The following is a 123,314-nucleotide window of genomic DNA, read 5'->3' as shown; positions in this document are numbered from 1 at the left end:
ATAGGATGGACCAGAAAATTGTTTCCACAAAATGACAGCTGGATGAATCAAAACCAGGACAGCACTGGGAGGCCTGACAGTCACACCCCATAAGTCCCAGTGGAGCAAATTTAACGAGTGTGCACCACATCTGCCAACAGACAGAGCAGCTGCGGCTCCCTGGAGACAGGCCTGGGCCAGGGCCAGTGATCTTCCTGCTCAATCTCCCCACACTTGGCACCTCACCCCTAAAGTGGACAAAGGGGGAGGGGAAGTGGGGCATGGTCCTGTTTATGGAATGCCTGCCATATCCTTGCTCTCCTCCCCAGGGAGCAGAAATGGCTCACTTGGGCACAGTGGCTCTCTGCTGTGTCTCCCATAGTCAGGCTCAGCAGAGAAGGGGGGTGGGGAGGTAGGCACCAAACTCGGTGCAAAAGTTTTACCTCTGTGCTGCCTAAAACTCAGCACATTCAGGAGAGAAAAGTACTTCAGTAAGAGCAGTTTAAGACCAAAAGTTTACAAAGAACAAAATACATAATTTTAAAGGATTCAGAACTGTGGCAAAAGAAAATAAAATTGCTAAGTGATCATATATGTACATATATATGTATACATATATATATATGTGTGTGTGTATATATATATATATATTTTTTTTTTTTATACCCCCAGTACAGGCAGGCGCTCTTGGGTCACAGCTTTTTAAACTTTTTCTTGTCTCTTTTTTTGCTTTTCAAGGCAGCATCTCACTTTAGGATGGCCAAAGGCTGCTGTCTTCCTACTTGTGTTTCCCTTTGTCACTGGGGCTGACAAGCATGTATCACGGTGCTTAGACATTGGCTGAAATTTTTTTTTGGGGGGGGGTCGGTCATGGGGCTTGAACTCTGGGCCTGGGAGCTGTCCATCAGTTCTTCAGCTCAAGGCTAGCGCTCTACCACAGGAGCCACAGAGCCACTTCCAATTTTTTGGTGTTAATTGGAGATAAGAGTCTCACAGACTTTCCTGCTGGGGCTGGCTTTGAACTATAATCCTCAGATCTCACCCCGAGTAGCTAGGATTACAGGCTTAAGCAACTGAGCCTAGTCCTAAATTTTTGATATTCAAATAGGGTTATTGGTGTCTTAATTTATAGAAAATATTGTATTAAAGCATGCCTTGATTATCAAGATTATCTAGGGCCCCTTATGTTTTGTGCTGAGATGAACGCTTCTTCCTAATCCAGCCTAGTTTGAAGTCAGAGTGGCAGGAGGTGGTTTGGAGGGAGAGGGGAGCTTGCCCTGTAGCCTGGCCTTTGCCCATTGGGCTCCATGCTGTGGTTGGCAGCAGTTAAGGTAGCTCTAGGGTCACCTGGGTTCAGAACCTGGTTCCACCCCTTTTTGCTGACCATCAGAGCAAGCTGCCATCTCCCAGCCTTGATGTCTTAACGTGGTGGGAAACAGCTCACTTCAGCCTTGGGGTGAGCATGACAAGAGGAAACAAGGGGAGGGCAGGGACCTTAGAGCCCAGAATGTGGGGGTGCAGACTCATGGGAGCTCTCAGGCCTACTGAGATTAAACTGATAGGGGCCTGCCATTGTCACAGGCACAGGGGAACACTGGTTGCTGTAGGAGATTGAAAACCAAGCTTAAAAAGCAGAGGAGGGAGGGAGGGAGGGGATGGTAGGGGGAAAACAATGGAGGGGGTAACAATGTTCAAGAGGAAGTGTACTCATAACCTCACTCATGTAACTGTAACCCTCTGTATAGTAGCTTTACAATAAAAAAAAAAAAAAAAAAAAAGCAGAGGAGCCCAGCACTGGTGGCTCATGCCTGGAATCCTAGCCACTTGGGGGTGAGATTTGAGGATCACGGTTCGAAGCCAAACCAGGCAGCAAAGTGTGTGTGACTCTTATCTCTAATTAACCACCAAAAAGCTGGAAGCAGAGCTGTGGCTCAAGTAGTAGAGCGCTAGCCTTGAATGAGAAAGCTAAGGTACAACACCCAGGCCCCAAGTTCAAGCCTCAGTACCAGCAAATGCGCGCACACCGCACACACACAGAGTAAATAACAACTAAAAATATATATATATATCAGCCAAAAAGTAGGCATAGGCAAGCCTGGACTTATCACACTGTCCGATTTTCACCTGGATCCTTCCTTCCCTCTGTTCCTTAGAACCAACATTCCAAACAGATTGACCATGGCTAGGTGAGAGACAAAAGTGGCAAATAGTAAGGACCTGGCAAGTTTCCTGTTCTAGGGTTCACCAACTAGATCCTGGGCCTTGCTTCAACTCTCACTACACTACTTTTTTTTTTCTCCCCATTTCAAAGCAAGGTAAACTGCAAACATTGGGGGAAAGGAGTACCTGTGTGTGTGTGTATATGCATGCGTGTTTGTGCCTGTCTTGGGGAATAAGCTCAAGGCCTAAGCGTAGTCCCTCAGCTTTTTTGTTAGTGCTCTATCCCAGTTCCACTTGGGGTGCGGAGAGCGTATCTTTTGTATGTCCTGTTCCCTGCCACCCTGGGACTGCCAAGTTCTCCACAGCCAACCTTGACTGGTGGCCCCAAGACCCCCTGAGAGCAAATGTGATTCAGTTCTTGATCCTAGCAACTTGTGACATGCACGCCAAGAATGTCATGAGAAGAGCTGTAATAAGCTATCCAAAGTGATTGTCCCTTGAACGAATCTCAGCATCCAAATTAGTGTGGATAAAAGGCACGAGGTACAGGCACCACTTCTTGTTGGGAGGGGGGGAGGAGGAAAAATGATTACCCCATAGGTTTTAGGCTTTAATTGATTTGTATTTTTCCATGCTGCTAAAGAAGATTAAATCCTGGTATGAAAAGTGCCTAGGGCTTAAAATAAATGAGGAGAAAGGCAAGTCATTTCAGAAATGCCCAGGAAGCAAACCGCCCCTTCTCCAGTGCAAATTGTAGGCTTGGTTGTTGTGTTCTTTGTCCTGGAAAAGGCAGTTGCCTTTTCTTCCCAGCTGTCTTTGCAGTTGGGTTTGACAAGCCTAGCAAGGTGCGTGGGCTTTTGAGAATGCACTTTGGGGACCAGAGGCAGCCCTGTTGGCTTTTTATTGGAGGTGTCTTGAGGCTGTAGTCAGGATGTCTAGTTCCAGTCCTGGCTCTGCCTCTGATTTATCAGGTGGCCCTGGGCAAGATTTTCCTCTTTATGGGCCTCACTTTTTAAATCTGTAAAATGAGGAAGTTTGAATTTGAGGTTCTTCAAGGTACCTGTTGGGTTTTTTGTTGATGCTGGTTTTGTGCCGGTACTGGGGCTTGAACACAAGGCCTGAGTGCTGTCCATTAGCTTTTTTCACTCAAGGCCAGTGCTCTACCACTAGAGCTACAGCTCTATTTCCGGCTTTGAACCTCAATCCTCAGATCTCAGCCCTGAGTAGCTAGGGTTACAGGCATGAGCGCCAGGCTCAAGGTGCCTGTTGATTGTCAAGCTCTCGAGGAGGGAGGTTGTCCAGAAAGCGGACAAGACTGGCCCAGCAGTCACCCTGCCCGCTGTTCTCCACTCCCTTAGCTGTATGGTGGGAACACAAGGTTCTACTTCACACGGCTTTCAAGACTAGATGTGCTGTGTGCTTTCCCCATGCAGGCTACTAATGCCCAGCACAGCGGTCCATGGAACGCTGTGGTATCTCCGCTGCACACGGATGGAAAGAGAACACGTAAGGTTTGCTAAGTTCACACATGGACTCGGAGAAGCCAGTACTTTCCCTCCCGGCCATCGGTGTGGCCTTCCCCACAAGTCCACAGACGACTTTTGTGGCCAGCACGAAACACCGGGAGCTACGGCGGCTGCGCTTCAGTGCTGCCCAGGCCCACTGCGAATTCCCCCGGGCAGAGCGCCCGCGGCGCCGCGGCCCGCCCGCCCCAGCGGCGCCCCCAGCCCAGCCTCCGGCCCGGGGCTCCGGGACGCACCTCCGGCCCTCTTTACCCTGGCCTGCCGCGGAGTGGCCTTGGCCTCACTGAGCGCCCAGGGGCTGCGGTGGCTCCGTGGAGTGTGGCCCCGGAGGGCGGAGGGCCCTGCTCAGGGCTCCAAAGGCGGGCGTGGGTGGGTGGGGGCCGCGGACGCGGCCTCTCGGGCCTGATTGTGACTACGGGTGCCATAGCAATCAGGCCACGTGGCCACGCTGCCGGGACGGGGTTGCAGGGGGGCCGGGGGTGCGGCCCGGGCTGCAGGGGGGCCGAGGGAGCGGCGGGGGGGGGGGGAGGGCCGAGGGTGCGGCCCGGGTGCGTCCGGGTTCCCCGGCTGCAGGGGGGCCGAGGGAGCCCGGGGGTGCGGGTAGAGGGCCGAGGGTGCGGCCCAGGGGCCGCCCGGGGGCCCAGGGTGCGTCCGGGTTCCCGGGCTCCCCGCTCCCCGCCGCCGACGCCGCAAACGCCCGGCCCCGCCGCGGCTCCGGATAGGGAAACTGAGGCTCAGGAGGCAGATCCAGGGCTGGCCCCGGTCCGGCTCCCGGACCAGGCACGGCGGCGGCAGCAGAAGCGGGTGGGGCCGGGGGGAGCTCACAGAGGGGCCCCTTCGAGGACCCCTGTGACCCTGGAACCCCAGGGAAAGCGAGGGGCCCCGCTAGGAGGCACAGGGGGGAGCGCGATGCCGGCTGGAGAGGACCGGGCCAGAGAGGCGAGGCCAGGACGGAGAGAACCCGGCCCCGAGGCCCGGGACCTCCCGCGCCGCACGTGCGGCGGGGCGGGGCGGGGCGGGGCGAGGGGCGGGGCCGCGCGCTCGAAGGGGCGGAGCTGGCGGGGGCGCGCGCTGATGACGCAAGGAGCGCGCCCTAGCGACGCGGTTACTAGGAAGCAAGCGGCTCTGCGGCCGGCATGGACGCGACCACGGCGCCGCACCGCATCCCCCCGGAAATGCCCAAGTACGGGGAGGAGAACCACATCTTCGAGCTGATGCAGGTGACCGGAGGCTCTGTGGTGGCGTCGGGGTGCGCGGCGAGGCCCCTCCTCTGGGCGTTGGAGTCCCGCCTGGCCGTCGCTCCGCGGGCCCTCGAGCTGACCTGCGGGGCTCAGCCCTGGGGGACCCCGGACGAGGGAAGGAAGGGACCGGCCAGCCCGGCAGGACGCTTTCTACCCCCCATGAGATGGCGCTCTCAGGAGGTCTCCTGGGGGACCTTCGGGGCGCCGAAGTCAATACAGGCTTCTGTGCTGGGGGTCGTTCAAGTTCAAGGTTACGTTCCCTGAGATAGCAAACAACGTTAGTCCAGCGTTTCCCGCCCTGCTCCCAGCCCACTGGGTGACCTTAGGCACACCCTCAACCTCACTTGTGGCCCTGTGTTCCCTTTTGCATCTGGAAGTAAAAGCTTTTAGAAGCTGGACTGGAGGAACTTATGGCCTATCATGTTGTGAGGGCCAAAGGGCAGCTGGAACTCAGTTTCCCAACGTTCATCTGCTGCTTGGGATATACCCCCTTCCCAGAGGTAGATCCTCTGACTCGTGCACTACAGAGCCAAGCTCACGTTATGAAACCCAGTTATCCCCCAAAACACACTTTAGAAAGTGTACATTGTCCAGGGAAAGAGATGTCTGATCAGAAAATAAAAGCTAGGTGAGGGTGTTTCACACCTGTATTTCTAGCTACTCAGGAGGTCGAGATCTGAGCATCATAGTTGGAAGCCAGCCTGGAGAAAGAAAGCCTGAGACTCTTATCTGCAATTAATTAGCAAAAAGCCAGAAGTGAAGGTGAGCCTCAAGAGATAGAGTGCTAGCTTTGAGCTGAAAAGTTAAGGGACAGAGCTGGGAATGTAGCTTAGTGGTAGAGCACTTGCCTACCATGCATGAGGCCCTGGATTCGATTCCTCAATACCACATCATAGAAAAAGCCAGAAGTAGCACTGTGACTCAAATGGTAGAGCGCTGGCCTTGAGCAAAAGAAGCTCAGGGACAGCGCCCAGACACTGAGTTCATGCCTAAGGAATGGCAAAAAAAAAAACAAACAAAAAAAACAACCAAAGTTAAGGCACAGCGCCTAGGTCTTGAGGTTTAGTTCTGGTATTGGCGTGTGTGTCCACACACACTTGCACACACACATACACACAAGAAAATAGCTGTTAAAAGAGTAGGGATTGGTCAGTTGGAGAGTTCCTGGGGGATGTGGTCATCAGAATGTGTTCAGATGTGATTGGTTGAGCAGCTGCTCAAGAAACATTTCCAGTCCTTCATCATTTGGATGTTCTTTCCATAGTTTAGACCCTTTTTTGGGGGAGGTAACATTTATTTTCACATAATTTTAACTCAGAAAGTTACAGAAATAGTGTGGAGTTCTGATCTACCCTTGCCCTGGGTTCCCTGGGTTATATCTTCCATGTTAAAACCAGGAAAGCAACAGGGCACAATACCATACCTGCCAAGACTCAGGCTTCCACTCATTTGGATTTCATCTGCACTCAGTTTTTTTTGTGGTTGTGTGTGTATGGTTCTATGAAACAATCAGATTCGATAGGTTCATAACTGCTACTACACTTTTCATTTTAACATAATCTTTCCTTGGAAGCAACTCATTTTCTTTTTTTTTTTTAAGTAGCTTCTTTCCCCCTTATCCTAATCAATATCATTTAAGTTATGGGTTTGATGTATTTTCCTAATACACAGTAAATGTGCAACCACTGAATCCCAAGCAAGCTGTCTAAAATCTTAAAGCACATCACTCATGTTTTGTTTTGTTTTTGTTTATGTGGTACCAAGGAATCAAACCCAGAGCTTCATGCCTGCTAGGCAAGCACTCTACCACTAAGCCAACCTCCCAGCCCCACATCACTCATATACATGGATTGACTCCAACCTGGCTATTGAACAGACGGGGAAGCTGAGGCCCAGTAAAAGGAAGGGGCTGGATGGGGACAGAATGAGAGCCAGGACTTCTCACAATTTAGTGCTCTTTTTTACTGTGCCATGCTTTCAATTGCCCCAGCAACCCAGTTCATTTTTTGTGCCATTTGTACTAAATCCCTGGGAGCTGTTTTCCCTTTGTTTGCTTCAATAGGAATATGTGGCCAGAGAATCCCAGGACTCTTGATAAATATTTAGTCCCTGTTTGGTTGTTTGTTGTTGTTGTTGTTTTTTAAATTGGTTGTGGGGCTGTCTCTGAGCTCTTTTGCCCAGGACTAGAGCTCTGCCACTTTAAGCTACAGTTCCACTTGTGGTTTTCTGGTAGTTCATTAGAGAAGAGTCTCATGGACTTTCCTACCTGAGCTGGCTTTGAACCATGATTCTCAGCTCTAGGCCTCCTAAGTAGCTAGGATTGCAGGTGTGAGCCACCAGTGCCCCTTTGCCTCGGGTAGTAGTGATGGCCGTGTTCTATAACAAACATTTTTACTGGGTACCCCTCATGACTTGCCTGAAGACCCAGTTGGATGGTAAAGTCCACAGAACCCGTGGCCTGTTTCGGAGAAGGAATTTTGCTTGAATGAGCAGGAACAAGGTGAGCAGAGGAGCAGGAGCCTCACAGTGGGGCTGTGCAGGAACATAGGACAAATGGGCACATACTAAGCACACATGGTCAGGAGGTCTTATTTCCATGAGACCTGAGGACCCAGAAGTTAGCCAGGACAAGAATGAGGAAGAGGGGTTGGGAAGGTGGCTCAGTGGTAGAGTGCTTGATTCACATGCATGAGGCCCTGGGTTTGATTCCTCAGCACCACATAAATGGAAAAGGCTGGAAGTGGTGCTGTGGCTCAAGTGGTAGAGTGCTAGCCATGAGCTAAAGAGCTCAGAAACACCACCCAGGCCTGCAGTTCAAGGCCCATAACCAAAAAAAAAAAAAAAAAAAGAATGAGGAAGAGATGGTGGATGCCTGTGGCTCATGTCTAATCCTAGCTACTCAGGAGGCTGAGATCTGAAGATCCTGGTTCAAAGCCAGCCCCAGCAGAAAATTCCAAGAGATTCTAACCACTAGTTAACCAGCAAAATTCTGGAAGTGGAGGTGTGGTGTAAGTGGTAGAACACTAGTCTTGAATGAAAAAGCCAAAGGAGAGCTCAAGGCCCTGCATTCAAGCCTCGGTACTGGCACTAATAATAATAATAAATAATAATTATAATTAATAATAATAAAAAAGTTCAGGCTGAGGAGACAGCAGCGTAGGAGAACAAAGGAAAGGCCAGGTGAGGGCCTTGGTCTCCCTGCTCTGCACCAAGGCCATGGTTCCTCCAGTGCTGCCCCTACATCTGCCTCCCTCCACATCCCTTCCCAGCAGCACCCACTCAGTCCCCCTCATGCCTCAGCTTACAGGCACCCCAGCAGGTATAAGTAGGAGCAGGGGCTGGGTCCCCTGATACAAAGATGAAGGCATGTGGGGGGGGGGCAGTTCAATGGAGAGAGCAAGTCCTTAGTATCCATAGCAACCAGGGGCCCTGCAGGTGTTAACCACCTGAGTGTCTGCCCTGTGCCCACAGGCCATGCTGGAGCAGCTGCTGATCCACCAGCCCGAGGACCCCATCCCCTTCATGATGGACCACTTGCATCGGAACAACGACCATGGTGAGCACTTGGGTGTGCCTCAGCTGCCCTTCTCTTCCAGGAGGCCTACCCTACCCTGAGCACCACCTGTGTCGGAAGGAGGGTGAAAACAGGGCAGGGCTTTTGACAACGTGGTAGTTAATTGGAAAATGCTTTCCGTTTCTTTTGGAGCCTAACCACTAAAAATTCTCTTGCCGAGTTATTGAAATGCAAACCTCAGAATAGCCCACAGAATCAATTATTAATGCTTCCGCCTGCCCTCGCTGATGTCGCCTGTTGGGTTTAAGCTCTCTGATCACTGACGATGGGTTTCTGGTATACCTAGACAGGTGAGCACTTGGGTTTTCTGATGCTCTCATTATCAGTGCCTGCTAATGAGTTCCAGAGCTCCCAAACCTCGGCAGGAGAGCAGAGCAGCCAAACACAAGGCCAGAGCATAGAACTGGGAAGCGGGCAGGAGCAAAGACAGAGGTGCTCAAGCAAGTAGACTCTCTTATTGCACCCCATTTCTGTAGTTTGCCAAGTGGATGGTCATTCTGCCCTAGATGAGCTGTCAGTGAGGGGAACCAGTATCTTGGCAGTGCAGTGTTTTTTCCACTGGACCCCTAAGCTGCTTTAAGCTATCAGCAAACCAGGGAAGGGTATGCTGCAGCTTCATGGGCTAGAAGCCTGAGATGCCCCCATGTGGGGTCACATGGCCTAAGGAGAAAAATGATGCTAAGTCATCATTTTAAAAAATGCCATCAGGCTCCAGTGGCTCATGCCTGTAATCCTCACTACTCAGTAGGATGAGATATGAGGATCCTGGTTTGAAGCAACCCAGGCAGAAAAGTCTGTGAGACTTATCTCTAGAAACTACTGAGAAAAAATTGGAAGTGGTGCTGTGGCTCAAGTGTAGAGCACTGCCTTGAGCATAAAGAGGCTCAGGGACAATGCTCAAGCCCTGAGTTCAAGCTCCAGGACTTGCAAGATAAATAAAAAAGTCAGTTGCAGTGGCTTATGTATGTAATCCTAACCACTCAGGAAGTTAAGCTTGGGAGCATCATGGTTCAAGCCCAGCCTGGAGGAAAAGTTAGTAAGACACTCCTCCCCACCCCCACTCCCATCCCTGCCTGCCATCAGTTCATCTAATAGCTGGATATGGTGGTCTTACCTGTAATCTCAGTTATGGGCAAGATGTAAACAGGGGTATTAAGGTCTAAGAATGGCTTCCTGGCAAAACTGCCTGAAAAATAAGTCAAAAAGGGCTAGGGGCAGGGCTCTAGTAGTCGGGTAAGTGCAAGCCTACCAAGTACAAGGCCCTGTGTTCAAACCCTTGTACCACCAAAAATAAATAAAGAGAAGTGAATGCAAGATGAAAAAGAAGTGAAGCCAAAGGGCAATAAGAGCAGCGTGGAAGCTAAGGAGGCCGCGCAGAGGCTGCTGGTAATACAGAGTGGGGCTGCAGGCCCGCCCCCACCAGAGGCTGCTGGTAATACAGAGTGGGGCTGCAGGCCCGCCCCCCACCAGAGGCTGCTGGTAATACAGAGTGGAGCTGCAGGCCCGCCCCCCACCAGAGGCTGCTGGTAATACAGAGTGGAGCTGCAGGCCCGCCCCCACCAGAGGCTGCTGGTAATACAGAGTGGGGCTGCAGGCCCGCCCCCACCAGAGGCTGCTGGTAATACAGAGTGGGGCTGCAGGCCCGCCCCCACCAGAGGCTGCTGGTAATACAGAGTGGGGCTGCAGGCCCTGCCCCCACCAGAGGCTGCTGGTAATACAGAGTGGGGCTGCAGGCCCTGCCCCCACCAGAGGCTGCTGGTAATACAGAGTGGGGCTGCAGGCCCTGCCCCCACCAGAGGCTGCTGGTAATACAGAGTGGGGCTGCAGGCCCTGCCCCCACCAGAGGCTGCTGGTAATACAGAGTGGGGCTGCAGGCCCTGCCCCCACCAGAGGCTGCTGGTAATACAGAGTGGGGCTGCAGGCCCTGCCCCCACCAGAGGCTGCTGGTAATACAGAGTGGGGCTGCAGGCCCTGCCCCCACCAGAGGCTGCTGGTAATACAGAGTGGGGCTGCAGGCCCTGCCCCCACCAGAGGCTGCTGGTAATACAGAGTGGGGCTGCAGGCCCTGCCCCCACCAGAGGCTGCTGGTAATACAGAGTGGAGCTGCAGGCCCGCCCCCACCAGAGGCTGCTGGTAATACAGAGTGGAGCTGCAGGCCCGCCCCCCACCAGAGGCTGCTGGTAATACAGAGTGGGGCTGCAGGCCCTGCCCCCCACCAGAGGCTGCTGGTAATACAGAGTGGGGCTGCAGGCCCTGCCCCCCACCAGAGGCTGCTGGTAATACAGAGTGGAGCTGCAGGCCTGCCCCCCACCAGAGGCTGCTGGTAATACAGAGTGGGGCTGCAGGCCCGCCCCCACCAGAGGCTGCTGGTAATACAGAGTGGAGCTGCAGGCCCTGCCCCCCACCAGAGGCTGCTGGTAATACAGAGTGGAGCTGCAGGCCCTGCCCCCCACCAGAGGCTGCTGGTAATACAGAGTGGAGCTGCAGGCCCGCCCCCCACCAGAGGCTGCTGGTAATACAGAGTGGGGCTGCAGGCCCTGCCCCCACCAGGGCCTGCAGGCTTCTGGGTGGCCAGAAGTGACAGCCAGCCTCTGGATATCTCTTGGCCTGTTTCCATATCTGCAAAGTAAGCACCATTAGCCCAACACTCAGGAGAGGTCTGGTAGCCAGTCAGAGATGACTGGCAGAATGAGAGCCGGGATCTCCCTGGATGCCAGAGTGTGGGCTGGCTTGTGGGAAGCTAAATGGGATTTTCCTGAATTAAAAGTTGTGAGCTAGGGCTGGGAAGGTGGCTCAGTGGTAGAGCACTTGCCTTGCATGCCTGAGGCCCTGGGTTCAATTCCTCAGCACCACATAAGCAAAAAGTAAAAAAGCCGGAAGTGGCACTGTGGCTCAAGTGGTAGAGTGCTAGCCTTGAGCTGAAGAGCTGAGGGACAGCGCCCAGGCGCGGAGTTCAGGTCCCACGACCAGATTAATAAAAAAAAAAAAAAAAGTTGTGAGCTAGGCCCTGGCTCACGCCTATCATCCTGCTCAGGAAGCTGAGATCTGAGAATCAAGTTTGGAAGCCAGCCTGGACAGGAAAACCTGAGACTCCTCCTTGTAATTAATCCACAAAAGCCAGAAGTGAAGGTATAACTCATGTGATAGAGTAACCAGCTGTGAGCAAAAAACTCAAGTGAGGGCATGAGACCCTGAGTTTAAGCCCTAGGACTGACACATGTGCACATGTGTACAGGCGCGCACACACACACACACACACATTATGAGTGATGATGACTAGGTCGCACTGACAATTTCTCCTGTTAATTGGCACAACCTGCCTGCCTGGCTGCCTGCCTGCCTGGGGGTGTGTGTGCCCTGAGCTTCAGGCCAGCCCCCTCCCCCCCCACTTGGCTTCTCTAGGCCTCCAACCTGGACATGGAACCTAGACAGATTCTATCTCCTACTACTCTGGCCACAGATTGACATCACAATGTCAAACACATTGTTGTACCAGGTTGTCAAGTTTGAGTGTTGTCATCTGGGTTTAATGCAGTGTAGCCATGACCACTGGATAGCCTCTTTCCTTTGTGGGGGTCCCTGTGTTACCTCCTTGCATGCATTCCAGGGGCTCCTGGCTTTCCAAAGGCTGCCTTCCGCAGATCCTTTACCTTGTCCTCCATGTTGTTCTGCATCATGGCTCCTGGCTGTGCTCAGCCTCTTGTCTGTCTCTTGAATGGAGTGATGCTTTCCAGGTACAATCACAAGATTCCAGGAACCCTTGTTGAGGGGAGGTTAGCTTGTCCCTGCAGCCCAGGCCCTGGGCCTGCAGCATTTCTGGCTATTGGGTCATCTTCAGTTCCCTTCCCAGCCAGTTAATGAAAGAGGACAGTGACTTGGTGGACCCCTCTCCCCTTGTGTGAGCCTCCCCAGAGCCTGGTGGAGGATAGGGTGCAGGAGGCCAGCCGCCTTTGTGACCTTTCCAAAAGTGGGATGAAGCACGGAATCCATTGGAGCCCAGCCTCTTAGGTTGCAGTGCAGAAGCCATGGAAGAGTACTATAAGCATTTTCCAGTACCTTGGGCTACTTGTCAGATTGTCATGCTTCCTTCTGACCACACAGTGGCCGTGTCACCTGGAGCCAGGACCTCAGCTCTGCTGCTGCTGGACCGTGGGAGCACTGGCAGGTGACTGGTGTGGCAGGAGGGAAGGCTCAGAGCTCATCCCACCTGTTAGCACCTGGGGAGCAGAGCCAGCCGGGCCCGGTGCTGGCATCCCTTCCCACCAGAAAAGCAGATTTAGTACAAAGTGAGCATTTACAGTGGCCCTGGGCAATATTAAAACAGGCGGTGGTGGATATAATGGTGTATTTCGTTTCTTATCAAACGTTTGTCCAGGAAAGCTGTGTATTAGAGCCCCAATACCTAAGGGTTTTCTTGTGAATTTTAAATCATGCTCCTAGTTAAACCTCAAAAGGCTTCGTGGATGGAAGGGCTCTTTGATTTCCTTTGAAGCAGCTGGGGGAAGTTGATTACTCTTGGCAGTCGAGCAGCCTTTTATGACACTGTTTATAAATAATTACTCAGGAGCTGGGCTGGAGTTTCAAGGTGTTAGATTTTAAGAAACCGAAATTAATCACATAAATGAGTACGAGAAATGAGGTGGGGTGAAAGCCCTCGGATGTTCCGCTTTTAAAGTATTTTCAGAGACGAGTACAATTTGGGAGGGGAAGGGCTTCTCTGCAGCTCTGGCCCAGCAACTTTCCCAGGAAGAAAGTGCTACTGGGGATTCGATGCCCTGGTCGCCATGAATCTCCTTTCTTCTCTGGCGCCCGAACCCAGCTGCATCTGATGAAGACCTGTGATTAGAAACCCCTTAGCACAATGGGGCGATGAACAACAGGCCGATGCCCCCTCGTTCCGCCAGTCCCTTGTTCTGACTTTGGCCACACAAGTGTCCTCCCTGTGACCCAAGGGAGCCTCCCTGCCAGGGCTAGAAGAGGCCCCTCTCCTTTTGATGGCCCTTCCTGTGGTCCCCTAAACCTTGTATGACATTCCAGTGCCAACCTCCTTGTCCTCTCCCTGGAGGATGTGAGTTTTCCCAAAGTCACCTCATCATCAGACTTGGCCGAGAAAGCAGTTTTTCTACATGGCTTTTCTCACTCAGAGGGAGAGTGCTGGAAGGCCCTGCCCAGCCAACCAGCCAAGGCAGAGAATGGGGCCCCTTAGGTCCTGCATGGAAGAAACAGCCAGACCCTGGGTGTCTCCTGACCTGTTTCCTTATCTGCAAAATGAGCTCCATTGGCCCAACACTCAGGCCCAGATGGTGACAGGTCAGACCTATTAGTTCATGTGTCCCCTACCTGCTTTTCATGGGGATGGGGAGGGACCTCAGCTCAGCAAGCTGTTACCACTGATCTGGGACTGAACTTGGCATCCTGTTTCCTTCCTCTGACCTGTGCCTTGGCCTCTATCACCTGTCCCCGTGGTGGTCTGCCCCTTTCCAGTGGCTGGCACCTACTCTGTGTTCTGGTAGCTGCTTTAGGAATCTGCAAATGAGATGTCAGGTTTGGGGTTTTTTTTTTTTTCATTTGCATAGAAATACCCATTTCTGAAAACAAATACTTTCCTGCCTTGGGTTTTATAAATCTGGTTCATGCACTCTAGGCCTCTTTCCATTATTTTCCTCTGTAAAATGATGGGGGATACGATTTGCTAAATAAAAAGGCATATATATATATATATATATATATATATATATATATACACACACACATATATATATATATAAATAAAAAATATATATACCCATAACTTCGAAGGTCAATTTACATAAAATACAACTTTATTTGAGAGAATGTCCCTGAGACAAAGTCCCTGTTTAAAATGCTTTATGGTGTTTGAAGTCCCAATTGTTCTTGATATTTATTAGTTTGGCAAATAAGCTGCCGTGTCCATGTCCCCATGGAGAGAGAAAAATAAACCATCTCAGTGATCGCTTACCTCTAAACACAGACAAGTTTCCTGGTAGGAGCGGCTCCCGGCTGCTGGGTTACAAATGGCCATGTCAACAGCAGAAATGAAATCTGGGGAGGAAAGAAATAAATACACCCGAGTGCCACCACCAGGGAGGCTGCTCTGTCATGCTGAGTGGTGACATTCAAATCTTTTTATTCTACAGTGCCGAAGATTGTGGTATTAGGTCCACCCGCCTCGGGGAAAACAACCATAGTAAGTGCACATATTAAGTGTTGTGTTATTGTCATCCCTCATTTACGCTCCAGCTGCAAGGTGCTGGGCCTGCATGCATTGTCTGTATAACCCAGCCCGGCAGCTTCTCTTCCTTCATACCTTCTCGTTACAAAAGGCTATGAACAGTTCATAGTAGGAAACCTAGAAAATACACAAAAACACAGTGCCCCAACCACCCCAGCACAGCCCTTCCAGAATGTTCTTATGAACACCCCTTCCCGAAGTAATTGTACTCTTAGCTATAGCCTTGGGGTGCGTTTTCTGATCAGGAGGGCTGGGTTCAACAGCATACACATTACAGAGGCTTCTAGCATGGAATCTTGATCCCTTCTCACAGTTTTTGATTATGAAATAGTCTAAACACTCGGGAAAGCACAGAGACCAGCACAAGTACTCATGTGTACAAACAGGAAAGCACAGAAACCAGCACAAGTGTTCATGTGCCTAGGTCCCGGAATTTACGGACGTTTATCACCTTGCCACCTTGGCCTTGTTCTCTCTCCATTTGAAAGAAAATTTAGTATTAAAGATCCAGCAAATAGAGTACCAATGGCTCACATCTGTAATCCTAGCTACTCAGGAGGCTAAGGTCTGAGGATCATGGTTTGAAGCCAGCCCAGGCAGGAAAGTCCATGAGACTTTCAAGGACAGTGCCCAGGCCCTGGGACATGCCCTCTCCTACCTGTCCCACCCTCCAAAGGTCCAGCAGTTACCTCAATCCCACAGGGCCCTTGTCTCCTCTCTTGAGGCAGACATGTCCAGAGCTGGAACTGGTTTCCCCTCACACCCGCCCTCCAGGGCTTTGGATGGAAACAGGGCCTTCCATGTGCTAGGCAAGGAGTCTGTCACTGAGCTCAGCGGACCTAGACCTCAGCTCCATTTTTTTTTTTTTTTTGCTTATGTGGTGCTGAGGAATCGAACCCAGGGCCTCATGCATGGAAGGCGTGCGCTCTACCACTGAGCCACCTTCCCAGCCCTCAGCTCCATTTTTTTTTTTTTTTTTGGTCTGGTTGTGGGGCCTGAACTCTGGGCCTGAGCACTGTCCCTCAGCTCTTCAGCTCAAGGCTAGCGCTCTACCACTTGAGCTACAGTGCCACTTCGGCTTTTTTTTTTCTTTTTGCTTAGGTGGTGCTGAGGAATCAAACCCAGGGCCTCAGGCATGCAAGGCAAGCGCTCTACCACTGAGCCAACTTCCCAGCCCCTCAGCTCCATTTTTTTTAAGTATCAAAATTGTATTCAAATTTTTTGTTGTTGTTGTTGGTCAGGGGGCTTGAACTGTAGTCAGGGGGCCTGAGTGTTGTCCCTCAGCTCTTCAGCTCAAGGCTAGTGCTCTACCACTTGAGCCACAGCGCCACTTCTGGTTTTCTGGTGGTTTATTGGAGATAAGAGTTTTATGGCTTTTCCTGCCCAGGCTGGCTTTGAACCGCAATCCTCAGCTCTCAGCCTCCTGAGTAGCTAGGGTTATAGACATGAGCCACTGGCTCCCAGCTTCAAATTTTAATCATCTGAGATGGGACTCTTTCTGCCTTTTAAAAACCTGTTAGTGAGCACCATGGAGCTCTGCCCTAAAAACAAAGTCCTTGCTCATGAGGCAGGTAGTTCCTCAATTAACTGGCAGTCCTGGGTCTTGAACTCAGGGCTTGAACCCTGTCCCTGAGCTTTTGCACTCAAGGCTAGCACTCTACTACTTGAGCCACAGCTCCTCATCTGGCATTTTGGTGGTTAATTGGAGGTAAGAATTCCATGCCTATGCTGGCTTTGAACTGTGATCCTCAGATCTCTACCTCTTGAGTAGCTAGGATTACAGGTGTTACCCACCAGCACCTGGCTTAACTGGCACACACACACACACACAAAAAACTAAGATAGCTGATTCTTGCACAAGACACTCTGCCATACCTTTAGAATGAGCTGGTCTGTCAGCAATCTGTTCTTCCATCCTTCTGGCTGTCTGACTCCTCTGTATAGACTGTCACCTTCTACTCCTCTCTCTAGTGAGCCCCTCCCCACTTGGACCCGACCACTGTAACCTGAATCACCATGTTATGTGTCATTGTTAGAAACCCAGAGCTTGCAGGTCTGTCCACTGTTAGCATTGCCTAGATGCTTGAAAATGCTGGTCCCTGGACTGCCTTATGATGGCGTTATCAGAATCTGCTGGAGCAAGACCCAACCAATTGGAAAGGCCCCCAGTGATCCTGATACTGGGAACTCCCAGGAGTGACACCTATTAGCCATGTTCTCAGTGAGTCCAGTTGCTCAGCATGAGGCTCCTTTGATAAGGGCTTTTATCCCTGGCACCACCTGAAGGACTAAGTCCTGCCTTATTCCACAGGGTCAAGCAAAACACCAGATGTGTGCTCACATGCTTGTCTACAGGCAGGTCATTCGGACCTTGGTCCCCAGGATACAATAGCCCCCACACCCAGCTTCCACTGTGGGCCTGGCCAAGGACATCATCCTTGATCCCAAGGAGACCAAAGCCCATTTGGGATAATTTGGTAGGACTACAGGGCCTTTCCCAATGCTTGTAGGCACCCCTAAAGCTTTGGGAAGGAAGACGGATAGATCCCAATAATTAGGAGAGGGTATCCCCAAAGTCCTAATTAAAGGGCGTCAGGGGGTCAAGCAAGGGTGAGACTCCTGGAGTCTTTGGGGATGCCACAGACAGGAAGGGAGGGAGGGCAAGTTCGTGTTGGGGCACCTCCACTATGAACAAGGGCTGGTTACATTGTCTTGAAGGCTCCTGGCTAGTGGGTAGAGTTTTTGTCAGAAGGCAGGGAGCCTCTGCCTGGAGATGCAGAGTCCTGGGACAAGGAGAGAGAGTGGGGGAGAGATAAGGCTTTCTCTGAGTTTACGCAGAGGACCAATAATACCTCAAGCCACACAGCCATGCACTGCTTATATAGGCAAAGGCCACAAGGTCTTTCAGGTGGCTGTTTAAATCAACGTAAGCTCAGAGGGCTCTCTGCTCCCAATGGAGGAAGGCCTTGGAAAAAGAGGCAAGATACTGGAAAGGCTCAGTGAGAAGTGGCCAGGAGGCTGGTTGCCCCTTAGTGGAGGGGACCCAGTTACTCCTGGCACTTTTTCTCTCCTGGGTTTTCAGCACCAAATATAGAGAAAATGGAAAAGGGATAGGCTGGACTGGATCATCAGCAGGGGAGGACTGTTTATTGAGGAGCCCCTTCCTGTCCTCACCTGTTGACGATGGAGTCTGGCCTATTCCTTTTCCATTTTCCTTACACCACCTTTTCCTCATTCCCAGCTCTGGTACTTCTCTGATCACAACGAAGGATTCACTGACAAGAGCAGGCTCCAAGCACAGGGACTTTTTCCTTAGGAACTCGGGTTTTATTTGCCTCTTGTTTCCATGACCCCAACTTTAATTTGATTTTCAGTTTACAATGAAAACACACAATTTGCAGTAAGCACACACATACACACGTGTGCACACATGCACCTGCGCCACACCCTTTGCTGCAGATGGTTCACATTCATTTTGTCAAATATTCCCCACTTTGAAAGTTTGGTTAATGAACTATTTTAGCTATACAAGAGGACCAGAGAATAGTGAACATCTACAGGCCTCAACTTACCCTTTTTGTGTGATTTTGTTTCTCCTCTCTCTCTTCTGCACTTAGAGCAGGGATTTCACTGAGGAACTTCAGTGGTAGGGATTTTATACCTTAGTGTAAAAGATCCCCTGGAATCATCTCACCCTCCTCAAACAGGAGACATAGCTTCAGAATAGATTCAGAGTATGAATCTAAGATGTAGTGAACCTGCAGACTGGGAGACGAGGGTTCGTGCAGATTCACCTAGGCAGTGGGTGTGTCAAATCCCAAGGTGCAGAGAGCATAGGGTTTGGCCTGGCAGATGGCAGCTGGTATTGAAGGTCAGGCCTATTGGTGAATTTGCTGTTCTCAGGCCTTAGTTGAGGATATCACTTCTGCAAAGTTATTCTCTTGTAGAGTATACACAATAGTCACCAAGGAGCTGAACATTCAGTTGACCAGAGCATGTCATGACCCAAAAAAATGAGGCTAGGCACTGGTGGCTGGTGGCTGTAATCCTACCTACTCAGGAGGCTGAGATCTGAGGATCATGGTTCCAAGCCAGCCCAGGCAGGGAAGTCCTGAGATTCTTATCTCCAATGAACCACCAGAAAACTGAAAGTGGCATTGTGGCTCAAAGTAGCAGAGCACTGGCCTTGAGTGAAAGAGTTCAGGGACAGTACCCAGGCCCTGATTTCAACCCCACGACCAACAGAAAGAAAAAGTGAAAGTGAATGCTAAGTTAAGAGTTGTGATCGTATTTCCTTTCCCAGAGTTAAAAACTTTCTATGCTAAGTGCCAGTGGTTCACACCTATAACCCCAGGTACTCAAGGAGGCTGAGATCTGAGGATCTCAGTTGGAAGACAGTCCTCACAGCAAATTGGGCAGACTTTTATCTCCAGTTAACTAGAAAAATGTTGGAAGTAAAGGCATTTAAATAAACTAATAAAATTTTTGGGGGGGTCCGGTCATGGGGCCTGAACTCTGGGCCTGAGCGCTGTACCTCAGCTCTTCAGCTCCAGGCTAGTGCTCTACCACTTGAGCCACAGCTCCACTTCCGGCTTTTTTTCTTTTTGCCTATGTGGTGCTGAGGAATCGAACCCAGAGCCTCAGGCATGCAAGGCAAGCGCTCTGCCCCTGAGCCAACTTCCCAGCCCCTAAACTAATAAAATTTTAATCAATAAAGTAGAATTAAAATGGTTAAATTCTGCTTATTAAAGACATTTCAGAAAATAAGATCTGGCCATAGACTTGGAGAAAAGGATTTGCCATTTGTCTGGCCATCGTGCATGCAGTCACACAGCTCAAGTGGGTAGACCGCCAGCAGTGAGCACAAAGCTGAGCAAGAACATAAGCCAAGAGTTCAAGCCCCAGTACTGGCAAAATTTGTGATCCACAAAACCTTGAAAGGCAGGGCCAGGGCTGGTACAGGCAAGTGGGAATCTTAGGCTGGGAGATTCCGTGTGGATTTGGCTCTTTGGGGGACCCCTACAGTCACGGATGGCTCTCTTCCCCATGAATGGAATTGCTCCTTTTTGTTTTCAGTTTTATTTTGTAGCCCACTAGGCCTCAAACTCACGATCCTCCTGCCTCAGCCTCCTGAGTAGTGGGTTACAGATGTATGCCACCACACTAGGCCTGGAATGGACTTAGTGTATTTATTGCTATCACTGAAGTTGTCTTTTCTGCTTTCCTTTCTTCAGGCAATGTGGCTTTCCAAACATCTGAACAGCAATCTCCTCACCAAGGAGAACCTAATGGCAAGAAAGTTTTCTCCCAATGCTGTGGAAGCCAGGAAATATTACCAGAAATTCAAGGTAGGTCTGAGCCAGGTGCAGAGAGGGGGCCTCGTGTAGAATGGGGGCCGGGTACTTCCCAACACACTCTCCTTCCAGCCCCTTCTTGCTTGGCCAGTTCCATTTTCTTCTGGGTTAAGCAGAGAGAAAAGGCAGGATGTAATGGCAGGAAGGAGAGAATTCCACACTAGAGCCTGCATCCCATGGGAAGAGGACCGCTGGTGAACTGAAGTGGGAGGGGGAAGCTTTATTTGTCCAGGTGGAGTCCTGATGGTCCAGGCTTGCTCCTTTTCTTCTTCGGGTCAGCCAACTGTCGGGGCAGATGCAGAGTGCCCATGTCCATCCCACAGATGGTAGACCTGGAGGCCATCACCAGGATGTGTTGGGCTGGGCTGGACTGTGAATTTAAAGGGATGTTGGCCTGGAGGGACATTTCTCTGCCACTGCTCAGGTGCCCTGTGGACAGCACCTGCCCTAAGGAGCAGACAGATCCCTTCTGCTCTGCTTGGCTCACACCCATCTGGTGGGATGCTCCAAAAAGATCCACGTGCTCTTTGTAACACCCCACTCACTCCCTGCCCGCAAAAAGGAACCACGAGGCTTGGATGCATGGTTGGTTTTTGGTTACTCCAGATAGAAACACAAAGTATTTCTTCAAAAATCTCTTTGGCTTATGATGTGCCAAAGCAGGGACGTGCCTTTTCAGCTCCATGCCTGGTTCTCAGGAGTGTTCCCCTGCTGGTGCAGGGTGTGGCTGAGGAAGCCAGGCTGCCCTGTCTGTGAGCCCTCAGGACAGACAAAAGTTGAGCGAGCTGGTGAGCGTGAAGGGCGAAGGGTGGGGACTCGAGTGTCCCTGCCCAGTGCACCAGGTCACCACTTGTTTTGCATAGTGGTTAATCCAAGCCTGTGGCTACCTCAGGGCTCAGGGCGTACCCTGGGTGAGACCGCTTGGTCCCGCTCCAGCCTTGGAGAGCTCTCCTTCCAGTGCTTGTTCAACCACAAGGTCTTCACCATACGTGTGAATAGCCAATGTTCTTTCAAGAACTTGGACTGAGCCGGGTACAGGTGGCTTACGCCTGTCATTCCTAACTACTCAGGAGGCTGAGATCTGAGGATCACAGTTCAAAGCCAGCCTGGGCAGGAAAGTCCGTGAGACTCTTATCTCCAATGAACCACAAGAAAACCACAAGTGGCGCTGTGGGGTAAGTGGTAGAGCGCTTGCCTTAAGAGACAGCGCCCAGGCCCAGAGTTCAAGCCCCACAACCAAAAACAAAACAAAAACAAAAAAACCCACAAGAACTTGGACTGAATCTCTAGATTTTGTGGGCTACCAGCGAACGGTGCCGGCAGGAAGATGTTGCTGGCTAGCCTCTAGCTTCAAGTAGCAGGAGTGCCTCTGGGCTGCCCAGTGAGAAAGGGGCCTGCAGGGGCACCAGGGCTCCTGGGACCCGCGGGGCCACTTGTGCAGCACCTTGGCTGCTCCCAGCACCTTTGGGCACTTGAGCTCTTACCACCACTCTCTCTGCAGCTCCCTAGCTTCCCTGCTGTCTGTCTGTCTGTCTGTCTGTCATGAGTCTGCTCTTGGGCACTCCTGATGGTGACTCCATCCTAGCTCCTGTGTCCTCATTCGGACCAGCCACAGAAACAGCTGAAGGCCAAAGTCTGAGGCAGGGGCTCTGGAGCCAGCTGGTCAGGCATCCTGGGCAGTCAGCTCTGGCGCTGGGTGAGGCCTTGGCTCAGGACTGGGAAGAGGTGGAGGGAAGGCCACAGGAGACACTCAGCCCTGGGTTTGTGACAACTTGCTGGAGAGGGAAGACCCCATTCAACAAGGTCCTTCACACAGTGGAGTCATTTCCCCCCAGTGCTCCCCAGGGCCCCGGGCAAAGCAGAGCTGTAGTTGCAGCTGCAGGGACACAGGCTTGGCAGGAAAGCTCCTGCTTTCCCTGCTTGTTTCTGGGCTAAAGATGCTTCATTAGGTTCCCAGGATTGAGCCCCGAGGAGGGAGGCAAGGCAACTCCTCCCGGGCTTCGTTACACTAATTACCAGCGAAGTTCAGACCACATCGAATGCTTTCAAGGGCGTCTTGTTGGGGTTCCTGGTTCAGAAATACGGTGGAGAGAAGATGAAAGGCAAGGATGCTGATGGAGCTTCATCACGGAGCAGTCTGTCCCGAGTGCCCAGGTGGGTGTGTTGGGCGGGGCAGGGCCTGGCCTCATCTGCAGCCAGGCCTCATTAGTTACCATCTTCAGATTGTCTGCTGATTGAGTCTTTACACTGCAGTTTGCCAGTAGCAATAGTCCCTTCAAATACCTAATTTTCTCAGCCAAATTCTAACATTTCTGATGTTCACCAAACCATCTCCATGTAGACATTTCCTAATTGCCTGCTGTTTACTAGGTGCTGTTCTGTGGCGCTCTGGGAGAACCACAGACAAACACCTTACCCCTGGAAGCTGCCAGCCAGGGGAGATAGACAGTACTGCCAAACTGAGCACCAGCCAGGGTAGAGGAGGACAAACTGCTTCAGCCCTATCTTTGGTGGCAAGGTTGACTGGCTCATTTACCAGTTCACTTAGATTAGATCCTCCCCACCTGCCAAGATCTAGGTGCTGGCTTGGGCTGGGAGCAGTTACGAGCTGGGGGCCGGGGGTGTGGCTTCATGGCTTAGCATGTATGAGGCCTAGATCCTCCCCGAGCCCTGCAGGAGAAAAAGCAAAGAGAGTATTCAGATTGTCTGGTGTCAGACAGAGTCCCAAACCCAAAGCCTGGAGTCAGGCAATGTCCAAAGCCAAGGCAGAGCTGCCACTGGGATCTGGAGGATCCAGGGCATGCAGAGATGGAGCTAGCTTTTCTGTGTTTCTCGCTTTACTGTGTCTGGCTTCCTGTTCTGTCCTCCCTGGCTGCCCTGACCTGGGTGTTCTGAAGCAAACCCATATAGCATTTAATTTTACCTGGCGATGTTCAGTCTGGCCAGTAGCCAGACACAGAAATCACTGACCCATAGTCTACAGTGACCAGCTCAGGAGGCCAGCCTGCTGCCTACAGGGAGTGAACAGCACAGTAAGTCAGCCTGCTGTCTCCACCAACAGTCCAAGAGGCCAGCCAATAACTGTCAGACCCAACCTGGCAGCACATGGTTAACAACCAACAATTTTCTGTTTAGTTTTTGTCCCTGTTGTTGTCTTAGGATACCGGTTAGCCTCTAGCCTCCCCACACCAGTGACCTCCAGCCATTCCCCCTCCTGCCCCCACACTCCTGCCTGCCCGGATGGCTGTCCATCCCTATCACAGCAAGCTCTGAGATGCCGTCACTCCTCTCACCTGGTGGCCTTTTGTTTCCACACTCAGAAAGATACAGACTTTTGGGGGAAGTACTAGGGAATGAACTCAGGATCTCAAGTGTAGCACTTGAGCCATGCCCCAGTCCCTTGTGCCTTTTCAGCTTGTTTTCAAGATATGAGATTGCTAACTATTGCCTGGGCTGACCTTGAATCTCAATCCTTCTGTCTCTGCCTCCCAGTAGCTGGGACCACAGATGTATACCACCATTCCTGGGTTATTGAGGGAGTTAAGTTCTTACTAACATTCTGTTTGGGCTCACCTCTTTTCTGTTGTTGTTGGTTGGTTGGTTGTAGGGCTTGAACTGAGGGCCTGGAGCTGTCAGCTTTTTCATTCATCACCTTGAATCTTGCTCCTCCTGATTTCTGCTCCCATGGAACTGGGATTACAGGCATGCAACGGACCACCTCGGCCGGAGCATTGGGACCGACGGGACAGGGATCTCGGGATAGGTGGGCAAGGAGTCGGCGAAGTGACAAACTGACACAGACTCAAAAGAGTTGCATCTGAGTGTATCTTTATTGAGGAGAATTAACATTTTTATACAGTGTGTGATTGTGACATAAATTCTTTGTTTATTTAAGCGCATAATCAAGAATTAAGAAAAGCAAAGCATTGATGGATTACATAAAAATTGATGACTATCCCACTAACTGTTTAAGCTAAGTGGTGCGAAACAAGTCTAGCATATTATTTAATAGAATACGTCATCTATTCAGCCTTTTTATGTTTAATAATTAACAAACCTAAGACAGGGCTGTACTTATATTGTACTCTTTTTATTTTTTCCATATATTTTCAAGTCCCTTTGAAACCATCCTAAAAACCACTTCTAGGGGGGCAAAAAAGGGAAAAAAAAAAAACACTTCTAGGTTGAGTCAGGCATTTTCCGTTTTCTATAATTTTAATCCCAATATTTGTTCACATAAATTTCTTTTTTTTTTTTTTTTTTTTTGGGTCCTGTCGTGGGGCCTGAACTCTGGGCCTGGGCGCTGTCCCTCAGCTCTTCAGCTCAAGGCTAGCGCTCTACCACTTGAGCCACAATGCCACTTCCGGCTTTTGTTTTCCTCTTTGCTTATGTGGTGCTGAGGAATCGAACCCAGGGCCTCAGGCATGCAAGGCAAGTGCTCTACCACTGAGCCATCTTCCCAGCCCTTCACATAAATTTCTAATTGTTATTTTAAACTATCTTATTGTTGTTTTAATAATTAAACACCATAATGGTCTAGATCTACCTAATCTTTGCATAAAATCTAATGAGTTCCAAAATACCCTTTTTCCTTTTACATTAATCTATCTATTTTCATCTTTATAAGCTCCTGTATAAGGCAGTAGTTCATCAGTTGGTTTAGGAAATGTGATGTCACTAACTTTATATTTTGTGGGAAACCACCATCTATTCCCTATAACGTAAGCTGGACTAAACTTAATCATAACTGTTGGGGGAATCTTTCTTTTCCTTTTATTATCAGGGGTCCCTTTTTCTATAACTCTCTGTGCTTCTGGGATAACTCCTTCTAACTTAGTTTAATTCATTAATTCTGCCTATTGTAACATATCTGGAAATTTTAAGTTTTTATATTTACTGTAAGTGAGCCGCAAAACTGTTTGTGAAGTTGTAGGAGTTTCTGGAGGCAGTGTCACATCAGATGATAGATTGATTGGGGCATTGCCCACATTTAATCTTTGGTCCTAGTCTTTATTATTTAGAGAAGCCATCTCTATTGGACTGGAAAGAAACAACATGCTCTGTTCGCGGATCAATAGAAAAATAGCCAAAACGAGAATAAAGGCAATGAATGTACAGCCAAGAAGAATATAGTAAGAATAAAGGAAGAGGCTATAAAGGTGCAGCCAAGTGTATGGGAAGCCTTGAACCAACACCCCCTTCCTGCAGGCATGCTTCCTTGAAGCTCTTTGTCTAACGCGATCTCTCACGCAGACTCCGCAGGAGGTGGCGAGGCACAGGCATGTGCCATTGCAGCCAATATCTTCAAAGGATTCTTGATTAGTTTCCAGGAGAACTCAAGTCCAAGTGTTCGTCATTCCTTCCGTCCCCTTCCCGGAGGAGGACAGGCAGGGGGGTAGATCCATCTCAGCTTTCCCTCCCCTCTAACTCTGGGAATTTCTGGAATTCCATACTATGGATCAGAAGGCCTCTAGCTTCTCAGTAGGTGCCACCCACCAAGGTGCCACAGCTCACTACAGTGGAAAAGGCCTGGTTGTGAAGCCAAGGGGCTCCAGGGGGCAGGGCCCAGTGCAGCCCTCACCAGCCGCCTCAGGGCGGGCAGCATCTCCTCCATCCCTGGCTGTTCTGGTGCTGCCCCCGCCCTTCAGTTGCCCTCTTCAGTCTGTACCAAATCAGTAACCACTGAGCCAGCCCTGGGTGCTGGTGAGGGGACGAGGAAAGATCCAAACTGGGGCAGACAAAGCCACCTGCTCTGAGGACAAGGAAGCTGCCCTGTGCTGTGCTGTCCCCGTGCCGCCAGACGAGGGCCAGGCTGGGCCACATGGGGCCCCTTCCCTGATTCTCATGTCCCTGATTTTCCCCCTAAAGCCATACTTGGGGGGCTGGGATGGAAGAGCATCACAGACCTCTGGAAGGAGGGAGCCCGATTCCTGCAAAGACAGTTTGGCAGGGCTTCAAGAAGCAGTCCCAGCAAGCCTGGTGCTGAAGTGACACATCAAAGCTGGCTTCAAGACAGCGCGGTGGCAGGCAGCGGTGCGGGGTGCTCAGGCCGGGCCTTGCTCAAAGCTGCCTGCCTGCCCCCTGCTGAGTGGTTGTGGGGTGCTGTGCCCCACCCAGATCTGCTACCTTTCAACCCATGTTCTTAGACTGCTTGTGTCACCGTGAACTAGAGGGGACCCCATGTCCCGTGCCTTTTTGACTGCTGCCTCCCAAGTGGGTGCTGTGGGGATGGGGAGGGGGAGCGTTGGGAGGCCTGGAGCCAGGGCTGGGAGGGCCAGGAAGGGTAGGAAGGGATGAGGGGAGGACAAGGATGCTTTCTGCTTCCTGCCTGTCCCACCTACTTCCTGCCAGCTTTGGGAAGTTCCTTTGGACAGCTAGGAGGAAGAGGCCACCAGCCTCTCCAGCAGTCCCTGGGCCTGGGGTGGGAGGTGGCGGGGGCCTCTGCTTAGCCCAGTGGTTTTCCAGCTGCGACCTGGTCCAGCAGCGTCTGCGGGGCACGGCAGGGAAACGTGTTAGCAGTGCAGGTTCTCAGCTCTCCCGACCCACTGTGCTCTCCCAGACCCTCCCAGGAGTGTGCCAGAACCACCTGCTTAAGCAAGAAGTGCAGAGTCAGGGCTGTGTCTGCTGTGAGGACACAGAGGAAGAGAACTCTCAGGAGGTGTTGGGTCCAGACACTGGATGCTGCCCAGCCTTCTGGCCTCTCAGATCTCTTCCTTTCCCTATGTATCATTCATTCATTCTCTCTTTCTTCTGCTGTTTACTTCATAGAAGCCATGGTGGCCCTGTAACTTTCAAGCAAACACATTATAGTCCTAACAGAGGTGCCCCATCCTGCATTCCCTCCCTGTCCACTCATCTCCCGTTCTTATACCCTTGGAAAAGCCACTCTGGGATTGAGCTTGGCTTCATTCCCTTATATATACCTCATACCTACAAGTGGCTGCTGCAGCTCCGGGTCTTCTCTCACCTTCCAGTATGGTAGAAAGCAAGGATTCCTGCTCCTACTGATTACACTGATATCCTGAACCTGAAAAATGACCCATTGGGATTGGATCAGAGGCAGTGTTTGGATAAGTCACAGTGTCAGACATAGGATATGTTAATCAACAGTTCCTCTTCGGAATCTGAACGTGAGGTTGTCGTCTAATCATAAAGCCTAAAGGGTAACAGCGTGGCTTCTCAGGGGAAGTCTGGGGCACTATGTAATAGGAAGCAGGCACGTGGAAAAAAATAGAAGCCTAGGTCTTGCTACCAATTTCTATTGATGTGGTATATGAGGTTTACGAAGGTCAAGACTTGCCCATAGTCACCCTGCCCCTGGGTGTCTGAGCCCCAAGGCCTCCCCGAGCTGCTGCTCTATCCAGCCCTGCCTCTTAGCTGTGGGTCTTCTACCCCAGGACCACCCTTTACCCCTCCTCATGTGTTATGTCTGGCCTACTCCTGTCGGATGCATTCCAGCTCCAGCAAGGCCCCAACACGGGAACTGTGGGTGGTCCACCTCTCTGTGCCTGTCTGCTGCGCATGCTGGGGTCCTCACTCCCTCTCTCTGGGATCTTTTACCTGGGTAGTGTGTGAGCTACACATGCCGCGGGGTACTGCACCCGTGTCACAGGGCAGGGAGTGTGTGTGTGGGGGGGGGGGGGGGGCCACTGACAAGCCTCTACCTACCAGTGCCCCAGGCAGTGGGAGTCTCACGCTGTGTCGCTGTGCTGTCTTTCTTCTAGAAGCTTCCCAACAATATGCTCATCTCACTCATCAAGGAGCGTATGGGGGATGAGGACTGCATTCAGAAGGTAAGGCCCAGGGCCTCCTGGGTGGGGTGGCCAGACTCTGGGAGGCTGGGAGGCTGGGAGGCAGATCTGCAGCAGCTTGGTGGATGTCTGTGGCTGTGTATAGGAGAAGTAACTGGGAGCCTGGAAAAGAGCCCACTAGGAGAGGCCATGGGAGAGCATCCAATCAATAGACAATGGCAAAAAAAAAAAAAAAAGTGGGGATGGTGGTAGTGGTTAAAGCCACCAGCATGCCATGTGAAGACACCCAGGGCCTAGTGGAGCTATTGCACATTTAGCCTTGATTTCATCAAATAATTTTCTGTACTGTTGGAGAAAACCTGTGTGGGGGACTACAAGCCACCCTGAAACCAGAGCAAGAGGAAGACAGAGTCAGATCACATACACTGAGACTTCCTGGGGACTTGGGGACAAAGTATTGGGCAACAGCAAGACAGGTGCCTCTGAGCTGGACAGAGGTGGGCCATGGCTAACTGGGATGCCCCTGGCCTTTCCCAATATTGGTTAAGAGGCAGGCGGAGTGTCATGGCTGGTTCCATGCTTGTCCCATTGGGCCACCTCATGGCGTCAAGCTGAGCCCCCCTGCTCACCCATGCTCTTCCTCCTCTCCTTGTGGCACTCTGCTGGCACCAGCTTGTCCCACAGGCCCTGAGGCCCTATTCTTAATTTTTCATTTTCTGATTATCAGAGTTGATCATCTGGATTGAACCACAGCTAGGCCCTTGACTCTACTCTCTTTTATTTTATTATTTATCAGTTCTAACAATTCCACTTAGGTCTTCTTTCTACCTTCTATTTCTTTCCCAAGACTGCCTGTCTTTGTATCCTTCAACTAGCCAGGTTTTTTTAAGGCAGCTGTGATATTAGCTGCTTTAGTCTTGGTCCAGTATCACGGCCATCTGAGTTATGCCAGCGCTGATGGCGTTTGTCCTTTCCCCGTGAGCTGAGATTTGCCTGATTCTCCTTGGACTAGTGTTTGGTCTCCTGGACATTTTTCATGTGCTATTATGAGATTCTGGGTGCTGGCTGAAATCCTATGGCAAATGTTGATATTTTTGTCTTGGTACCCGACTGGTTCAGTCTGGGTCCAACTGTGAGCTCCAGCCAGCCTTCTCTGGGTCCTACACGTAGCATGGGTCTTGTTTCCAGAAGCTTTGTGATGACTGTGCCATGACTGTGTGTGCTGCTCTTGGCTGCGTAGGCCCTGGGCAGGGGTCTATGCTGGCATTCATCTCTCACTGTCTTTGGGATGCTGTTCTGGGTCAGACCCTTCCATGCACAACTTGGGGGTGAGGCCGTGGGCTCATAAACAACTTCCTCTGCTTGCGGTTGTGTTTGTCCCTTTAGGTTCATGTAGCTGATGAGTAGGGAGGCAGTGCTGAGCCCCCCAGGAGGCCTTAGGTAATCCACCCTCTGTCCTCAGAAGGGATAAAGGCATTTCTCATGGAATCCAGATTACTTCTCAGGAGAGGATTGCTAGAGCTCCTCTAACTCCTCCTCCGCCCTTCCTCCTCCTTTTCCTCCTCTTTCTCTTTCTCTACTTCCTCTTCCTCTTCCTCCTCTTCCTCTTCCTCCTCTTCCTCCTCTTTTTCTTCTTCCTCCTCCCCGTCCTCCTCCTCCTCTTTCTCCTCCTCCCCTCTACATTGTAGACCAAGTGTGAGACCAGGTGTCCTGAGTTTGCCAACAGCCACTACCCTCAAAATGACAATGCTGCCAGTTGCTGGTGGCTCACACCTGTAATCCTAGCTATTCAGAAGGCTAAGGATCACAGTTCAAAGCCAGCCCAGGTAAGAAAGTCCTTGAGACTCTTAACAATTAACCACCAGAAGACCAGAAGTAGAGCTGTGGCTCAAAGGGGCAGAAAAGCTCAAGGACAGCACCCGGGCCCCAAGTTCAAGCCCTAGAACCACCACCACTACCAACATGCTAATATCATTAATCTCATTGTGTATTCTAACCAGCGTTGTCAGTTACACGTACCACATGATTATACTGTGTTGTAGTTAATACTACTGATCATGTGGATGTTTATAATCTTGATTATTTTGAGGTGATGGCAGCTGTCTGCTCCATCATCACAGGTGTGCCTCACGCTGTGAAGAGAGGCTGATTCCTAAACCATTGGTAGCCACCACTAATCTAGAGGCAGCAAGGTGACCAGGGCTGAGTACTTGTCCCTGTGCTCCCCATGGAGGCTGTACACCACCCCCTCCTTCATAGATCCAGAATTCAGGACCTGGGCAGGCTCTGTATCCTGTGGAGGGTCCCACCGCAAGTCCCAGACCCGCAGTGCAAAAATGGCATGGTGTTGATTCGAAGCCTATGTTGCTTGCGGAGGCCGGGTCTGTGCAGAGGCCCGGTCTGTGCTGCTGTGTGGGAGCTTGCTCCCTTTGGCCTTTTCCTGCATCTGCCACACAACAGGGCCATCCTCAAGCAAGTCCCTCCTCGCCACCCAGTTGTGTGATTTAGATCATGTCCACACCATTGTTATCTGCAGAGGAAAGAAAGATCTCCTTCAATTTGTTTTAAAACTTCCTCTAACCTTCAAGGAGCATCCAGAGCCTTTTTCATCTCATCCCAGTGGAGGCAGATCTCCAGAGGGAGAGGTGAGGTGTCTAATTATGTGCTTTGGTTGTTCAAAAGCAAAACAAACACTCCGCCAAAACAAACAGGCTTTCTTGCTTTTAGGGAGAAAAATGACACATATGCATATTCATTTATATGGTAATTATTATTATTTAGCTACACAGGGACTAGAATTGGTAATTTAGAGCACAAAAAGAATGCAGGGGATAGTGTTTAGGGAAAAATAATCTAATCATAACCCATCAGGAATCTATAGTTAATACTGGGCTTTTCTTTCTTTTTCTTCCTTCCTTCTCTTTTTTCTTTCTTCCTTCCTTTCCCTAATGTAATCTTTTTGAAGAATTTGTTTGAAGTGACCATCAGATGCACCAGAGAAGGAGAAATTAGCAGTTTGTATTGGAACTATCAACAGGAAAATTGGGCTCTACCTGTTGGTGTACCATTAGCTTCTCCTTAGGACATCAACCTCTGAAGTCAGAATGGGCTCAGGCCTTTAGACCTCTTCTCTAACACCAAGAAGAGCCAAGAAATAAGGTAGCGTACTCTCTGGGTAGCTCATGCCTGCATACCTAGCTACTCAGGAGGCTGAGATTGGAGGATCAAGGTTTGAAGCTAGGTGAAGCAGACAAATCCTCCAGACTTGAATTTCTAATTAACCAGCAAAAACTAGAGAATACCAGCTCTGAGCAAGAGTAAGATTCTGAGGCCTTGAGCTCAAGCTCTAGTCCCCTCCACTCCACCCCTCCCCACCAAGAAATAAGGAAAGTTCTGGAAACTTGCAGGGAAAGGATCAACACCAGAGAGGTTCTCAATTATTATTTTTTTAATCGTGTTGTTTGAACTGGGGGCCTGGGTCCTGTCCCTGAGCTTTTTCACTCAAGGCTAGCATTCTACCACTTTGAGCTACAGTGCCACTTCTAGTTTTCTGGTTGTTAATTAGAGATAAGAGTCTCATGGACTTTTCTACCTGGGCTGGCTTTGAACTGTGATCCTCAGCTTCATATCTCAGCCTCCTCAGTAGCTAGGATTATAGATGTGAGCCACAAGCATATGGCTGAAATTCTCAATTTTATGCTGACCAAAATCATTGTCTATGTTCTATTTATTTCAGTTTCTGAGAGTCTATCTTTAACTAACCACTGAAAAGCTGCAAGTGGAGCTATGGCTCAAGTGGTAGAGCACTAGAGGAGCAAAAAAGCTCAGGGACAGCACTAAGGCCCTGAGTTCAAGCCCCAGGAGTGGCACAAAAACAAAGAAACAACAAAAGCCTCAGATGGTCCTCTGCTGCTTCCCTCCCCCTTTTATTTGTAGTATTGGAGTTTGAACTCAGAGCCCTGCACTTGCTAAGCAGATTCCTTACCACTTGAGCCATGCCCCCAGATCTTTTTTTGTGCACGTACTGAATCTTGAACTCAGTACCTTGGACACTGTCCCTTAGCTTTTTCACTCAAGGTTAGCACTCTACCACTTGAGTTACAGCTCCACTTCTGGCATTTTGGTTGTTAATTGGAGATAAATATCGTGGACGTTTCTGCCCAAGCTGGCTTTGAACTGCAATCCTCAAATCTCAGCTTCCAGAGTAGATAGAATTACAGGCGTAAGCCACTGGCACCCAGCCCCTAGGTTTTTGTTTTTGTTTTAATCACTATTTTAAATTGGACTTTGTGTTTTTGCCAGGCTGAACTTTACCAGCTCCTGCTGTTTATGCGTTCTGCATAGCTGGAACCATAGGCCCATCCCTCCAGACACAGCTTATTAACTGACCTGGGGTTCTGCTAACTTCTTTCTCACGGAGCTGGTCTCAAACTGCTATATACCTGATCTCCTCCTGAGTAGCTAGAATTACAGATGGTGCCCTACCATGCCTGGCTTCCTATTCCCCTGGTGTTTATCCTTAGGGCTTCACAGGGCCTGGGCTGGCTGCGCCCTTCTCCATCCCTCCACCCTCTCAACTGCCCCCCACCCCAGCCCTTCTCTCCTCCTCCAGATTGATGCCTCCCACACTTCAGGGCCCAGGTCTACAGTAGCAGATGCTGTCCACTGGTGTCCTGCCTTGTGAAACCCCTTTCCCTGGAGTGCAGCAGGGAAGCAGAGTTGGGCAAAGGCCAGGAGATGTCTCCCACCTCCCCCGGCCCCATCCTGATAGACAGAAGAGAGAGAGAGTCCTTGCTGGTAAGGAAGCTGCCACAGGAAGAGGCTCCTAAGGTGACCTCTAGGAATCAGGCAGTCTCCAGCCAGCAAGCAGCCAGAGCCCTCCATCCCAGAGCAGCAAGCCGGTGGGTCCTGCCACAGCCTGAATGAGTGCAGTAGACCCTCCAGATGAGAACTCTGCATCCAGCACTTGGTCCCATCCTTGTGAGGCCTGAGCAGATCTGCCAGGTTCTGACCCACAGAAACTAAGATACACTGAGTGGGACGTTTGAAGCCACTGAGCTTGTTATGAAACAATATGACCAAAATTCACAGTTCCCTCTTCACTGCCGAGCACCACTCCCTTCCCCAAAGCTAGATGACCCCTTCTCTTCCCCAGGCTCTACTTAAAGTTGCTTCTTTAGGAAGACCTCAAGCTCCCCCCCCCCCCCCCCCAAATCTAGTGTCCCTGTCTCTCATGCCCATAGCACCCTCTCTCCTCCTGGGCATTTTCACACTTAGAATTAAGAATTTGAGTTGTGAGAGGTCAGGGGCAGAATCCTCCAGCCACTCATATGGCACCTGGCATAGACCCCATGCTCGGTAAATATTTATGGAATGAATGAATGCCATTTGGCTCATTCTCCAGTTCTGTGTCACCATGGCAATGAAATCCTGTCCAATTTGCTGTTGGCCTCAGGACTGGAAGGTGTTTAAAATCCGGCAGAAGTAGGCAGTCAAATTTGAAGGTTTAAGGAAGTTTCAGCAGTAGGCACACATTTAGGGAGGTTGTCTTGGCAGTGGCCCTGTTTTTTGTTTTGTTTTGTTTTTTGTCGGTCGTGAGGCTTGAACTCAGGGCCTGGGCGCTGTTCCTGAGCTTTTCAACTCAAGGCTACTGTTCTACCACTTGAGCCACAGCCCACTTCTGGTTTCTGGAGGTTAATTGGAGATAAGAGTCTCACGGACTTTCCTGCCCGGGCTGGCTTTGAACTGTGATCCTCAGATCTCAGCCTCCTGAGTAGCTAGGATTACAGGTGTGAGCCACCAGCGCCCGGCTCCTATGTGGTTTTGTGTGACTTGTGGAGCGCTGTTAGTGACTTCCCTCCTTGCTTCTTAAAAGAATTTCCATTAGGAATGCTTTCAAGTCTTCCACTTAGCCTTGGTCCCTACACCTACTGCCCCATGAGGGGCCTGGTTCAAGCTTTAGAGAACTTGTCTGATTTGATGTTGATGCATATGCAGTGAACTTTTCCCGTGTTGGTCTTTGTTTGTTTTGTGTGTGTGTGTGCCAGTCCTGGGGCCTGAACTTGGGGCTTGGGCACTGTCCCTGAGTTTCTTTTGGTCAAGGTTAATGCCCTACCACTTGAGCCAGAGCTTCACTTCTGTCTTTTTTGGGGGGCGGGGGAGAGGTAATTTATTGGAGATAAGATTCTCACAGACATTTCTGCCCAGGTTGCCTTTGAACTGGAATCCTCAGATCTCAGCCTTCTGAGTAGCTAGGATTTCAGATGTGTCACAAGTGCCTGGCTCGGTATTCTTTTTCTTTATCTCATTGATTGACTGGTAATAAGAATTATTCACCAGGACATTCACTTTAAAAACATTAAATAAGAGCTTAATGTAGAATGATCCTGTCTTTTGTATGTATTTCAATTTTCCTTGTCAGTATCTCTTTAAAAGCTGTTTAGAAACCATCCTACCTAAAGCCTTTCATGAAAGGGGAGACTGAGGCTTGGGTGGAAGCAGGGATGTGGCTGGGGTGAGCTGGCCAGTACCCTGGGACTGCAGGGCACCACATCAAAGCTTTTGGTTAGTGGCTGCCAGGCTGGGCCTCTGTCCTGCTCTGTAATCCATGCCAGGCCCTTTTGTGTCACCAGAACCAGCTTGCTGGAAAGTCACAGATTAGAATGTAGGTGGCAAGGAGAAGAGGAAGAAATGTTTGTATGCCTGGATTCTATCCCCATGAAGTTTCTAGGGAGGAAGACTGGGCACCATTTTGCGTTTGGCAGACCTGAAGGGTGGAAGGGTGAGCAGGTGGTAAGCGCTGCAGCGGTGCCCAACTGTAGGAGGGGATTACCATGTAGGAAATGCAAACACTCACCCACAGAAACATGATGCAAGAGGTTCCAAATGTCCGGTCCACATACTCTCATTAGATGCAAACTGACCATTTTGCAGAATCCCAGTCCATTGCAACCCAGGAAGCAGGGTTGCAGCCCCCATTCTGCAGGAGCGCCTGAGGCGTCTGTCCTCGGCATGGGAGATATCAGTTCTATTTGATGTTTGCCCGTTCGTTTCTTTTTTTCTTTCTTCTTATCTCTCTCTCTCTCTCTCTCTCTCTCTTTTGGTTGGTTGTGGGCCCTAAACTCTGGGCCTGGATGCTGTTCCTCAGCTCTTCAGCTCAAAGCAAGCGCTCTACTACTTGAGCCACAGCGCCACTTCCAGTTTTTTCTGCTTATGTGGTGCTGAGGAATGGAACCCAGGGCCTCATGCACACCACTGAGCCACCTTCCTAGCCCCACGTTAGTTTCTTTTAGCTCTCATTACTGTTGGAGCCTGGGAGATTTCACAAAGCAAAGGGGAGTTGATGGAACAACCTTCAGCTGTTGAACAAAGTTTTAACTTTACTTGGAGGGTTTCTAGACTCTTTTTTTTGTTTTGGCCGTGGATCTACCATTCCCTGTCTAGGACACAAGTCAGTGGGTTTTTAATTATTATCATTTAAGGAGCTGCCATTTAATAAAGTGGTTTGTGAATACAATATATCTTGATCAATGTCACCCCTTTCAGCATTCTCACCCATCCCTCCCTCCCTACTCCTTCCCTCACTCCACCTAGCTTTGTAGAATAGGCATTGGGTTCTTGTCTGCATCCCCTCCAACCCACTGCCTCCTTCTAGAATGACCTCTACCACTGAGCCATGCCTCCAGCTTTGCTATCTGCATTTTAGAAATGTTAGTAAAGTAGAGGGCTGGGTGCTGGCTCAGAGGACCCACGGCTGCATGTTTTACATCTCCTTGTGGTGCCAGCAGGCTGGTATCAGTCACACAGCCCTCATCCACTGGGAGAGTCGCTAGCATCCTCCGAGGAGCATGACCCAGAGCTCCAAGGAGCCTCAGGGCTGCGTGATCCTCTCTGTACAGCTGGAGCCAGGATTGTAGAGGAGGACGAGTGAGCTCCATTCAGAAAGACTTGGCATGCAGCATGGTGAGGGCTGGGACAGGGGAATGCTGCCTCCTAGGTGTGGAGGTTGCTGGGTGCTGGTGCTGAGGCCACGGTTGGTTGGTTGGTTGGTGTGGCCCAGGGCTGGTTGAGGACATGCTTGGACTGCCTGCTTGCAAGCTGAGCCGATGAAACCAGCGATGCCTCATGGGCATGGTCACACCTTCTGACTCCTCCCATTGCAGCCAGGGCAAGAAACAGTTCATCAGAATGCAGGTAGACTTTGAAGTTTGAGCAAATGCAGAGGGACTCAGGAGCGGAGGGATGGGAGAGCACTGCATGGTGGAAATGGGCGGGAACACAGAGCCAGCAGGAGTATCACTCAACCCGGCAAGTGCGTAGTAAATCAGAGACCAGAAGCAGGGCAAGCAGAGGTCTGGGCCTGGCTCCTGACAGTTGGAAATCAGAGGTAGCTAGTTCTTCATCATCTTGTTCTTAAGGCTCTTGGTTATTTTTGGTCTTTTCAGTGATGGCACTGGGACTTGAACTCATGGCATTGTGCTTGCTGGACAGGTGCTTTACCGCTTAAGCCATTCCCCCAGTCTTTTTTGCCTTTGTTACTTTTTAAATAGAGTCTTGTTGTTTCTCCATGCTAGCTTGGACCTCAGTCCTGCTACTTACATTTCCTATGTAGCTGGAATGATAAAAACACTCCACAGCACCAGTTTTTAATTGGCTGAGATGAGGTTTCATGTTGCCCAGGGACAACTTGCTGCCCTTCCATAGAGCCTCCCAGAGTGGCACCTGTGGTGCTGCGTCCGCCCCTGTGAGCAGATGGTTAGGACAGAGCATCTATCTGCAGCTCTTGATTCAGGTAGTTCTGAGCAAGTGTCCAGAGGAGCAGCACGGTTCTGTCCGGAGGGGCAGCTGGTTAAACAGAGACGGCAGCAGGAACGCGGTAGAAACCTGAAGATGCTGTCCAGTGGTCAGACCCCTTACTTTGACTGAAGTGTGCTCATCCCAAGCCCTAGTTCAGGTCCATCCTTCAGCTGGTGTCCTCTGCTCTACTGCTGAGACCACAATTCACACAGCTGCTTTATGCTGCCTTCTGCAAATGTAAGCTGGAAAAGATTAACTACCTTTCTCAAAATGATAGCCATCTCTCTCCTTCCCTCTGTCTCTCTGTCTCTGTTTCTGTCTCTCTCTCTCACACACACATACACACATACACACACGTGTGCTTGTGCCTAGTTAACTCTGGCCCATTTCTTTGTCACCAGACACTCTACTTGTTTTGTGGTGCTGCTGTTTTCTTGTGGGTAGCCCTTGTTTAATTGTCCCATGAATCATGCGATACATAGATTCCTGCTGCTGTTCACATTGTATGGAGAGGGGATATGACGCTCAGGAGCAGAAGGGACAGGTAGCAGGTCACACAGCTAGAGGGGTGCAGGCTGTGTGACCCCAAACCCACTGCTTTGGCCTACGCCATGGATAGACATGTCTGTGGGGAAATGCCTGCCTTTGGGGCATCAGTGTGTGTCACCTTCATCCAGAATGCAGAGAACTAAATGTGAGTTACAAAGAGAATTTCCCTTTATCGAGCCCTCTCAGCATCATCTGACCCTTCCTGGGATGGTGTCCCCCTGCAGACTGGCTCCGGGGACCCCACAGACATTGGACTTTAAAGTGCCAATTAGCTACTTAAGAATGAACAAAATGCCTGTTGATCCTAGCAGAGAACAGAAGAATTGTGCTATGAGGCCAGCCTTGGCAAGATTGTATGTACCTGTTATCGTAAGCCACAGAGGAGGCTGAGATTAGGCCAGCCAGGGGAAGAAAAGTCCACAAGATTTCATTTCAGCAAAGGGAAGGTGGGTACAGTGGTACTTGCCTGACATCTCAGTATCTACTAAAATAAGGAATTGAGGTCCAGGTATACCCAGGTAGGAAGTAGGTAGGAAGTAAGATCCTATCTTAAAAATAACCAGTGAAGCTGGGCACTGGTGGCTCATGTCTGTAATCCTAGCTACTCAAAAGGCTGAAATCTGAGGATCGCAGTTCTAAGCCAGCCCAGGCAAGAAAGTCCATGAAACCCTTATCTCCAATAAACCACTCAGAGAACCAGAAGTGGCGCTGTGGCTCAAGTGATAGAGTGCTCGCCTTGAGCTGAAGAGCTGAGGGGCAGCACCCAGGCCCAGAGTTCAAGCCCCATGACCAACAAAAACAAAATAAAAAAACAGTAAAGCTGGGTGCTGATAGCTTGCGCCTGTAATCCTAGCTATTCAGGAGGCTGAGATCTGAGGATTGCCGTACAAAGCAAGCCTGGGCAGGAAAGCTTGTAAGACTCATTTCCAATAAACTGCTCAGAAAAAGCCAGAAGTGATACTGTGGCTCAAGTGGTAGAGCACTAGCCTTGAGCACAAAGAGGCTCAAGGACTGTCCCCAGGCCCTGAGTTCAAGCCCTGGGACTGGCAAATGATAGTAGTAATAAAAAATAATAATAACCAGTGAAAAGCAGGGTTGGAGGCATGGTTTGGCGGTAGAGTGTCTTCCTTGCAAGTGCAAGGCCCTAAGATCAGACCCCAGTACCTTAACATTTTATGGAGCCCAGTGAACAATCCCACACTGGACCATTCTGAAGATGGGGACTTTTAACCTGCGCCTGCTGGTTTGCATGGAACATCACCAGTGTGGTGGACTTCCTGCATGCTTCAAGGTGTGAGTGAGATTAGCAGCTCTGTGTGAAGTCAGAGCAGGGAACAAGTTGAGAAGTTACCCGTCCTGCTACCTGCTGCCAGTGCACACATCAAACACAGCCGCCACAGGCGCCCTGCATTGTTTGAGATTAAACTTGAGGATGCACGTCCTGGCTGGTCATCTGTTAACTGAGTTACTCTGCTGGCTTCCTAGGGTGGCATAGCAGGCCAAGCCATTCACGTGTCTGGATGAGCCGAAGTAGCTGGCCCACCCAAGTTTGAGGATGTGCCTCTCAGCTGAGGCTTTGCTTTCTGTGGTTCTGGTCACCTGGGGTCAAGGATTGTGTGGAAAATTCCAGAGCTAAGCCACGTATAAGTCTTACATTGCAGACTGTTCTAGGTCAAACGAAAGCTTGTCCTGTCCTGCTCCCCCAAGGTGAGAACCACCTCCTGTCCAGTGCGTCCACACGCATGGCCCTAGCTGCAGAACAGCCTGAGTCATCACACCATGTGTCCTGGGGCTGGAATTCTGGTAGCCTTCTCTTAATAACGATGCCCCAAATACAAAGTGCTGCTGCTGGCCACTTGGCCAAACCGCAAAGAAGCTGCAAAGCTCTTCCTTGTTGACGAAGGAAAACCCCTCATATGCAGACATTGCTAAGATCTGTCAGTACTCAGAGAGAGAGAGAGAGAGAGAGAGAGAGATTGGCTCAATCCAGTCCCAGGCATCGGTCCCCTGGGGTGGTAGAGATCCTCTGGTATCTCTTGTGATGGAGGGCAGATGGCTGTTGTTATGTTGTTCTCACTGACAGGCTTTAGAAAACATCAGTACCCTAAACTTGATCTTTGGAAATGTATTACTTTTTTGGCTTATGAAATACTTCCTTGGCATGTTGGACCCACATACTACTTCTTTACTTCTTTAGGGTGGCGTTGGCTTTGTGGTGCCTCTTGGGCTTCAGCTTTGAGCCATGTGAATATGATGGATGGACTCCAAGCCTCTGTCCCCGGCCCCTCCCCCCCCCCCATACCCCCACAGGAATCAGCATGAAGCTCTGGGGAATGCCTTGGTGCAGAGTCCACAGCCAGGGCTAGAAGCTGGGATTGCTGGGGTGCTGGGAGAAGACCCAGGGGAGCACCCAACATGGACTCTGGCATTGGGAGGGGAGGAGGGCAAGGCATAAAAAGGGCAGCTGCCCAGAAGGCAGCAGAGGCTCTCCGGTGCCGTTGTTAATTGTGCTTTAATAGTAGTCAGGAGGGCAGCAAAGGCCAGTGTTCGCACAAAGCGGGACGGCTCCTGCCGCATCAGGCCGTGCTCTGCTGAGCCCTGCCAAGATCCCTAGGCTGCCCGGCTCCTCTGCTCTCCTCTTTTTCATCTGTGACATCTGCTCGGTGCTTGTCCCTCCTGTGATAGCGTGCCCCGTGCAGCTGTGCAGACCTCCAGCTCTGCGCCGGAGCCCCGAGCGCCCTGAGCATACGGCCTTTTTGATGTGTGATAAAACAGAACCAAGCCACGGGGGTATGGCGAGTGAAGGCATCAGAATATCAATTAACCTGCTCTGAACAAAGCTGCGGCTCCAGAGTGGAACAGATATTTCACTGAAGTGTCAGGAAGATGGATAATGTATTCTAATTAGGGATTGACTGCATCTCTGCATCCGGCCCCTCCTGGCCATCAGACCCACCAGCCCAGCCGTGCAGGGTTGTGGCGAACATCTTAGTGTCCCACTGTGGTGGTGGTTGGAGGAAAGTTTCTGATGGACGACTCCTGGCTTTGCCAAAAATCTACAGCCATCAAAGTAGCTGTTTCCCCTAATGCACAGCCCATTTTGCAACTGGGCAAATAACCTCAGCCAGTACAAACTCTCTAGGACAGAATATCCTTTCTGAGTGCTAACTAAGCCTGGGCTCCCCTCACCAATGTGCTCTCCCTCCCAGAGGGACCTGTGTGGGCCACTGGGACCAGCAAGGGGATGAGGAGGCCCCCCCCATGGGACAGGGACCACTCCAGGGGTCCTTGGGGCCCTTAGTGCCTCATGAGTGTTCTACACTTCCAGGTTAGAACAACCCTGAAGAGGTGGTGGCCTGGACCCCATTTCTGAGCCCCAGCTGCCTTCTTCCTAAAATCTTGCATACAGAATGACACCAGCGAGGCCCGACTAATCAGGGAGATGTAACTCATTTTGCTTCGCTTTTCCCAGTAATTGGAAGGCCCGGTTCTTCCAGCGTGAAGTCAGGGAGTGCTGTTCCTCTGAATACTTCTAAAAGCTTTGGACCACATACTGATTTATATCCACTGCAGATTTATGGGTGAGATTATAATGATTGCTCAGTTAATGCAATATTAAAAGAAGAGGTCTTTCTCAGTGCTGAGCAAAGATGAGCTCCAGCCTTCTTCCAGCTTCAAAAAGCCACTCGAAGCAAATTACCAGCCCTTGTTGTACAGGCAATCAGTGGGCTTGTGACTCTTTTCCAGGACCCTCCAAATCAAGAGAAAATCAAAAGGTAGGAATTTAGCTAAGGCTTAGGAAATGTTGGTTCGACTTCTGGACCTGTGAGGGAGGGAGCTGGTACCTGCAGCTCCGACGCTGGGCTCTGCTTCATGTGGAGCTGCTCACATCTGTAGATGTTTGCTCTCAAAAAAAAAAAAAAGAAAGAAAAAAAGCCGCAGCCTAGCACTTGGGTAGCTCTAACGAGGACTTGAGGGAGCAAAAGGATGTTAAAAAAATTTTTTTTGTACTTTTGCTTCATTAGTTTGAGAAACCAGGGTTCAGTGGCTGTGTTTTCCTGTATAATTTAAGAAATTAATGAAAGTTTGCCTGGTTTTTCCAACACTTTTTAGGCTGAAAATTTGTTTAGTTTTTTTGTTTTTTTTAAACTAGCAGTTGAGGCATGGCAACGTATATACTGAAATAGTGAAGGAATGCAGGCACTTAAAAAAAATACAAAAGCTACTTCTGCCAGCATTTTGACTGGGTCCTGGAAAAGAGGGGTGTGGGTTTTGAGGCCCTTGAGCCAGAGTTCCTGCGCATCAGCCCATCCTCCCACCTCAACACCAAGTTCTCATAATGGATGAGGGGGGATTGGAGAGAGGGCGAGCTTGTTTGGAGGGAGTATAAACATTAAAAAGTCAATTTCAATTCAAGGTGGCTACTCCCCTTCACTACACAATAGGAACTTGAAGCAGTTTGCTGTTTTATTGACAATTGCAATACTTGCTTTATCTGGATATGAAGTCTAAAGCATTATAATGTGTTTGTGTGTGTGTGTGTGTGTGTGTGTGTGTGTGTGTGTGTCTAGACTCCCAGGACTTGAAAGGACTTCAGAAATTGTTTAATGTTAACATGGCTGAGGGACGTAAGAAAATAGCTTAAGCAAATGGCACAACAACACATCAACTTGATACCGGGGAAGTGTCGCTTCTTCATGAATTAATCCATGCACTATGTCATTCCAAAACCCTCAGAGCATTTCCATTTTGGAACCTGCCAAAGTATTTCTCGAGGCTTAAGAAAAAAGACTAGGGGAGCATATTCTATTAGGTATAGCAATAAATTATCAAACAGTGATTTAAAAGGTTAAATACAAATAGTTTAATAATCTATAGGCAGAAAGAGCCTGAACCAAGGTCACATCAACACTTAGATTGTGAAAAAAAGAGACATATGAGAGAGAGAGAGAGAGAGAGAGATGCTGTGTCATGGATGGGCTAGGCCAGCTGGGGAGCCACAGGAAACACTTAGATCATAGCTTCTAGGGATTCACAAAAGAAGATGCAGTTCTATTAAATATTGAAGTGTGAAGAGTACTAACATCAGAGAACATAATATAAATGCAAGTGAATATTTATGGGCTTAGGCAGGGCAAACCACCTTTTTTTCCCCCCTGTACCCATGAATGCCAGAATCCAAAGAGGAAAAGCAGTGATTGATTTAGCTGGAAACCAGTATATTTCAAAGAACACTATATACAAGATTAAAATGTCACAGACAAACCTCAGAAAGTATTGGCAGCATTGCTTGCCGTGAATGGTTTGTGGCTGTTTGCTCACATGGGCTAGGAGCCTTAATATGTAAAGAGCTCTGTGAATAAATAAAAAGCTGAAACCTCAAGGAGTCCACATGTTGGCATGAATAGACATTTTGGGAAAGGAATCCATTGTTGCCTGCTGTTGCATGAATTGATCTGCCAAATACTTCTCCCCAAACTCTCAAAATAAAAATAGGAAAGTGCCTCTCCAAACCTCTTCTCTCCATCTGGTGCCCGTGGCTCACGCCTGTAATTCTAGCTACTCAGGAGGCTCAGATCTGAGGATCACAGTTCAAAGCCAGCCAGGACAGCAAAGTCTCCAGTTAACCACCAGGAAACTGGAAGTGGCTCTGTGGCATAAGTGGTAGAACACTCACCTTAAGCTTAAGTGCTGAGGGACAGCACCCAGGCCCCACAACTGACACAAAATAAAACAAAACAAAACAAAAAAACCCACCTCCTCTCTAGGGCTGGATCCTGGATGGTATCCCTGAGACACGGGAGCAGGTGCTGATGATCCAGACCCTCGGGCTTGCGCCCAGGCACGTCAGTAAGTACTGGGGGCCCCCACTGAGGCTGGTCCAGGAGGGTGGGCCCTGCCCTGCACCTACATGTAGGTGGGTGGCCTGTTCTTTGTCACAGGCTCCCAATCCCTACCCTGGGCCCGGCCTGGCCACTACCCACAGAAGGGCTTGAGGGGTCTGTGACCCCTGAGAAAAAGTCGTGTTGAGTTCAGTGTAGCTTTAGTTTCCCCAAGGCTGAACGCACTTCAGGCTTGTGGTTGAAAAAAGGTGGGATGGTTCCTTGTCCCCGGTCTCCAAACTCTCAGGGAATAGTCAGCAAACACCGGAAAATGTGGCAGAGCAGATGTGCAGGGATGTTTGCCTCCATGTCAGTTAGGACAGAGAATGTATTAGCAGCTCCTCAAAGAACATTCTTTGCATTTTAGTGCTGAGAAGTTGTTTCTTTTAGGAATTCTGGGAGGTTAGTGGTGTTCACATCATTAGACAGCAAAAGTCCACAAGACACAACTGTGTGGCATCCCTGATTTTGTTCCTTTGTTTCTCTTCTTAGTTGTGCTGAATGCGCCAGACACCGTCCTTATTGAGAGAAACTTGGGGAAGAGGATCGACCCTTTCACGGAAGGTATGGCTGCCTCTGCACCCATCCCCGTGGATTTCTGGAGCAGTCAGAATACAGGCTCCCCCCACCCTACTGTTTTGCCCTGCAGTTCACCGAGCACTGGCTCTGCTCAGGGCATCGCAGAGGGTACAAAGGAGGCCACGTGTGCCAGAAAGGCTATACAGGCAGAGGAGCCTCCAGCAGAATCTCTGAGCCAGAAAGTGCAGGAACACAAACAAGGTCCAGCACAGGAGGATGCAGAGGCACACACAGTGAATGGAGGGGCCTGCCCCGGGCGGCACCAGGCTCGCGTGCAGATTATGCCATGGGGCAACTGGGCTGGCCTCCTGGCTCAGGGCCTGAGTGCATCCCCACCTCCCTGCAGTGCATACAAGAGAGGGATGTGTTATCTGGGGAACTGATGGATGCTCAGGGGTGGGACCCAGTAGGGTATTGGGTGTTATGGAACCAATTGGCTTCACAGGGGCTAGGGGCCATGAGAAGGAGAGTGGTCTTCGTAGACCTGGGCCTGTGGCTTCCTGGCCCTGCCCCTTTCTAGTTTCCTCATCTGGATTTGGGAATGAAAACACAAGGCCTACTGTGTGCCCAGATTTCTGTGAAGTTGCAGTGTGTCTGCAGCCCTTCCAGGAGTCAGTACTTGGAGGGTCATGGAGCCCTTAGTCTTGGGCTGGGTCCTGGTGACTGTGCTTGTAACTAGCATACTAGCAACCATAAACATAGTATGAACTGGCTCAGAACTGAGACCACTGTAACACAGGCCTGTTGCAATCAGTGACACCATGGGAACTGGCAGGCTGCAGCCACTGGGACAGTAGCATCCAGCCAGATATGTGTGCCCACAGCCACCTTTGGGCAGGGAGTCTCACTTTGTTCTCTCTCTTGGTAGAGATCTACCACACCACCTTCGACTGGCCCTCTGAGCCTGAAATCCAGAACCGCCTGATTGAGCCGAAAGGCATCTCAGAGCAGGAGACAGCTCAGAAGCTTCTGGACTATCACAGGAACATTGTCAGAGTCCTGCCCTCTTACCCCAAAATCCTGAAAAACATCAGTGCTGATCAGCCATGTGTGGATGTCTTCTACCAGGGTAAACACAAGCACCATGACTCAAGGGCCAGGCTTGCCTGCCTCTCCCCTCCACATCCCAGCTTCCCCCATGCTAGCAGATGCCAGTGGCCAGGACGTGCCTGGGATCCCAGGGATCAGGTCATAGATGGGCCCTAAACTGGGAAACAGCAGCAGTATTCTCTGAAAGGAGACGTGCCTTCCCCCCAGATGACAAGTCTCTAAATCACATACCTGCTACCGAGTCCTGTGCCCAGCACAGAGCAGGGCTCACTGCCTGTTTGACACTCCTGGTACATTGTTATTCAGCATTCTGTCCAAAAAGGCTAGGGGAGGTGGGATAATTCTATCCTAAAGTAGCCTTATAGAACTCTGTCTCAAAAATCCAGGTACCCTCTTCCATCCATCACCAGGTAAATGAAGCATTTAGTCCATTTTGGCACAATAAAATGACATCACAGACAGTTAAGAGGGTTTTGATATAAGCCAGGTGTGATGGTGCATGCCTGCAATTCCAGCATTCAGGAGGTAGCAGCAGAAGGAAAGCAAACTTGAAGCTAGCATGGGCTACATATCTCAAACAAGACGTTTTCATGGAGGTGGTCGGAGCTCCTCAACGCCATCCCTGCCAACCCTTCCGCCACCCTCTCCTGTTACATACTCCGCAGAGAGCTCCTCCTCTCAATGCTGCCAGCTCCCAGTGGGAGAGTGTCTAGAAAATGACACTGCTTTAAATATTCCAGGCCTAGATGGCCTTCTAATTTTCCAGTGCTTTTATGTCTCAGAAGGGTCTTTAAAGACAGACACTGCACTCTCAAGATAAACACCCTCCACATTTATCTTATGCCATGATTCTGAATTTACACATTAATTACTTCCAAATTACTTAATTAAATTTAAAAGTTCATATGGTTGTTCATAAAGAATTCATGTCCAGAATTGTAAATAAAAATGTGAGTGTCTGAATATTAATTATTATTAATTAATAATGTGGAGAGATAAATTGAAAATGGGAATGCAAAATTCTCTCTGTGTTGTTTTTTTAATCTCTCTGTAGTGCATCTCGCAACCACATATTTCTAAAAATAATAATTAGATGCTGAGACTGTCTGGGGGATCATTACTTCTAATTAACTTAGTTATTTACTGTAAATTAAGTATCATTTGTAAGCAGGCTGCCTTGCCAGTAGTATTTGTGCTTGTCAGAGGCAGTGGGTATGGAAGTTCCCTCGTAGCTCTTGCTCATGGCTCTCAGGTGGGCAGTGGCACTTGTGGCAGTGGAAATAGAAAAGTGCCCAACTCCACCAACTCTCTAAGCGTCATGGAATCATCTGTAAAATGGAATAAGAATTATCCTTCCCGCGTGGGATTGTGGGTCATCACTGCCTGCTGAGTATTTGGCTTAGCAGTTGAGCCAGGCTAGTCATGGTGATGATAATGATGACAGTCTTGGTGGCAGCTGCCAGCTTGAACTTACCTTCCCTGTTAGTTCTAAAAAGAGAGGATTGTAGTGTCACACATGAGCCATTCAATGAGAGAATGCTGCAGATTCCCAAGGTGGGAATTTGCACAAAGAATGGATCTCACCCCAGCCTCCATCAGCAAAGGGAGGACATCGGCCGAAGTCTGAAACATCTGTCTGGTTGTGCTACTGGCACCTAGTGCCATGGAAGCCAGGGGTCATTTAACATCCTGCACAGATGCCCCACCATAGAACCCCACCTGGTCCCAAAGGACCAAGTGCCAAGGGGAGAGGTACCAGACACCTGGGGAGCGGCTCTCCCCTGCAGGTGCCTGTAAGTTGCATTGTCCTCTGTGCTCTGTGGTGTAGCGGGTGGCCCTGCTGGATGAGCACCCAGTGACTTCTGGGTCCCTGGTACCCCATGGTGCAGGTCGGTTATTGTTGGAGATGCTGGATTCCATTTTACACCCCAGGCCAGGGCCATGTGGCCACATCTGCCCATTCCTATGATCTATTTCTTTTTGGAGACTTTGAACAAAGTCTTGTCATTGTAATGTGCCTGCACAAATTATTCTCCACCAATTCGTGAGTCCTTTAGAAGTCACCATGTGCGGGGCCCTCCCGAAGGGTGTGATGCACTTATCAAAGCCAGTGCCTGACACTTGGCACAGCCATCAAAGAAAGCCAGCACTTGTGTCCCCTAGGAGACCAGCCTGCTCTGGGGTTAGAGGCTCAGTCTGATGCAGTTTGGGAACCTCTAAACCCAGCCGTCAGTGCTTGATAGTCCTGGCCAGCTTCCTGCCCACACATACCCAACCCAGTGCTCTAGTGGCCCACTCCATGCTGAGGAGGAACTCCAGGGCGGAGCTCAGAGAGGGCTCCTGTAGATTCCACAGCCCTGGCCCAGAGTGTGACTCCTCCCTCACTGCCTTGCTCTGGTCTGAGGGTCAGATACATAGAGGATGTCCATAGTTTTGTAAAAGAGAAAGCTCATTATGGCCATGCAAGAGCCAAAGCAGAGGTAGTGGTGTGGACAGGATTCCTCAGCATTTTGTCCTGAGTGGTTTATTTTCATGTCCTCTTTTTTTCTAGCACTGACCTACGTCCAAACCAACCATCGAACCAATGCCCCATTCACGCCCAGGGTGCTACTGTGTGGGCCCGTGGGCAGCGGGAAGAGCTTGCAGGCCGCCCTCCTGGCCCAGAAATATGGCCTCGTCAACGGTGAGTGCATGGAAGCAGTGCTGCTTCTGGAATCTTCCCTGTCTCCTGCCCTCTCCTGCCTTCTCATTTCTGAGCTGGTAGGAGGGAGGAAAGATCAGTAGCGGCATTCCTTCTTGTTCTCTGCTCTTAACTACTTCCACTTAGTTTGTCTTTGTAGGTTAAGAATGCTTTCTTCCCAAAGAAGACTGCCATAAAGACATTCACCAATAAAAACCTGACCCCAGCTTGAGGAGTTGGGATATTTCCTAGTCCTCTTTTTTTCTTTTTATGTCTTTTGGAGTTGGTTTCTCTGCTGTCTGCTCTGGGCAGCCCCCTGGGCTTCTCCCTCCCCGAGAGCCTCAGCCCGAACATAATGGGCATTGGTCTCTTCCTCTCGCTCGGCTCCCCCAGCCCAGGTCAGCGTGTTTACAGGCAAACAGTTTCTGAAGCAAGCAGAGGAGGACTCCTTGCTCTGCACAGTTTTAATAAATATTTTACCAGGAGGAGAGAAAATATTGAAATCAGTTCTCCAGGTCTTTGTGGAGGCGGTCCCAGGCGGCCCTGGGGGCCAGCCCACGCTCAGGAGGATCAAGGGCTTGGAAGGAAGAAGACGCTGTAGCAGACCCAGAGTGGGATGGGAGAGAGTTAAGGGGCTGACCCTCCTACCCCACACCCTATATAACCTCTGCTTATTAGGGGAACATGAGACTCGCACCCCAACTATACAAATAGACATATACATACACACCCAAATTACATGTCCACACCATGCAGAAGAAAATACACAAATGTGTTTGTGTGTACCATCCCAGAAGGATCATGTTTTGAATGAAAATTCTTTTCAATTAGGGTTCCTCTAGCTTAAGATTTCAAAGTCTCAGACACTCCAGGAATTAGTCACACCCATAAAACGGAGAACTAAATAATTATTCTGCAGATGTGATTAATGTGGAAAAGTCTGTGGTCTTCAGGAATAAAAAAATTTATTTTTCTTGCAATACTTTTCTTTTTGGAAAAACTGAACTATTTGAGTAATTCCTTCTCTTTCATGTCTCATGAATATTTTAACAAGGTAGGTATGGCTTCTTGGTTACCAATGTCCAGAAGTCTACCTGAGCTGCACCCACAGCTCCCTTGGAGGTCTGCGCTGATTGCCACGCGCAGACTTGAAGAGGATGGGGACGAAAGCATTGCCAGCCGAGGGAGGACCCAAAAGCATAGAGCTCCTCCCTCCACAGCCCTGATGCGCTTAAATCACTGCCCCCCTGTGTCATGTGTCCTTTAGCAAGCACTTGCACCCAGAAAAGGTGTTTTGTTTTTTTAAAAATACTTTTACTGGATTGGTGGCACACACCTGGAATCTCAGCATTGGGGAGGCTGAGGCAGGAGGATCTTAAATTCTAGGCCAGACTGGAGTAGTCAGTGAGACCCTATCTCAAACCAACCAACCAACCATGCTTCCTGTGTACCAGTTATGAAGATAACCTGCCTTGGATTTTCCAAAAAAGAAAAGTGGAAAAAGTTCATCATGAATTTTGCTTTGTAGTGAAAGAGCCATCCTGGGGCTCTTAGATAATTGGGCATTTGGAGACTACCTCAGAAATTCACATTTCTCAAAGGTGCTCTTGATAAATGCAAGATATCCAAGATTTAAGTTAACCAGTGGAAGGGCCTGAGGCAGGGAGAGGGAGTACAGTGGTCTTGACATCTCTCTGCAAAGGTTTTTTGGGACCCAGAGCTTCAGGCAGTTCCTGTTCCCTGGGGTCCTGGCCTTGGCTTGGGGCCTAACCTCCTTCTTTATAAACCTCCCAGTCAGGAGAGCAAATCTCCAAACAAGCCACCAATGCTCATCCACAAGCTCCTATTTGAAATAGGTGGAAACATAAACACAGTTTTTTGAAAAGAAAAAGTTTCTAGGGCTGGGAAGATAGCTCATTAGTAGAGTGCTTACCTTTCATGCATGAGGCCCTGGGTTCGATTCCTCAGCACCACATAAGCAGAAAAAGCCGGAAGTGGCACTGTAGCTCAAGTGGTAGAGTGCTAGCCTTGAGCTGAAGAGCTGAGGGACAGCGCCCAGGCCCAGAGTTCAAGCCCCACGACTGGCCAAAAAAAAAGTTTCTGTTGTTAAGATGTTAACAATGCAAGTCTTTTGAATCTGTTGATTCCACGCCTAAATTTGATTCACCTGAAATTCCCAAATATGCAATGAGAGACAAGAAGAACTCAAAAGGAAAACGAAAGGCAACCACAACTATCACAAAGAAACTTGGAAAGTAGTATCAGTGACGTAATGCTAACTGAGGGAGAGGCAGAAAGCAAGTCACTCATTCTGTTATGTTGCTCAGTGTTCATACAGAATCTGAAGAAACATCCGTATATCAAATACGGATGGTTACCGAATGAATAGACCACCATCCTGGAGATGGCATATTACAATCAGAAATAACCGCAAAAGATTTTATTAGAATACTGCTAGTGTTACTTATGGTATCAAGTGTCTGCTACATATGATGCACTTTATCAGACATACAGGGACAGTCAGATTTGAAAAGTCTGGGGAAGAACTCAGGCACGCAGTTAGACCTATGATCTCAGCAGGGGAGGAGCAAGATGAGCCCTAGCTGATACCACTGCTGTCCCACAGCCTTGCTCCATCACTCTCATTTCTTCTCCAGATGCCTCATCAAATCCCACAGCAAGAGGGCAGTCACGGTTAGGTAGGGACTTACCACCCGTAATCTAACTAGGCGGTAGGCTGAGGGGGAGGCCAACCCAGGCAGAGAACTCCACAAGGCCCTCTCAGCTCATAGCTGGGCACCAGTATGTACCTGTTATCCCAACAAAAATGGGCTCCATCTGAAAGCAGGTAGATGGAGATTCGGGCACATGCCCAGGCAGGCAGGGAGCCAAGACCCTGTCCTGAAAATAACCAGTGAAAAATGGCTGGAAACACAGCAGTATCACATCAACAAAAGATGGCAGTTTCCTCCTTGCCACAGATGTGATGGTGCTCTCCTTCCAGGCGGGGGTGGAGGAGAGAGGAGGCTGTTTCAGTGCCACTGTCAGGGGCATTGTGGGGTCATAAGCCATCCTTTCCTAATGCAGCCGGTGCAGTTACAGTTCTATACTTGCTTCAGCTGTACCCTATTTCCGTTTGCCGCATTTCCATTAACATTCACTTGAAAATAACTTCTTAATTTCTCTGCTTTTTGGGGGGGGGTATCCAAGTATTATTTAAAAGTATATTGTGTATTTCCAAATATTGGGAGATTTCTTCAGATTTTTTAATTACTAATTTTAATTTCTATTGTAGGCAAAAATATATACTTATGTTATTTTTGTTCTTTGAAATGTGTGTGTGTGAGTGTGTGTGTGTGTGTTACTATACTGGAATTGAATCCAGGTCTTTGCACATCAGGCAAGTGCTATCCGTAACCTTGGTTTTTTTCAGACAGGGTTTTGCTATATAGCCCAGGTTGGCCTCAAACTCATGATTCTCCTGCCTCCACCAACTGAATTCTGGTATTACAGGAGTGATAGACCCGACCTGTTCCTATTGATACTTTGTAATAACACAGCAGATGGTCTAATACTGGGGGAATTCCATATGTATTCAAAAAGAATATGTATTCTGCTTGTTGCATCTAGTATTGTATAAATGCCAATTATTGTAAGATAACAGATTCATTGTTCATGTCCTGAATGACTTTCTGTCTGCTTGTGGTTTCAGTTAGTGACACAGATGCATGCAAAGCTCCAACTCTAATTATATGTTGTCCATTTTCTGCCAGTGTGATTTGTTCAGTGTGTTGTTCTGTCTTCTTGATGTGATGACCTTCTTGTTGTTGGGAAATGATCCTAGTAACTAACACTCATTTTCTTTAGGTGTTTTTGTCTGATATCCATATCGCTGATGTAACTGTCCCATACTGTCTGTGCAATGTTTGTTTTTCCCTCTTTTTTTAAAATTTGGTTTTGTCAGTTACAGGGTTTGAACTCAGGGCCTGAGCACTGTCCCTGAGCTCTTTTGCCCAAGGCTAGCACTTTCCCACTTTGAGCCACAGCACTACTTTTGGTTGTTTGCTGCTAATCGGAGATAAGAATCTCATGGACTTTCCTGCCTGGGCTGACTTTGAACTGAAATCTTCAGATCTCAGCCTCCTGGGTAGCTAGGATTACAGGTGTGAGCCATCAGCACCTGGCATGTTTATGCCTCTTTTTTAAATTATCTGCCTATTTTTTTAATGTGTCTGGGAGCAGCATAGAGTTGGATTTTGCCATTAAAAAAATCTAGCTTGGGGGCTGGGAAGGTGGCTCAGTGGTAGAGTGCTTGCCTTGCATGCCTGGGGCCCTGGGTTTGATTCCTCAGCACCACGTAAGCAAAATGAAAAAAGCTAGAAGTAGCGCTGTGGCTCAAGTGATAGAGTGCTAGCCTTGAGCTGAAGAGCTGAGGGACAGTGCTCAGCCCAGAGTTCAGGCCCTACCCACAACTGGACTCCCCCCAAAAAAATCTAGCTTGCCATTCTCTGCCTTTTAGTTGAAGTTTTTCATCCATTTCCCTCTAATAGAATCTTACATAGGAGGTTACAAATCCTCCCATGTAAACCTTGGGTGTTTTATTTTCCTGTGGCCATTGGCTCTTGGCTTGTCCCTTCTTGCCACCTTTTGGATTAGTCAACTAAGTTTAAATAATATATTTCATTTCCTTTGTTGACATTTTAGGTATAGCTCTTTGGTTTATTTTGTTAGTGGTGCATCTTTACTTTTTATAGTCCTTTTTGAATTAATATTATAGCTTTACATGTATGATGTTTACATTGTACATGTCTAGCTTTCTTCTGTCCTTTGTGTTCTTGTTCTGCATTTAATTTCTATGTACATTTTAAAAGTTAAAATTTGCTGCAAACATTCTTTTATGTTATTTGTCTTTTTTTGGTGGTTCTTGGGATTGAATCAGGACCTCACACTTGTTAAGCAGGTGTTTTACTACTTGAGCCATGCCCCTTCCCCCCCAGCCCTTTAAGAAAGAAAAGAGTCTTTGTTTCCTTGCACTAGCCTTAGACTAATATCTTCCTACCTCACTTTTTGGTGAGATGGGATATTGATAGCTTTTTTTCCTGGGCTGACTTTAAATTGCAGTCCTCCCATTCTCCATCTTCTGAGTAACTGGGATTATAGAAATGAGCCACCTTGCCCATCCTGAGTCATTTGCCTTTCCTTCCTTCCTTCCTTCCTTCCTTCCTTCCTTCCTTCCTTCCTTCCTTCCTTCCTTCCTTCCCTTCCCTTCCCTTCCTTTCCCTTCCCTTCCTTTCCTTCCTCTCCTCCCTCCCTCCCTCCCTTCCCTTCCTTCCTTCCTTCCTTCCTTCCTTCCTTCCTTCTTTCCCTTCCCTTCCCTTCCCTTCCCTTCCTTCCCTTCCTTTCCTTCCTCTCCTCCCTCCCTCCCTCCCTCCCTTCCCTTCCTTCCTTTCCTTCCTCCCCTCCCTTCCTGCCTTCATTTATTTCCTTTTTGTCTTCAACTGGGACTTGAACTCAGTATCAGACACTTGTTTTCACTCATTGCCTGGCCCTCTACTACCATGGAGTCATGCCTCCATTCCCCATTTGTGTTTTAAATAAGTTAAAAATAGGGTGGAGGACTTTTCTATGTCCCCCACACATCAACACTTCATTCCTTGGTTTAGATCCAGGCTTCTGTCCCATATCATTTCCTCTCAGCCCAAAGAACTTCCATGAACATTTCTTTTAGTCAATGTCTACTGGTGACAAAATCTCTCAGCTTTCATATGTCTAAAATATCATTACTTTGCCTTCATTTTTGAAGGATTTTTTGCTGCATATAGAAATCTATGTTGTCAGATTTCTTTTCTCTTAGCCTTTAAAGGTGTCAATCTGTTGTCTTCTGGCTTGCATTTCTTCTGATGAGAACTCAGAGGCGATTTTTTTTTTTTTTTCCATTGTCACTGTCTGTGTGAAGCATCTTTTCTCCCCTGCTGGTTCCTTTTAGTATTTTTCTCCTTTTCTATAGCGTTTAGCAATTTGGCTACAGTGTATAAACTGTGGCTTTTTGTGTGTGTGTGTAGGTGATGGTACTGGGATTTGAACTCAGGGCCTTATACTTGGTAGGCAGGTGCCCTACTACCACTCGAGCCGTGCTGCAAGAGCCCCTGTGGCTTACTTTGTGTTATTTTGCTTGGAGCTTCAAGATTCTTGAATATGTGAAGATTTGTCATCAAAATTGAAATTCTAGACAGGTGTTGGTAGCTCACGCCTGTAATCCTAGCAACCCATAAAGCTGAGATCTGAAGATCACAGTTCGAAGCCAGTACAGGCAGGAAAGTTCATGGCACTCTTATCTCCAATTAACCACCAAAGGTCAGATGAGGAGCTATTGTTCAAGTGGTAGAACACTAGCTTTGAGCACAAAAGCTCAGGGATAGTACCCAGCCCTGAGTTCAAGCCCCAGGACTGGCACACAAAAGAAGTTGAAATTCTGGCTAGGTACTGGAAAGAAAGGAGGGGGGAGGAGGAGGGAGGGAGGGGGCAAAAAAAAGGAAAAGGAGAAAAAAAAAGGAAGGGAAGAAAAAAAAGGGAAAAAAGTAAAAAGAACTTCCACGTTGTACAATGAACAACTCATGAAAATTCAGCTTAAATCTTCTGACATTGGTTATTAAGAGCTTTCCTAGCCTGGAAGATTCTAGAAGATTCTGGAAAATACTAGCCTGTATTGATTCATTCAGCCTCTCTTGGCAAACTGCTCCCATGTGCCAGCACAGTGCAGGGCTGGGGATGAGTGGGGAGGTGAAGCGCGAGGCCACGCTGTGACGGGAAGGCACCCACGGGACAGCCTGCGACTCCAGTGTGCTGCCTTCGATGATGACTCGGGACGTGCAGCATATGGACTAGTGGTCTTTGCAGCCCTACCGTCATCTTTGGAGCACCTTACTTAGCAGAAGGGACGTGTAAGCTCCACAGTCCCCCACTTTCTCTGTGTGCACGGTGAGTGCAGCCAGGGGAGGCAGCTCGCCACCCGGGTGTGGAACCTGACCAGTGACCCTGAGCGTGTGCATTCAGCGGAGCAACTCCGGGTGTGGCCAGGGTCCTGCAGGGGCCTTGTGGTTGTCGACACCCTGGTTAGTGTGTTCCCCGGCTGTCCTTTTATTAATGTCTTTGCCAAATGCATTCCTTGTTATTCCACATCTCTCTGCTCCTTTTTGATGTTGACTTCCTCTGGACACACACGCACACACACACACACGCACACGCACACACACACACCCTTTCATTTTTTTTTCAGTGACCTTTTTCTCCCCCAGCAGTCAACACTGCTCTGTTGTTTTATTCCTTCATTCTTCCTTCTAGTTAAAATTTAACGGTGTCCTTTCTGTCCCTCTCTTTGTTAGTGTGCTGTGGGCAGCTGCTGAAAGAAGCTGTGGCCGACAAGTCAAACCTGGGCAATCTCATCCAGCCCTACTTTGACAAGGAGATTACAGGTACGCCCCACTTCCTGCTCACCGCTCCTGTGCTGCGGGCTCTGGGCTCCGGGCTGGCCGGGCCTGCGGTGTGAGGAGCCGCCAGGTTGAGGGAGGCAGCTGGGAAATGGAACTGGGTGTTGGAAGCTAAGTCTCTGGGCCTCATTCCTTAGAAATGCTGCTCAGCGCCTACCCCTGGTCTTGGAAGCTGAGTGTGTGGTGGTGGTATGCTTGTCCCTGTGGAAGTCCTGTTTCTTGGGAAGCTTTGCTTCTCCTACCTGAAAACATTTAACATCCAGAGCCAGTGCAGCCACTACTTCTCAGGTCCTTCCTGGAGTGAAATACAAAAATCAGCTACTAAAAAGTCAGAGTGAGCTGGGTGCTGGTGGCTCATGCCTGTAATCCTAGCTACTCAGGAGGCTGAGATCTAGGATCATGGTTCAAAGCCAGCCTGGGCAGGAAAGTCTGCGAGACTCTTACCGCCAATTAACCACCAGAAAACCAGAAATGGGACTATGGCTCAAGTGGTAGAGCTCTTGCCTTGAGCTGAAGAGCTGAGGGGCAACACTCAGACTCAGAGTTCAAGCCCCATGACCAGGAAAAAAAAAAGAGTACTTGGACAGCACTGCAGCTGAGGCTGGATGGGTTGTTGGTCCTCAGTGGGGTTGATCAGAAAGCAGAACTGGGTAATCTTTCTAGATCCCTGCTGTCACCCAAGAGCATTCTCAGATCCCACCTCCAGGAGCGGGGAAGCCTTAGAGCTCCTTCTAGTCAGGTTTCCTGAGGCCATGTGGCTGTCAGTGCCTGGACTCTGCTAGACCTTAAGTGTCTGCCCTAGTGAGTGCATTTTCCACTCACCCACATCTTCCTCCTCTGTATCAAGGGCTGGGTACTGCACCCTCATGCAAGCTCAGTGATCACATCTGGTGTGGGTATATACTTACTGTGGAGAAAGTGGACTGCCATGACATAGCTGTCTGCTGTGTGGAATGGACATTGAGTGAGATACTTGCTCATCGGAGGCCAGCTGCCTCCTCTGGCCACTTTCTAGGAGGAGTGAGCTTGGAAGCCCACAGGTACATGCTGCTCACTCTAACCTCCAGCTGAAAGGGCTCACTGGCAGATCTGACCAAACCCCTCACAAGGCACTCCAAGTGAGGTTCAAGTAAGGTAGAATGGGATTCGTGAGCTGCAGTGGCCAGTGCAGGGGCAGGACAGCCAGGGCTCCTGCTGACCGCAGTCGTGTCCAGCATGAGGTGGAGGCCACGCAGTGGGAAATCCACTGTGCACTCTGGGATTTCCCTGTCTGGTTCAGATGCTTGTCCTGCACCACCGGTCACAAGGCCTCAGCACCTCTGCCCTTTTCTCAAAGGCCTGGGCTTCTTTAAGATGGAGATAGGAATTCCAGCGTTCAGGTTTATCACATGTGCTGACTAGACTGCCCACAGACAGTGCCAAGGGCAGCTGCTGTTGTTAAAAGCAGCAGTGGGAGAAGTGGCTCAAGACTGTAACCTGAGCAACTTGGAAGGTAGAAATTAGAAGATGGCAGTTTGAGGCTAGCCTGGGCATAAAAGTTCAAGACAATCCATCTCAACCAATGGCTTGGCACAATGGCATGTGCCTTTTATCCCAGCTACAGGGAAATACAGTGGCTGAGCATGGTGGTGTGTGATTGTCATCTGAACAACAAAAGGAAGCAAAATAGGAGGATCACAATCAGGCCAGTATAGGCATAAAGGCAAGACCAATGTAGAAAGGTACTAGTAGAGTGGCTCAGTGTAGAGCACCTGTCTAGCTAGCTTAAGGCCCTGAATTTACACACCAGTGCTGGGGAAGGTGGGGGAGGAGCAGCAGTAGCTAGTAGCCACAGAGGCTGAAGGAATGGGATATGGGATGCTAGAGTAACATAGATTAATACAGTTTTGAGGGGTTTTTGTTGTTGTTTTTTTTTTTGGTCCGGTCGTGGGGCCTGAACTCTGGGCCTGGGTGCTGTCCCTCAGCTCTTCAGCTCAAGGCTAGTGCTCTACCACTTGAGCCACAGTGCCACTTCTGGCTTTTTTCTTATGTGGTGCTGAGGAATCGAACCCAGGGCCTCAGGCATGCAAGGCAAGCGCTCTACCACTGAGCCACCTTCCTAGCCCTTGAGGGGTTTTTGTGGGGTGGGGAGAGGAGAGCTTGTGGGGCTTGAACTCTCCAGCTCAAGGCCAGTGCTCTACGACTTGATCCACAGTGCCACTTCTGGTTTTCTGGTGGTTAATTGGAGATAAGAATCATGCAGACTTTCCTGCCCAGGCTGGCTTTGAACAGCAACCCTCAGATCTTAGCCTCCTGAGTAGCTAGGATTACAGGTGTGAGCCACTGTCTCCTGCTGGTTTTGAGTTTTTTGTTGTTTTTTTTTGGGTTCGTTCGTGGGGCCTGAACTCTGGGCCTGGGCGCTGTCCCTCAGCTCTTCAGCTCAAGGCTAGCGCTCTACCACTTGATCCACAGCCACTTCCGGCTTTTTTCTTTTTTGCTTATGTGGTGCTGGGGAATCGAACCCAGGGCCTCATGCATGCAAGGCAAGCGCTCTACCACTGAGCCACCTTCCCAGCCCCTGGTTTTGAGTTTTTGTGGCTAGTGCCCCGTTCATGACTGGGTGAAAACTTCCTTCCCTATTAACAAGCACTTCCTGGCTCTGAAACAGATAGTACCTGGCAAAGGAGAGCATCCAAGGAAGGGAGCACAGGAATTTTTTGATTCTCCTTCTGTACACCTGCAATTGCTTACAAAATGTAAAATTACAAAAAGTAAATATTTAAGTGCTTTCTAAATTTGCAGTTCTTTGGTATTAGTGTATATCTTCTCAGATACACGGCTTTAGAAACATCCCTGAATACCTTAGGATGATCTAATGGGTTAGATCAAAGACCAAGTCCTTTCACAGTGGTGTGTGACTACTCCTAGGTCACCATATGCCCATTTTCTCCTCCTCTTCACTGTCTCTGTGTTTTGTCAGTGCATTTTTTTTTGCTATAGCTGCCGTAATAGCAGCTTAAAACAACATGATTTTATTTTCTTATAGTTCTGGAAGTCAGAAGGTGTTATCCAGGCTTTGCTCCTTCCTGAGGCTTAGGGGAGAAGGCTTCTCTGCCTTTCTTGGCTCCTAGAAGCTGCCTGCAATGTTTGGCTCCTGGCTCCCTTCCTTTTTCTTCAAAGCCAGCAGTGTAGCATCTTCAGCTCTCTCTCTCTGTGTCTTACTGACCTCTGCTTCCCTTGTTACGTCTCTTCTGACTGACCCTCATCCTCCCTCTTCCAACGTCCCTGTCATTGCATTGGGCCCACTCCAGTCGCACAGGACAATCTCTCATCCCAGGATCCCTAACTTTATCCCCCAGGCTAGGATTCCGATAACTTTGTGTAACTTCATCACTGGGGCCGGGATGTGGCCATCCTCATGCAGGGGGCTGTCAAGTTTATTCCACTCAACACAGGTAATAATCGAACCTTTGCCAATTTGTTTTTCATTGTGGTCTTCGTGATTACATTGTGAGATTGGTAATGTGAAACATATTTTGGTGCAAAATTGGTCATGCTTTTCATCTTTTGTAAATTGTCTCTATATCCTTGGTCTATTGGCTTAATTTCTTCTGCATATTTATTTACTTATGTTTAATGATTCAGGGGTGCACCTCAGGATCTCACATATGTCAGGCAGTTGCTCTACTACTGAACTACAGCACCTATTTTTCAATGAAGCCTTTTTTTTTTGTCTTAATTGCTTTGTAAGTATTCATTTAATATTAGGTTTAATTTTTTTCCCATTGAGTTTCTTTAAACCTGCATTCTGTATTTTATCTATATTGGAAGTCACTGTATAATTTTCTAGTTTTAGCTGTTTTGTGGGAAAGAATGGGGCCTGCTCAGAGCGCTTTAGTCTGGATGTCCTGGAGCTCCCTGGCCCCCTGGAGGACAGAGGAGGATGGGAACCATTGCTGCTTTATGGGGTCCTGGAGCACAGGCCTGCTGGTCTTCCTCCACTCTTTTTGTTTTGTTTTGTTTTTGTTGGTTGTGGGCCTTGAACTCTGGGCCTGAGCACTGTCCCTCAGCTCTTCAGCTCAAGGTTAGCACTCTACAACTTGAGCTATAGTGCCACTTCTGGTTTTTTGGTGGTTTATTGGAGATGAGAGTTTCACGGACTTTCCTGCCCAGGCTGGTTATGAACCGCGATCCTCAGATCTCAGCCTCCTAAGTAGCTAGGGTTACAGGCGTGAGCCACCGGCGCTCGGCTTCCTCCACTCTTATAGCCAGATGTGAGATAAGTATCATTATTATTTGTGCTGATACTAGGGCTTGGATTTAGGACTTTGTGCCCTTTATTGGCTTTTTCTACTCAAGGCTAGCACTCTACCACTAGAGCCACCCCTCCACTTCCAGCTTTTGGCTGGTTAATGAGAGATAAGAGTTTCACTGACTTTTCTGCCCAGGCTGGCTTCTAGCTGCCATCATCAAACCTCAGCCTTCTGAGTAGCTAGGATTGCAGATGTGAGCACCAGTGCCTGGCTGAGCACTGTATTTTTACTTATTCAGACCATATCTGAGGGTAAGTGGGAACAATGGTTACTTCCTTTTGTAGAGACAAATGAATTGCCATGAGCCCAAGCTCATTAACATGTACCTACCCCCCTCCCCGGCCCCCCACCAAAACCAAACCAAGGAGTCCCTTCAGTGGGGGTTCAGATGAGAGATTTTGTTTGCTTTTGGTTTGGGGGTTTTGGTTGAATACAAAGGAGACTATAGACACGTTTTCCAGTTTCCTTCTAAGTTAGACCTGAATAGCTTTCCTCTTCAGTGTTTTGTGCGAAGTTTTTTCTTCTACAGCTTTATGTTTTAGATTATATTATATTTAGATTGTATTAGATTAGATTAGATTAGATTTAGATTATGTAGCACTATACTTTTGTTCTTCCTACAGAATTAAAAACACAACAACCACCAATATCATATCTTCCTAACAGAAGCAATAAATTCTGTCATCTCGCTAATCCTGATCTGGCAGGGACAACAGGAATGCATTTACATTCATAACCACTAACCGGGTTTCATTAGCGGGCTGGGGAAACGCTGCCAGGAAATCCACGGCCCTCCGGGCGCAGAGGAGGAGCGGGCACCGCCCAGGCGGCAGAGCCACTTCCCTGCCAGCTGAGGCAGGAAGAACACAGACACAATTCTCCACAGAGCTCAGTTTGGAAGGGAAGATGGGACTGCACAGGGAAGCTGCACAGTCAACCCACAGCCTGGCGAGGCTGCCCAGCTCCCTGCCCAGAACACTGTGACCTCGTGACACCGGCATGCACTGCCGTTAGTGTTAGAGGATGGCACTGGTCATTCTTCCTCCCCACCCGTGAGCTGAGAACCCATGAAGAGGCAGACCTCAAAGCCGCAGGTGTGTGCCATAGGCTGGGACCATCAGGCAGAGATTCCCTTGGGTCAGAGGTAGCAGCTAGGCTTCCCAAGGCCAGGACCGGGAAAAGCCAACAAATGCCACATCCTGGCAATGGGAACAGGGAGAGGGGCCCCAACTGGACCCAAAGATCCCTGGCCAAGCAGTAGCTATAGAAGAAGGTCTCTCCCGAATACTCAGGGACAGAGTGCTACAGTCCCCAGCCTGCAGTCATCCAGAAGAGGGAGTCTGGGGGCATTCCTCCCCAATCTGAGGCACCACGAGTCTCGCTCTGCCGATTCCCAGGCGCATTTCTGATACCTGTGTGTGCCAGGGGCCAGCTGGCATCCTGGCAGGAGAGCACCAGTCCCACCTCCTCTCCATAGTGCTCACAGAGGACATCCAAACCCTCCAAGGCTGGGACACAGAGGCCTCAGCACCAGCGTCCGAAGCCCCTGGCATCTCTGAGCTGGTGCATGTCACCCCCCATGCACACACTGCTCCGTTGGGCATGCTGTTCTTCCTGCTCCAGCTACTAGCCTCCGGGTGCCCAGGGCCTGGCCGGCTCTGCCCCTCTCTCCATTCACCTTGGAGCCCCACAGCTCTGTCGCTGCTGGGGAGTCCTGCCACCCCCATAGTCCAGGTGTCGTCCTTCCCCATGGAGCTGCCGCCTCTGCAAGGCTCGTCCCCGCCGTGACCTCTACGGGCTCCGTTATGTTCTGGTTTTGTCCTCACAGGTGCTGCCAACACCTCCTTTTTCGAGTCGGCAGCAAAATTAATAAGTGCACTGTTTTCTTGGCAAGGGACCCCAGAGCCCCATCTTAGCTCCACTCCCGTCTCCTGATCCCAGGCTGTGGGTGACGGCATCATGGACAGAGGGACGGGGAAATGTTTATTCCGTGCTCTGGACTTGGAAATATATAGGTCTGACCTCCTAAACTCATTCCAACTTAGCTGCAGTGAACAGAACAAATTCATTCCCCAGGGCTGTGCGCACGGCGCTCTTGATGCAGGCAGCCTCCACAAAAGCCATCGGGGTTTGGCCCTCACAACAGTCGCTGCCTTCACCGCTGGAAAGGGTCTGTCACTTCTACCTGGATGAGAAGCAAGTCAAAACAATTCTGGGATTTTGGAAAAACAAGTTCTCAGCCATTTCCGTAACTCTTAAAATGAGATTGTTGATGCCTAGGTCCCCATGGCAGACACCATGCAATAGGACACGACACACGTGTCACAGTGGAGGCTGACTTCCTTTTCCAAAATCAGGCACGTGAGCTACTGGGTCTCTATCGCCGGCTGAAGTCAGCCAGCGTTCCCAGTGGCCGCCAGCGCCGCAGGACCTTCGGGGCTCCTTCTCCCCATTTAGAGGCACATTACAACCTGACCAGGAGTCAGCTGGGGCAGGCTGGCTGCACCATTTCATTCCCATCAAAGGCGTCACATGGAATTCCAGAGCCTAGATTCCCCAGGAGAGTAGTCTCCAAGTTTGTGCCCTTTGGAATGTCTGGCTTTGCACTTTTCACACAACACAAAGCCAGGATCCTGCTGGCCTTGTTCCACTGTTCCAATTCCATTGAAGAGGACGTCTGCTTTGCTTTGAGATGGCGGTCCAGTTAGTGCCAGGCCACTGTCTTTTTCCATTTGGGACAGTCAGGGCAACCCCAGCTCTCTTATTCTTTTTTTTTCAATTGGTTCATCCTGGGGCTTGAACTTGGGGCCTGGGTGCTATTCTGAGCCTTTTTGCTCAAGGCTAGAACTCTATCACTTTGAGCCATAGCTCCACTTCTAGTTTTTTTGGCAGTTCATTGGAGATGAGTCTCATGGATTTTCCTGGTTTTGAATGACAGTCCTCGGACCTCAGCCTCCTGAGTAGCTAGGATTACAGGCGTGAGCCAACGGCATCTGGCCCCGCTTTCATTCCTGAATATCATCTGGGGTTTACTGAACAAGAGAAACATGAGAGCTTGTCCTGGTTTCCATCCTTGCACTGGGTGTTGGATGGTCATCTCAGTGTGTGTAGAGTGGATTCAGAAAGTGTCCCGTCAGGGCCCTGCCAGCCACGGTGTGTCCCCACAGTGGTGTTTTGTGGTGGACTCTAGCTTTTCCTATCTCTGCAGGAGTGGGAGGGCCAGTCTGGCAGCTCTGCCCAGTGGGTATTGGTCAGGATGCCTTTTGGTCCTAACTCACGTGCTTGCTTAACCCCACAGTGAACCAGGTTCCCTCTAGGACAGCCTGCATTCCGACACACGCCAGACATGTGCTTGCTTTAGGTGAGAACACAGCTATTTAATTGGTGTGCTAACTTCCCCAAAAGCCGAGGAGGTAACGCAGAAGACAGATCATTATGGAGTGTTACCTGTGTCCCCTCCTGCACAGCCTCTCCTTGCTAAGTGTCTCTGCCTGGAGAAAGGTCCCCAACGGCCTAATAGAACCTGAGCAGAGGTGGCAGATGCGAGGCTTGCTGACACACTGTGGTAATGAGTCCTCACCCTAGCAAAACCAGCCAGGGAGACACAAGCCCGCCACACCAGCCCCACATGGAGCTGATTATGAGTGATTTTGAGACCCGTCTGTGGGCCCAGGTCCCAGGTGGCCTAGATCACAGCCCAGCTGAAGTGCTTCATTTTTATTTTGTTTTAAAGGAGGAATTAATATTCTCATCACTAAATGCACACTAAAGATTCGACAATAGGCCGGCTTTTCTCTTTTGTTAAAAACTTGCAAAGAGTTGCTGAGTTGAAAGACCACGTAAAGCTCCCCATCTGAGGAGGTAAGCGGCTGCGATTTCTTGTTTTGAGCAGTGCAGCCTGGGCGAGCTGCTAGCCGGGGAGACCCTGGGGGACCCCTGCCCGCTCACTACCAGCCAGCTTCCACGCAGCGTGTTTGTACTAGCTGAAGACGGCGCGTGCCTTTCTAAATAATTTACCGATTGATTAATAGACTCACAGGGGTATAATTAGTGGAGGGAGAGACGGTGGGCACCGTAACCAGTACAGTGCTTGGGGGAACGGGAGCCTTTTTTTTTTTTTAACAGAAACTTTCTAGGGTGCTGGGCGTTTGAAGCTAAGTTGGGAAGAGCTCAGTGCCTCTTCCCTTTTGAAGTGGAAATAGGACAGTTTGAATCCGTCGAGTTTAATTTTTCACAAGCTTTAGGGGCCCCGCAGAGCAACTCCCTTTTTATTATTGAAAAAAACTCTACATTTTTCTTTCATTTTCTCTCCGCATGTGCGCGCGCGCGCGCACACACACACACACACACACGTGTGTGTGCACACACACAGTCCAAGCAGTAAGTCATAAACACATTAATTTACTTTTCTGTTGCGTGTGGGTTTTCCTCGCCATGCCTTCCCCAGCCAGGGGCCTCGCTGGAGGGGCCAGAGGTCGGCTAACAGCTGCCCCCGCCCCGTAATGTATGCGTCTGTGAGGACCCTCACCTCCAGCTGACAATGCTTTTGAAGTAGCTTCCTTTTTCAAGTCAAACTTTCGGCTTATCCACTGGGACTGCTACAAAGATTCCTTATGGAAAATAGGTAGGAGTCTTTTTCAGCCTGAGAGAAAGCCTCCGCTGGCCAGGCCAGCCAAACAGGGCAGTGGCGGGGAGAGAGCTGCTTGCATTCCGAAGGCCCCAGGGCCTCTCTTGTGAGGACAGTTCTATCACGGGGTGGGAGGGGAGGGGTCAATATGTGTCCCCCTCCTCATCAACAGGTTTGTGGCCCACGCGAGTCCCCCTCTCCCTTTTCCTTTTTTCTTTCCCATCTAGACTTTGATTGTGAAAGTACACTGTTGTCTTTGTGCATGATCAGAATGCCTGCCAGTGGGGTTGAAGCCAGGTGAGAACCGGTTATGAAGGTGTCCAGTGGACATTCAGTGGAGAAACTGAGGCAGTTAGGGATTCTAGACCCATTCTTCTCCACCAAGAATGTGTGCAGCAGGAGCAAGGCCAGCCAGTGTCTTTGGTGCTTTGGTGTGCTTTGCTTTGCTTTGCTTTTGTGCCTCTGTGCAGGTAGCCTCATGTTAGCCCTTTGCTTTTCTGCTCAAGGCTGGCACTGTCCCAATTGAGCCATACTTCCACTTCTCACTCTTTTGTTGGTACGGGGCTTGAACTCAGGGCTCAGACACTGTCGCTGAGCTTTTTTGCTCAAGGCTGGCACTCTACCACTTTAAGCCACAGCTCTACTTCTGGTTTTCTGGTGGTTCATGGGAGATAGTCTCACAGACTTTCCTGCCTGGGCTGGCTTTGAACCCCAATCCTCAGATCTCAGCCTCCTGAGTAGCTAGGATTACAGTGCAGGTGTCAGCCACTGGCACCTGGCTCACTTCTGACTTTTTGCTGGTTACTCTGAGATAAGAGTCTCTCAGCTTTGTCTACCCAGCTGGCTCACAACCATGACTCTCAGATCTCAGGCTCCTGATAGTAGGATTACAGGCGTGAGCCACTGGCACCTGGCTGGTGTGATTTCTTACCACCACAGAGCAGCCCCAGATTTTCCTGTGGACAGAAAGCTCAGTTTCCTGGACATGTGGTTACAACTAGACAGAACAAACCCAGACATTTGTGGGAAGTCCACGGAAAGCCCAGAAGTGCAAAGTGTCCTCCTGCTCTACCTGGAGTGTCTGGAAGTGTGTGCCCTCCCGGGCAGCCCCCATGGCCTCAGAGAAGAGCAAACCTCCAACGCACTGAGCTGTGAAATCGTCTTGGACAGGCCGGACCCCTGAGGCCCAGCCCTGCTTCTCCAGAAAGGGCGTCTCCTAGCACGCCTGTCTGGACAGACCCTGGCAGGGCCAGAGCTGCATCAAGCCCTTTGCAGGCCCCAAGGCCAGTGCTGCTGAGTCCCCTGCCCTCTGGGAATGTCCTCCATTGACAGGGAATGTCACTGCTTCTTCCTCCAAGGACTGTGAGTGAGGCCTGCGGGAGCTTGTCACCTCGAGCCGGCGCCCAGGTTTCTCCATGTAAACGAACCTGGCACAGAGGAAGGGAGCCCTGCAGCTCCACACCTGTCTATGCAGCTCTGGGTGACCCTGGGCAGAGAGACAGGACTGGTGGGCTGAGGAGTGGAGGTGGGTTGGAGACAGGAGGTCCTGGCACCCAGGGCTGGAGCAGGGAAGGAGGACTTCTCCCTCACGACCTCTCCCTGATCTTGGCTCCATAATTCTGCCCCCACCTCAGCCTCTGTGGGGGGCGAGCAGGACCTCGTCTGAGCTGCCCATCCCCATCCCCCCACCCCCACACCCAAATCTCCCATTGGCTGGTGCTCAGTGCTGGCTGACGGCTCCTTGGGTGGCAGAGCAGCACCGGCCTGGCGGGTCTGATGTGTGTTAGGGAGCGGGCAGGTGGCCGCTGACCAGGCCACTTTGGTAGGAGCACCAGGAAGGGCTCCCCCAGCATCCAGGGCCCAGAAATGACCTGCTGCCCATGCTTCCATGTGGATGACACCCCACTCGTCCTGGTGGCACGGACTGTGCACAACCAGAAGGGTTTCTAGCGAGATGGTGAGCAGGGGTACAGTGTGCTGCCACCCAGCTGTGCGACCTTGGCCAGACGCTCACCCTCTCGGGGCCTTAGCTCCCTCTGAAAGGAGGACTTTCAGAGTGGGTGCGGTGAAGCGTGTCCACACAATGGCCCACGCAAGCAGGGCACCTCACCCACAGGGGACCGTCGCTCGCCTCCTGTCAGGATCACAGTGGCAGACATGCCATCCTCCTTGTGGCGCGGTGACAAGGCCCCGGCACAGGGATGTCATGGATGCAGGTTTCGATGTCTTCTTCTTTTCCTGCGGCCACCTTCAGCCTTGGATGCCTGGTCTCTGTCACCAACAGAAACTGTCCCTGCTCCAGTTTGTCACAACTGCTGCCCAGTGGCCTGTGGTAACAGGCCAGTCCACCGCTCCATGGCCTCAGTGACAACTGGTCATTTAGTGCGTGGTTTGCTGGGTGAGGATTTGGACAGGGCCTGGGGCTGGGGCTTGGACAGGAGGGCAGACCACTGCTGCTGTCTGGGCCCGTCGGGCCCTGCCTCTTGAGTTCCTTGCCTCTCCTCCATATGTATACTGATGTGCCTGACATGGATTCCCCATCCCCTTCCCCAATGGCTGATCACAGGCTGGGGTGGGCCAGGTATTGCTCCCTGCAGCCTCCTCCAGCTGGCTTGGTTTCCTCACAGCATGGCGGCTGCAGGTTGCATCCGAGGATCCGAGGGTGGCCATGGCTGGGGGGAGAGGACAAGGAAAGCTGCCAGGCTTCATACGACCTAACCTCAGAGGTACCCCCCCCCCCCGCCCCACTTTACCCAGCATCAGGCTGGCCTCACTGGCCAGCCTGGACTCAAAGGGAGAGCCATGAGCCCCATCCCTCAGTGGTAAGGCTGATGAAGGTGCAGACATCTTTACCCCATGATGAAGCCTGTTCTGAACACTCTATTTTGTTCAGGACTTGGCCATATCACGTGGCTGAGGTAGAACATGGCCTTATAAATGTTTAGCTTCTGTGTGGCTCAGTGGTTTGCTGCCACCAGAGACCTGGAGGTTCAGTCCTGTTCTCTCAAGAGGAGGAAACCCCAACTGGGAGGTGACATGGTCCCCAGTGGACTGGCTGCAGACAGAATTCAGGCTTCTGGGTCTTCCCATCGCCGGTCCTTCTAAACGGGCAGTGTGGCAGGGCACAGAGTGAGAGGAAGCCTCCCCAGACCTGGGTGCCAGTCTGGGCTTTTCTGCCTTCTGGCTGTGTGGCCTTGGCAAAATGGGTTTCTCTTGTTGCGCCTCAGTTTCCCAGTCTGAAAAATAGGGTGTTATTTCATAGGATTGTTATGATTATGTGAATTAATACTTGTACTCACATAAGCGCACCCTCGGACCAGAGCCAGGCCCATGGGTCCACCTCGTAGTGCATACCCTGTTCTGTAGGCTCCCCGTGGCACCTTCTCTATCCCAGAGCACCAGGCCTGCTCTCCCAGGCTGCTGGCTGGCTTCTCCCAGATCTCCTTGCTGCCTGTGAGGTGTGGGAGAAATAACTGCTTCTGAGCCCCACCCATTTGAGTGGAAGGGAGATGAGATCCTCAACTCCACAGGTAGTGTGCAGTGTTGTAGTGTTGTGTAGTGTGGTATAGTTCATTTAATATGTCACACATATGCATGTACACACGCACATGCTTTTCTCCAGATATTCTTAGATTACATTGAAAGATGTAAAAAATGCACTTTGAAATAAGAATAGCCATCAAGTTGTTATGCACTGTGGCTGAGTACTTTTTTATATTACTTTGGCAAGTGAAGTAGAGGGAATTTACAGAAAAATGGCTGCCCCTGAGTGGTCTTTCGTGTGTGTATATGTGTGTGTGTGTGTGTGTGTGTGTGTGTGTGTGTGCTGGTATCTGGAGCTTGCACTTCAGGCCTCACCACATGAGCAATGTCTGCATGTCAGCTCGTGCTGATTTATTGGAGATAGTCCTACACAGGCTGCCTTCACATTGTGATCCTCAGATCTCAGCCTCGTAAGTAGCTAGATTGTAGGCATGAGCCCCTGGTGCCAGCTTGAGTGCTCTTTTTACTCATGTGACATGTCACTCCCTGGGACACACGGAGATGTCCCTGGGGGCAGTGCTGCCACCCAGCTGTGAGCATGCCAGTGCTGTGTGGACCCTGAAGAGAGAGGTTGGAAGTGGGTCGCCACTCTTCCAGAGGTGAGAACCTCAGGGGGACCCTCTAGTCAGTCAGAGCTCCAAGGGAAAATCCAGAATTAAACTGTTGTTCTTTCCTGGCACTGTTATCTTTCTGGTAATTTCATTGTTGTTAGTAAGCAATATAGATGTTAGACTATAGACTTTCAGATCTTAGCAAACACATCTCTCTAATCTTGCACCTGGAGGAGTAAGCCTAGCAAGACAGGTCTGTCTGGGGCAAATGACCTCAGTTTACCAAGGAGCCAACTAGATCCAGCGAGCTTCTGCCCTGCACACTTGACACAATCCTCGTCTCTCCCTCCCTGGCGGTTTCACCAATGTTTGTAGAGCTTTTCAAGACTCACTTGGGTGCAGCACCAAAACCAACCAGCAGGTGGCAGTACATCATAAACAAACAGCATTAGTACAGCGGACCTGGCCCTGGGTCCAGCACCTCAGTGCCAATTTCTGTTCCAGCTGTGGTGAGGGCTCGCAGGTCTCTGCTACCAGGAGTCGGCCCCATCTCCCAGAAATCATCAATTTAACTTTCACTGGATCCCAGTGATGTGTGACACTCGCTCCAAAGCTCCCAGAATTCTAGGGAGGAGATGGGCCCAGGGGTGGTGGTGATAAGTCCTTTTCCTCGTGAGCACTAGAATAGAAATTAAAACAAAAACTAAATTACTCCTGTCTTGTAAGCTCTCCGGATCTGACTTACTGCCGGGGGCCCTGGGGACCCCTTCATGGTCGGCAGGACCTGGAGCCCGGGAGCCCGCAGCTGTGCTGGGGTGCTGAAAGAGAGGAGGCTTTCCAGCCAGAAGGTGTGGCTGGGTTCCTTCCCATCTGCCCCAGGGAGTGTCTGCCTACCAGACCTGTGGAGCCTTCACCTCCAGACACCTGTGGCGGGAGCCATGGCCTGCCTTCTCTCACCTTTCTAAGCCAGCTCCAACAACCTTAGGGCCCCTCTCCGGCCTCCACCCAACCTCGCTCCCAGGCTGGGACACAGTGACAGGCCAAAAGGCCAGGGGGCCTTGTGATGTGTGGACCACAGACAGCAGCTGGTGTGACCTGGTTTGGGGGGGGGGGAGGGGAGAGACAGGGGAGCTCCAGTCTCCAGGGCAAACTGGTAGTGCATGGGTACCCCCCTTCCGCTGCCCTCAGTCCCACAAGGCATTGTCCCAGCTGAGTGTAGCTGAGGGCAGAGCTACTGCCAGGAGAAATCAGATTGGCCAGGCTCTGTTAGCAGTGGCCCAGCTCCTAGCTGAAGCCCAGAGTTGATGGGAAGGGGCTGAATGTGAGGCTGGGGTCTCTCACCAAGAATCTGCCTTTAAGACAGGACAGGAGCAGTGGCCAGGGCTCCCAAGCGGTGTGGGCCTAGAAACACCCTGTGAGAGAGCCTGCACTGAGCCCCCTTCCAGGCCCACCCAGGCTGCAGGGGTCCCTGGACTGAGGTCAGCCTCAGGATTGGCCTCCACCAAGGATCTTGAGGGCAGGGAGAGAAAAGCAAACTTCTAAAACCGGGAATAATGGTATGCTCACATCTTGCACTTTCCTAAACCTGGGGCTGACAGGACATTCTAGAGTGGTTGCCCTTGGCAGTTACTTGCAGGCAGGGAGAGATGTTAACTGTCACGTTGGGAAATCAAGCCCCAGGCGTCTGACTTAATGGTGGGAGACTTGAGCCTGGCTGGGCCTCTCTGAAAGGAGCAGAGAGGATAATGGACATATTACCCAGGGACTTTAAACTCCCTGCAGAAGGGAGAGTGCAGTCCTCCCCAAAGAACACGTTGCTGCGGGATGAGCAAGGGGTGGAAGCCTGCAGGAAAGAAGGCACAAAGAAGGAGAGGAGAGGAGAGGAGAAGGGGGAGGAGAAGGGAAAGGAGAGGCAGAGGCAAGGCAGGCACAGCCCATGTGGGCTGGTTTGGGTCTTCAGGATTCCCCTCTCCCCTGGGGTTCTGCCCACTGTCGCTGCCCAGGGACACTGTCCGGGAGGGTGGGTGGCCTTGGAGGCAGCCATGTCCCAGCGCCCTTCACCCTATCCCGAGTAGGGGACCCAAGCAATCTCCCTGGAGGACACTTGCATGAGGGAGAGGCATCTCTCGCTTCAGCCGCACCACCCTTTGAGGCTCTGTGGATTTTCCTATTCCGTGTTATTCCAGGACTGGAGCTTTCCCAAGAATACTCAAGACTGGCCGATTTGGGCAAATGCCATGATGCCAGGCTTCACAGCTTGCCCAGCTGGTGGAGTTAAGAGAAAGATGGAGCCGTCTGCCGGGCGCTGGTGGCTCACGCCTGTAATCCTAGCTACTGAGGAGGCTGAGATCTGAGGATCGCGGCTCAAAGCCAGCCCGGGCAGAAGAGACCGTGAGACTCCTATCTCCAATAAACCACCACAAAACCGGAAGTGGCGCTGTAGCTCAAGTGGTAGAGCGCTCGCCTTGAGCTGAAGAGCTGAGGGACAGCGCCCAGGCCCAGAGTTCAAGCCCCACGACCGACAAAAAAAAAAAAAAAGATGGAGCCAGTGTAGGAGCACCCGAGCCACCGCGGTGGCTTCTCCCGGAGTCCCTTGTCCCTGTGGCATGACCTCCTCCCGGCAGTGGTTACCTTTTAAAAACTCCTTTTTAACAGAAGACTTTTAACGCGTATTAAAAAAATAGAAGAGTACATCTTTGGGGATCTCTGGCAGTACAGTGAGCCCTGACACCCCTCTGAATCTGGTACCAGCCCAGGGCACCAAGCCACACCCCCAAACCCAGACATCTACCTACCTTCGCTTGGAAGCTGAGGCAGGCTCCTGTGTAGGGAGCCGCTGGGGCAGAAAGTTCCCTACCACTACAGGCACTAAAGAGGGCTTGACCTCTCCAGGGTCATCCCAGCAGAGGGGGCCTGGGCCTTTCAGTCAGGATCCTGTTGAACTGTCTCCTTATCTCCTCTCTGTGCAGGGACCCTGAGCTCCACGAACAGAGAGGTTGCATCTCACTTCCAGGCATCCTGTGCCTGGCTCTCATCTCTCTGGGTGTATTTATATATACATATATACACGTGTATGTCCATATTATAATACATATTATTTATATTGCATATTTAAATATATAATAATATCTAAACATGCACATGTTTAAAATTTAGCTGCTTATAGAAGATATTTGTTTATCACATTCCCCCCATTCTGTCACAAGTTAAGGTAAAAATACATAGGCATATCCGTATGTGTATATCTATATATTTTTTTTTCAGTTGTGGGACTTGAACTCAGGGCCTGGGTGCTGTCCCTGAGCTTTTTCACTCAAGAAAGTGCTCTATCACTTTGAGCCACAGCACCATGTCCAAGGTAACTAGTTTTTTTAGAGGGTGCATAGTATTTCACAGCACGGATGAGCCGCTTTTTATTAACATTCCCCTCTACTGGTAGACACAGCACATCTGCCCCAGCTGTCCGTGAGAGTCGGGTGTTCCTTCTGAAATAGACTGGGCAAGTCCCTCCAGGAATCGTTTGTCAGCTGAGGGAGGAGCTGGGAGAGAAGCCTTTGTGTTGCGGTCTGTCGTCCTTTCTTCCCTCTGGTCAGATTTCTCCCTGGCCGATGCAGTTTCCTGCACTGGTTTGTAAGTGGCTGAGGCTAGGGACGTGGACTCCAGGGCCCCCAGGCAGTGTGGCAAGGCCACAGCTGGGGCCTTGTGGGCAGTCATGGTGCTGCCCCACCTCTACACCAACTGATTGGATGACCTTAACTATATCACCTAGGACCCAGACCCAACCGTGAGATGACCTTCCAAACAATTTTTTTATTATTTATTTATTTTTGTAGGTCGTGGGGCTTGAACTCTGGGCTTGAATGCTGTCCCTGTGCTCTTCAGCTCAAGGCGAGCACTCTACCACTTAAGCCACAGCGCCACTTCCGGTTTTCTGGTGGTTTATTGGAGATAAGAGTCTCATGGACTTTTCTGCTAGCTTTGAACCTCGATCTTCAGATCTCAGCCTCCCGAGTAGCTAGGATTACAGACGTGAGCCACCAATGCCCAGCTCCAAACATTTTTTTTTTTTTTTGACACCCGTAGTAGGGTTTGAACTTGGGTTTGGAGATGATCATGGAGGAGCTAAGGTGATATAATGAAAATGAGAGGAAGGAAATCTTGGGAGGGACTACTCAGGGCCTTGCACTTGCTAGGCAGGTACTTGATCCATGTCCCAGACCTTTTTTGATGTCATTAAAAAAAAAATAGAATCCTTGGGGCTGGGAAGGTGGCTCAGTGGTAGAGTGATTGCTGGGGAGGTGGCTCAGTGGTAGAGTGCTTGCCTTACATGCATGAGGCCCTGGGTTTGATTCCTCCGCACCACATAAGCAGAAAAAGCCGGAAGTGGTGTTGTGGCTCCAGTGGTAAAGCACTAGCCTTGAGCTGAAGAGCTGAGGGACAGCGCCCAGGCCGAGTTCAGGCCCCACAACCAACCAAAAAAAAATAGAGTCCCATGTTGTTACTGTTTGTGCCAGTACTGGGGTTTGAACTCAGGGTGTAGGGTGTTGTCTTTTAGCTTTTTTTTTTTCTCAAGGTTAGCATTCTACCTCTTGAGCCACAGCTCCATTTCCAGCTTTTTGGTAGTTGATTTGGAGATAAGAATCTCAGGGACTTTACTTCATGGGCTGTCTTCAAACAAGATCCTCAGATCTCAGCCTCCTGTGTAGCTGGGATGACACTTATCCAGAGCAGTGTTTATGCTTTGGCCAGCCTGGACTGTTATCCTCCTGTTTACATTTCCCTTATACCTGGGGTGACAGGTGCATGTCAGCACACCCAGCTTTATTGATTATCATGAGGATTCTGGAACTTTTTTTTGCCCCCTGCTGGCCTCCCAACTTTAATTCTCCCCATCTTAGCCTCCTGGGTGTCTAGGATTACAGGTGTGAGCCATTGTGCTCAGCATTGCAGTGCCATTTGAGAAGGGAAACCGCCTGTTTATTCCATATCTACTGTGTGCTGGGCTTGGACAAATTTAGTAGAACAGGTCCGGGCTCCCCTGGCACCTGTGAGAGCCAGACATTATGCACAGAATTACCTAGAGTGTTGGCTACAAATGAGGGGCACCAGAGCACAGGTGAACCTGGGGTGGGGGGTCACAGACCTATGGTGCAGGCCAGGCCAGGGCTGCTATGATGAAGGGGACCAGGCAGGGTAGGGAAGCCTGGGGAGCTTCTCCAAGGAGGAAGGCAGGCTCCAGGTCACCTGCAGGCTCTGCTGGTCCTGTGGGGAGAAGGCAAGGGAAGACAGCCCCACCCACTTGTCAATCATACTGTCTACCAGGGCTCTGCGCTCTCTCTCTCTCTCTCTCTCTCTCTCTCTCTCTCTCTCTCTTGCTCACTCGCTCTCTCTCTCACTCTCGCTCGCTCTCGTGCCACTCTCTCTCTCGCTCTCCAGCCCTGGGGCTTGAACTCAGCCTGAGCACTGTCCTTGAGCTCCTCTTGCTTAAGGCTAGCGCTGTACCACTTGAGCCACAGCATCACTTTCAGCTTTTTCTGTGATGAATTGAATTATAAGAGTCTCACAGACTTCCCTGTCCAGGCTGGCTTCAAACTGTGATCTTCAGATCTCAGCCTCCTGAGTAGCTAGGAATACAGGTATGAGCCACTGGTGCCCAGCTTCCAGGGCTCTTCTTAAGGCAGAATCCTTTCTCTGCTCTCTCCTGACTGGGAGATAAAGGAGGTAGAAGAATGACATCCTCTCCCCCCGCCCCGCCATCCTGTGTTACTGGGGATCAAATCCAGGGCTCATACCTGCTAAGAAAGAGTTCTACTTACCCCGAGCTATGTTTCCAGCCCACCAGCTTGTATGCTTGTGTTCTTTCTCTATTTTTTGGAAGTATTGGTATTTGAACTCAGTCTTGAGCTTGAGCTCACACAGTTTGCTTGTTGGCTAGTGCTCGGTTACTTAAGCCTCACCTTCAGCCCTGGAAATGCATGGACTTTTCTGTCTGAGCTGAACTGGATCTCAGCATTCGGAATAGCTAGTCTTAACAGAAATAGTCGCTGTCACTTGGCCTTTTCTTTATTTTTTTAATTTTGAAATACAGTCTGTCTTACCAAGTTGACCAGGCTGGTGTCCACCTTGTAATCCTCTAGCCTCAGACTCCCAAGTAGCTGAGGCTACAGGCTTGTACCACCACACTGGCTTAAAAGACCACATTTCAGGAGAGGCACATAGCTTAGATTTGTGCTTCACAGGGTGGAGGGAGGTTCTGGGAGGCCGATCACCTCTCACTCCCCACAGCCTGGGCCTGAGGAGGCCCACACGTGTGCATTAGGGCATGCTGAGAGCATGGTTGGTAGGAGGAAGCTTCTAGAGAAACTTCCAATGTTCAATGGCTGCACCTTTAGCAGAGCAGCCTCACTTGGGCCATGTTCACAGCAAACAGTGGTAACATTTACCCAGTATTCCTGGGAAAATGAGTGCAAAGAGCAGGAAATGCAGAGCAAATTGCCAGAACGCACTACATTAGCAACATGGGCCGTTTAATGATTCTGGAAAGAGAGGTATGAATTTCAGGAAAATGTCAATTGCAGCAATGTAAACAAGAGGCTTGGAAATCTCTTCTGTGGGGCTTATTCAGTCTCTCCTTGTAAGTAGAGCTGTGATTCTTGAGACAGCCTGGATCCTAAGATGGAGGAGGGGAGGATGGGGGCGGGAGGGGACGGGAGTGAACCCAGAGCAGCCAGCGCACTGGTTCCTTCCCATCTGAGAACTAAAATTTTAGGTGGGGCCCCAGCTTCCCTGGAAAGGGTTTGCAGCCAAAACTGGAGCTTTGTGCATTGCCGTGACTGAATGTGTCTTCCCCCAGATTCCCCGGGTGGAACCCAGCCCAGTAGGTTATGGTATGAGGAAGATAGATGCTGGGGAAGCAATTCACTCATAAGGGTGGAGCCCCCATAATGGGGATTGCGCCCTTATAATGCTGACCCTAGCCGGGTACAGGTGGCTCATGCCTGCAGTCCTAGCTCCTCAGGAAGCTAAGATCTGAGGATTGCAGTTCGAAGCCAGCCTAGATAGGAAAGGCTGTGAAACGCATACTTCCAGTTAGCCACCAAAAAAGCCAGAAATGAAGCTGTGGATCAAAGTGATAGAGCTGTAGCCTTGATCACAAAAGCTCAGGGCCAGTGCCCAAGCCCTGAATTCAAGCCCTAGGCTTGGTACAAAATGAAATAAAAGTAAAAGTGACCAGAGACACCCCACCATCACCTTGCCATCTGCTACGTGAGGACCAGTACGAAGGCACTGTCCATAATCCTGAAAAGTCGGCCCTACCAAACCCTGAACGTGCCTTGATCTTAGATCTCCAGCCTTCAGAATTGTGCAGAATGAATTTCTGTTGTTTCTAAGTTATCCAGCTTATGACATTTTTGTTACAACTGCCAGATCAGATTAAGACAGGCGGCATAAACTGCCTACATGTCACTGGAGGGCTGGGAACAACCCTGGCTTCCCATGAGGAGGATGTCAAGGTCAGGGCAAGGTCACCACACTGCCCAGCTCAGGAGCCTTTGTCTTCTATGGCTACACATTGTCCAGCTGGTTCCACGTGCTCCACTTTAGCCCAGCCCTCAGCAGCTCAGTCCTTGATTCTAGAAGGTTAAGAAGCCTGTGGACCAGCAGCTGCTCACTGTCCTTCCTTTCAGTCCCTGACAGTCTGGTGGTGAAGGTGCTGACCAGCCGCCTGGAGAAGCAGGACTGCCTTCAGAAAGGATGGGTGCTGCATGACTTCCCGAGAGACCTAGACCAGGCCCACCTGCTGTGCACCAAGGGCTTCAGTCCTAACAGGTGAGCTGTCTCACGCTGCCCCCCCAGGGGCTCGCCTCACTTTTTCCACTGGGCAGCTTCTTGCCCGCAGGAGCCTTCCAGTGACCCTGAGCTATAGGAACTTGTCTAACTTCCACCCATTGCCTTGTGGACTAGAAGTCAGGCCTGGGCTCAAATCCCAGCTCTTACATTCCTGATTCATAAGATGGTGGTTAAGGCCCAGCTCGTCTTAGGGGAACTGAGCAAATCAATTGGTGTTTTCTTCTACCATTTCAACCATTTCTCTGGCTTTGTACTTAACCCTTTGATGTAGTTGGTATTTATTTTGATGTGGTTGGTATTTACATGAGTCTTTTTCCCCCCATTGGTTAACAGTTGTCTCCAAACTAGACTGAACATTGTATTTTGTTGGTGTTTTGTTTTGCACTACTAGGCATTTGAACTCAGGGCTTGGGTTTGCTAGGCTCTTGTGATACAGAAAGGCCATATCTCCAGCCCTGTCTTTGTTTTTGTTTTTATTTGTCGGTGGTAGGGCTTGAACTCGGGGCCTTGTTTCTGTCCCTCAGCTCTTCAGCTCTAAGTGAGCATTCTGTGGCTTGAGCCACAGGGCCACTTCTGGTTTTCTGGCGGTTTATTGGAGATAAGTCTCATAGACTTCCCTGCCTGGGCTGGCTTTGAACCACGATCCTCAGATCTCAGCCTCCTAAGTAGCTAGGATTACAGGGGTAAGCCACCAGGCAGATTTTTTTAGATCTATATGTATAGATGTAAATGGTACCAGTGGGTCTACCTATAATGCAGGTGAGTTTATCCATTTTTGTGCTCTGGGCTCTGGCATCCACAATGTGATGATCATTTCAGAGGTGTCATTCTCCCTCCTCATCGGGAAGAGTTCTTAGAACTTTGGCAGCTTTATTCCTTGGAGCTGGCACTTGGGAACAATTGCTTGTCAACAACTTGATTGATTTTGCTCATAGTGTCTGGTCTATTTTAATTTCTTCCTTTTCTTGTGCAATTGGTATTTCTCCTAGAAAATCGTCCCCGTCCCCTGGGTCTTTAACTGCCTCAGCATAGTTTTGCATATCTCATGAGGCACTCCAATTTCTTCTGTATTTTGTGGTTATTTTCTCTTTATTATTGCTAATTTTATGTATTTGGGTTTTCTTCCTTTTTGAAGATCAGTTGAACTGGTAGCCTGACTTTTTAATGAGGTTTCTTTATTTTGTTTTGTTGCCCAAGAAGCTTCAAATAATTGATTTATTTATCCATTCTACTGTTTTGTCAGTATTCTGTTTTCACTAAATTTAGTTTTTCCTTGATTAATGACATCTTCTGTGGTGAGTTGATTTTGTTTTTTTCTGTTTGTGCTGTGACTGAGGCTTTGAATTGTCCTTTCTGTATAACCTTAGCCATAGTTCATATTTTTCAAGTATAATATTTTCTTTGTATATATGTGTGTATTCTGATACTGGGGTTTGAATTCAGGATCAGGGCACTGTCCCTGAGCTTTTTCACCCAAGGCTAATAGCTTTTTTGCGGTTAATTGGAGTTAAAAGTCTCATGGATTTTCTTGCCTAGGTTAGCTTTGAATTGCAATCCTTAGATCATAGCTCCTGTAGCTAGGATTAGAGGCATGAGCCACCAGTGTGTGTGTGTGTATGTGTGTGTGTGTGTGTGTGTGTGTGTGCGCGCGCGCGCGCGTGCTGGGCCTGGGACTTGAACTCAAGACATGGGCCCTGTCCCTGAGTTTTTTTGCTTTAAGGCTAGTGCTCTACCACTGAAGCCAGTATTCCACTTTTGGTTTTTTTAGGGGGTAGTTCACTGGAGATAAGAGTCTCAGAAGCCGGGTGCTGGTGGCTCATGCGTGTTATCCTAGCTATCTCAAGAGGCTGAGAGCTGAGGATCACAGTTCAAAAGCCAGCCCAGGCAGGAAAAGTCTGTGAGACTTTTTATCTCCAATAAACCACTCAGAAAACGGGAAGTGGCGCTGTGGCTCAAGTGGTAGAGTGCTCACCTTGAGCTGAAGAGCACAGGAACAGCGCCCAAGCCCAGAGTTCAAGCCCCACAACCAGGAAAAAAAAAAAGTATCAGAGACTTTCCAGCTGGGGCTGGCTACAAACAGCAGTCCTCAGATCTCAGCTTCCTGTGTAACTAGGAGTACAGGCGTGAGCCACTAGTTCCCAGCTTCAATGTTTCCATTTAACTTTTTTTAATATTTTTCATTTTTAAAGTATTTTTGAAAGTATGGTTTAGTTTTCTTACACTTGAGAGTTGTTCAAAAGAGTTTGAAAATTCATTGGCCTTTTGGTGTTTTAATTTTTAGCATTAGTTTTACATTTTAATACAGAAAATAGAAAATTTGTTTAAGTACAACTTTTGAAATTTTATTCTGTGAATATTTGGTAGGTACTTGATGATAAAATGTATTTTTAGCTTAAAGATGTGTTAGGTAAACCTATTAACTTATCATTTAGCTTTCCCATACCTTTCTTGCTTTGATGCTGCTGTTTGCTGACAGTGTTGGTAGCAGCCTGTCAAGAGCTCAACCATTTGCTAGCTTCCTGTTAATAGCATATTTCTACTCATTTGATTGTGTATCTTACAGTTTTGCTTTATATGTTCTGGTACTATGTTATTTAGTACATAGAGATTTATGTTGGAGGGTGCTCAGTGTGAAATGTAATCTTGGTGGAAATGACTGTGATGGGTGGGTGCCTAGCTATCTATTCTGGAATTCATCCTACCTGTCTTCCTCCTTAATGTCAGAACCTTAGTTTTCAGAGGAGCACATTAGTGTATAGAAAAAAAAGATTCCATTTCACACATCTTATTTTTTTTAACTTTTAAATTATTATTATCAAAGTGATGTATAGAGACATTTCCAGTCTTTTTTCTGTTTTTGGTTGGTCGTGGGGCTTGAACTCTGGGCCTGGGCACTGTCCTTGAGCTCTTCAGCTCAAGGCAAGAGCTCTACCACATGAGCCACAGCACTACTTCCAGTTTTTTGGTGGTTAATTGGAGATAAGAGTCTCATGGAGTGGCTAGGAAGGTAGCTCAGTGGTAGAGTGCTTGCCTTGCATGCATGAGGCCCTGGGTTCGATTCTTCAGCACCATGTAAGTAGAAAAAGCTGGAAGTGGCGCTGTGGCTCAAGTGGTAGGGCACTAGCCCTGAGCTGAAGAGCTGAGGGACAGTGTCCAGGCCCAGAGTTTAGGCCCCATGACTAACAACCAAAAAAAAAAAAGAGTCTCATGGATTTTTCTCAGCTTCCTGAGTAGCTAGTATTATAGATGTGAGCCACCAGTGCCCGGCTTTTTATTTTTTTGTTTAAAAAACTTGTTAGACTGGGTGCCGATGATTCACACATGTAATCCTACCTACTCAGGAAGCTGAGATCTGAGGATCACCATTCAAAGCCAGCCCAGGAAAGGAAAGTCCATGAGACTCTTATTTCCAATTAACACCAGAAAACGGGAGGAGCTGTGGCTCAAGTGGTAGAGCACTCACCTTGAGCTGAAAAGCTGAGAGATAGCACTCAGGCCCAGATTCAAGCCCCACAACTGACAAAACAAAACAAAACAAAAAACCTTGTTGGATAGTTTGATTGGATGAAGTTGAAAATAATTTTCCTTAGAATTTCAAATCTCCAGTGTTCTGTTAATCGAGTACCAATCTGACTCTTGAATTCTTGATGCTTTGCGTGCCCCCCTTCCCCCTCCCCTCTCTCTCTCAGAAGTTAATATTTGTTTGTTTTCATCTACTTGTTTGGGAGGTTTGCACAACTTTCTCTCCAACCTTATTTTGAATTTCTGGTTCCTGCTGTGATACCAATTTATTTTTTATTTTTATTTTTTGCCAGTCCTGGGGCTTGAACTCAGGGCTTGGGCACTGTCCCTAAGCTGCTTTTTTTGCTCAAGGTTAGCACTCTACCGCTTGAGCCAGGACTACTTCTGGCCTTTTCTGTGTATGTAGTACTGAGGAATCAAACCCAGGGCTTCATGCATACAATGGCAAAAACTCTACCACTAAGCGACATTCCCAGCCCACCATTTACTTTTTTTTTCTTTTTTTTTTGCTGGTCGTGGGGCTAGAACTCTGCTGGTCACTGTCCCTCAGCTCTTCAGCTCAAAATTAGTGCTCTACCACTTCAGCCACAGCACCACTTCTGGATTTTTCTGCTCATGTGGTACTGAGGAATTGAACCTAGGCAGGGCCTCATGCATGCAAGGCAAGCACTCTACCACCAACCACCTTCCCAGCTCCCTATCATTTACTTTTATAAATTTAATTACTCTTCTCTCTCTCTCTCTCTTTCATTTCTTTTTTGCCCATGACTGGGACTTGAACTCTGTACTTGACACTTTGGCTTATTGGCTAGCATTCTACCAACTATCCTTAAAGAATTGGTTATTTCTTTTCTCACTTTCTTTTTTTTAACTTTTCCTTTTTTGATTATTCCTTTCATAGTTTCTTGTTCCTGCTTCATAATTTTTTAAAATACCTTAAAAATGTTAATGGCAGGTTTGATTGGAGGGAAATGAAGATAATTTATTCTCTTCCTATATAATGTTACTAGTGAAAGGTTTATTAGTGTGTGTGTGTGTGTGTGTGTGTGTGTGTGTGTGTGTGTGTGTGTGTGTTTTGCTGGGCCTGGGGCTGAAATCTGGGCCTTCGAGCTGTACCTGAGCTTTTGTGCTCAAGGTTAGCACTCTACCACAGCCACAGCTCCATTGCTGGCTTTTTGTGGTTAATTGGAGATAAAAGTCTCACAGACTTTACTGCCTGGGCTGGCTTCAAACCTCAATCCTCAGATCGCAGCCTTCTGAGTAGCTAGGTTACAGGTGTGAGCCACCAGCACCTGTCACTAGTGAGGATTTCTTCCCAAGTGTTGTTGCTTTCTTCCTTAGTGGGTCTTTCTCCCCGCCCAGATGTTGAATCATGGTGGTTCACTCATGTGTAAGAGGAATGGCCAGGAAACCATCTAGAAGCTCTGAGCTCATCGCAGAGCCCAGAGCCCTCCTCACCTTCAAGGTAGCATGACCTACTTGAGCCATTTGTGAAGAGTCCACTGGCCAGGTATCAACATCTCCAACCTCTCTACGATACCCACCGCCCCAGCTAGGACTTGTGTGGTCTCCATGCAGGGTAAATGCCCTCCCCCTCCCAGGGCCTGCAGATGGGGGGGGGGCAGGCACAGGAGGAGGCCTCACTCACTGTACACGTGTTTACCCATCCCTGGTTTAGGGTCAGACTCGGCTTCTCAACTGTGCTTGGCTTTCTTTCTTTCTTGCTTGCTTGCTTGCTTGCTTGCTTGCTTGCTTGCTTTCTTTCCCTCACTCTACATGTGTTTACCCATCTCTGGTTTAGGGTCAGACTCGGCTTCTCAACTGTGCTTGGCTTGCTTGCTTGCTTACTTGCTTCCTTTCCTTCCTTCCTTCCCTCCCTCCCGCCCTCCCACCCTCCCGCCCTCCCTCCCCCCTCTCTTTCTCTCTCTCTTTCTCTCTTTCTTTCTCTCTTTCTTTCTTTGTCGGTCGTGGACCTGGGCGCTGTCCCTTAGCTCTTCAGCTCAAGGCTAGCACTCTACCACTTGAGCCACAGCGCCACTTCCAGCTTTTTCTGCTTATGTGGTGCTGAGGAATCGAACCCAGGGCCTCATGCATGCAAGGCAAGCGCTCTACCACTGAGCCACCTTCCCAGTCCCTATACTTGGCATTCTTTAGTCCAAAGAGCTTGTAGACTTTGGGGGGTTTTGTTTGGATTTGATTTCCTTTCTTGGGAAGAGATCCTTACTTTCTACGCCAGTGGCTTTAGGAGAGTGAGGCGGTCAGGACTTCCTGTCCTGATTCTGCAGCCTGTCCTCCCTGTGGTCACAGTGGGTTCCAGGACACGTGGTGCCCACGCCCAGGGCCTGCACCCGCGCCCCTGAGGCTTTTCTGGTGAAGCTTGGGTAGAAGCACAGCTCTGCCCTTGGTCCACCGGTTCTCCAGCCTCAGCGCCTTTCCTTGGTGGCCTTCCTCACTTGCTCATCCACATCCTCCTCTCCTCTGCCTTCAACAGCAGAGCCCCTCCCTCCTGGTCACTTTTCTGTGAAGCTTTGATAGGTAACAGAATTTGCCCTTTCGACCTGTACCCTGATTCCTCTTGTCTTTCAGTCATTTTTTTTTTCTTTCCTCTGTTGTTTGTGTGTGTATATGTGTGTTGTTGTTGCTTTTGTTTGTTTTTGTACCACTCCTGGGCCTTGAACTCAGGGCCTGGGCACTGTCCCTGAGCTCTTCTGCTCAAAGCTAGTAAGCTCGTGCTCTACCACTTCAAGCCACAGTTCCATCTTGTTTTCGAGTAGTTAGAGATAAGAGTCTCACTAGGACTATTCTGTCCACACTGATTCCAGCTGAGATCCTCAGCTCTCAGCCTCCTGAGTAGCTAGGATTACAGGCGTGACCACTGGCACCCGGCTCACTCCTTTCTTTTTGAGGGTGAGGAGGCACTGTAACCCAGGCTGGTCTCAAACTTGAGATCCAACTGCCTCAGCCCTGAGTGCTGAGATTATGGATATGTGCCACCATGTGCTAGCCTGTTATACTCTGATTATTGTTTTTAACCCACACTGATTAAGCTTTTCTTTCTAGAAACATAGCAACTTATGTTCTGTTTTTAGCTATAATAACTGTAATTATGGAGATTTCATTCTCTGTGAAAGTGGGTTACAATTTCCATACCAGCTGGTGACCTAATTCAGCCTTCCTATTTAGTAGCTTTGACTCATCTTTTATTTGAATGGATATGTCCTTGAGTCTTTTCCTGCAGGGGAACATAAAGACTAGATCTCCTAAATTCTTGTGTATTTGAGGATGTCTGTCTGTTATCTTCACTTGTAAACAACATCTGGTGGAGAATTCTTTGATTATGTTCTCCAGCCAAGACACACACACACACACACACACACACACACACACACACACACACACACACGAGTATTCTAAATCATGTCCCCGGTGTCTGACCCCTGATGTCTTCTGGGTTTGACTCTGGAAACCAGTTTTTATTATAGGTAATGTGTTCTTTTGTCTGGATGGTTAGGGTGATGCTGCCTCCCTCCTTCCCTCCTCTCTCTTTTTCTTCTTCCCTCCTCCCTCCCCTCCCTCTGAGCTCCTTTTGAGGCACCAGGCCTGTCTCAGGTCCAGCCTTGATTCCCTTTATCACATTTATCTGGTTCTTATGAATCCTTTCCCCTTTCTGTCATTTGGGGAAATGTTCTTCATAAATCTATCTATGTATCTATGTATCTATCTATGTATCTATCTATCTATCTATTTACTTTTCTGGTTCACTTGCTTGGTTTTTCTTTTTTTCTTTTTTTGTCAGTTGTAGGGCTTGAACTCTGGGCCTGGGCACTGTTCCTGAGCTCTTCAGCTCAAGGCTAGTGCTCTACCACTTGAGTCATAGCAGCACTTCTGGTTTTCTGGTGGTTTATTGAAGATAAGAGTTTCACAGACTTTCCTGTCCAAACTGGCTTTGAACCATGATCCTCAGATCTTAGCCTCTTGTGTAGCTGGAATTACAGGCATGAGCCACCAGTGCCCGGCTTGGCTTTCTTTTTCATAAAGTCTACTTTTGTGCGTAATGGATATTTATCATCTGGGGTCCATATTAAGACTACTCTAGTCACTTTTATCTTTTACCTCTCTCCTTCCTTCATGACAACTTTGACTATTTGGTTATGTTTACTCCTTGTTGTTCTGTAATGCTTTCATTTTTCCCCTTAGGCTTTTTTTCTCTTTGTCAGCTTTTTTTTTTAATATCTTCTTTTTAAAAAAATCATATTTTACTTGATTTCTTATATTACAGAGCCTGTCTTCTCTAAGTTATTTGTAGTATCTTGATAAAGTTTATCTAACATGTTCTTATGTTTGAGGGGTATTTTTTCTTCTGAAGCATATTAATATTCTCTCTCAACTTTTATGACTTCTCTTTCCTTTTTGAGTACCATCTGTACAAAAGATTTTACAAGTCATTTGTCACTGAGTAGGCCTATTTTGTGCCTAGGAATGTGATGGAATGCTAGCTTCGTGTAGGTACCATGATAAATTACCACAGGCTTGGCTTAAAACCACTAAAATGTTTTCTTCGTTCCCTTTTGGAGGTTCCTGGGGATAGCCCCTTCCCTGCCATTTCCAACTTCTGGAAATAGCCATACAGTTTGACAGGTGGACCCCCATCTTCAAGCCAGCAACAGTGTAGCAGAAGACACCTTGAACAGAGTCAGGAAGAATCCTGTTATTTGGGAGCCCATGAGATTAGACCCCACACCCCAGACAATCTGGGGCGATCTGGCCATGCAAGGTGTCTCAGCTATCCCGTCTCCTCTGCCATTCAGACTGTGGGGTAGGTGGGGTTAAGAGGTGGACGTCTTCCAGGGGGTCCCCTGGTCTCCCCTGGGCTGGGGAGCTCCCCCTGAGAAGACTGAAGCTGTCCCCCACTGCACAGTCCTGATGGAGAGCACCGGGGCCATCCCTTCCCCCAGACAGGGCCAGCAGCCAGTGCCAGGCTCAGGATTGAAGATAAGCCTTTGACTAAGCCTAGAAGGGAGGGAACAAAGGAAGGAATGCAGTGCTGACCCCCTTCTCTCCCCTCCCCTGCACCTACAGGAGTAAAAATCACTTCTAAAAACTTAGTAAATATTGCTTAGTATAGTTTATTTGATGTGGAGGAAAGGCAGACAGGAAATAGGAAAGACATTGATTCCAAGGTGTGTATTCCTTCGCTGGTTGCAGTCTGTAACCACCCTTTGGCTTTCCCCAGCACCTGGGATGATCCCCTTCCCTCTCCCGCCTCTCCCTCCTCTCCCTTCCTCCTCCCCATCAGTCCCCTTTTGTCCCTCCTCCTCCCCCCTTCTTCTCCTTCCCTCCCCTTGCCTCCCTCTCCCTCCTCCTCCCTCTTCTACCCAGTCTTTTCTACCCTCACCACCTAAACTTTCAATTAAACACTCAGTAATTGACCTGGGAAATAATTTTACCCATAAATCTTCAAGTTCAGATACAGGCTAAGAAAGAGAAATATTCTAAACATATTCACCCAGCACAGGGATGAATTCCACAGCTGTAATTCTGGTTCTGTTACGATGCCATTATAAAACACTCCAGCCTGGTGTGGCTGAGTTGTCAGCCAGAGGAAATCCTGACAGAATTATAGCCACAAAATCAGTCTGGGGATGTGATACAGAAATCTATAATTCAGCTACAAAAACAATCTCCAAAGCACCCCCTCCTTCTTTTTTATAAGGGCTCAATGAAATTAGATTAAAATAAATTTACATATATATCAATTTTATTATTAAAATATATTCACACTAGTAAGTAGAGTTATTGGGGAAGGACAAGCTATTCTGTGTGTTGGACTCAAAAAATAGAATCTCTTTAGCTTATCAGAAAACAAAGTTATTGTCTCCTTGCCAAGTATAAATCTCTTCTTGGAGCTAATAAATGGCAAGTGTTCAAAGGCAATGTTTTGTCAGATTCCTACTCATAAACCCATGGTACATACTACTAAATTATATTCCACTGAGCAGTATCAATCTCCGATTCCAGCATCACACGGTGAGGGAGACAAACCCAGTAATTGATGTGTCGAAAGGAAGGAGAAAAAGTTATTTGAGAACAAATAAAATGGGCTATAAAGTTTGTTAAAACATAATAATAATAGAAAGAAAAAAGAAACAAAGAAAGAGCTATCCAGAAAACCTGCCCTCTGCCTGGCTATAAAATAATTCATTTCATGCTGTACGCTTGCAACACGGTATTTTCTTTTAAAATTAATGTGTTCTGCAGACAGAGGGGGTATAGGATTCTGACTGATGGTGGGGCTTGCGCTCTGCTCAGACAGGCCTGGCCGTCTGCGCCCTGCTCTCCCTCCCCACAGAAAGGGGCTGCTGGTGTCCTTAACCCTGCCCTCAAGGTCTCTGTCCTGATCCCAAGAGAATCCCAGAAAAGGAAGCACAAAGAAGGGAGAAAAGGTCCTGGGAGGGCGGTGGCCATGAGATTTAGCAGACTAGCATTGTTTTTTTTTCCTGTTTTCTGTTCCCTTGGGACCACGTTTCTGGATCTTCAGGGAATGGTTTTGTCCTTGCTCTCACCTGGGGTCTAGGCTGTGCTGGGCAGACTCAAAGCTGAGGGGGCAGCATCCTGGTATTGGTTAGGATTGTTGAAATAAGGCAGATGTATTTCTCAGGTCCAGAGGAGCCCAACGTCTAGGCATTCCTGGGAAGGCAGAAGGGTGTCTCCACATGGCTTTGGGCCCCACCGATTCTGAGTTGGCTGTGGCTGGCTTTTGCTAGACAGACATTTCATATGCAGCTGTTTCCTCCGGTAGAGCCCAAGCCTAGCCACTGAGGGGACCCAGGCTGGGACCACAGCCAAGGGCTGCAGGCTGGGTGAACCCGGGCCCTCCAGACTGGGGGCGGGGGCGGGGGGAGGGGGAGGCTGTCTGGAAGCCTTCTTTTATGATTTCCTGAGGCCAGGAACCCTTGGGGTTCCACTAGGACACCTCTAGTCTAAGCCGACAAGAATCCTTTTCTCCTGTTTCTCTCCCCGTCCTCTGTCCCTATCTTCATTTTTTAGTCCAGTCTCCTCTTACTCTCCACCTACAGCAGTCTTCTTCTTACAGCCTAGAATCCATCCACCCCTTCCTTTTTCCTCCCAGCTCTCCACTTTCACAGAAGCAAGGCTGAGGGGCGGGACCTGACGTTAACCCTCTTTGATATCTCATTTAGCCCAGCTCTTCCAGCTGTCAGGGTATCTCTCTTCTTCAATGGGACTGGCAATCCTCTCTCTGGCCAGCTTAGAAAGGCTGTTTCCTTATCTTTCAAACAAAAGTAATTACGTGTGTGTGTGTGTGTGTGTGTGTGTGTGTGTGTATTGGTACTAGAGCTTGAGCTTAGGGCCTGGCACTGTCCCTTAGCTTTTTCTGCCCCAAGATGGTACTACTTGAGCCACAGCTCCACTTCCACCTTTTTGCTGGTTAATTAGAGAAGAGTCTCACGACTTTCCTGCCTGGGCTGGTTTTGAACCTCAAATGATTCTCAGATCTCACCCTCCTGAGTATCCTGGAGTCCCGGCTCAGTGAAGAAGGGAAAGGTCACGTGCTAGATGGTAACCTTGTCACTCTGCAGGGACAGCCCTCCAGAGCATCTGCTTTGCCTGCCACAAACAGTTCATTGTTCTTTAACTTTTTTCTCTAATCATAAGATACTGGCCATCCTTGTCTATGAATGTAGCCAGTGCGGAACAATCCTGAAATAGTCCAAACAATTGCCTTGTTATTTAGGGTCCAGTTGAGCCCCAGCAAACAAAAATGTGTGTGTGTGTGTGTGTGTGTGTGTGTGTGTGTGTGTGTGTGTGTGTGTGTGTGTGTTCGGGGGCTTGAACTTAGAGCCTGGGCATTGTCCCTGAGCTCTTTTGCTCAAGGTTAACACTCTACCACTTGAGCCACAACTGTACTTCAGGCTTTTCACCAGTTAATTGAAGAGTCTCACAGACTTTCCTGCTCAGGCTGGCTGCAAACTGTGATCCTCAGATCTCAGCCTACTGAATAGTGAGGATTACAGGCATGAGCCACCAGTACAACCTGGCTTGCAAGAACTTTTTAATCAAAGCATTTATAACGCTGGTAAAATTACTAGGGTGAGGGTGTGGCTCGTGACAGAGCACTTTCCTAGCATATGGGAGACACTGGGTTTTATCTACAGAATAGAAAAATTCTGCTAAATTTTGGTTCTGGATTGATTTTGCAGTCTTGATTCTGTTAAATTTTAAGTAATGAAACGTTGTGGTACCCTTTGAAAATAAAGACTGCATTGGTGCATAGTTCCTTTGCTAGAGCACTGTAATTTGATTTAAAAGCTTGTTACTCCTCATGCCACATGACCGTCTCTGTGGGGGGATGACACACCAAAGGCCTTGGGTAAATGACTTCGCCATTTCTAATGGTTCCAAAGTACGAAGAATTCTGTCATTTCTCAAGAGGACAGCAGTAAGACCAAAGAAAAATTAAAATGCAAAGTAGGATTTCTTGCATGCACATATGCATCTCTTCTCTCTCTCTCTCTCTCTCTCTCTCCCCCTTTCCCTCTCTCCCTCTACCTATCTTCCTCTCTCCCTCTCATTATCACTTGGTCCTTCCAGAAAGCTCTCACGTTTCTGCAGCTGATCCTTCCGTGGATTAGGGATAATGAACAGCCCATTAATGGAGCCTGAACAAGGAAATGGAGTGGGGCCGTGCAGCAAAACGCAGCGCTGGCGGAGGTTAATAACTCCATTACTGCAGCCTGTGCCTGAGCCGCCGCTGAGCAGGGTGCGAGCCTTATCTTACTCCTCATTAATTGAGCTAATAGAACCCCAGTGACCCTGGCTGGCTGCTGTCAGCGGAGAGTTTACCAGACATGGGCTGGAATACATATCACTCGCTGCCTTCGTGGGTACCGCCCGTCCTGTACGCCGTGCACCGTGGGTGTCGCGTGGCTCTGGCGTGCGCACAGGGGTACCGCAAGGCCTGCTACCTCTCTTTGCCCCTCCATGCAGATGTCCACTGCGAGTTTGCAAATGCACATCTTTGGGGTCAGGGAGGGACGGAAAGTGTGTCATGGGTGGGGGAGTACCCCTCAGCCTTGCTTCTTGGGGGGGTTATCTGTTTCTGTACAGATTAAGCAGCCATCCCTCACACTCCAGTGCCCCCAGAATTCCTGACCCGGGCCCAGGTGCTCTAGGGGGCAGGAGGTTTGGTTTCCTTAGCCATCAGATGGGGTCACAGCCCTGCCCTGGGCATTAGCCTTGGGCAAAGCCTGCCTTTGCTGGGGGGGAGTATATGGGTGGGTTGAAGAATTGGGAAGTGCCCTGCACAACTAAGCAGAGATTGGAAGTGGCACCCCAGGGTCTCTGGGGGAGTAGGGACAGGGAGCAGAGCTCATCTCTCCCACCTGCTTCTCACCAGGGCAGCTTGCTCACCCTCTGGACCTCTGGGGAGGCCAACGCGGCAGGGTAGGAGGCGCGGGCACAGCACGGCACAGAGCTCAGAGATTCTGAAAACTCCCGTTGGCCGCACTCTTCTCCAGAGTTCCAAGTATCAGCCATGGTTCCTTAGAGCAGTGGCCCCTCTGAGCAGCTGCACCCAGGGCCCTGGTTTCTGGTCGCTGCTGAACCCTGGGGCTCGCAATGCTCCCCAGAGACCAGGTGTCACCTCTGACCCAGACCCTGTGGAGCTAGCCCCCATAAAGCCATCCTGGTGGAGGAGCCCGAAAGTCGGGCAGTCTGTAAGGGTTTCCATCCCCTGCCCCTGCTGGTTAACAAGGAGCTCTTTCATGCAGCACTCAGACCGTGAAAGGTGGCTCTGAGTAAGAGGGACTGCCAGGCGGCCCCAGCAAGGCATGTGCCTGGCAGCTACCAGCTGCACTCTGATGGACCTCAAGGCTCCCGGGGAGCAGGGCTGTCCCCAGAAGTCTGCAAGCTGACCCTGGGTGGCACAGAGGAGTCTGGGAGGGGAAGTGTTGGGGTACACTTGCACACTGCCTGCCGAGGGCAATCAGTCTTCAACCCTAACTTTAAAACAGGGTCAAGACAGCCCTCTGGGAGTCCCACAGTACCATGCCCTAGGAGGGCATGGGGCCAGATGGCAGCCTGGGCCTGTCCTAACTCTGCATCCTTGACCTTGCCATGGTTCAGGAGGGAGTCTCAGCAAAATTAAAGCTCTACCTGGATACTGTCCACCCCTTCTCCTCCCCCAGACACATCCCAGGCACATCCCAGATACCCTAGACACCCCCAGACACTCCCTGCATCCCTCACAGCCCAGACACCATGTGTGGGTCCTAGACCTTCTCAGCCACTGGCCCAGGCCAGGCCCTGCAGGGCAGAGGTGCCACCTTCCCGTGTCACCGGCTCATTGCTGGGGTCCTCCCAGAGCCACTGTCCACTATAGCGCAGGTGCCAGGCTTCTGGAGCAAGGCTAAGCTCTCCTTCCTGGTCTTGTTTGGCCCAAACTTTCAGCTCATCACCCGAGCTAGGCAAGGTTGGTGAGCTGGTGGTGCTGAGCCAGCAGCCTGGGGCTGAGAGACATGGACACCCTGGGTCTGGAGCCCAAGGTGCCGGCCAGTCATGATGAAGAGAGCCGTCAGCCCACAGCCGCTGGAGTTGCAGCACTGTAAACTTCCAGTAAGAACTGGAGTGGAAAGACAAATGTGCTGCCATTATTTTCCTGCGTAGGGACTGTTGACCTTTTACCACTTACTTCCAATGTTTGCATAAGAACAAGGCTGGTGAGGAGATGTGGAAGGTCATGCTGCTTTCTTTCTTTCTTCTTTTCTTTCTTTCTTTCTTCCTTTCTTTCTTTCTTCCTTTCTTTCTTTCTTTTTTTCATGCTGCTTTCTTACTGGGTGAACACTTAGCTGATGGCAGTTTGTGACTGTGTTTGTCTGTCTCAGATCAGAAGCGCAATGACTTTAGAAGCAAGGACATAAAAAATGGCCCCTACCAGCCGGGCGCAGTGGCTCATGCCTGTAATCCTAGCTGCTCAGGAGGCTGAGATCTGAGGTGAGGATCCAGGTTCAAAGCCAGCCCAGGCAGGAAAGTCTGTGAGACTCTTATCTCCAATAAACCACTAGAAAACCGGAAGTGGCGTTGTGGCTCAAGGGGTAGAGCACTTGCTTTGAGCTGAAGAGTTGAGGGCTAGCACCCAAGCCCAGAGTTTAAGCCCCATGACCAAAAAAAAAAAAAAAAAAAAAAACAAAAAATGGCCCCTACCTCTGTGGCTTCACTCGCAGGCTCTAGGATTAAATTACTGTGACTCCCAGAGACAGAGGCCAGGCAACCAAAGGCTTAGACCTGGGATCCCCAAAGGACAGCTGGAGAATAACAGTTTGCCTCGGTTTGGTGGTGGGCCCTGGAGAGATGAGCCTGTCCACTGAGGAACAGTCCTGCAGACAGCATAACAAAGGACATACATGCCATTCTCTCCCCCCTCCCCTGCCCAGTACTAGGAGAGAGGGGGCTTGAACACAGGGCCTGGGTGCTGTTCCTTAGCTTTTTCACTCAAGACTGCTACTCTTTTATTTAAACCACAGCTCCATTTGTGACTTTTTGCTCGTCAGTTGGAGATAAGGGTTTCTTGGATTTATCTGTCTGGGCTGACTTTGAACTGTGGTTCTCAGATCTCAGCCTCCTAAGTAGCTAGAATTACAGGTGTGAGCCACCAGCACCCGGCCTGCATGGCATTTTCTTGGTGAATACTTGTGTTAGGCACTAATGACATTGACAGGCGCCATAGCTCACTACTTGCCTGCCTTCCCTGCCACCCTGTGAGTTCTAAGGAAGGTGTCCAGGGTACTTTGCTGTTCCCTACTCTGAGTACATGGTTCCTAGTAAATGTGTCACTTGGAGAGGAGGGGATGGCTTCCTGTTTCAGTATCTGATGACCGCCAGGCATTTCTCCACGCAGTCCTTGAAAGACTGCGATTTCCTCATCAACAACGTGTCTCTATCCCTTCCCCCTGTGGATTCCAAGTGCTCATTAGAGGCCCGATGAGTTGCATCCAGTCAGTAACAGGTCAGCCCAGCTGGTGGTGAATAAGACATCGGTAAAGATAAACATGCCTGCCACGCTGTGGAAATCAGAGATCCAAAGCAATCTCCTGCCTCGGGTGGAGAGTGACAGCTGACCTTTAACAGCACCGAGCCCAGGGCAGTTGGCATTTGAGGGCCGCTCTGATGGAGACACCCCATTCTTTTTTGGCAGGTGTAGTGCTTGACCGTTAGCTTAAATTCATTTCCCAGAGTCAGGCAAGAGCCCAGCAGTACAGAGACGGCTTGGGGAAATCATGTTTGTTTTTCTGTACCCGGAGGAGTCTTGCAGAGTGGGCTGCAATTTCCAGCTTCCGTAGAGGCATAAATAAAGTGCTGAACTGCTGAACCCAGCCTTGTGCGCAGAAGCCCGGGCCTCTGCCACATGCAGGTGGCACATGGCTGAAAGGGCGAGGCCGTCCTTCCTAAATATCACGGAAACCATTGAATATCAAAAACTTTTAGGAAAAGTCTTCGGCAAACAGAAGTGTAGCTTCACTTTTTATGAGGTTGTACAACTCTGGCTGCTGCTTCCCTGTTGACTTGGAGATTTCTGCAGACTCCAGACACCCCGTGGAGCCTCCCTACCCCGCAACCCCTGGGAGCTGTTGGGGAGAACTTCCATGTGGGCTCCAAGATGGCGCCACCTCCTTTCCTCTGGGGGCTCTGTCTCCAGACGGATTTCAGCAACATACCCAAGGACTTCCAGACAAGAGGGCCCAGCTCGGCCTTTCTCACTCTGCCCCACCTCAGCTCACCTGCCTACGTCCAATTTCCTAAACCCTCCAGAGCCAGGGCATGGCACAGCTAGTGATCCCATATGGGGGGCCAGACTCAGGTTCTTGCTCATTCAGTCTTGGAGTGGTTACTGGCCCCCACGCCTGCTCCTCTGGTTACAGCAGGGCTTGAGTTTAGGGCCCAGGGGTTCCCAGCACCCCAGCCTGACCCTTGCCCAGCTTGTCTGAGCCAGGCTCTTTCATTCTTTCTTCAATCTGAGATCCAAATCACAGAACTCACCTCTAGAAGCTTCTGGGCCCCGCTCCCTACCCCACACCATATTTCCCGCCTCCCTCCCCATCCTCTCTGTTTTTGTGTGTGCTTGTTTTAACTTATGCTCTTAAATGCCAGGCTCTTTTTTCCTATCGAACACACAGGTGAGGGGCACAGAAGCCACCTTGCAGTGACACCCACACACAGGCCTTCCCGCACCCCATCTCCTTCCCCAGCCGCCTCCCTTACCCCTGGGCAGACGGTGGATGGTGGATGGTGACCACGGCCTTTACCTGGAGGCTGCTCTGGTTGCTTTAACCATTAGCCTGAGCTGGAGCAGCTCTGGGAGCCCCTGCCCTCCCCGCAACAGTAATTAGCCTTGTAAGACTAATGGACGAAATCGTGTCTAATTACTCTGTTGAAGGCCCAATTATGCGATTAAGATTCGTGGGCTATAAGCTAATGATGAGAAGAGCCTCTCATTTGCATAGCATTAAGTTAATTGCACCGAGGGGCGGATGGGTGATGATGGCAGGATTGTCTTTCTGAAAGGATCCTAATGACCAGAGAGGACCATTCACCTGACAGCTTTATTAATTAACAGCGATCTGGTCACCAGGCAGGAATGGCAAGTGGCAGTCAGTGGAAAGGAAAAGCTCCGCTCCATGTCTGAAAAAAAATGAGAGTTGGGACAAGGGGAGCCCCTGCTCTGGGCTCCCCTACCACTTGTCTGGGCTAGAGGCAAGCTCACAATCAGTCACCTCAAAGAACATATCCCAAAATCCTTTCCTAAAGGCTGGTGCCCTTCTGTTCCCCACTTCTTATAAGCATACTCTCCCCCATCCCCCCACATCCCCGTCCCACCCCCCCCCCCCCCCGCCCCCGCAGGGCTGCTCAGTCAGCAGCCGCCAGCCTTAAACTTCAGAGGTGGAGCAATCCTGATCCATCTTCACTTGAGTCCTTTGATTTCCCCAGGCTCATGGGCATCTGGCAGAGAGGAAGGGCAGGGCACTGCCTCTGTGACCCCAGCTCCAGGGCAGGATGAGACCTGTCACCTCCCAGAGGGCTTTAAGACATGGAAGTTTTTTTGTTTTTTTTTTTTGGGTCCGGTCATGGGGCCTGAACTCTGGGCCTGGGCGCTGTCCCTCAGCTCTTCAGCTCAAGGCTAGCGCTCTACCACTTGAGCCACAGTGCCACTTCCGGCTTTTTTTCTTTTTGCTTATGTGGTGCTGAGGAATTGAACCCAGGGCCTGTGCTTGCAAGGCATGCACTCTAACGCTGAGCCACCTTCCCAGCCCCTGGAAGATTTTTAACAAAAGATAAAACCACCAGTCCATCCTTCTGTAACTTACTTTTCCATCTAACAAAATATTTTCATTGCATAAACTAAAAGTCACTAAGTGTTCCTGTTTCATGTGAAGTTATGTGGCAATGCATTTAAGTGTCCTCTGTAGAGAGACATTTGTTTTTCTGTTACAAACAGTGCAGAAACCCATATGTACAAACAAGTGTACACTCATGTGCACACACTAGTGGGCACACATACACACATGCACACATATGTATATACTACTGTGCACTCATGCACAACAATGCATACATGCAAACATACATGTGTAGCACGCATGCACATGGTAGTGTGTGCACCAACATGTACAGTGCATATGTACACATGTACAATCAACATGACATGCATGCATACAGTACATATATCCACACACACATACACACACACATACTTGTTCTTGCTTTTGTGTTTGCATATGTTTTAGTCATCTTCTTAGGAGAAATTCATAGAAATGGAATTGCTGTGCCAATTAAAAAGCTTATTACTTTTTAAATTGAAGGAGTCAGGTATTGAAGAAATACAAATGGGTATTCAGTGAAAAAAATAAATCTCAAAAGAATAACTGAAAATTAATGAGATGAAGCTCTGACTTAGGTTAGAGAAATATTCCAGTCAGAGAGTGGCAGGAAGCAGTGGGCCAGAAGGCAGTGCTTAACAAAATTAATAAAGCTGAAAACTGTGTCTAGACTGGGCAATTTAAAACAGAAAGGAGGTGCCGACAATATCTCAAATGAAACTGTGCATAACTGTAAATGTAACCATTGAAGTAATAAGAAAAATATATGGCAAAAAGTTGCCATCAACAAAATGGACAAATCTTAAAAATAAAAAGTCTTAGCAATTTTGTCATAAGAAGAAATAGATAGCTCCTTGGGAGGCAGAAGCTGAGGATTGAGGATTAGAGGCCAGCCCAGGCAGAGGTAGCAGTAAGGCCCTTTCTCAAAAACTAAACCTTGGGATGTGCAAGGGCTCTGGTTAAAACCCTAGTATTAAAAAAAAGAAGAAATAAAAAGGAAAGAAAGGAAGGAAAAAGCAATCTATTTTCCCCTTAGTACTAGGGAAAGATAAAAAAGGGACACAGCACACAGGACACATACAGTTAGTAAGTCTGATAAAACCTTCATATGAAACCGAGTAACAAGATAAGTATGAAAAATTACCAGCCTAATTCTAAACTCATAAATATATTTACCAAAACCCTAAGTGAAATATTAGCCATTTCAGTCCGGGTGTATGTGGAGACCTTCAAGGAAGAGTCCGCACCAGAAAATTAGACATGGTACATGCTGAGTACAGTGAATCATACTTGTGGTCCTAACTACTCAGCCTTCTGAGGCAGGAAGGTCATGAGTTCAGGGCCAGCCTGGGCTACGTGGAATGACAGGCCAGCCTGTCATTCATAGATGATGGATGTATGGATGTATGCCTACATACATACCTATACACATGCATGCATACATTCATACATACCTACATTGACTCTACACAGTAATACATCACAAGATGGAGACAAAATATTTGATTTTAAAAATCTTGGCTATAAATGGAAGAGAATTTCCTTAACCTGATAAAAGGTATCTTTTAAAGCAAACACAGATTTGAGTAGTGCAGTGCTGACTTGACCCTTTAAAACCCAGAGCAGGACCACAGCTACCCAGCACTGTGCCGCAGAACAGCAAGGGCAGGGAAAGCAAAGAAAAGGTGGAAGACCTGGATGGGAGAGTCAGAGCCACTGTTGGCACTTGTTAGGCTTGTCTGCCTTAAGAAAGCCCAGAAGGTCCTATGGAAACCCATTCGTTTTTAGTAAGACTTTAGCAAGTTTAGAGCAGCTCACTGAGTTAGAGATTGTGAAACAAACAGTCAAGGTTCAGGCACTGTTGGCACACACCTGTAATCCTAGCCACTTGGGAAGCTGAGATTGTGAGCATGAAGGTTCTGGGCTAGCCCAGGCAGCCTCTTACCTCCAGTTAATCAGCGAAAGGCTGGAAGTGGAGGCCCTCAAGCAGTAGAGCACCAGCCTTGAGCATAAAAAGCCAAGCAAGAGTGTGAGGCCCTGAGGTCAAGCCCCAGTACTGGCAAAGAAAAAGTGTGAGGTTTACCAGACACAGCTATAAACCTGAGATTAAATCCACTCACCAATGGGACAAAGCCCACAGTTCAGAGCGCAGAATCAGATTCCACTGCACTCGCACGGACCCTTGAGGAGGACAGATGGCCCAGAGATGGGAAAGGGTGGGTTTCCCACAGATGGTTCTGAACAACTGGGCAGCCATTCAGGAATCTCTCCCTGCCTGTGACAGTCTGGTCCAGGGGTTTATCAGCCTAAATGTGAGAGACAGACTGTAAACCTCAGAGAAGAGCACACATCTTGAGACCCTGAGATAGAGAAGGCTTCTTAAAATAAGATCCAGCCAGGTGCCAGTGGCTCATGTCTATAATCCTAGCTACTCAGGAGGCTGAGATCTGAGGATATGGTTCAAAGCCAGCCCAGGCAGGAAAGTCCATGAGACTCTTGTCTCCAATAAACCACTCAGAAAACCAGAAGTGGTGCTGTGGCTCAAGTGGCAGAGAGCTAGCCTTGAGCTGAAGAGCTGAGGGACAGCGCCCAGGCCCAGAGATCAAGCCCCACAACTGACAAAATAAAATAAAAATAAAAATTTTGGGGCTGGGAAGGTGGCTCAGTGGTAGAGCGCTTGCCTTACATATATGAGGCCCTGGGTTGGATTCCTCAGCACCACATAAGCAGAAAAAGCCAGAAGTGGTGCTGTGGCTCAAGTGGTAGAGCACTAGCCTTGAGTTAAAATGCTGAAGGACAGCGCCCAGACCTAGAGTTCAGGCCCTGCAACTGACAAAAAATAAAATAAAAAATAAAAACCTTAGAAAGGGCCAGGAGCATGGCTCAAGTGGAATAGTGCAAGGCCCTGAGTTCTAAACCTAGTACTGCCAAAAGAAAATCAGCCCTAGAAGCAGACTTGCAGGATGCAGATATACGTGTGCTGTTCACAGACACTGATGCTGGTGGGGACCAAGAATGTGTGCCTGAGGCGGTGGACATGTGGAACGAACATTTCTATCCAAAAACCCAAAGGCTGGCTGAAGTTTAAGGACCCAGGTTGCAGGCTACAGGGACATCTGAGCTAGCAATGTGCCTGACAGCCCAGAGCTGGCGCAGCGACAGCCCTGCTGGAGCCAGCCCAGCTCACACCCGCATGCTCAGGCTGTGGAAATGTCTAGCATTGTAAGATTTTACTTTTTTCCTTTGGATCAACCGTGGGTTTTCAAGCATGCCTATCATTTTTGTTTCGTGGGTTTTTTTGTTTTGTTTTTGTTTTTTGCTGGTCCTGGGGCTTGAACTCAAGGCCTGGGCACTGTTTCTGAGCCTCCTGTGCTCAAGGCCAGCACTCTACCACGTGAGCCACAGCACCACTTTTGCATTTTTCTGAGTAGTTTTTTGGACATAAGGGTCTCACTGCCGGGGCTGGGAAGGTGGCTCAGTGATAGAGTGCTTGCCTCGCATGCATGAGGCCCTGGGTTCGATTCCTCAGCACCACATACTCAAAAAAAGCTGGAAGTGGTGTTATGGCTCAAGTGGTAGAAGGCTGAAGAGCTGAGGGACAGTGCCCAGGCTCAGAGATCGAGCCTCACAGTCAGAGTCTCACAGTCTCTCCTGCCCTGGCTGGCTTTGAACTGCAATCCTCAGATCTCAGCCTCCTGAGTAGCTAGGATGACAGGTGAGAGCCACCAGTGGCTGGCTCTGGTTTTTGTTGTTTTAAGAAGGGCCATGTTGCGTGCAGTGGTTTCTCTTTGATGTACACGCAGCATACGTTTGACTAATGACAATAATTTATGTCGTTCCTTGGGCCAGGCCTATCTGTGTGGGGCTGATTCAGGATGGGGGGGTAGGACCTCCCCCTCCCCCTCCCCCATCCCCCCCACACCCCACTGCCGTCAGCTCTGCTCCTGACCCGGCCTCTCTCCGCTAGCTGGTGGGCGCTAGAACTTCCCAGGCATCCATGCTTTTCCTAGGTGGCTTTGGAGTCAGATAGACCTCAGTGTGAATCTGTGTCCATCCACAAGTATTTAGCGGCCATGTGTTGGGGGCCAGACCCAGCATGTGCTCTCAGAGGACGCCACCCCGAGGGGCACAGTCACCTGTGAGCTGGCCCCAAGGAGGAGTGGGAAGCTCAGGAATGCTCTGTGAAAAGTGAGCAGGAAGAGCAAAGGGCCTGGGGCAGGACTAGCTCCATCTCCCTGTGATCCTGCCCCACAGAGCCTCTGTTTCTTCATTTGCATAGTGGGACCAGCAGTTCGTGCTGTGTAAGCTGCTTCAGCTAGGCAGCCAGGTGAACGGGAGTGAATTATGACTTGGAACAATTTCCCTTGAGAACTGAATTAACCAATAGGCCCCAAGGCATAGCCTGGCCGTTCCTTGGAGAATGGCTATTGCCACCAGAGGAAGGAGCGGGCTCTTCTCATCTGTCTTGTTCCTGGAGAGAGTGGCCATCCTTTCCAGAGATCTATGGGCTGAAGAGTCTCTCCACAGGGCGGTGAGGGGCAGAGGAAACCCCTCTTGAGCTTTTGCCCTTTGCTCCCCAGCCGTTCCATCACCCCAGTGAGCTGTGGGGGCCTCTCCTGCTGTTCGTGGTAATTACCCCCCCCTTCTGTATTGAGATGTCAGTCACTTTAGCTGCCTCTGGACAAACGTGTTCGGTTGTTATCTGTCGGGTGCCCACGGCAACCGCTGTGGCATAATAGAGACAAATGTAGCACCAAACTAGAAGATGATGGATTCAGAATTATGTATTTAATTCGCCGTTGGAATAGAGTGCTCATAAAATCTTGATCATGATAGAAAGGCTAATAAACGTTTGAGAAGTAAGTATTTGGGGGAGGAAATGGCTGGGTGAAACATTTAGTTGTGGAGTAGTTAGAAGAACAGATAAAATCAGCCAGCCAGAACTCTCTAGACACTAATCCAGCCAGTTATGCGTGTCGGGTTGATGATGATCTCGAGTGAGCTGTTTTATGGGTGTGAGCACACATTAAGAGCTACGCAGTCCTTGTTTTCTGTGTTGCCTCTGTCCTGGCCTTGGGCGTTGGCCCTGAGGCTTTCTGAACCAGTGGTGTTGGGTGCTGCTAGCTGGGTGCAGGTCAGGCATCGGCCTCAACAGCACCGACTCAGCAACTCAAGAGTGCCAGGCCCAGCTGGCAGCTTGGCTTAGAGAACCAAGCCTCACAGTGCACAGGGGGAGGTGGTCCGAGGGTGGGGAGTGTGCCCAAAGCCCCTGACCCCTGGGCAGCCCCTTGACCTGGGGGAAATTGATGTGTGGGTATGAAAGAGCCGCTGCTCCCGCACAACATGTAGCCCAGGTCTGATTCCTGTCTTTACGTGTATTGGCCCCATGACCTTGGTCAGCTCACTTACCTTTTGATTCAGAGTTGGGGTGATGGCAGTGGGGAGAAATAACGTGGGTGATACCCACCCGATGCTCACCAAAGCCCACTGTGAGCGCCAGCGTGTGGCCACCCAGCGCCTGCCCACTTGGCCAGAAAGGCGTTGTGAGTGGTGTCTTTGAAGGGAGATTCCTGCCTGCTGACCTCTCCCTCCACATAGCACCTGTGGATGTGCGGCTGGCGGGGAAGATGGCTTAAAAGGAATTTGTTACCAAGAGCAGCCATAGTTTTAAAGTTGTAGGCAGCTCATTTAATGTTTTTTTTCTGGAAGCCTGTGCGCGTTCCCCCTCCCCCCACCCCCCCGCCCCCCTCTCATCCCTGCCAGGGGCGTCCTGGATGTCCACAGTGACCTTCCCTGCCACCCCAGAAGGTGGAGCATCAGTCTGGGCCTCTTTGGATCTGGGAGCAACTTTTGGACAAGGTAGGAGAGGCCAGTCTTGGGGGTGGGGCTGGCTCAGTGGTGAGCATTTGCCTCATAGGTACAGGGTCCTGAGTTCCATCCCCAGCACCCCCAAAAAAGTAGATGAGCTGCTGGAGTTTTTGTTTCTTTCTATAACAGGGGAACAAAGAAACTGGAGTGTTTTTGTTGTTGGTGGTGGTGGTGGTAGTGGTCATGGGGCTTGAACTCTGGGCTTGTCCCTGAGCTCTTCAGCTCAAGGCTAACGCTCTACCACTTGAGCCACATCACCACTTCCAGTTTTCTGGTAGTTTATTGGAGATAAGGGTCTCATGGCCTCTCATGGTCAGGCTGGCTTTGAACCGCAATACTCAGATCTCAGTCTCCTGAGTAGCTAGGATTACAGGCATGAGCCACTGGCACCCTGCCTAGAACTGGAGTTTGTTTTGTTTTGTTTTGTTTTTTTTGGAGGTCCGGTTGTGCTTGTGAGGCCTGAACTCTGGGCCTGGGCGCTGTCCCTCATCTCTTCAGCTCAAAACTAGCACTCTACCACTTGAGCCACATTGCCGCTTCCGGCTTTTTTCTTTTTGCTTATATGGTGCCGAGGAATACAAACCCAGGGCCTCAGGCATGCAAGGCAAGCACTCTAGCACTGAGCCACCTTCCCAGCCCTGTTTTGTTTTGTTTTTGTCAGTTGTGGAACTTGAACCCTGGGCCGGGGCACTGTCCCTCAGCTCTTCAGCTCAAGGCTAGTGCTCTGCCACTTGAACCATAGCACCATTTCCAGCTTTTTCTGTGTATTTGGTGCTGAGGAATCAAACCCAGGGACGCATGCATGCAAGGCAAGCACTCTACCACTGAGCCACCTTCCCAGCCCTAGAACTAGAGTTTTAAATGGACCAATAGGAGTCTGGACAGGAAGAATTATCTTGGTGTCTGAAAAGCTATCCATAGAGAAAAAAGCCAAGGGGCACATGGAACAGACCTGCTGGAAGCCTGGAGAACTGGAGAGTTGCTGGCCCAAGCTGACCGCAGTGGAGCCTCCTGGGACTCTCTGGCCCTGGGGTACCAGGATGCAGCAGCTGCTGGGCTTGTTGTTTTGACAGGTGCTTACTGATCTCACAAACACTCAGCTACCTGAGCAGGGGTCCCTGCTGGCCAGGGGCCTGGAACTCTCTCAACTTTGCCTTTCAACCAGTGCTGTTGGCTAGGCAGATGGGAAAGCACTGCCCACTACGCTGCAGCCATTTCCTCTCCCCCTGGTACCTCAAGGCCCAGGGTAGGACACCCTAAACAAGAAAACAGTGCAGGCAATGCTGGAATGCTGCAGAGAGCCAGGTCTCTGCCACTCAGATATTTTAGGCAGTCAGATTGTAATCCAGATACCCTGGCCCACAGCAAGTGCTTGCACCTATCAGCTAAGCGAGAAGGAAGATGCTGATCAAAACAGCAGGGAAACATGGCTAAGCAGGTCAGCAGCAGCGTTTTGGCCACAGGGCCTTTTCCTGTAAGAGGTTACAGGGAAATTGAGTCATACTGGAAACCACCGGTGGGTGCATTAGATAAGCCAGGTGCCGCTGGGAGAGGAGGAAGAAGCGGCCTGGGCTGTGAGTGCCTTCCTGGAGGAGCAGGCAGTGGAGTTTGGCCTTGTGTGATGGAAGCTCAGACACGTGGCTCTGATTGGTGCAATCAGAAGGGGCGGGGCTTCATCCTGCACCCTTATCTGCATGCTCACTGATCTTCCAGAAGGATGTAATTATCCAGACCGCTGAGCCAGTCCAGGCACTGTCTGGCTTCAGAGGCCTGCTCCCAACCACCCTGGGTTCTCTCAGCCATCTGTGGTTCCCATTTGCATCTGCAGTCCTGTTCACAGGAAAGAGATGCAAATGGCCATTTCCATCTGGAGCCAGAAATTACCTTGGACATGGTGTGCTCAGAGCTGCCCCTGGCCCTGCTGTGTCCCACCCAGCCCTTGATGGTGTGCACTGCACTGAACACCTCACTCTGGGGACTTTTGCTGAGCACAATGGCTTCTTTCTCAGGGAGTCGTGGACCAACTCTGCCTGCTGTGGGTCCTTCAGAAATAGGCTCAGTGGGGCGCTGGGCTTGGGAGGGGGACTCCAGCCATGGCGGGCTAACTCAGATGGCTGTGGACACTGAGGGATCTCCTGGTCCCCACAGTGGGTGCCGCACAGTAGGGCCACTAGAGGGAGAGTGACCAATGTCTTCCAGAGAGAAAACTGGCTTGTCCTGAGGAAGGCGCAGACACCCCACGGCAGGCAAAGGAGGATGTCCACCAAGACCCCATGGGAGTCAACGCATGATGGAGGAGGCTGAGGGGCAGGGAGTGTGGGTGATGGGAAAGACGTCTCTGAGGAGGTGGTTTTAAGCTCAGGCTTGAATGAAAAAGCCAGCCATGGAGAGACAGGAGGATTGGCCCAGGTGTCCCAGCCAGGAAGTGAGAGCTTGGGACCTCATATGCCTCCAGTATGGCTGGGCTTACAGGCATGAGCTACCATACCCGGCTTCCCAGCAGAGAACAGGGAAGAACTTTCTCTAGAAATTCAGGTTCTACCCCACCCCCACCCCAGTTCTCTCAGGTTTGTTTAACTTTGGTTCTTATCAGTAGGCAGTTGGAGCCATCTTCTCTCCCCTGAGCCAGGCCAGAGGGTGGAGCGTTGAGTTAGACCTCCCAGGTAGTATTCCTCAATTCCCAATCCCAAATCAAGAGTTCTGGTGCTGACTGAAGGAAGTCCCAGAGGTTCTGGTCCTGCATTTCCATTGGTGTCTCTGAACGCAGCTGAAGTTAGGTGCAGACTCCCGTGGGAGGGCTGTAGGCCTTGGTGTGGTGATGTCGGCCAGTCATACTGACACGGTAGAACCAGGAGCTGTGTGTTTGCTGGTGTGCAGGCCAGAGCCTCCAGTCATGTTAGGAGGAATGGAGGATACCCAGAGTGGGGATGGAGGCTCCCAGGGCGTGCCCAGAGTGGGATGTTCAGGAAAGTCCTGGTGTGCTGAGGGGGCTGCAGGGAGGCCTCTGCTCCTCCATGCTGGACGGCACGTGTGGAGGGGGGAAGAGGACAGAGGACAGAGGCCTGCCCAGGCTGTGAGAGGAGGCTGAGGTCAGGGGAGCCTGGTCCCTGGAGAGCCTCCTGGGCCTGGCCTCCCCTGGGAGATGGCACAGGATGGCCCCGCGATAAAAGTGTCAGTACGGCCAGGACAGGCAGGCAGAGGAAGCAGGCCGAAGAGGAAATGCAAAGATGGCGATGTTTGCTCTCTGCACCGGTTTTGCTGGGTGGTCTGGCTGTGGCCTTCCCTAGCTATGTTCAGCACCAACCCATTCTTCAAAGACCCTCCCCCGACTTCTGAAGATGGGGTTCCTGAGAGCAGTAATTTAGTCAGTGGACATTTATGGAGTGCCCACAGTACTCCAGAGCCAGCCACAGAGCCACAGAGCCCAGACCACAGGAGCACCCTGGTGCAGGCGGGGCTGGTCTCAGGGTGGGTGATGTGGACCACGAATGGCCATCTCCTAGGGGAGGCCACCCGGGCGGGGCGGGGTCTGCCCTCATGGGGGGCACAGGAGACAGCAGCATCTCAGCAAGAAGGGTCACTGTGTGTCCTGCGGTGACCTGGGAGGGTCATCCCAGGCGGAAGGCTGAGCCAGGACAGCGGGGAGCCGCGTGGCCAGGTCCATAAGCAACTAAATCCTAGGCCTGAGCTAAGTCCTTCAGCAAAACCGTGTGGCCTCCACCCGGTCCTTCCTTGCTCTGAGGTCCCAGGGGCGCCACCGCTCCTTCCACTCTCTCTAGTTCAGAGCATCTTGTACCAAGTGAACGCCCATCACCAGAGCCCCACGCGGGCGGGCGGGCGGGCGCGCCCTCCGCGCTCCTCACAGGTCCACATCAGAGGCAGCCGCAGAGTCCCAGCGGCCAGACACTGCCAAGGGGATCAGGAGGGGCTGTCCGCTGAGAACCTAGCCCATGTGTTTTAGAATGTTCTGGACTTAGACCGATGCTACTTGTACATCATTTGTAACAAAATGCTGGCAACTTGTTTACTCTAAATGGAGAACTTCATTTTTTATGGACTTCATCTGTGTGTGTGTATGTGTGTGTGTGTGTGTGTGTGTGTGTGTGTGTGTGTGTGTGTGTGTATGCGCACGCGCACACGCGCACTAGTACTAGACTTGAACTCAGTGCCTGGCATTGTCCCTTAGCTTTTTCACTCAAGGCAGCCACAGCTCCACTTCCAGCTTTTTGAGGATCAGCTGGAGATAAGTATCTCGTGGACTTTCCCACCCCAACTGGTTTGTAACCTCAGTTTCCTGGGGCTTGAACTTGGGGCCTGTGTGCTATCCCTGAGCTTTTGTGCTCAAGGCCAGTGCTCTACCACTTGAGCCACAGCTCTTTTCTGGCTTTTTGGTGGTTAATTGGATATAAGTCTCATGGACTTTCCTACCTGAGACAGCGTCTAAATGTGATCCTCGGATCTCAGCCTCCTGAGTAGTTTAGGATTATAGGCATGAGCCACCACTGCCTGGCTGAGTTTTATCTTAACTAAAAGAAAATACAAAATAAGTTATAGGCCTGTGTCAAGAGAAAGCAAGAGTAAATCCGAGAGCAACAGAGCACTTGGACATCTCTGGTTGGAAAGTTAAGTGTATCCAGTGGGCACCCAGTCCACTGGCTGGTACCAGGTGCAAATGGTGCCTCATTCGTAAAGCAGGGCCGACATTGCCAGCTGCATCCCAGGCTGGCTGTGGGCTCTGCCCCTCCCTGCCCGGGGCTCTGAAAGCCAGAGTTGTTTACAAGGTGTCGATCCTGCAGGAACATCCAGAGAGACAGCAAGACCCACAGATAGCATCACTCTGGGCAAGAAGGCTCAGTAAATTCATGCCCCCAAGCACTGAGGGTATCAGCCAATTTCTACCTTGCCTTCCTGGGAAATTGTCCGTGTGAGCCATCATGTGTGTGTGCTGCACACACACACACACACACACACACACACACACACACACACACACACACACACACACACACACACACCACAAGTCTACTAGCTGCTGCCTGGTCTTTTTCTGTTGTCGATTCAGTCTTCTAGCTGAGCACGCAGCCCAGTAGCCAGGACAGTCTGGCTCCACACATCTGTTTGCAAATAGCCCTAGTGCACTGCGGGAGGGCAGGAACGTGGCCAGCCCATGTGCCCCCAGACTCCTGAGGCCTAGGGCAGTGGTGACTGACAGAGGAGACACTGGGCATGTGTTTGTGGGTGGAAGGAAGTGAGAAAAGAAAGAAAGGAAAAGAAGTAAAGAGAGACAAGAAGGGAAGGAAGGAGATGAGGAATAGTTGACGTTCCTAAGGGAGGCATTGATTTGCCACAGGCTGGCTCCTTGTACTGGGGAGCCAGGGAGGCCCGAGCCTGAGCAGGGACCCTCCTGCCTGCTGTCTGTCCTCCTTGGTTGGTGGTTGTGGGGCTTGGTCTGCCCATTCTTGTTGCAGTGGGGCACTGGCTTCATGTCAAGGTTCTGCTAGAAGACTGAAGCCGCACTCAGAATGTAGATGTCGGGGCTGGGAAGGTGGCTCAGTGGTAGAGCGCTTGCCTTGCAAGCATGAGGCCCTGGGTTCGATTCCTCAGCACCACATAAACAGAAAAAGCCGGAAGTGGTGCTGTGGCTCCAGTGGTAGAGTGCTAGCCTTGAGCTGAAGAGCTGAGGAGCAGCGCCCAGGCCCAGCATTCAGGCCCCACGACCGGCAAAAAAAAAAAAAAAAAAAAAGAATGCAGATGTCCTTTTCTTAGGATATTATATGATTTTTTCCTAATTGTAGAAATAGCATATTTGACATGTGTAGAGAAAAAGTCCCTTTATTGTCCCTCACCCAGACCCTTTCCCAAATAATCAGTATGGCCAATCATATGCCAGTTCACCTGCCTTGTTAGGCACAGACAGGCTCTTGCTGTACATGTGATTATATAGCTTTTAAAAAATACACACACACACACACACACACACACACACACACACACACGCCTGTACTCTCCATCTTCAATGACCTGCATTGACCTGCGGTGTAGGAGTCACAGTTTCTTGCTGAGCCTCCTATTTGTGGACGTATATGTTGTATCTGGGTTTCTGGGTGTGTTTGTTTGTTTGTTTGTTTGCTGTTCTTGACATTGGGAAATCTTGCCCAGGTATCTTTGCACTAGGAGTATCTGCTTAGAAGAAGTTCTGAACCCAGATGTTTGGCTCCTCTGGGCCTCAGTTTCCCCATTTGTGCATTGAACATATTATCTTACAGGATACTATAAAGTAGCATCTATAAAACATGTACGTGCACTGCACCTGATAATGGTCACTTATTTTAAGCTGTGTGTTAAACCTAACTTGACTAATAATTGCTAGTTACATTCCCACTGAGCCCCACTAATAACGGATGGAGTTACCTTCCTTCCTTCCATTGGCAGTCGACCCTACTCCATCCTGAAGATGGGTATTGTTTGCATATGGGGCCCCTGGGCCCCTCTGCCCTGGGTCCAGCTCCAGAGAAGCCCTGTGCATGCCACAGGAAGTCCTGCTGGCTGCAGAGGGTGTCCTGGTAGATGTCACCGGCTGCTTGATTTGATGGCATGATGCCCTCTGCAGCCAGGGGCAAAGCTGATCTCTGACACCAGCCCATAGCGGAGGAGGAGTGAGCTGAGTTGGCTCCCCAGTGGCGCCCTCCCCTAGGCAGGGCCCTGGGTGAGCCACCACAGTTCAGCCAGCCCCTCTTCCAAGCCCCCAGGCTAGCTGCTTTGTCCTCACCCCTTGTCAACATCCCTTCCCAGCCCTAAATGGGCAGCGTGGGCTTCCCAAGGTGACACAGATCTGTGTGTGACTTTGGTCAGGGCTGCAGGCCCTGGAGCCCTAGCCGCTGGCACCGCCCTGCCTCCTCACAGCCCGGTACAAATGAGCGCAAAGAAACCAATGTGCGAGTTATAGGTTTTTAATTTGCTCATTTTGTGCACCTGTGCATGTGTTTGCATGTGCTCCTATGTGTGCACATCTGGGCACGTGTGTACATGTGGACACATGTGTACATGATATATGTGTGCCTGTATTTGTGTGTATATGTGGTTGTGTGCGCATATGTGTGTTGTGGGGGTGTTTGAGTGCACATTCATGTGTGTGCATGTGTGCATGGTATGTTTGTATGCATGTGTGCATGGTGTATGCCTGTGCATGTGTGCACTGTGTTCCTGTGTGCACATATGTGGTGTGTTCGTGTGCATGTGTGCACGGTGTGTTTGTGTGTAGGTATGTGCTGTGTGTTCATGTACATGTATGCACAGTGTGTTCGTGTGCATGTGTGCATGATGTGTTCATGTGCGTGTGTGCACAGTGTGTTCATGTGTGTGTGGTGTGTTCATGTGCACATATGCACGGTGCATTCGTGTGCATGTATGTGCTATGTGTTCATGTATAGGTTGTTCAGTGTGTTCGTGTGCATGAGTGCATGGTATGTTCGTATGTGTGCAGTGTGTTCATGTACATGCATGGTAAGTTTGTGTGCATGTGTGTACTGTGTGTACATGTGTGAGCTGTGTGTTCATATGCATATGTGCGCTGTGTGTTCTTTTGTATGTGTGCTGTATGTGTACATATATGTGCTGTGTGTGTGCATGTGTGTGGTATGCTCATGTGTGTGTACTGTGTGTTTGTGTGCATATGTCCGTGGTATGTTCATGTACATGTGTGCCATGTGTTCATGTACATGTGCTGTGTGTTTGTGTGCATGTGTGTGCTGTGTACATGTGCATGTGCGCACTGTGTGCATACGTGTGCAGTGTTTGTGTACATGTGTGCACTGTGTGTTCATGTACATGTGTGCGGTGTGTGTTCATGTGCATGTGTGCGTGGTGTGTTAGTGTACATGTGTGCACGTGACCCTGGGGTCCTTTGTACTTAGCTCATGGTGTGAAAGCCAGACTTTGACTTGGAAGCCCAAGATTTGGGGACCAGCCAGTTGGCAGTGTGGCTCCCACCATCTGGGAGGAGCCTGGGGGGGCCTCCTGGCTCCCTGCAGAGTAAGGGGGGCTGGTCTGCAGACAGCCGCTGCTCCTCGGCTCCCTCCTCCAGGATGGTCTCCCTCCGTCCCACGTGGGGCAGGCGTCTGCCCTCTGCTCATTTCCTTCCCAGAGCATTCCCAGGATGTGGTGACAGAAATTCAAGTCTAACTCCAGGTTTGCCACGAACTGCATTTAATGAAGCCCCCAGTGGCCACCTGTGCTGGGGGATCAAGTCAGGCAGGAGAAAACCCTCAGCTTGGGACGTGCCCTGGGTGGGCCACCCTGGGGAACTGGGTTCCTGGGTGACTGTGGGCATGTGGCTGGAGAGGGCACACAGGAGATCGGGGTTTCCGAATCAGAATTGGCCTCTGGCCTCCCCTGAGAAAGTGGTCCAGGGCCCAGGAGGCGCGGAGGTCAGCAGCCGGGGAGCTGTGTCCTGCAGTAACAGAAAAGGTGACCCCCCCCCCCCCACTGAGCCCTGTTAATCACCTAATGGCGGCCACGCACTGCACTGGCTTGCCAGCTCCGCCAGCCCCGCTTGGGTTTCGGGTGAGGCCGGGCCGGGCACTGTAACTACACCAAGGTTGGCCCAGCTTCTCCGCGTTACAGCCAGCCGCAACAGGACACAAACGATTGAAGTCTTTGAGAACAATGAAATATGCATGGCTATCTGTGACAGCCCCGCAAAGTCGAGCAATTAGCCGCGTAATCCGAGAGAGGGAGCCGGCCCTAGGCAGCCCGCGGTTCCCCATTAGTTAAATGCGTTTTGTACGTCCTCATCCCATCAAATCAACTAACACTTCCTTTAATTGGTTCATGAATTATACAGCCACCCGCATTATAATTTAATCGCCTGTAAACATTCATAGGGCCCCGCCGTAAAGCGTATCGCGCTCATTAATTCGTTAATTCCAGCAGACGGAAGGGGAGATCGGATGAACGGTGGCAGAACAGAGCGCCTTGGGCAATGGAAGAAGGAAAAAAAGTGGGGGGCCGTTTAGGGTTTTTTTTTAAGGGCTGTCAGAAACTCAATCTGTGAGCTGTCAGCTCCCGGACCCGTCCCTACCCCCTCCACTCCACCGACGTGGTGAAGTGACTGGCGGATTCATGCGGAGCCTTGTCAACCATCTTTAAACATCAAGCCAGCGGGTAAACCGAGCCCAGTGTAAATTAATTCTTGTCTTTCGGCCCCCCTTTCTCTGTCCCCATGAATATTTCATGGCGGGCAGCATAAATATTAATTCTAATAGCGCTGCACAGTGGTTATTATTTCTGTTTTATGACAAATATTCATAAAATATTCAAGACCCTTTTTTAGAACATTTACACACTTGATTGTGAATTTCCCCAGTTTCCCGGGGACACTGTAAACATATTGGGGTGCTCTTGATGGACTCTTCCCCCTTAATTAATACCACTGGTTATACATGTTTAATCAGATTTTGTTTTTACAGAGGTGAAACTTATTAGACTGGAGATTTGAAGAGCATCTTCTCCTTCCGACTGTGAAATGGGAGTTTCTGCTGCCCCCCTTCACGCTCCCAGACCCCTGGGTGACGGGACAGAGAAGGGCTATCTTCCCTTCTTACTTTGAAAGCAGGGTGGGTTTTTTTTTTTTTTTTTTTTTGCAGGTATCTCTCACTTTTTAACCGAGAGCTCTGGCAACAGCTCAACTTACGGTGAGGGAATTCTTTCGAATATGCCATTGCAGTATCTATGCAAGGATTAGACATAATTGTGGAGTAATTAAGGCATGGATTTAACAATCACAGTGGCAGATTCCTAGGTGAGGCAGGCAGCTGTGGGTAGGAGGAAAGGCCGGCCTTTGCCCCGAGAGGCAGCTGTGCTGCTCCCCCCACACACCCTGGAGGGGGATGTCCTTAATGTAAGACAAGCTGAAGGGCGAACCCACCCTGGGGAGAGCTGGGCTGTCCACATGGCTCAATATGTATTCTTCCCAGAGTCTTCTGGAGTGTTCTGGCAACTTCAGGGCATGGAGCGCACCTCCCACACATTGGAACACAGTAGAGTAGCAACAGTGCCCTGTGGTCCAGCAGACCTGGAGTCCAGCCTGGAGGCCAGGCCTATCCTCAGGTCCATGCAAGGGACAGGGCCACAGTACCTGGACAGGTGCTTCTCCTGGGGGACAGGGAGACGGTGTGCGGGTGAGTATGGGGGGGGTTGGTGCCTGGCATGGGGCACTGGCAAAGGTTAGCAGTGGTAGTGGCAGTGGTGGTGATGGTGGAGAATGGAGGGAAAAGATTTTGGAATCGATGCTAAAGAAGCAAAATGCTTTTGGATGGAAAAGCTCTAGCTTGGGTGGGGAAGAAATAAAGATTCTACAGGGCCTGGGTCTGCTGACAGACCCCTAGGACAGAGGCCAAGGCGGGGGTGCTCAGCCTGAAGGCAGGGATGAGGGTCAGACCTTCCTCCATGGGCCTCCGCACGGCTCAGAGCTGGGAGCACTGCTGAGACCAAGGGGAAGGGCACAGATCTGGGAGTGGAGAGCGGCCCCTTTTTCGCCCTGTCCAGGGCTCCACACCCTGGCTGGTTTGGCTTAGCACCTCTGCCTGCCAGGGTGTTGTGAGGGGTAAGTTCTGAGTACTCCACAGCCTGTGCCCATGAAGGGGAGCGGGACCCTGCCCAGCGCCTGGGATCCCCTCAGGCCTGACTTCCACCATCCCACTGACGGACAGAAATTGGCGTTTCACTGTGCCCAGAAAATTTACACCAGAGGAATGGGCAAATGCTACAAATCAGGAACTCCATTCCTCCCCCGGGAACTGGTCAACCAGGGAACCACAGATGGGGGAAGCAGTGAGCAAGTGCGCTCAGCTCCCACCCACACCGCAAAGGCTTGTTCTAGAATTTCACCTCCATTTCCTGCCCTTCCTCTTGCCCTGAGGCCTAGACCTGGCTCAGAGAAAGCCAGGCCTCTGCTTCTGATGCACAGAACAAAACCCTACACATCACAAGTTTATCTTTTTTTTTACCTTAAAAAGATCGTATGTTATAGTTTTGTTGGGCCGGAGCTATAGCTCAGCGGTCATAAGCACTTGCCTAGCATGTACATGGTCCTGGGTTCAATCCCAGCATAAATAGAAAGATTCTAATATAGTGGAGCATAAAAGAGAAAGGCTCTCCACAGTTCTCTGCTCAGGAACAATCATCCTTGAAATGGGGCTGAACTTGAACTCTTGGATTCCAGGGATATTTCCATGTCAGCCTCCCACTTATATGTTCCTTTTTTTTTTTTTGTCGGTCATGGGGCTTGAACTCTGGGCTTGGGCATGATCCCTCAGCTTTTCAGCTCAAGGCGAGTGCTCTACCGCTTGAGCCACAGCGCCACTTCCGGTTTTCTAGTGGTTTTATTGGAGGTAAGAGTCTCACAGACTTTCCTGCCTGGGCTGGCTTTGAACCGTGGTCCTCAGCTCTCAGCCTCCTGAGTAGCTAGGATTACAGGCGTGAGCCACCGGCGCCCCACTTTTCCCACTTATACATTCTATAAGTGAGATCAGTGTGTGTGTGTGTATGTGTGCATGAGCGTGTGCACGCATGTGCACCTGTGTGCAGGTAACTGGGGTTTGAACTCAGGGCCTTATGCACTTTCTTAGCTTTTTTGCTCAAGGCTGGCTCTCTACCACTTGAGTCACATCTCCACTTCTAGCTCTTGGCTGGCTAATTGGGGATAAGAGTCTCACAGAGGGGCAGGGAAGGTGGCTCAGTGGTAGAGCGCTTGCCTTGCATGCTTGAGACCCTGGGTTCGATTCCTCAGCACCACATAAGCAAAAAGAAAAAAGCTGAAAGTGGTGCTGTGGCTCAAGTGGTAGAGCGCTAACCTTGAGCTGAAGAGCTGAGAGACAGCGCCCAGGCCCAGAGTCCAGGCCCCACAACCGGACCCCCCCCCCAAAAAAAAAAGAGTCTCACAGATTTTCCTGTTAGGCTGACTTCAAACCACGATCTTCAGGGCTCAGCCTCTTGAGTAGCTAGGATTTTGAGCACAAGCCACCAGCACCCAGCAATATTGCCCAAATTTTGACTTCTTTTCCGTTAATGTCATGAGCATACTTGTGCCTTGTGGTTTATTTGTTGTAAAAGCATTTACAAATCAGTGTTTCTTCATTTGAAAATAATCTTAATCTTAAAAAGAGGCTCCCAGGAAGACATTTCCTGGCCCTCTTTCCATGCTCTCTTGAAGTGCAGCTTGGTTTGGGGAAGTAAACCAATGGTCAGAACACAGTTTTTTGCTTTCTCTTGTGAATGTTTATTTAACCTTAGCCTGGCCTATAAAGGCCACATGTACTTTGCCCAAATTGTGTTGGTCAAATAGAATTAAAAAACTGGAACTTGATTAAAAAAAATATTGTTGGGGCTGGGAAGGTGGCTCAGTGGTAGAGTGCTTGCCTTGCATGCATGAGGCCCTGGGGTCAATTCCTCAGCACCATATAAGCAGAGAAAGCCGGAAGTGGGACTGAGGCTCAGTGGTGGAGCACTAGTCTACAACTGAAGAGCTGAGGGACAGCGCCCAGGCCCAGAGCTCAGACCCCACGACCGACAAAAAAAAAAAAAATTATTGTTATTATAAAGGTGATGTACAGAGAGGTTACAGTTATATAAGTCAGATAAAGAATACATTTCTTGGGGCTGGGAAGGTGGCTCAGTGGTAGAGTGCATGCCTTGCATGCCTGAAGCCCTGGGTTTGATTCCCCAGCACCACATAAGCAAAAAGAAAAAAAGCCGGAAGTGGTGCTGTGGCTCAAGTGGTAGAGCGCTAGCCTTGAGCTGAAGAGCTGAGGGACAGTGCCCAGGCCCAGAGTTCAGGCCCCACGACCGGACCCCCCCCCAAAAAAAAGAATACACTTCTTTTTGGACAATGTCACCCCTTCCCTCACTCTCTCCCAATTTTTCCCTCCCACGCCCATCCACAAGTTATAGAGTTCATTTCCCACCTAGTGTCTAGTGAGTACTACTGCTTCATTTGTTCACCTTTTGTCCCTCCACTTCTGTGCCTCCCCTTACACTGCCAAAGACAGATACACAAGACAAAAAGAAAAGTAAAAACAGCAATGAAGAAAAAACCTCTTGTTTCCATTTCCCTGCGTTCATTTCGATAAATATTACCCTATATGTATATGATCAGAGGCTCATAGGTATTGTGCCTTTGTGTTTCTCTCCTAAGTGTATCCTCCTCCGGTCTCACTGTGTGGGTGTCTGGAGTCCTGTATAATTTATCATGTCCCGGTACATTTTAGATCTAACTTGTGCATATGAGAGAAAATATGTGCATATTCTGTTTGTGTCTCTGATCTTGGCTTACCTCACTTAACATGATTTGTTCTAGGTCCACTTATTTGTTTGTTTGTTTGTTTTTGCTGGTCATGGGGCCTGAACTGGGCCTGCATGCTGTCCCTCAGCTCTTCAGCTCAAGGCTAGTGCTCTACCTCTTGAACCACAGCACCACTTTCAGCTTTTTCTGCTTATGTGATGCTAATGAATTGAACCCAGGGCTTCATGAATACAAGACAAGCACTCTGAGCCACCTTCCTAGCCCCCTCTAGATCCATTTATTTCTCTGCAAATGACATTATTTTATCCTTTCTAATGGCTGTATAATATCCCATTGTGTATAGATACCACAATTTTTGTATCCACCCATCTATTGTAGAGCATCTGGGCTGTTTCTATAACCTGACTATTATGAATAGTGAGGCAGTGAACATGGATGTGCAGGTGTGTCTATGGTGTCCTAGCTTGTGATGTTCTGGGTTGATGCCCAGGAGTGGTGTGGCTAGGTTATAGGAAAGATCTATGTTTAGTTTGGTGCTTGTTGTTGTTGTTTTTTTTAATTCAAATAGACCACTTTCTTTTTGAAGTATCTGGACAAAAGAAACTAATACAATATCACAATACAGAAGATTAAGGGATTTGATTGAACTTTAGGATACAGCAATGTTGGTAGGGCTGAATTAATAAAAATCTATTTTTATCCAACACACTTTACTTTGGTTATCTGAACGTTGTCTCTAGCCCTCACAAGGCAGCACGGCTGGTTGGCTGGTGACGGGTTAACTCCCATCCCCTATGTTTAGTTTTCTGAGGAACCTCCAGACTGCTGTCCAGAACAGTTGCACAGCTGTCCCTCTCTATATCACTTATTACGGCTTCACTGTGTCACAGGTTTAAAAGAAAACAAATATATCTAATTCTGTATCATGAAGTTTTTGCTATACACAGGATTTTGTGGTATATAACATATATGATTTTAATTATTTTGCCTAGCCGGGCACCCGTGGCTCGTGCCTGTAATCCTAGCTACTCAGGAGACTAAGATCTGAGGATCACGGTTCAAAGCCAGCCTGGGCACAAAAGTCTGTGAGACTCTTATCTCCAATAAACCACTCAGAAAACTGGAAGTGGCACTGTGGCTCAGGTGGTAGGGTACTAGCCTTGAGCTGAAGAGCTGAGGGACAGCGCCCAGGCCCAGAGTTCAAGCCCCACAACCGACAAAAAAAAAAAAAAATATATATATATATGTATATATACATATTTTTTGCCTAAAAAATTTTAAACTTATAAAATATAAAGATGTTCATTCAAACACATTAAAAGAATATTAAATCAAAATAAAATACAGTATGTATTTCATCAGCAGATGAATACTTACTGTCCACAATGGAAATACAGTATGCCGCTTCTGCTTGCACAAGTTTGCCAGCATGAGATTGTACACAGCACACTATTGGCTGATGGAATGGAAGGCGGCCAACCACAGCATTGTGTTCTGTATTCTGAATGTTGATTGGCTCAGTAACCATAGCTTTAGTCTGCGCTCCCGAACTGTGCCCATATGTGTTTAGCATCTCTCCTTGTCCACTTTACATAGACATCTGATTGCTCTGTGGTATTGTGTTTTTGTGAAATTTTTGTAAAAGTCAATTTATTTCAAGCCCTGCGATGCCACCCAATGTTCTGCACTTTCTAAGGCTTCTGGCAGTGAGCCAAGTGCCAGAGGAAAATGCTTACCATCAAAGAAAAGGTGGAACTTCTCCACAAGGTAAAGGAAGGCAAAAGCTATGCAGCTGTCGGCCGCCATTACAGGATCAACAAATCTACTGTTGACTACAGAAAGAAAGACGACAAGAATATTTAGGTCTGTGGCAACAATGTCTTTTAACAAGAGTGGAAAGAGGTGGTCACTTCCCGCAATAAGGCCGCTGTGAGGATGGAGTCTGCCTCGGCCCTGTGGATAAAGAACTGCAGGAAGAAGATCTCGCTGGATACCAGCACCATCCAGATGAAGGCCAGGAAACTTCATGATAGTTTGGTGGAAAGCATGGGCGTCACATCCGTGATGAAGGTGAAGATGAGGATGGCTTCTCCCACTAGACCAACCCCACTCTGTGTCAGCAATGCTGGTTTGACAAATTTCAAAGCAGCTTTGGACTTGAGCATTTCTCTGCATGGAGAAGCTGTCTCTGTGGATAAAGCCAGAGCCAAGGAGTGTATGAACATGTTCAAATCCATCATCAAGGGCTATAAGCCTGAACAAGTTTTTGTTTGTTTGTTTTTGTTTTTTGTTTTTTTGTCACTCGTGAGGCTTGAACTCTGGGCCAGGGCACTGTCCCTGTGCTCTTCAGCTCAAGGTGAGCACTCTACCACTTGAGCCACAGCGCCACTTCTGGTTTTTTTAGTGGTTCATTGGAGATAAGAGTCTCATGGGCTTTCCTGCCCACGCTGGCTTTGAACCATGATCCTCAGATCTCAGCCTCCTGAGTAGCTTGGATTACAGGTGTGAGCCACCAATGCCCAGCTTCTGAACAAGTTTTTAACATGGATGAGAGGAAGTGAGCAAGTGAAGAGGATGAGGAAGGAGATGAACTACGGGCTGGAGAGGAGGCGGCGGTTGGCCTAACACTCGATTGTCTACAGGCTGGAAAGGAGGAGGTGGCCATGGTCAGAATGGCCAAAGCACTTGAGGAGTGGCTGAGGAATGACACCCCCAGATGCTGTTTGTTGCACTTTGTAAATACAATCAAGAGCCGCACGTCAGTTTATAAAAACCTCCTCACTCAGAAGAAAATCAGCACCAGCAACTCCCCATAGCGGTGTCCAACACTTGAAGAGATCAGTTACAACTACACCTGCAGTGGAAATAGAAGTCACGGCCCAGGGTGAAGACGCCGCACCACCTGTGAAGCGCTGGTGAGCGGAGCCTTCGGAGGAGCTGCCGGGCTCCGCTTGGCTGTGCAGTGCACTCACCTCGTCATCACGTTCAGCGCCATCGGCACTGCACAGCTGCTAAGTCATGATCTTCACCACTCGGGTTGTTGTACTTCACTGGCGAGTACCCATATAGAATATATATATATATATAAAACAGCATATATAGAATATATATTGTTAAAATTATGTAGGTCTAAGAGTGTAGAAAGTGTTTAAGAGCATATGAAGTGTTTGTGAGAGTGTGCGAAAGGTTAATAAGAGAGTGGGAAAGGTTTATAGGAAGAGTGGGAAGGGTTTATAAAGCCTTAAAATATATATAAATAATAAATATAGCCGGACGCCAATGGCTCACGCCTGTCATCCTAGCTACTCAGGAGGCTGAGGTCTGAGGATTGAGGTTCAAAGCCAGCCTCAGTAGGAAAGTCCATGAGACTCTTATCTCCAATAAACCACTAGAATACCGGAAGTGGTGCTGTGGCTCAAGTGGCAGAGCGCTCACCTTGAGCTGAAGAATACAAGGACAGTGCCCAGGCCCAGAGTTCAAGCCCCATGACCAACCAAAAAAAAAAAAAAAATATATATATATATATATATTTAATGCTGCTACTTCGTGGATTTTCAGTGGCTATCGCAGGGGTCTGTGGAACATAACTCCCTTGATGGTGACAGATCACATGATGGGTGACAGATCATGTTTGCACCAACAGTGCGTTAGGACTCTTCTTCCCCACTTCCCTGCCAAAAATTGTTGTTTGAATTCACGATTTTGGTCAATCTAAGTGGAGTGAGGTGGTATCTCAGAGTTGTTTTGAATTGTGTTTCCTTGATAATGCCCAGGACGATGAGCATTTCCTTGTGTGTTTCTTTGCCATTCTTACCTCTTCTGAGAAGCCTCTCTCTGCTCCTTTGCCCATTTAGTGATTGGTCTTTTAGCTTTGGGAGGGGTTACTTTCTTGAGCTCCTTGTGTATTTTGGGTGTTAGGTCTTTGCCAGATGTGTTGCTGGTAAAGATCTTCTCCCAGTCTCTTGGTTGTCTTTCGAGTTTAGTAGCTATGTCCTTTGCTGTGCAGCAACTTTTTAGTTTGATGTAATCCCATTTGACAAAATGTTTTTCCTATCTGCTGTGCCGCCTGGGACTCTTTTTCAAAAAGTTTCTGCCTATAAGTACTAGTGCTCCTCCCACTCCCTCTTGCAGTACTTTCAAAGTTTCAGGTCTGATGTTGAGGTCTTTGGAAGTTCATTTTTAATAAGAAGAAGAAGCAGGCACCCGTAGCTCATGCCTATAATGCCAAATACTCAGGAGGTTGAGATCTGGGGATCATGGTTTGAAGCCAGCCAGGGCAGGAAAGTCCATAAGATTTTTTTTTCCGGTCGGTTGTGGGGCCTGAACTCTGGGCCTGGGCACTTTTCCTCAGCTCTTCAGCTGAAGGCTAGCGCTCTACCACTTGAGCCACAGTGCCACTTCTGGCCTTTTCTGCTTATATGGTGCTAAGGAATCAAACCCAGGGCCTCATGCATGTAAGGCAAGCACTCTACCACTGAGCCACCTTCCCAGCCCGGTCCATGAGATTCTTTTTTTTTTTTTTTTCCCATGAGATTCTTATCTCCATTATTACCAAAAACTCAGAAGTAGAGTCATTGCTCAAGTCTTGGGCAAAAAAGCTAAGGACCAGTGTCCCCTAGGGATATGGGCCTCAGGCCTGGGCCCTGCTTCCTGGCCAGGACTAAGGTGTGGCCGTACTTGTACCAGGAGACATCAGGTTGTGCAGCACACCTCCTGTACCACCACACCCCAAGGATGGGCCAGGATCTCAGCCACCGCATCTGCTCCTGTGGCGGCAGCCGGCTTTCTGCCAGTCCACTTTCTTTGTGTCTTTCTCCTGCGGAAGCGTTTGTGGAACTCCAGCTCTGCTCTTCCTGTCTGGGAGCCTGGGTGGCTGAGTACAGATCAGCGATGCTGTTCTTCCCAGTGGTGCTGAGCTGAGATTTTTAAGAGCTTTAAAGCAAGGGTGGATTATGCAGGAATTTGAGGCCTCGGACATTCTCTTAAACATCAGCTGTGTTTGGGCGGCGCTGGTAACCTGCCAGGAGTGCTTCCTGATTGCCAGTTAATGACGGTCACTGAGAATCCACAGACACAGCCAGGGTGGCTCTGCCACTGTCAATTACGCCGTTTTAAGCAAGAAATGGATGGTGGGAGCCTCTTTTTTATAAGGCAATAGGAGCTGAAAATGAGGGGAACAGCCGTTGCTACTTGGGGGCCAGGACACGGCAGGTGCTCAGGTTCTTAAGATGAGGTGTAGATGTTAGCTTTTGTTTTCAAGTGGCCCTCTGGTCAGAGGAACAGGTATACACAACGAGCACTTAGCATCCCAGTCAGGAGCCAGGCGGGCTCCACTGGCTCATGTCTGTAATCCTCCCAACTGAGGAGGCTGCCATCTGGAGGCTCATGATGAGGCCAGCCCAGGCTGCTAGAGTCCATCTCCAAAATAACCAGCAAAAAGCCAGGCTGGAGACATGACTTAAGTATAACACCAGCCAAGCAAGCCGAGGGCGGTGCCGACCAAAAATAAGCAAACAAGTAACTAAGTAAAAATAAAACCCTAGCCAGGCTCTTTTCCAGGCCACAGGGTGGCCTGTGTCCAGATGCTTCCACCATCACTGTCTCCTGGGCACGGGCTCTCCCATGGCTGTTAGAGAAGCTTTGCGGCCAGTGCTCGTGACACAGACCCTGTGGGAGGACCAGGACGCTCGCCTGGGGAGTACTTTGCTATATGATGGATTCAGGCCTGCTCATACCCCCACATCTGCTCACAGTGCATTTATTTAGCAACTAGTACAGTCCTGGCAGGAGGAATGGGCACTGTCCACCTGTCCCCAGCTCGCCCTGCTGTCTCAGAGGGATGGACCTACCACGGCTGATGTGGATGGAATGTGCTTCCCAAAGCTGCTTGCATTGCAAGTTTGGTCTCCAGTGTGGAGGTGTTAAGAGGTGCTGAGACCTTTAAGAGGCGGAGCCTAATGAGAGTTGTTAGGTCATTGGGTGTGGCCATCAGATGGGATGTATCATGACTGGGTGGCTGGGCAGTAACTGGACTAGAGGCAAAGAAGTCAGCGCCTTACCTTTAACTTCCAGAACTGTGAGCTACAGAAACACCTTCACTGTACAAACGACTGAGCCTCAAGTACGGCACTCTGTACCTAACAGAAAACAGACTAAGACAGAACCTAAAAGTGCTTGGCTTGCTCGATTTTTAATGAAATCTGACTTGTGCATGTTCTCTTTTCCAGATCAGGAATTTAATGTCATATCTAGGATCTCCAGTGCAAAAATCACAAAAATATTATTCTCGAAGTTTGATATTTAGGTTTTACATGTAGGTCTCTGAGTCGCTTTCAGTTATGTTTGGGATATAGCACCTATGGGTCAAGATGATTTTGATTCTACTTGTAGACAGGAGCTCCGGCACCACGGAACTGTGGCGTGGCTGCTATTGAGAAGTAATTGGCCAAATTCATATTCATCAGACCCTTCCTGAACTCCATTCTGTTTTCTAGTCTGTTTCTACTCCATGTCTTCCTTTCCTCATACCCACACTGTCCTCATTATTAGAGCCTTGTAGCAGTCTTGGGATCAAAGTGTTCTTCCCTTTCAACATTATTATTATTATTATTTTTTGGTCAGTCATGGGGCTTGAACTCTGGGCCTTGAGCACTGTCCCTCAGCTGTTCAGCTCAAGGCTAGCATTCTACCATTGAGCTACAGCTCCACTTCCAGTCTTCTGGTAGTTTATTGGAGGTCAGAATCTCACAGACTTTCCTGCCTGGGCTGGCTTTGAACCGCAATCCTCAGATCTCAGCCTCCTGAGTAGCTGGGATTACAGGTGTGAGCCACCAACGCCCGGCTCAACATTGTTTTAATAATTCTAATTCCTTTTCTTTCCCACACCAAGTTTATAGTTAACTTCTGGCTGCACAAATTTCGAATTAACTTCATACCTGTAATCCTAGCTACTCAAGAGACTGCGATCTGAGGATGGCCACCGTTCAAAGCCAGGCAGGGCAAGAAAAGTCCATGAGACTCTGACCTCCAATTAACCACCAAAAAGCCAGAAGTAGAGCAGTGGCTCAAACGGTAGAGTGCTAGCCTTGAGTAAAGAAATTCAGGGACAGTGCCCAGGTCCTGAGTTCAAACCCCAGGACTACACACACACACACACACACACACCATATAGAACAACTTATTGCTGTTTTGGTTGGGATCGCAGTGGCTCTTGGTCATTAGAAGGGTGAGCGGCGCTCTGTGGTGCTGGTGTGCGCATCCATGAGCACGGAATAGCTCCCCTTTGTCTTCTTGAGTTCTCTCATCAGTGGTTCAGCATACAGAGATTTGTATTCTTTTATTATTTCTTCTATCTGCTTATAAGTGATACTTTAAATTTTCAATTTCCAGTAGTTTATTTATTTATTTATTTTTTGGGTCCGGTCGTGGGGCCTGAACTCTGGGCCTGGGCGCTGTCTCTCAGCTCTTCAGCTCAAGGCTAGCGCTCTACCACTTGAGCCACAGCGCCACTTCCGGCTTTTTTCTTTTTGCTTATGTGGTGCTGAGGAATCGAACCCAGAGCCTCTGGCATGCAAGGCAAGCGCTCTACCACTGAGCCAACTTCCCAGCCCTCAATTTCCAGTAGTTTATTTCTTTTTCTTTCTTTCTTTCTTTTTGTCAGTCATGGGGCTTGAACTCTGGGCCTAGGTGCTGTCCCTGTGCTCTTCAGCTCAGGGAGAATGCTCTACCACTTGAACCACAGCGCCACTTCCAATTTTCTGGTGGTTTATTGGAGATAAGTCTCATGGACTTTCCTGCCTGGGCTGGCTTTGAACTGGGATCCTCAGATCTCAGCCTCTTGAGTAGCTAGGATTACAGCCCCAGACCCACCCCCATCTCTGCCTGGAGGGGACCCTGGCCCCAGCGTGACAGTGCCCAGCCTGGCGCTGCCTCCCTGTGGCCACATGCTTGTTCTGCCTTGATCGTACCAAGACGGGATTGCGGGGTTAGCCAGCGATGACATGGAGGCTCCCCCCCTCTCCAGGCCCTGCGGGGTGGGGAGGGCTCCAGGGATGCTCAGGACAGGGGGAGTTTGGGGGGGCCTGGCCCAGAGCCTTCACTGTGTTTAACGTGGGCGGGCTGCGGGTTAGAAGGGGGTTTCTAGTTGCCCCAGGCCTGGGCCTGGAGTCTGAATTGGATGAAGAGTGGCTGGGAAGGCATGCTCTATGCTCTATGGCCAGCTATTTGCTACGTCCCCACACCCCCACGCATCAAAGCAGCCCCAAATAAACCCGCATAATAAATACATCTGAAACATCTCTCCCCAGGGTGTTTTTCCTGAATGTGCCATTAGATTCCATCCTGGAGCGGCTGACTCTGCGGAGGATTGATCCAGTCACAGGAGAGAGGTTTGTTCTGGGTCCTGGGGGGTGGCTGCCCAGGGCTCCAGAGGCCGGGTGTCTCCAGCGGCCTCCCGCCACAGCCCTGTCCCATGGCAGACCTGCTCCAAGGGCCATGCGGTGACTACAGGCAGGAGCAACAAGAGGCGTCACTGAGTTAGGGCTTAGGAGCATATTGGTTCTCTGCCTGAAGAGTCACCCCAAAAATGTCCAAGGCGCTGTAGCAACACACTGTGTCACCTACTGTGTGCCGGGTCCCCAGCCAGTCCTCGGTGTGTGGATGGCTGCACTGGGGAAGCGGGGAGGCGCGACGGCCACCACAGGTAGAAAGCTGGGCTCACAGCAGAGGGACAGAGGGAGGGAGGGAGGGAAGAAAGGAAGAGAAGGAAGATGGAAGGAAGGAGAGGGAGGGAAGGAGGGAAAGGAAAGATTTTGGCCCTTCTTGTCTTCCTGCAGGGGCCGGCGTGGCCGGCGCGGGGCCTCCCTGGGCAGGCAGGGCAGGGCTTGCTCTCTGAGCGCGGGCATGGGGCGCGGGCGCAGGGCAGCGTGGGGGGTGCATGTCAGCCCACGGGTGCCGACCCCCCCATAGGTTCCACCTCATGTACAAGCCCCCGCCCACCATGGAGGTACAGGCTCGGCTCCTGCAGAACCCCAAGGACGCCGAGGACCAGGTCAAGCTGGCCATGGACCTGTTCTACCGCAACTCCGCCGAGCTGGAGGAGTTCTACAAGCAGTCCATCACCCTCAACGGGGACCAGGACCCCTACACCGTCTTCGAGTACATAGAGAGTGGGGTCATCAACCCCCTGCCTGAGAAAGTGTCCTGACCCCCTGCCACAGCGGCCACAGCAGGGAGGGGCAGGCAGGGGCAGGCGGACAGCAAAGGCTCCTTCACGAACCTTCCACCAAGATAATAAAGAGTGCTGGGCACTGCTTGGTGGGCCCCAAAGGCGCCGTGTCTGGGAGGTGGCCTCGTTCTGGGGTCTGGGAACACGGGAGAGGGGAGGCCCCGGAAGGTGGGGCTGGGGGTGTGGCTTGAGCAGTAGAACACCTGCCTAGCAAGCAAGGCCCAGAAGTGCAAAGCTCTGTACCACAGAAGTAAAGGGAGGGGAGGGGAAGGGAAGGGAGGGGAGGGAAGGGAGGGAAGGGAAGGGGAGGGGAGGGAAGGGGAGGGGAAAGGAGGGGAAGGGAAGGGAAGGGGAGGGGAGGGGAGGGGAAAGGAAGGGAAGGGAAGGGAAGGGGAGGGAAGGGGAGGGGAGGGAAGGGAAGGGAGGGGAAGGGAGGGGAGGGGAAGGGAAGGGAGAGGAAGGGAAGGGAGGGGAGGGAAGGGGAGGGGAAAGGAGGGGAAGGGAAGGGAGGGAGGGGAGGGGAAGAGAAGGGAAGGAAGGGAAGGGAAGGGAGGGGAAGGGAGGGGAGGGGAAGGAAGGGAAGGGAAGGGAGGGGAGGGGAGGGGAGGGAGGGAGGGGAGGGAAGGGAAGGGAGGGGAGGGGAGGGGAAGGTAGGGGAGGGGAGGGGAAGGGAGGGAGGGGAGGGAAGGGAAGAGAAGGGAAGGGAAGGGAAGGGGAGGGGAGGGGAGGGAAGGTAAGGGAGGGAGGGGAAGGGAAGGGAGGGGAGGGGAAGGGAGGGGAGGGAAGGGGAGGGGAGGGGAGGGGAAGGGAGGGGAGGGGAGGGGAAGGGAAGGGGAAAGGAGAGGAAGGGAAGGGAGGGGAGGGAAGGGAAGGGAGGGGAGGGAAGGGAAGAGAAGGAAGGGAAGGGAAGGGAGGGAAGGGAAGGGAAGAGAGGGGAGGGAGGGAAGGGAGGGGAAGGGAGGGGAGGGAAGGGAGGGGAAGGGAAGGGAAGGAAGGGGAGGGAAGAAAGGGAAGGGGAGGGAGGGGAGGGGAGAGGAGGGGAGGGAAGGGGGCAGCACTCGGAGCCCCCTCTGGGATGGACGTCTGCATGGGGCTGGGTCCTTTGTCCACAGCTCCCACCTGCCCTCGGCCTTAGGCCCGCCTCCCGGTCCTGCTCAGACATGGGTGCTGCTTCTGAACCTCATCCTCTGAACCTCCATCAGGGCCATGTCCTCTCTATCCCCAGATGAGGAATCTGGACTGGAGCCAAAGGCTGGCCCCGTGGCAGCAGGAGGAAGGTCCCAAGT

General features: G+C 49.8%; 1 protein-coding gene across 1 annotated transcript; it reads left to right on the top strand.

The window, feature by feature from the left end:
- The first annotated feature begins 4,753 nt into the window (after window positions 1–4,753).
- Ak8 (adenylate kinase 8) lies at window positions 4,754–122,084 on the top strand. Its single transcript, XM_042681141.1, has 13 exons — window positions 4,754–4,882; window positions 8,375–8,459; window positions 14,636–14,685; window positions 19,965–20,078; window positions 27,809–27,877; window positions 42,949–43,030; window positions 43,555–43,626; window positions 44,510–44,710; window positions 47,243–47,374; window positions 54,754–54,843; window positions 75,560–75,701; window positions 121,109–121,189; window positions 121,770–122,084. The coding sequence occupies exons 1-13, from the start codon at window positions 4,799–4,801 to the stop codon at window positions 122,005–122,007; spliced, it is 1,440 nt and encodes a 479-aa protein (XP_042537075.1). The 5' UTR covers window positions 4,754–4,798; the 3' UTR covers window positions 122,008–122,084.
- Window positions 122,085–123,314: the final 1,230 nt, after the last annotated feature.

The sequence above is a fragment of the Dipodomys spectabilis genome, unplaced genomic scaffold (genome assembly GCF_019054845.1).
Source record: "Dipodomys spectabilis isolate Male_0828 unplaced genomic scaffold, ASM1905484v1 ptg000067l, whole genome shotgun sequence".
NCBI classification, from domain to species: Eukaryota; Metazoa; Chordata; class Mammalia; order Rodentia; family Heteromyidae; genus Dipodomys; species Dipodomys spectabilis.
This window is presented reverse-complemented; position numbering and strand designations above follow the sequence as displayed.

Bases quoted from the DNA above. Each gene is read 5' to 3' on its own strand.
- Ak8 (XM_042681141.1), top strand. From the start codon at position 4,799: ATGGACGCGACCACGGCGCCGCACCGCATCCCCCCGGAAATGCCCAAG. The intron at 8,460-14,635 runs GTGAGCACTTGG...TTTATTCTACAG, and splicing joins GCATCGGAACAACGACCATG to TGCCGAAGATTGTGGTATTA. The intron at 75,702-121,108 runs GTGAGCTGTCTC...ATCTCTCCCCAG, and splicing joins AAGGGCTTCAGTCCTAACAG to GGTGTTTTTCCTGAATGTGC.